We start from the raw sequence: 144,179 nt of genomic DNA on the forward strand, positions 1-144,179 counted from the left end.
TCCTGTCACACGTGCTGCTCCGCCAGAGGCCATGCAAGCCAAGGAATTCAAGCGAGCAAAAAGGAGGCTCGATAAGTGCGCTCACTTCATGCTAGCCCGACGGTGAGGCGCAACCAGTCCCGACACTCGTGGATGTCAATTAAGGATGCTGAGGACGTCAAAGCTGAGCTCTCCGGCAGTTCAGTATTGCTCGTCTGTGCAAAGTAGGCCGGAATTCGCTACAACGTAAAAATGAGTAGTGTCAACTTTTTTAAATTTATACAACTGGTTATGAGCTCGTCGGATGGCGCGCTTCAACTTTTCCACTGGTACATCGTATAACCCTTATTTCTCAGAAATCTACTTAACTATGTCATTTGTATAACTACTGGTCGAACTATATCTCGAATAACACTTAAATGTACACTTCTACGGTAAAGAAAGTCTCCAAGAAATAATTTATTAGCTCTTCTTTAATACAGAGAAATGCTGGAGGCACGTGTACTTAGATTTAGGTGCACGTTAAAGAACACCAGATGGTCAAAATTTGCGGAGCCCCTATACTTCGGCGTCTCTCATAATCATATCGTGGTTTTGGAGTGTAGAAATCCCAACAATTATTATTAATATTCAATATATACTCGGACGAGAAACACCCGTCATATCAATCGCCGAAGCTACGTACCAACATAATGATACTACTAATTCACTAATCACCTGACATGAATCATGAAAATCATCAAAGTTTTGCTCCAATATTGCCCTAACTTCACAAAAATGTTGTACATTTTGTTATTAACCTTTTTGGATCATATTCCTCTAGGTGAATCACGGCAACTGCGTATGAAATGAGCCAACTGTGAATGCCACACTTACTAATCAAATGTCGCGAAGCTAGTAGGCTCCCAAACGAACTATAATATATATTTCAATAAAAGAAGCAGCTGTAGACCCCGTTGACAAAACAAATACATGCAAAATTATGGAAGAGTGGTCGTGCTATAGTAACGTACTGGCGCAACACCACTCTTCATCTTCTTGTAAGTTTCTCGCTGGGAACCTTGTAAAACTTTATGAACACGCGAAAAAAAAAGCAGTTTATAGACAATTCGCGTATTTTTATTCTCATTTGAGACCACCAAAGGGCAAGATATTGCTCTCTTGTCACTGCCGTCCTCGAAGCAGGATTTTCAAATGCGCTCAAATAGCAAATGCAGTCACCTAACATCTATGTTGTCGCCTTTGCTATAAATCACTTGTTGAAAATAATTTATGTTGTGTATTCAGTGCTACTACAGTAGCGAAAAGCAAGATATGCAGTGATACTGTACACGCTTCAGCTTGAGCATAATTAGTAAACTAGGACTTCACGTAACACCGCTAACGCCACGAACTACAGAGGGCGCCGGTATGAAGAGACTTTACAAAACTGTCGCCTCTCTCGCGCGAGACTAATAAGCGAAACTGCCTTACCATTTAATTTACACTCAGCACCAAAGCGTTGAGAACAAAATGCCGAGTACAAAATTTTTTTTTTCAGTATCTCACCGCATTGCTTTTCTTTGTATTGCTGCTCTCGTACTGCAAGAAATCATTGGCTGTTTTTCAACACAAGTGTAATGTTTTTTTTTTTTTTTGATGCCGTGAACGTCATATTGCTGTTTCTTCCGTTCGTGCATTTTTGTACCCTCCTGGGAACACATCGGCCCTTTTGTGATGTCTTAAATGAAGTAAAAGTAGAGCAAAAGCGACTGCCCGAACGCCAGCAATATAATGACAGGTCGTCAGTATAATGACAGATCGCAATATAATGACAGGTGTATAATGACAGGTATAATGACAGGTATAATGACAGGCATGTTAGGAAAGGCATGAAAACACTAAACATAAGCGTGCATGCGCAACAGAATGCCGCGCCAACACGTCAGTGAAGAACTGATTGTTTGCGAATGCCCGCACGAGTCCATGATTGACTGATTGGCGCTGGGCTTTCTTTTTTTCGCAGAAGTATTGTGTATTTCTCATTTTAACCATTATGTGCTTTTTCGTTATTGTTGTCCTAATTGTGGCCGTGTTGGCACGCCTACCTTTCAGTAACATGAAGCATTGAAGCCTAGAATAAATTCATTCGCACTAAAAAAAAACGAAAAAAAAAAAAAAACAACCTGCTGCTGGCGCTGCTCCTGCCGAATAAATGGCCTTCGCCGGAAGGAATGCTTCAGCCACTGACGTTTCAGTAAGTGCACATGTGGTGTTACGTTACGTTGATACATGCATAACTCGAATGAATAAGATTGCACAGTATGCTATATTAAAAATAAATTTTGGCTGTATACTATCAACGTTGGGTCTTACAAGAGCAATGTTCATGGCCTTAAACCAGCCACACGCACGCATCCTCATTTTAGGCAGGCAAACTGGATCGTGGGGCAGCAGCCGAGCAGATTGCCTAATATAATAAATATTATTGATCAGCCCACATTACTATCGTTGAAGTATGTTTACTCGCGGAGTCGACATAAACGTAAACGTATAGTGATCCTTGGGGGCGACTAAGATAGCTACTGTAGACGCTCGCGTAGGCTATCTTGAACATGTATGCGCTTGTGCTTATACCGCAGGTGCCCTGAAGTTTAGGGTTGTTCGTCCCACAACCGCTTCTTCGGAGCAGCCTCAGAATCAGCCTGTATTTCCAAGGTGTCATATGAGAGTTTCATAGTAATTCAGAAATCTAGGGAAGCTCATTTGGTCGGAATTGTGTGGCCATTTAATAGAAGACATTGGTACGCAAACACAAACTAAGTGCGGGGAAAATCAGCAGGCGCGCTGTATTCTTTTTTTAAGTCCTGTTCGTTTGTGCGCTGTAATTTTCCTAAAATCTTTTACCAACTCGCCCAACTTTCAGAGTTGTTTCGGAAAAAAAAAATCCACGTTTGAGGACAGTGCTGGCTACTTGCGCTTCTTCAGCGAGTACGCGTGTCCACTTTAGCGTCTGTTGGTTAACCACTCTGCAATTCTAGGAACTTGTCTAACTTACCGTTCTCCTCTTTCGGTTGATGAGGAGCAATTCCTTTTATTTTTATTGCGAAACATTCTTTTGGAACCTATAAAAATTGGCTCCCGGTGTCTCGCCAGCTCTCGCGGAACCTCGTGATGTCTTTCCGTGACTCGCCAGCTTTGCGGTTCACCTTACAACCACTCGAATCAGTTTATATGAAGCACCATCTGAGCCGCCTCCACAGATAAGTTCCGATTCGTGACCCTGTTCTATGCGCCACTGCGTAGTAAAAAAAATTCGGCAGATCCCACCTGCCGTAGGAATCGATGTTATGCGAAGCATGGGCACGAAGGTGGCTGTGTCGCAATTTTCACATTGAGCGAGACGTTACGGAATGACGCTAGAGAAATGTGCAAATGATATACGCAGACACATATTTTGAAGAGTCGAACATGTGTTTATATAACCATTGTTTACAGTCCGCTTAACGATGCCAAACGCAACATAGGTGTTACCAACACCTGACGCAGTAAGCTGATATGTGTGCTTATATTCTTCAATACTCGATATCGCTAATTCGAATAGGACAATGAAGGAACACAGATGCACAGGGACAGGCGCTACTCCCAACTAAGCTTACTCAGAAAAGTTTCCCTAGATATATACACAGCCGAGTGGCACGAGCAGGCACATTACACTACGTTACAGCCACAGTTGCAGTTGTTACAGTTGCGTTACAGTTGTTATATGCTTATACTTATCCATTAGACGGAGAACGCACGCGCGTTTCACGAACTTGTATGTAGGTGTGGAAGGGGTCCTTGGCAGTTCTTGAATGAGGTCATCATCACCCTGTTCAGGGAGCACCAGCAGCTGGACAGGACTTGTTATCGGATCCGCTCGTGATCGCGGCTACGAACGGTCTAAGTGTAGTGAATGCGAGGTATAGTAGAGCTAGTTGAAACGCAGATGGCTCTTGCGAAGAAGTGATCTATGATGCCTCCTGTCCTGGACGTTGCCACCGAGGTTCTTGTGATGCACTGTCCCACATCCAAGCATCTTTTATGCCATCTAAGAACCACGCGTTGTTGGGTTTCATAATCAATGCTGAAGTCACCGGTAATCATGAGTACATGGTCCTCTCGACAGTGTTACTATAGGAAGCATTCACCCCGGTTTTAACGCGATAGCGTTAGAGAGCTCGTATCGCAGAAATTCCGCCGTCGGCGTCGGCACCGTTGGTTGTGAGCGAAAAATCATCATCTTGTCCGTGACCGAAAAATCGAAAAAGCTGCAAATAAAATAATAAAAATGTTGGGTCCGAGTGAGAATCGAACCCAGGCCGTCTGCGTGGCAATCAGGTGTTCTACCACACAGCCACGCCTCTGCTTGGAGCTGCACTGAAAGTAACTTTCATGCTTCCAAAAAATACGCGTCCTGTATACAGGTGTCACAGTACCAGATGTAATATGGCAGTAATATTGCATTGTACGATGGCAATGTACAAGCGTACATTGCCATCGGGCGTCACACCACGTCAATATCATAACGACTTGGTGGTTTAAAGACAGCCACCCATTACAAAAGGCACACACATTACTGCGCGTATTCCCTTAAGACCACGTAGTGGGTGCATCGCAGCCTCGAAAAAGGTTCTCCCGCATAATTGCTCCTGGTTTAAAGCATGCTAACCATTAAATAAGGCACACAGCTCATTGCGCGCATTCTGTTAAACACTCGTAGTGTTAAACACTCGCACTAGGGGCAGGATATTGCTATCGCGTTCAACTCTTAAAGGCGAAGCTCAAGCGTCCCCCAATTTTTTGCATAATCCACGTGGTCGAAGTTGCGGACCACGTGGACGAGTGGATGGTAGCCCAGCGTCTTTCAGGGGTGCTCTGTCTACAGTTCCCTAACTTTTGTTGCATCCGCCGCTGTGGTATAGCGGTTACGGTACTCGGCTGTTGACCCGAGGGTCGCGGGTTCGATCCCGGCCGCGGCGGTCGCATTTCGATGGGGGCGAAATGCTAGAAGCCCATGTACTGTGCCATGTCAGTGCACGTTAAGGAATACCAGATGGTCAAAATTTCCGAAACCCTTCACTACAGCGTCTCTCATAGTCATATCATGGTTTTGGGACGTCGAACCCCAGCAATCACTGTTATTATCACTTTCCGTGTCAGTGTGTATGTTCGCGGTTACTGCGTTGACTGAGATTATGCTATCACCTGAGGCACATACCCGCATAATATGAAACTTAGTATACGGGTATGTGCCACACGTGACTGAGGGAAATGATTTCATGACGTACGCGACAGGTATTTTGCGTTATTCACGTCATGAACCAGTGAATCGTGTTCGTTATACACTCATCCTATTCTGTGCGAATTTTGGTATATTACAACCTATGGAGACGACCAGGAGAGCGCCCAGACGTAGGCGGCTAGATAGATAGATAGATAGATAGATACGTAGATAGAAACGCCCAAAGTGCCAGAGGTTCGCTAAGAAATGCTTCGCATTTAATAAGAAAGCGTACTCAAATGTGATCAGAACAACAAACATAGGTGACAGAGAGCACAATCCAATAAGTAGAACAAACCTCTCTGTGGCTGCTTTCCATGGCTTTGCGTTTTTGTGCGACTGCTTGCTACTCGGTCTCTCACCAGTAACGTGCCGTTCACCATTACGTTATTTCCATGATCGGCCAGCTCATATCACCGTTCCGTGACCTGATAAGCGTTCGATAAAGGTATGTCCCCATATCGGACCAGACATCAAATGATAGTGACAAAGGTGACGTTAGAACCTTCACTTCTTCTACCCATCGAATGATTTCAGAATGCACGCACGGAAACAGCCAGCTAGGCACACGCGTTGGTGCTCGAGCTACAACTATTCGCAAAAGACTTCGCAGCACTATGATTCTCCTGAATTTCGATCTCATTTCACAGCGAAGCTGTTAGCCTTTTCGTGGCATCGTCCTAACACACACACACAGAGAGAAATGGACGTTTATTTTCGAAACAGTGTTTAGATGCCCGGTATCACCCTGAGGTGAGAGGGCTCCCTAGTCCAGGAAGCCTCTGGCGTCGACTGCCCTTTTGGCCCTGAAGACGAGTTTTCGCTGGTCTTCCAGGTCCTCCATGGCAAGCTTGGCCTCCCATTTCGGTTAGGTGGTCGTGATTCGTTTGTCCTGCTTCATTCATATCCTCACAGAAAAAAAAAGTTGATCGAGGTCAACTTTTCGAGTTCAAGTAGAGTGCAACACCGCGCCGACCTGCGGCGGAGGTGAAGCAGGTATCAAGCACTCCGCCATTGATTAAAATAATGATGAATAATTCTTCCGTGTCGATTGACCTGGTTCACATGTTTCAACCTCAGACGAAGACATACTGAAGGCGTAACAAACGTTTAATGGGACTTGGAGGCCACTGCGGCTCTGCGCGCGCTCCGCGTTACACCACGCGTACGCGGCGGCGTTCGAGACGCTTCTGTGAGGCTTTCCCACGCAGCTTGTATCGGCGCGCCATCACGCTCAAAGGAAGGGAAGGACATCGCAAGACTTTTGCCATAGAGAAGCGAGGAGGTGGCACCTCTCCGCTGGTTGTCCGTGCCATGTCGGTCACATGATACTTTTGGTACCACATGTGTTGTCGCCGACGACGGACAGCGCCGGACGGTCATGTCGCGTTTCTCATGAGCCACTTAAAGGGTCCCTGCAACAATTTTCTAAGTAATATTCGAATGACTGCATTAAATTAGTTTATTGCCTCACAAATAGACTGCTGCAAAAACGTTTAGAATCCGTCAAGTACGAGCGGAGTTACAGGGATTTGTCGCACGCTGTATGAGCTTTCTTTCTCCTTTCGCCCCGACGAGCGCGCTGGAAGCTGAGCAGGGAGAGATGGCACGGAGGAAAGAAGTTACGCCATGCGCGTGTCATGACCTTGAGCCCTTTCTTTTCTTTTTTTTTTTTCTTCGAACGCGCGACTTACTTTCAGTGGGACCGCGAGTGAGCGCGCGGCCACGTCGCGCCATCCCGCGGCGGCCGCGGTAGCTATGCAGCTCACGATGCTCAAATCAGCCAATGGCCGTGGGCTTAGGGTCTGTGGCGCGGTCATTTGGGTTTATGGCATCATTTGTATAGAGAGAAGAGCGAGCTATTTCTACTTGACTTTGAGAATTAATTTTATATTACAGGCCACGGTGCTGCGCTATAATGTTTGGTTCACATGTTCTCAGAAGTCTCGACTACCGATCAAAAGCGTTTTCTGACCAAGCTCAAACAGTGTTGCAGGGACCTTTTAAGACCTTCGCCTTAATGAATAATGGTGTATACGCTTCGTAATACACACCTCGCCCCCCTTAGGCCGGGGTGGGGCATGTGGGGAAGCGGAAAGTGCGGAAAAAAGACGCGAGTACCATGCTGTTATAATAACATTTGGGGTATTGTGGCAAAACCACGATATGATTATGAGGCACGCAGTAGTGGAGGGCTTCGGAAATTTCAACCATCCAGTGTACTTTAACATGCACTGACATCGCACGGTACACGGGCCTCAAGCATTTCTCCTCCATCGAAATGCGAACGCCGCGCCTGAGATCGAACCCGCGACCAGTACCATGCTGTTCAATTGGAAAACTTATATTATACATCTACCCTTATCTAACCCTTGCATGCTTCCCTCAGCAGTTGTAGTAGTGATTTTCAACAGCTTCGCCGCACATCCACATTGGCAAGTCCAGCATGATGAGTCAATTTTTTTTAATTAAACGCGAAGCATTTGTTCGCGAACCTAAGGCACTTTGAGCATTTCTATCCACGTATCTATCTATCCATCTAGCCGCCTAGGTCTGTGTGCTCTGTGATCGCCTCCTTAACTTGGTGTAGACCAATATTTGCATGGGAGTGTAAGAGGCTTTCACGAATATGACTGTCTGGTCATGACATGAATAACGAAAAAAGCCTGCCACGTACATCGTCAAACCCTTTCCTCCAGACACGTGTGGCACATACCCGTTTACCACGGGCCGCGGTATACGGTTATGCGCCACAGGTGACTGACAGTTTGTATCTACCCAGGAATGGCGAGAACAGACATTGGTAATTTAAATGCGAGAGAGTTCAGAAAAACCGACATCGGCAGCGTTGACCCGACGAATGCAAATAATGAAAATTAGTCTCAGCAGGAATCAAACCCAAGCATTCTGCGCGGCAGTCAGGTATTCTACCACAGAGCCACGCCAGATCTAGAAACACGCCAGATCTTTGGAAAACAGCCTATGCAGGCGTAATGTCGGTGCAACGTCAATTGTGGTTGTGGTGCTGGCTATCTAATTTTATAACAAAGCAATAAACACTACATATGTACTCCTACGAAACAGGCGTCATGTCAGGTTAACGTCTGCGGTTCCAGTGTTGCCCCCCCCCCTCCGCTTTTATAGCAGTCTAACAAATGTTACATTTGTATTCTTATGATTCAGCAAGCTTTATTCAAGCGTTGCGTGACCCTGGAGGAATATTTCAACGAAACTTACGAATGACATTCAGATCAACGCACTCTATAGTGCACTTTGTTTCGATAATACTGACGTATGTGCTCTAATGTGAGTGCTAACGTTACGTCAGAACATGTTATCCTTTAAACGCCAGTGTTGTGCACACAACTACTACACTTACAAAAACACGTCGATCCTCTTCGTAACGTTTGGTTCAATGCCAAAAAATGCACAATAAAACTACTCGCTAACTGCTTCGCATGAAACCGATTCCCAGAAGGCGTGGGATCTGCCGAATATTTATTCATCATGCAGAAATACAGTTTCACCCTGGCGAAAGTGGGGATGTGGCGTCATGCGTACCAGTCGTGAAGAGCAAAATGAATGGAATGGCAATAATCCCTAAAAATACTGTCCTTCTGTTCTAATCGCATGCTGGTCTGGGTGATGCGAGTGCAATGTTTCAGGATTCGTTCCCGCGCTGTTGCTCTGCCGATGAGTTTAAATCGTCTTGTGCGTACAGGTTGTTTCCTCAGCGTCTGGTCACCCACAACTCACGGTGGCAACATAGACGCAATAACCCACAGCAACATTCATAAAACTACTCAGAGCTAAAGGCTGTCCGGAACTAACTATTGCAGCGGTGATTCTATGTCATGGAGCCCCGTCGTTACCTTATAAAAAACGAGTGGCCGAGCGCCAGCGAATGAGGAAACCTTCTTGCGTAAAAATATATGCAGACCGAGATCACTGCTTCGGTGATTGTCTATCGCGGATAGCACTGACGTAAGAGAAGTTTTGCGAGTATGGGCCCTGGTGCACAATTGTCGATGTGTGCAATTCGTAACAAATATTGGCATTGGCTTTTCACTTCCTCCCGTGGTAGGTTTGACATCGTAAGTGTATGGCACCTGTTAAGAGCCACTCTAGAGGACGAACTCGTTTATGAAAGCAAGAGGGCATTCGTAAAGAGAGATTGATATAGAGAAATTGATATATAAGGCAGAGGAGCTAACCAAAGTAACTATCCGGTCGACTATTCCGTTAACACGTAAGGAAATAAATGTAAAAGAAGAGAAGAAAGAAACTAAAGAACTAATATAATGTAACGGTACATACGGTGACGTGCCTGACGATGATAAAAGTTTTAAAACAAGTATCGATATATCAAAAAAAAAAATTCGGCAGATCCCACCTGCCGTAGGAATTGATGTTATGCGAAGCATGGGCACGAAGGTGGCTGTGTCGCAATTTTTCACATTGAGCGAGACGTTACGGAATGACGCTAGAGAAATGTGCAAATGATATACGCAGACACATATTTTGAAGAGTCGAACATGTGTTATATAACCAGTTGTTTACAGTCGCTTAACGATGCCAAACGCAACATAGGTGTTACCAACACCTGACGCAGTAAGCTGATATGTAGTGCTTATATTCTTCAATACTCGATATCGCTAATTCGAATAGGACAATGAAGGAACACAGATGCACAGGACAGGCGCTACTCCCAACTAAGCTTTACTCAGAAAAGTTTCCCTAGATATATACACAGCCGAGTGGCACGAGCAGGCACATTACACGTACGTTACAGCCACAGTTGCAGTTGTTACAGTTGCGTTACAGTTGTTATATGCTTATACTTATCCATTATGACGGAGAACGCACGCGCGTTTCACGAACTTGTATGTATGTGTGGAAGGGGTCCTTGGCAGTTCTTGAATGAGGTCATCATCACCCTGTTCAGGGAGCACCAGCAGCTGGACAGGACTTGTTATCGGATCCGCTCGTGATCGTGGCTACGAACGGTCTAAGTGTAGTGAATGCGAGGTATAGTAGAGCTAGTTGAAACGCAGATGGCTCTTGCGAAGAAGTGATCTATGATGCCTCCTGTCCTGGACGTTGCACCGAGGTCTTGTGATGCACTGTCCACATCCAAGCATCTTTTATGCCATCTAAGAACCACGCGTTGTTGGGTTTCATAAATCAATGCTGAAGTCACCGGTAATCATGAGGTACATGGTCCTCTCGACAGTGTTACTATAGGAAGCATTCACCCCGGTTTTTGCATAATCCACGTGGTCGAAGTTGCGGACCACGTGGACGAGTGGATGGTAGCCCAGCGTCTTTCAGGGGTGCTCTGTCTACAGTTCCCTAACTTTTCTTGCATCCGCCGCTGTGGTATAGCGGTTACGGTACTCGGCTGTTGACCCGAGGGTCGCGGGTTCGATCCCGGCCGCGGCGGTCGCATTTCGATGGGGGCGAAATGCTAGAAGCCCATGTACTGTGCCATGTCAGTGCACGTTAAGGAATACCAGATGGTCAAAATTTCCGAAACCCTTCACTACAGCGTCTCTCATAGTCATATCATGGTTTTGGGACGTCGAACCCCAGCAATCACTGTTATTATCACTTTCCGTGTCAGTGTGTATGTTCGCGGTTACTGCGTTGACTGAGATTATGCTATCACCTGAGGCACATACCCGCATAATATGAACTGTAGTATACGGGTATGTGCCACACATGACTGAGGGAAAGGATTTCATGACGTACGCGACAGGTATTTTGCGTTATTCACGTCATGACCAGTGAATCGTGTTCGTTATACACTCATCCTATTCTGTGCGAATTTTGGTATATTACAACCTATGGAGACGACCAGGAGAGCGCCCAGACGTAGGCGGCTGATAGATAGATAGATAGATAGATAGAAAGATAGATAGATAGATAGATACGTAGATAGAAACGCCCAAAGTGCCAGAGGTTCGCTAAGAAATGCTTCGCATTTAAAAAATTGGGGAGGGGCGAAGCATGTAGGGAAGCATGTTTCAGCTCCGCTAACTTGAAACCTGTGTAGGGGCGAAGCATGCAGTATGCGCCAGTGTTTCCCACAGCAAAGTCACTGCTAATGGGCAATGAGAGACAGAAGTAAGATTAGGCACAGAGACCCACAGTCCGCTCTTAGTTAACGTGCACGCTGTGAAACGTTATTGTTCAACTACGCACAAGAAAAGTCTCCCAGCGGCACTACATTTCAGGTCAAGATCCAGTGCCCATATATGTGGGTTGGCCGGTGAACGGTTGTGCAGCACGAGCAGTCGGTTTTTTCAAGAAACTCGCTAGCAGACGCTGCCTGCGTCGGCGTTGTCTCTCGCAGGCGAGGGTGCGTTCTCGTTCTTCGCGAGCTGGCAGTTCAGCGTTCATCGCAGAAAGAGCGTTTCCATAGTCAACGCGCCATACGCTCTCTCTCGCCACACGGCGAGCGCTGAGGCGGTGGCTCCCTCTCTTGCGCTCAGGCAAATGGATAGGACACGACGATGCAGGCAAGCAAATGGTCATGACGATGCACGCTGCGACAGCAGACGACGATACACCGCCGACAAGCCGTGACCCTAAGGTGCTTCGCCCCTAAAAACACACAGTTCAAAGCTTTTACAAGCTTCTAAGATTCACTTCCGCATTGACCAGGATCCAAGAAGGCAGATTTCTTTATGAAGGGACAGTTGTTGAGGGTTTGGGGGGTGATGAAAGTGCTGTTCTTTGATCACTGGTGGGAAAATTGGTGAGTGCAGAGAGTCGATTACTGTGCCTTTGGGAATAGTTTGTGTACGGTTTTTCTGTCTCTGAATTTCAATGCTCTCTTGCACAGCAGTTTCCTCAGCGTGGCGTCACCCACAACTCATTGTATTAATATAGATACAATAATTGGTACCCACGTCCACAAAACAACGCAGAGGTTAGGACTCTCTTGAACTATCACGGCGGCGATTTCCACATCGTCCAGCCCCGTCGTTACCACAAGTAACGAGTGGCTGAGCGCCATCAAATGAGGCAACGTTCTTACGCAGAAAAATCATTCATACAGACCACAATGGCAGTTTCGGCGACTGTATATAGAGGATGACACTTACGTAACAGAAGTCTTCCGAATATGGGTCCTTTGGCATAATTCTCATCAGTGTAATTTGTAAGAAATATTTCCCATTGATTAGTCACCTTCACACATGATAAATCTTATATTTTAAGTGGCCGATGCTGTAACTAACTAACTAACTAACTAACTAACTAACTAACTAACTAACTAACTAACTAACTAACTAACTAACTAACTAACTAACTAACTAACTAACTAACTAACTAACTAACTAACTAACTAACTAACTATCTATCTAACCAACTGACTAACTAACTAACTAACTAACTAACTAATTAACTAATAAATTGTTGTGTTTCGACTGCATAGAATTTTCTAAAAAACCGCCTGCGACAGATGATTACTGCAGATGACACAAAAAAGCACCTGCGTAATCGACTGGTTGACTAAAATTTACTACATCACTTCCTAATTAATTACTTTACAGCCCATAATGGAAATGAAGGTTTGTAACACGCGAGTTTTTAACTCATTATAAGCACCTGGAGTGAAATTTGACGGCGACGTGGATTCCTAATGTGCGCCATCAAACCTGCGGCAAACACGCAGTTTCGTTAAAGTGTATTTTTAAACATATTTGTACCAGCACTAAAATTACTACAACGCCCATGCATTTTGACGCACACTTTGGGAATGAATATCTTGAAACAAGTGGCATCCTGAAAATTCGCTCAAAGTAAGCGAATATGCCTTGGAGACTCAGCGGCTACTTTACATAATCTATCTATCTATCTATCTATCTATCTATCTATCTATCTATCTATCTATCTATCTATCTATCTATCTATCTATCTATCTATCTATCTATCTATCTATCTATCTATCTATCTATCTATCTATCTATCTATCTATCTATCTATCACCAGCCAATCGCGATATGAGGCATATTGGCGAAACACCCGGCAAGTAGAAATGAGCAAATAGGTCAAAGAAGGAGTGCGGTGACTTCTAATAAAACACACCTGAAGTATTTTAAAGGGCCGCTAAAGCCCTCCGATTTCAATGATCAGAGAGTATTTTGTTTCACGCCTTCACTACCCTTCCTACAGGCGCTATCTCCTCCTCGCTGCTTACGCTGTCATAAAACACGTGGACAATATGTTAGCACATTAGGATTTCGCGCTTTTCGCCTGCGCGCTGTTATCTCCAATTCCGCAGTCGAAAATGCACAAAACAAAGTGAAATCAGTTGATCGCGCACGACAGTCATGCGAGACAAGGCAGAGTGGGCGTGCGACTGCATGGCAATAAGCAGGGTAGGAGAAAATTCACAACTGATATCTCTCTTATAGGGACCAATCGAAAGCTTATTTCCTCATGACGTCACGTGAACAGACTACTGGCACCACGAATTGCGCCGAAAAGACGGGGATCGCCAGGAGAGAATAACGCGCTCATTCTTTGTATTTCCAGGGGTTGTTTAGGAGCTGATTAATGATGGCAATGCGTATCCATCTTAAGCACTCGCACTTTGTGCCAGATGCGACATTTCGCATACCCCTGAAGATTACGCGGCACTGGAACGCCGAATTCAGCTTGGCGCATAGTTTCACCCGCCGCTATGCATACCTCATCAGCTGGTCGACAAGCCCTGACTGAATACCGTCGACCGTACGTCATAAATCCTAAATACTAAAAGCTGCGCTTGATTATCGCGTACATAAGAGGGAAAGACGAACGTTGTATGGTTTCCTAGCTATAGACATCAGTGGCAGTAATTGACTTTCAGAGGGTGCTATTCTCTTCTCGACTCATCGTGTGACGCTGCAACTGTAAGACAGGCAACGAAGGCTTCGCTGAAATTGTTTACACGGCACAGGACTTAACGAGCGGCTTCAATGGAGCTAATGACTTTTGCACATATACATCCTATCCTTATTTTCATTATTATTCAGCTGTGCTCCCAGTGCACAGGAGGAGGGTACAATGCACCAGCTGACGTCTACCTCTCTGACTTACCTGGAAATAAAATATTTCTTTCTCTTATAATAACTACGCGCCTGATTTTTTGTTGTTGCCTTTTAACTATAGTGACAGTGCCTCAATTTGAGCAGCTTTTTGTCCAGGCATTCCCTCCTCTATTCGTTTTGGTGGGGCGATGCAATTCCAAAACACGCGTAGCCTGTTATCACGTGGAGCACATGGTATCGTGAGTTAGGCAATTACCCTCCTCTGGAAAACGACACGAAGTCCCGGCTCCTGGCTCACTGCGACATAGTGGGCAACGACTTTGCTGAAAAGACTGCCCGGTCTAAACACCTCCTTTCCATCGCCTACATTTCCCCCGAACATTCGAACGCTCCCAATACAATGGCGAGGACAGACGCTGTGACTTAACAGCGTTTGGTTACCCGCAAAACGACGCAAGTATTTTAAAATTCTTCGAGCGTCTCTGATTGCTGACTGCCTAAGCTATACCGTCGCTATATATAGGTAAGAGTGCCATCTAGCCCTTCCGACTTCGAAGCAATGTTTCTGTTCTGCTTATAGCTAAGAGGGGTGTTTACGAACACTTCCTCTACGGTATATACATTGCATTTTAATGGCCGATAGCCCGACATGCAACTCATGTACGTGCGAGGAAATCATTTACCAGCTCTTGTGTATCTGTCTTAGGACAGATGCGCAATAGGCGCTCACTTGAGCGTTCAACGCCGCTTTATTGGGACAACTGCTAACTGGTTGGACTCGAGACTACTGCCATAGTCAAATATACTTGGACCGCAGCCACATCCTTCGCTGGAGCAAATAGTTATTAGTGTAGCGCAACTTTCAAAGCGCACCGTCTTGAGTAAATGTTTATAGACCTCCTTCGTACCCTCTCACATACACATGGTGCACATTCTCGATCTTTTGATCGCTCCACTCTCATTTCTCCTTGCCTGCGTGTAGGGTAGAAAGCTGCACTCGTCTGGTTGGCCCTTCCTGCCCTTCCCTTTCATGTGTCTCTCTCTCTCACCTTGAGGCGTTTTCAGCAGCAAGTTTCTCTGAAGTGGAAACGTGCCGAGTTGGACTACGACAATTTACGTTCTCCCAGCCTCTTGGCAACCTGCATGCTTCACTAGCCGATCGTCAAGCTCTGCTCCAAACCAAAGGTTGCTTGAAGAGGCCTGCTGTTTAATAGCAAAGAAGTGCGTCTTTAGAAGTGTTTTCTAGGAAACCCAGCGCGCTCCAAGATAATTACTTTGCATTTATAAGAATGCAAAGAACTGCAAATGAGCTTCGTTTATGGCGCTGCCCGCAGCAGACGTGCAGTGATTCCATTATTCGCGCCCTTGAAAGCATTTTTCAAAGACGTGACCTAGTTGATTTGTCTAAATGGTGTTGCCATGATGTTGCTAGCCGGGCTCTCAAAGCGCGCTCCAAAGAGGTATGTGCATTGAGCTCTCTCCGCATTCGCAGAAGAGCCTGTGCCCGGCAAACACGTCCACATCTGTGCACACGTCAATCGCGCGGTTTACCTCAGCCAGGAGTTTGGTTGCTGCTGTTTGCTTTCAGATCAAAGACGTTGAATGACGCACGGTGTCCAAAAAGGCAGTAATGTTCCACTGTGAGGACCTGCCAGATTTGGCTTTCTCTTTTAGTCTTTAGAAACAAGACGCCCTCCCCCCCCCCCAAAAAAAAAAAAGTAAAGAAAAACAATATACAGGCGACAATCAGATCGGCCACGTAGATAGATCGGTTCTGTGTGGCACTTTGAGTGGTTCTAGTATAGGACGCTAGTGTGTGTAGAGCAATAAAGCGATAAAGCTGGAACTTGCGTCAGATGTGCTATATATAATGCCTCGAATTGCTTCGCACAAGGGTAGCGTATAAATATTTAGAACCCGTGGCTGCTTTTTTTGTTTTCGGATTAAGAATGAACGTTGTGAGGTCATTGTTTACATAAACGTTTATCGGCATTTTATAACATCAGCGGCATTTTCAGTGAGCGTGGCGTGTGTCCGACACTGCGCTTATTACCGCAAAAACACCGCAGTTCATTGTAACCACGAAATAGTTTACTTGATATTGTAGCCTTATGGTTATGACAATGTGTGTCAGTCATTTTGTTAAATATGCCGTGAAGTGTTTCCACGTTGCCATGAGATAAATGTAATTACGGTCAACATATCTTATGTACAGAATGAGAGTTGCCAGACAGCGGTAAAGTATGAAACCCGAGTCCCGCAGAATCACTTTGTTTTCGTGGGCGAGTGTATTTTTTCGCCGTGTTTCCATACGCTTATTGCCGATTCGGGGTAAAAATCTCTGTATATACTTCGCGATGTGCTCCCGTTTGCTTGTGACCTATTTTGTTGGCCCTTTTAAATACCCTAACTTTCACATCACTCCCCTTTAGAACAGACAACGAAATTCCCAAACGTTCGAACTTGTCACGAAAAAAAAAAGACTTTTTTAAAATTCTGCAATCATTGTAAAAAAAAAATCAAGATATTCATGTTCTGGACGACCGAATTGTTGTTATTCTATAGATTTATATTATTTTATCTTGACCACCGAATCAATTTTTCTCTCCTTTGGCCTCAATCCAACGCCGTTCTGAAAATGCGATTTTCCGCGCAACCTGTGCGGTGCTATCATCTTGCCAGTCACGCGCAACCTAGCAACATCTGCAAGTGACCACGTAAAATCTGATTGGCCCCCCTAAGGAGTAAATATGTAAGAATGAGACTTCCCTATTGATTTCTGTATTTTTGAAAAGTTGCGTCATCTGTATCCATGAACTATAGTGGCACCTCCAAATGTCGCCCTTCGTTATCAACGGCAAGGTACAAGAAAAACAAACGGATGTTTTTATTACCCTTGATGGTGTAGTAACAAAGTCAGGCCGACTAACCAATCTGTATTTTATCATTCCACATGACGGAGGGAGCGAATGTCCGAGTGAGGAGACAAGGTGGCGTTTACGAAGCGCAAGAAAGGCTTTTGAGAAACAATTACTCAGCAGAAAGAGCTCTTTTATTCTCCACTTTATAAAAAAAAAAAACTGTCGTGTAGTGCTCGAAAAGCCTCATGAACTACTACCAACTCGCCCAAGCTTCCACCTTGAGTGAGAGATGAGACAAAAAGTGCATCAACATCATATTCATGGCGAACAATAGCGTGATCAAAGGGTTGTTACCGAACATCGTATATTCAATAGAAAAACAACTATGATTTAAGTTCAGTGTTGCTCAATATATTTTCAGCAAGCTGTAGGAGGCTATCTCGCGACGGTGTTATAAAGTCATTTAGCTTTGGTACATATAGAGTACTAATACAATTTACATGTTTTTTTTTGTTTTTGTGTTTTGACGTTGGTCAGTGCTACGATATGAACAGTAATTAAAAACTTCTATCACGGAAAGACGGGGTGTTAAGTTTTCCGGCGCTGCTTCCGGCGGCGTCACGACACATGACACGTTAGTACTGAGAGTAGGTTGAGGAGGGAGTAACAGAGCGGACAGCAAGTGTTTAGGACGGCATACCTGGATCATACACCTGTTAATATGGCCTCTCTGTACCATATCCTGGCACGGTGTACCGCTCCACAAGTGTGATAGCAATACATTGGCTGCTTACCGCTTTGGCACACGATTTCGAACGGTTCTGTCTTCAAATGACTTACCTGAAACCCGATGCCAGCAAGTTCGTTCCCCAGGGCGTCTTAAATCATCAAATGACAGAAACCCTGAACAAACTTTTATTGACAAACAGAAGTTATATAACATGAATTCGAAGCTCGACGTAACATCGCACGAAGATACATGACGCCCAGCTTAAAGCCTTTCTCGCGCGTTCGTGCTGCTGCGTGACCTGCATCTCATCAGGTATTCGTACAGTTGCCCTGCAGTCTGGTTGACCGCTACCACTAGCCGGGAGATCGGAGGTCACCCATCGAGAAGCTTTAATCGCATGTTTTGGTTCACTTCAAGAGCGAACAGCTGAAGGACATAGTCGCAGGATTTCTCGCGCCAGGTAAACAAAGTGGTGCTCCTGTCGCGCAGCTGGCACCGCTTCGACGGCCTTCAGCATCTCCGTGCGGAATAACTGAAATTAAAGCGCCAATTATAGGGCATCACATGTGTGCGGGACCGCCGCAAAGTGGAAACTAAAACAAAAATAAGAACTAAAATAAGAAATACCAGCTTGCGCAGTGATGCGCATGGTTCCCCGATTGCTTTGATGGAGTTAAGTACGCTTAGTCGACTCCTGGCGACGCCAAAGCTTATGTATGCCAGCGATACCTATTTTTAACAAGATAAAAAGAGAGAGAGAAGGACAGCCATGGTGTGTGTACGACTTGTGCTGCTGTGTATGATTTATGACCCACTCCTAGTCATTGGTCTCAAGGTTGAGCAGAGACTTATACTTGCCTTCAGTGTTTCAATTGGCTAAACTTTTAATAAGCTTAAGGCACAAGCCCGCAATACTTGAAATTGCTTGTGCTTTCGAGGCATGATTCTAGCGCTGAAAAAGTCTTTTGCTAAAATGTGGTACTGGCCTGCCGTGCAAGCACTGACAGTGGCGGATTGTATATACAACAATGCAACTAAATGCTTGCGAACATCTGGAGGTCTCATTCTAACGAGTACGCAGGGGAGTGCTCCATTTATCCGAATTAATCCATCACAGTGACACAGTTTTTACGGCCCCCGGTTAAGCACGAGGATGCAAATTCAGTTCCTGGCATACAGCGGTCGCGTGTTCATGGGGAAGAAACGGAAAAAGCCAAGCGTTCGCGTCTGGAAATCAGGGTGCACGTTAAAGAATGTCATTAAAGAGATGACGATCGATTGTACACAGAAGATTCACAACCCGTTTTATGCTGCAGGACAGGTAATCAAAAGACGGGAAGGAGTTGAGGAACACCGGTTCGCACACGAAGGTCGAGGTCAAGTTGTGGCTGATCGTTCTCGGTCCTTCACAATCATTGCTGGCGTTTGAATCAACGGCTATGCTTGCGCGAAGGCACGCGATGGCCCTTGGCGCCCAAAACAACCAAAATGCGCTCGGCTTTCAAACCTCCACTTACGTCAACGCTTCACAGAAACCAAAGAGCCAGGGATCAGGCATTTATTATCTGTTGTCGTTGTTTTTCTCAGCCTAGAAATACCATCGCAATTAATGAACGAAATGTTTCCCCTCTTGTGTACCCATACACGTAAGATTAATTTTTCTGGCTTCGACTTCAGAAATACGATTGTCCGCGAAAACTGCGCCGCATGTCTGGTTTCGCTCATCAATTACGAGACGTAGTAAGCGCAACGCTGGGATACACTGGTGGGCTCCGTTCTAGAGGACAGGCGTAGAACACTGCGATACTGACACGCGATTACGCTTAGAGCTTGTCCTGGCCATTTGGAGGAGGCATCAATACGCGCGATCGCCAAGCACGCGAGTTTCTGCCGTGAGCGGAATGAGCGATGTGGAACGAGCTACCATAACAAGCGCTCGTCGATTCTTGCGTAAAGCATCCGCGTGATCAACACAGTCGCACATTTATTACAAACTCAAACTATCTTATTATTGAGCAAGCTATGGTTTATACCTGGTAAAAACACTGTGGTGTCAATGAAACTAACAAAAAAAAAAACGCCAGACCTGCGCGGTACACGCAGCACGGTCACAGCGTAAGCTGCAGGAGGGGCCTTCATAGAGCCTGTTGCACTCTCTTAGGGCGCCTACTGCAAGCACAGTTGCGAGGTGCCAACTACGCCAATCATCATCATTTTGCGGTTTAGCGTTGAAACCACTATATAACTTGGGAATTATCGAAGTACCCACTGCGTGCCTGTAAGGCAATGTGCGCATACGTAGCTGCACACATTGTCATGTCAATGAAGAAAAAGAAGAAGAATTATGGCTGAGCTCTATGTAATGGGTCGGAGGCTTGAAACCACACACACGTTACACAGCTGTGACGTCTAGTGTGAGTCTACTGTTCTGCTAAGCGATATTCATTCTACTAACGCGATTCATCGCCCGACATGACGCCTGTAAAGGGTGTAAGTTTCAAGCACTGACGTGGCTCTATGAACATTGCAAGAGCGAATCACGCTTAAGCATAGTGGTTACAAGTAAACGGCAAAAAGCGGTGGCGGCAACGGACAGCCTTGCTTCAGAGAAGAGTGAATCTACACAGGCGTTGACAGGTGACCATTATTAGTCAAACGAGTCGAACAATCATTGTAGCATAGTTTTACAGCTTTAAACATAGTGCAACCAACGTTAGTATGGTCGAGAAAAGAAAACAATGACGAACCCGATCAAACGCTCCGCTAAACTTACTTGTAACATTGCCAGTTGTTTATGCGAGTAGAAACAATGTTCCAATACTGTACGGGCGATGTGTACGATGGTTTCAGTGTTTATGGGAATGACGTAAAAGTATTAGCGTATGCGGATGACCAAGCGTTCTTTTGTGCAGACATTTATAGCATAAATTGGTTGTGTCCACAACTGGGGAATATGGAACCACTTCTGGTGCACGAATGAACTTTGCTAAATGTTTGAGACACCGGTTTGGCCCATGGAGTTGTAAACCAAAGTATTTCGAGGGCATTTTATGGTCCTCTGCTCCACCAATAGCTTGGCGTTCCGTTGGATGGATTTAAGCCAAGCGCACATTACTGGAAAGAACGCGTACCCAGCCTAAATATTTATGTCCAGACGTTTATTCTCCATAACCACTCAGTCTTTGACAGAGCTAAAGCATGCAGCCTATTCATGGCAACAAAAATATTCTACGTAGTGCAAATACTTCATTGTTCCAGGGTCTATATTCAGAAGTTTCACCGAATATTTCCTCCCTTTGTTTGGTCATCGACCTATGAGCCAGTGAGGCATGACAATCTTTTTAGACGAGTTTGCGCAGGTGGTCTAGGGTTGGTACACCTTATCCCCTTCAGACACGAATTATGATGCACTGTCTGCAAATGCGTCAAATGCGCATGGCATCATTTCAAGGCGCTCACTATTACATTCCCAGAAAGAAAACGAAGCAATGTGTTGTTTTGTGCGAGTTTCAGTAAAAATTTTTAATTAGCATGTAACTCATCTAATTATTCTGCCATCAGTAAGCTTCAGTACTTGCATAAAAAGAATCAACTGTTAGGCCCGAAAAGCATGCACACTTGCTTTTTCGGTTGTATTCGTTTCGAGCGGAGACAAAAAATACTCTTGACATTGGTCCTAGAACGCGGCACGTCGAACGATCGTCTAACATGGTCGTGTCTCCAGCAAAGTGATCCTCTGCAGCAATACGCAGGACAATGAAGTTAAATGACCGCTAGTTCTCTAATAAGGAATAATAAAGTTGCTTCTCTCTCTCTCTCTCTCTAATAAGGAAGCGTGCACGAATGTGCACTCTGAGTTTCAGGTCATTTGAAGAAACACGCGGCGTGGGACGCGCCTCCGAAGTTCGCGTACCCAAACGAGGACGCCGTGTCGCAAAGGGTTATTATTAGACAGTTGGTGTCTCGTTTATTGTTTTTTTTTTCTATTTTCAGGACTATGCTCATCCACTGTTTTGAACACTCTTACAAGTGAATCTTGCCGATGTTTTACCAAGTTTATTGGTGTCTACTAATTTTGCCCCCCTATTTGCAAGGATTCATGCCTGAAGTGTACGAATTAGTGCATTTTCTGACAGTCAGATTCTCTAATGAATATTTATTCTCCAGCTCAAGAAAATATCTAAATAACAATATACTAGATATGTTATTTCCTGCATCATTGTACCGCTCACTAATATTGTATTGCCTGGACATGTTTGTGGGTGTGAAGAAAATGCCTGTTTCGCCAATATCGAAGACATTTTTCTACAGAGTGCATGAAGAAACATTACCTGTCAAAGCCTGGTTAAACAGCAAAGGCATCTATGTATCTTCAATTTATCGTCGCCTCTGGGAAGTTCCAGAAACTATAGAACATTGTTTCATCAGCTGTAAGGACGCCAGCCTTTTCTGGGACGTTATAAAACGGGCTTTTAAAAAACAACTTGATCTAAATTCTTATAGCATACGTTATCTCGTGCCATCCAAAAGCAATTCTATGCTTGCTGACATGCTCTTAGTAATGGGTATGCAGGGTTTATGGAAAACTCGCAGGTTAGACAGGCATGCGGAACGGAATGGTATCATCGCGGTCGGATTTCATGCAATTGGCTCTACTGCTAAAAGATTTGTATGAAGAACTGCAGTTTCAGCCGAATTGGTATCCGCTGTTCATGAATGCACTGCTCTAATCGATCTTCCCCTGAACGTCTACCTTTTAGAACACAGCGTTATTTGAAACTTCTTTCGGCATAACGCTTGATGTACGCTTGTAGAGGTGGTCTTGAGTATTTTGCCATGAAAGCCATGAAAGAAAAAAAAAAGTGGCGTGGCTCTATGGTCGAATAGCTGACTGCCCCGCAGAGTGCTTGGATTCGATTCTGGCTTGAACCGAGTTCCTTTTTTCCCCTCAGTCGGCACGATAGTTCCGACGGAAGTCGGCGCCGGACAGCATCGCCACTAAAATCGGCTGTTGTTATGAGCTCATAACAGGTTACGCTGTAAACTACTGCTTCGACCCGCGTCCTCATCTGAAGAGCAGTTTTTTACAGCGAAATTTTAGATGCCGAGGCGAAACGATGACCGTAGGTGGGTTCTCTTTATAGCGCAGATATGTGCCACAGATATAGGAAGAGCCACAATAGCCACCAATGCTCCACTAAAAATGGAAGTGTCGCGGGTAAAAAAGTATGTGCGACAGAAATTAGGCAAACCCCACTACTCACTACTGGTCCACTATAGCGTGTCGTGAAACGGCGAATGGGGTAAACATACGCATGCTGCTCAAATGGCGCTCCTTAAAATCGTGCACGAGACGCCAAGTGCCGGCGTCGACAAGGCTACGAATGTCGAGGCAAAAAGACGCATGCTGCTCAAATGGCAAACTCTGAAGGAGCATGAGCTACGTTAAAAATGGACTTTCTGTGCCTTTCTGTGCCCTGCATGAAAATCCTGTGCCTTTCTGTACCTTTCATTAAAACTCAGTGTCGGCTCTGTGCCGCGTTCTACGTACCTTCGCTGGTCATCCACGTGCACAGAGTGGAATGGTTCGGTCATAAACCCAGTGATTAGCACCGGGGCTACCCCTTTCGGCTTCGCTTGTCGACCATCTCTGCAGGGTGTAAGGGCGGCGATTTCTTTTTTGATCATGGGAACCTACAAACTCGCCCAATATGCCTGCCTACCTTCTTCAATATTCCACGTCTCCCATTTTTTTTCTCCCACAAATGAACTGTTCTTGATGAGTCAGTGATAACGGAAAAACAAAGGGGAGGGCAGAACGTGAGGAGGGCGCATCTTCAACGCAGTTGTTGAAAACGTTGTCTTCTTGAACCCTTTCAACTAAATTCTATGCAAACAGCCACATCACCATTTTATTTCCAACTAAGCGCAAGGGACTGCTCAGGTTCCTCTACCAACACAAGTCTTTCCCCCTCCCACCTTTTTCTTTTTATTATTATTTTTCTTGCTGCATTCGGCATTGCCGTAACTGTTCCGTGTTTTATAGCACGCGTGGCGTCATAGCAAATACGTGTGTGCCACCAGGATGATGGCAGTCATAATTATTGTAATGACGATAATGGCCAGAACAAGATAGTGTTGATCCGAGCGTAGTTCATCATCAGCCTATTTAGTTATGCGCATCTGAAGGACGAAAGCTTCTTCCAGCGATCTCCAATTACCCCCGTATTGCTCCAGCCGGTTCCAATTCGCAAATTTCCGAATTTCATCACACCACCTGACTCTCTGTCGTCTTCGAATACGCTTCCCTTCCCTTGGCACCCATTCTGTAACACTGGTAGACCACCAACTATTATTTGCCTTGCTCATTAGATAGCCAGTCCAGCTGCATTTCTTTTCCATTAATGTCACCTTAGAATATCGCCTATAACACTGCTTTGCTCTCTAATCAATACCGCTCGCCTTTCGATCTCCTAACGTTAAACCTAACACGTTTAGTTTCATCGGTCGTAGGGTGGTCCCCGGAAGAAGCAAAAACAGAAAAAAAAAACGGAGTTGGCGGCGGTTTTGAATACCGTCGCTAAAAGAAAGACCTTCCTCATGCATGCAAACAACAAATTGTGTTTGCGGAAAGATCCCTTACGTAGCCCGCAAGCAATCCTAATGCATTCGTCTTGCATTCTGAAGAGGTATAGAGATAGATAATGCTGGACATATATACGTTAACGCAGCCCGGTGACATTCCAAGAGATGCTCAGGCGAGCGGCCTCGATTGGCGGAAAGCCGGCGGCGATGGCGTTGAGCAGCCACCGAATCTCGCATCCCAGGAAAAAGAAAGAAACAATCCTCACACTAAGCACTTGTTTCCTACATCTTTATCGCGCGATGCCACGCTTGACAAGCACCGCGATTACGCGCTCAAAGTGTCCTACGCAACAAATATACGCGTATACACCGCAGTCACCGCCCTTGAAGGATCGAATGCCCACTTGTACCCTGCATGTCTTCAAATACCAACAGACCGACCATTCTTGTCGTTTACATTTTCTTTGCCGCCACCTGACGCGGCCATCGACTACAGGTTTCAACTTTCGCGCCGTAAATGCTTTTGTACTTTGACATCAGATTTTAACAGAATTATCTCTTATTTGAAGTAAGATGGGTTGGCTACCGCTGAATAATTATAATCCGACGACAAAGTTTCTCCGGGAGCTGGTTCCGCATTTACAGAGTGCTGGCCCATGTCTTGTCATCTTACGTGTCATTTTCTCAATTTCGTGCTAAAGCTTTGCACTCGGATATTGAGACATTTTCGGGACTGTTATCACCCAAACTATACGCAATATTCGCCTTCAGTTGACCCCTTTCTTGGATATGTCACCTCGTTAGGGTGTTAATCTCCCGTCGATATACTGTTTATACATCGTTTGACAATTAATACATGTTTTAGCAGCAAGCTCCTATTCGCTATACATGGTCGGAGACACACGCTATGCCGACGCGACCAAATGCACGTTGCTGAATATTGCATGGAGTAAGTCACACAAGTTTTTGTGTTCTGCTTAACTGCCTCATTAGACATGTTTAATTAACTAACTTTTGAAGCAAGGAAGCTGGGCAAAAAAATTCCAATGAGGAAGTTGTAGATAGGTTTGGAAAACGTCGGATTTGACAGTTTTCTAACCTTCTAACTATGAGGTATTTGTGTTTTTCTGCTTACTACAGATGCCCGCGAAATACAAAAAAAAAAAAATCCAGCCAGCTCCACTTCGCGAACACTGTCGAAACAGCGCAGCTTATGCCCGTCATTCACCAGTCTGCATCGTACCTCTATGTTTTCCAAGTCTTCCCTTCGCTGGCGTTTCGCTTCGGCCTTGCTTGCAGGAACATCGCGGTTGGCTCGGCGACGGCATGCCCGTTCTCGCGTCAGCTCTCGCTGACGCTCACGTCAGATGGCTTTTCCATCGTGAGAACGAGAAATGTTTGCCATTCTGAAAGCGCAAAACTCCCGAACAGTGACAATATTCAGTTTTAGAATAGCGTACGCAAAGCTTTGCGTTAGCTTTTCGCGCAACTGCGCATGCGTCGTAAGCTAACCGCTTGCGGGCTCCCGTTAAGTGACGGAAATAGCGGGCCGCTAACGCTAACCCAGCATACGCTATTCTAAAACTGCCTAATGACATGCTATTTTACACTCCACTGCACCTCACCGTCACCCCATCTTGGTGCGTTTCTCGAAGGTTCACCCCTCGACATCCTCCGCCCTCTCCCTCACCTCTCGCAGCACGGCGCAGCAGCCCTCCCTTTCCTAGCGAGCCTGACTCGCGCCACACTGCAAGGCCAAAGGCCACGTGATCAGTTCTACGCCGACCCCGGACCTGAAAGCCTCGACTAAGAACAGCTTCGCTATTACGAAAAATACTACGCGACATGCTTTCTTGCGCGCCTATATATGAGCGAGCGTCATAACTGCAGTGCTCCCTAACTTTCCGCGTGCAAATGAGCATTTGGCAGGGTGTGCTACCTCGACAGGGCAGCGACGATAGCGGTGGCTGTGCGATCACGCACGCTTTGCTATAGCGGCAACACAAACGATAACCGCTACGTCTGCTTATCACTGTCATTAACCGCCACGAGACAAGCGTATCGTTTGTACGCGGAACGTTAGCGAGCACTAGAACCAGGGCGCACATAGGCGCGCAAGCGGTTTTGTCACGTGCTATTGTTTTGTATTTCGCGGGCATCTGTAGTAAGCAAAAAAAAAAAACTTACTAGATAGAAAGTTAGACATTGTCTAATCCTACGTTTTGCCAACCGATCTACAACTTTCTCATTGGATTTTTTCATCCACTCCTTTCCTTCAAATGTTAATTGATTAAACATGTCTAATTAAGCAATTAAGCAGAACACAAAAAATAGCGTGACTTACTCCATGCAATAGTCAGCAACATGTAATTGGTCGCGTCGTCATAGAGTGCGTCCGCATATTTTTAAACACTGACTATAGAGATAGCTGGGGCACCCTGTATATGCGATGCGCGTGCGTGCGTGCGTGTGCGTGTGTGTGTGTGTGTGTGTGTGTGTGTGTGTGTGTGTGTGTGTGTGTGTGTGTGTGTGTGTGTGTGTGTGTGTGTGTGTGTGTGTGTGTGTGTGTGTGTGTGTGTGTGTGTGTGTGTGTGTGTGTGTGTGTGAAATGTCTATGACAACCAAGGCCGCAGACAAGGTAGTAGCAACCACAAGAACGCGCCATATCCGAAAGTATCTAGAAAGCGAAACGGCAAGAAAAAAGCTTTGGTTTCAGTATGGCCATTTTTGGAATGGTTCGAATAAACGCGCATGCTATTATTTTGGCAGAATCATTCACCGACGTGTAATGGCACGGCGGTCACATAAGAGTGCCGTTCCCAAGGTTTACCAGGCATTTGCACAAAGATTCCCGCTGCAGAGCCGAGCTCAAAGCTGATCAAGCCTAGTTCGTTTGTCAGATGTTTTATTAGAGGATCAGACGCCTTAATGCGCCAGTCGCCAAAGTGGCCACTGAATTCGCCGCATTAGGCAGGCGAAACCTCGAAGCTTGCCGCCAGCGCCTATTCTGAATTTCAAACACTCGCGTGCCAGCCAGGCTCATTCTTTCCGCGTTCTCTTTCTTGTATATATATATTTTTTTGTTTTGTTCTATATGTTGGCGAATCTACCAGAAGGAATAGCTTCGGCACGCTCCGACGCAACGTCGAGTGCCAACGTGGCCTCTCGCCGTCCAGCATCAACAACGATGCCGATGCACACGACGTGCTTGATTACGAGATGAAGCGGATGGAAGGCCAACCTCACCGCCGCATATTTTGCTGCGCATTGTCGTTGCCATTACTTAGCAAAATAACACACAACTGTGGGGAGACTGCCATCGAAGCGTGTAGTACACAGACATGTCTTTAAGTGTAGGCGCCGTAATTTCTCGGAAAAGGGCGCCCTTACACTACCCCATCGCTTCCTCCTCCCCCTCCTCCCTTTATCCCCTGTCCCTGCATGTGAGCGCCTGCAATGACCAAAGTGAGGCGGACCACTCCCATACCAAGCACGCATGCTGACAAAGGCTCAGGCTGCGCGCACGTTGAAGAATTTATCTCTCGTAGGCACCTAGATTCTGCCACGCCCGCTGGAGAATGTCTTAAGGCAAACATTGTTTGGCTACACATGACACTATACAACATACCATATCCCTGACTGGAAAGCTGGCGTTCCTGCGGTTCAGTTTGGTAAAATAATGGCGGCGTAGTCATTTCTGGAAATACCGTGTATACAAACGTAGTTGGCTTGCTCTTTGACGTGGAAAATGTTGACTCAGCTCTTGCGATATGAACACGCGTAAAAGACAAGCCCCAGCGTGTGCAGCTAGAACTTTGCCTTTATTTGAACTATGTAGGGTGCCGCCATTAGGTAGTCGATTCTGCAGTGCAGAGAAGCGCACCTGCCATTTACGAAAAGGGTCCATTGCCTCATAAACCAAATTTCACCACACAGTAACTGTGGGAATTTTATATTCCAGAACAGACGCTGTAATTGGGGCGGGTAGATAAGTACCTCACTAAGTGAATAATTTCTTGACAATGGGGAAAACTGGCAAATAATTTCCAAGTTTGGCCCAAACTTTCCCTTATTCTGCAGTTGCCACTGTGCACCCCTCTATTATTGCTCTTTAATATGCATGCAGTTAACGTGCGTATGGTGGAATTACCTCTTCGGTAGTATCACGACAGGCCGCTCGAGATCGGCGTTTGGAGAGCTTCGCACGACCTTCCAAATCAACGTCCGAGGGGCTAACTTGTGTCAATAAAAGCCAAATAATTATCCACCCAGGCATATATACACATATAAAGGCAGGCAGCAGATAAACGACGGCACTTCATGCTTTTCCTCCTCAGCGCTATTAATGTTGTAGTGGTCGTCCACCGCGTTCGCGCAACTCCATCTCGATAAGCAAGGTTACATTCATGGCCTCCGCGCTCTGGCCTCGCTTATATCCACGACACGAACAACCCATTGCGCCAACGCGCAACCTGCCGCCGCAGCCTTTGCTCGACAAACAACGCGAGGCTTGCAAAGCCTGAGATACCCAACTACTTCCAATGCGTTTATTTGACAGTATATGAAGACATGACTTCATGGCGCTTATGCGAAAACTGATATTACACTTGGCTGGGCCACCAGCGTCATGTGGCATCTGTATGCGGAGAAATGAAGAGCAGCAGGACATTTTTTTTTTTGTTATACATTGAAATAAAAATATTTGCAGGCAAACTTAAGTATACATGCATAATATGTACTTCATAATAAGGCATACTATTTCAGGAATGTCGTACGCTAAAAGTGTATGAGACTTGACGAATTTGCTCTGAAGAATGCAAATGACTAACATAGTGGTTGGTGGCGGTCACTAGGGTGGTAAAAAGCAAAAAGAGAATAAATACGCATAAATATAAATCACATATGTTATTTATCTGTATATGAAAAAATAAATATATGGGAAGTAAGTCAGATATGTGCTGCCATTAAACATGAGTGTGGCATTTTGGCGACTGCGTATACGTTTGCTGGAGCAGCGCTGCCATTTCCCGAACGTTGCTGGCAGTCACCATGCGCAAGTCGCGGTAATTTTACGTTCGGGCTAGAGAGATGCAAACTTTAATGGTATGCAGGAGTTGTTAGCCTGACTGATCACCTGGCTTGTTGCTCCATGTGCTGGGCGGTAATTGCGGCACGTACACTGAGCAGCCAAGCAAGCGAATAGCGAACAGTCACAGACACACTCCTACACAGAAGAGGCATTCTCGTTGAAGCCTATCCACTTCAAGAATAACAGCATGCAGCGTTATCGTGATGCGTAACGCGCAGGTGTTGCTTTGCCATAGGCCGAGAATGTGCCCTCACTCCATTCCAAGCTTCAACTATTGTCCTTTCGTTTTATTTTATTTTTTTTTCGGCTATCTGATAGTGACAGGCTATGTGTAAATGAAGAAAGAAGAAAGGTTCTTATCAAAAACATCCAATTAAATTGTTTATCCGGCGCTCGCTGTCGCGAGCGCGGCTTTTCCGTGTTGAAAACATTATCGCGATAGCAAGAAAGTTATCTTGTTGTTGCTGCCACTGAAGTAAGTTCAAGGGCGACGCGCGCACGAACAAATGGACACACAACTTCAAGAATGTCTTGTGTTGTTGTCGTATTGAAGTCAACAAATCTGAACCGACTCCAGAGCAGCATTCTTTTTTTTTTCATTTTCACTATCTGTTTAGCATAGGCTGCGTATACTCTCTATCTCTCCCCCCCCCCTCCCCTCCCTCCTCCCTTACCTGCCTACACACACACACCGGAAAACATGCTTTAAAGAACGTTTCTGGAACGAAACCATTTGTACAGATACCGTATACGTTCAGTAAGAATTAACGGCACACGTTCACCGTCATCTCAACGCTCAGCTTAACGCGGTAGATCAATGGCTATGCCGTTCTGCTGCTAGGCATGCGGTCGCGGGTTCTACTCGAGGCCACATTTAGACGCCGACGAAACGCAAGAACGCCCTTGTACTTTCATCTAGGTGTACATTAAAAAAATCTCAAAAAGTTGAACGTAATCCAGAAGCCTCACTACTGCGTTCCCCATAACCAAGTGTTTCAATACTTTAAAGCAAAGAGTTTTATTTAGTTTGAGGTACTCAAGGTTTTTACAGTATCTCGCCATAAACAGGACTGCGTGAGGAAAAAGGGTTCTTGCACTTAACGCAGTACAACTCAAATAAGGACGCAGATTTACGGAAGAAGGAAGACTTGAAGCCACGAACATTAGTTCATCAAGGGATGGGCCCGGATGGAGCCAACGTTTCTGTACGAAGATTCATCAGGACTGCCAGCCACCTTGTCAGAACGTTGGGTCCAGCGACATCGCTCGCTGAATTAATGTTGCCCACTATAAATCGATATATTGGATGCTAGCATACGTTTAAACAACTGGCATTGTCCTCCAAAGGATCGTTATATTTGATGTTCACTAAAGCGCCAGAGCCTCTATTCTTCCTCGACATGTAGGTACCGTGTCTTAGTTGGCAATCGCCGCGGAGATGGTTTCGATATCACGCAGATCACTAATCCGTGCTTGGCCGCTTGAACGCCGACCAATACGGAACTTTCATTGCGTATGAGAACTTTTCGGAATGCGGGCCAACATCTATGTTCGAACAGTTTTCTCGTCGTCCACTTAGAAAAAAAGATATCCCGAAGGCAAACGCGAAACTACGCATTTATATGACACTCGATTTAGTATGTTACAAGGACTGCGTCACATTACTTTGCGACCGGAGTCGCTAGAACAGAATTATTAGCCAGCTATCGTGTTATCGCTTTTGCTCGAGGAGGTTTTTGTTGCATCGGAAACTCCCAGAACATTCTCGTGAATTCGATATCGAGGCTCCCTTGTCTAACTAGATCGCATACGCATGAAAAGAAAGGCTTAGCGCGTCCTGAAACACGCGCGAGCACCAAGGATTTCACTCTTGTAGGTATGACGCTGCATTTACAAAAAAAAAAAAAAAAACCATGAGCCCTTGCACTCCGTGAAGTTGGATGATGAGCGAAGCTGTGTAGCACACGGATTTATCTGTTTCAGTTATGCATTTCTATTTATACATTTATTTATGATTTTTGAATTTATATGCTCCGTTAAAGCACTCCCACCTCGATTAGAGAAGGCTAGAAGTACAGCGCGCAAGCAATTTATGTGCTTATCTATTTATTTGATGCTACATTTATTCATAGGTTCATTTATTAAAATTTTCAGATTATTTATTTATTTACTTTATATGCATTTATATGCTATTTTTATATTTCATTCATTTGCTTTTTTCTGTTTATTTTTCGTGGACCAGTGATGAGTAGCGTGGTTTGCCCAAATTTTGTGCCACATGCCTGCTCTGGGTTTTTCTGTTGAGTAGCTAACTGCTGGCTAGGTTCATGGAGTTACGATATGTTCATATGTCTTATTACTCTCCGGGTCGCAGTCACGTCAACCAATTCGCCCAGCTCGCCAGCTGCCGTTTTGAGAGAGAGAGAAACATTTTAATGAAAAGCTGGAGATGTTTGTCTAGCTATTCGCCTGACATGCTACTCCAGGTGCCGGGTGACGATTATGATATATACACTGACGAACGCATAACACATACAGCCACACACACGTAGAATACACTGTTTACAAAGTTTCGTTCAGGCTCGTGGCCCGCAAGAAAGTCAACAGCGCTTTCGTGGCACGTAGTGCATAGGTGCTGCTTTGCCATGGGCCCAGAATATGTGCCAACTCTAAGCACGAGCCCCGTTGAAGATGTAAGGCCGCCTTCAGAGAATGTCTCTCTGATGCATATCGCTTGCATTCACAAAGACCATGATACATATCTTCTGAGACGTTACAGCGGACGCATATTGGTGAGTCCGACAGCTTAATCTTGCTCCTAAAGTAGTTCGTGTATGCGATGTTTTAGTCTGATGCGGTGCAAGCATGTTTCCTCTTGTCTGTGAAGCTCTCCGGGCATATCGAAGTCACACGATGGATCGATGGACTAGCATCTGTCCAGAGGGATCGCCGGAGGCGCCAAGCGTATGCCGATACGAGTGTCGCCGCATCTTTTATTGATAAAGGTATCTCGATGATTTCTCTCGAGGCGTCATGTCCAGCTTTGGTAGCGTCATCAGCCTGGACGTTGCCTTGTATTCCACAGTGGGCAGGTATCCACTGCAGAGCAATGCGGTGATGGAGGTCGCAGCCTTTGTTGCATAGGCGTTTGATGTCCATGACGAGTTGGTCCTGCGTGCGTGGAGACTTCAGAGACTGCAGCGCCGTTCTTGAGTCGGTGAAAATGACCCAAGACTCAGCTGTCTGGTCTACGATGTAATTATAGGCAGCCCGTAGTGCAGCCAGTTCAGTGGCTGTAGATGAAGTACGGTGACTAAGAGTGGCAGAGATGGTGACATTGGCAGATGGAATCTAGACACCAATTGCAAAGCTGCCGCTTTGGCTGTCTATGAGGTTTCGGTAGCTTTTTTTTAAATCTTAAGGTAAAGACCGTACATGATAATGATAACATTCTCTTCGGTAGGTAATTGTTCGTGGAGTCACGAATGGCCTAGTTGTACACAAATTTACTGTAAAAAAATAATAAAGCGACAGAAGTTCAGCTGGGGGACTGAACTCGACGATCGGCGGCTCTACGGTCGCTGCTACGAGCACAGCGCAGCTGTTCATGGAAATTGTGCAACTAAAATCCCGAACGTACGTGTCATACCAAGAGTACGACGTTAGTGAAAAGCTGCGGATCAATTTCGATTACTTGTATTTATTTAATATGATCCTAAATCTTACTAGTACTAGCGTGTTCCCATTTTTCTCTAATCCAAGTAAGGTATGGATTAGTTTGTTATGCAAGCTTATAAGTTTACACGATAAACGGCTGTATTTCGCTCACCATCTCTTCAGTTAGTGTTGGTGCTTGGTACCTGTGCTCCCCTGTCGCAGTATTCCAACGTGGTAGGCATGGTACCCTAGCAAAAACACTATTATACGCGTTTTTTTCCGCGTGTAATAGTGTACCTTACTTGAACTACGAATCAGAAGTTTCAACTAATCAATTAGAAAGTTCCGATTGAAGTGCACCTTACTTTTGAGGTAATGTTGTGGAACTAGGACTAGTCGATGTAGCGGGACTATAGAGTTCGTCAGTCCTCGAGGCGCGTTGATTTAGTAAGAATCCCGTCTGAGACGAGCTGAATTTCCAGCTATCAGACGTTGAAAGGCCCCAGAGATGCAGAGGTGCCAAGTAGGCAAAGAACACTTTTTTTGTTTGTTTGCTTATAATCCGCAGGGAAACGCCAATGTACTTCACCGCAACCACGAGAATCAAGAAGCTGGAGGTAATTTCGGGCATCCTCGAAAACAGGCGTGCTTAAACAATGAAGCCTTAAAATCTGCAATCGCAACATCTACCCATGAGGTATATGTAGCCTATTAATTAAACAGTAATGATCGCCTATTTCCCATTGTGATTTCTCACCGTATCACTATCACTTTGCTTTTCCTAATAAGGTCATCTGTATATGCCAACAGCTTGCCTGGTCAGCCTTAAAAAAAGAGAAAAAAAGAGGAGATAGAGAATTACCGCGTACACGCGGCTGAAGTAATGCGCTTATCGTGGACAAAACAACAACAACAATGGCAAAAAACGTGCATAGCATACGAAACAAATATGTTAATTTTTCTTTCCTTGCTTGTGGTTTTGCATATATACGCTTAGAGCGATGAGTGCAGGATCGTCCCCGCAGTTATTTCAGCATAAAGTGAAAGCCGATTAGCTGCCAACTTAGTGCAAATGCACGTCAGGTTGTGAAAGAAACCTGGGCGGCCTTGAGAACACGGCAAGACCTATAGACGTAGCTCGCAGTAGGCGGCTATATTTGAATCAGAAGCTTCGTTACATTTGCATGATGTGCACAGAAAAGAAGCCTAGAAGGAACACCGATATCTAAAGGACAATTTCGACGTGATCGAGACAGAGAAATTAACTGTAATTTACGAGATGTACCTGGACTCTGCAAGCATCATGTGTGCACGCGACACCCCGTATAGAGAAGCAAGTAATCAAGAAAACAACCACAGAAACGAATAAACAGTTCCGCGCAGACACGCGCTGATTTCGAACTGCAGCTGAGCGACCCCTGATGGTGGAGTTGCTGTTGTTTTCTGCATCGTATACCGCCTACTCCTGCGTTTTGAAACATCTTCGAGTATACAGGAGAGAAAGATAATGTTCTTTAATGAAAATCCCGGAGAGGTTAGCCTGGTTTGTCGCCTGGCTTGCTACTCCGGGTGTCGGGTGATGACTATGGTATATACCATGAATCACATATTCACACAAGCGGTACGTACAGTCCCATACGCACATATATACACAAAAGAGTCATTCACAAACTTTGGTTAAGTCCTGTGTTCCTCAAGAACACCAACAGCGCTTTTGTGTTGCGCATTGCACAATCGCTGTCTTGCCACGGGCCGAGAAAGTGCCGCAATTCCAAGCTCGAGCCGGGTTGCAAGTGAAATTCTGCCTTCAGAATCTGTTTTTCGGCGTCGTAACGGGAACACTCGCAGAGTACGTGCTTTAAGTCTTCCCGAGTGTTACATGTGATGCACGTGGGTGAGTCCGACTGCCTGATCTTGTGTTTGAAGTATTTCGTATAGGCAACGTCGAGTCTCAGCCGGTGAATGCACGTTTCATCTTGCTTGATTAGTCTCTGTGGCATATAAAAGCAACACGTCGGGTCTATTCCGTGCAGCGGTCCGTACTGCTTGTTTGCATCGCACCATATTGTTCGCTGCAGGTTCCGCGCGAACGCAGATACTAAAGTCGCTGCATCTTTCCTTGAAAAAGGAACGTCGATTTTCTCAGATGCCGTGTCATGTGCAGCTCTGGCAGCGGAGTCAGCGCGAACATTCCCTTCTATGCCGCAGTGAGCTGGTAGCCGCTGCAGTACTACATCGTGGTGTAGCTCATGTGCATTATTGCCTTGGCGTCTGATGTCCAGGACTAATTGATCTTCCGTACGTGGTGATTTTAGAGAATGCAGTGCTGCTCGTGAGTCGGAGAGTGTCACCGAAGAGTCGGGTCTCTGATCTTTGGTATATGCAAGCGCCCTCCGCAGTGCAGCCAGCTCAGTGGCAGCGGCGGAAGTACGGTGACTGAGAGTGGCTGCGATGGTGACATTCGCCGATGGTATCCACGCACCTACAACAGATGATCCATCTGTGACATACTTCGCTCTGGAACACATTAACACCAACTATAGAACCCGCCGTCATGTTTATACAGATGGGTCTGTCACAGATGGAGTATAGCGGGTGCCCCAGCTAACTCTATAGCCAGAGTTTAAAAGTATGCCGACGCAATCTATGACGACGCGACCAAATGCATGTTGCTGGCTATTGCACAGAGTAAGTCACGCCATTTTATGTGTTTTGCTTAACTGCTTAACTATGAAAGATCAATTAATTAACTTTTGAAAACAGCGAAGCTAGGCAAAACGTTCAGATGAAAAAGTTCTAGATAAGTTTGCAATACATCTGATTAGGCAGCTTCTAAGTGCCTCTCTATTGCGTATTACTGTTTCTTTTTCCGCTCGCCACAGATGCCCGCGAAAAATACACAAAAAAAACCCGCATGTCATGCCCGTTCCCGCGCCTAAGCGCGCCATGATTGCAGTGCTCCCTAACATTCCGTCCGCGTTTCATAGCATTTGGCCTGGTGTGCTGCCGCTTAAAAGGCGACAGGGCTGCGACGAAGTTGGTGACTGTGCGATGACGCACCTGTTGTTTGCGACCGCACAAGCGATAACCGCTGCGTCAGCTTAACGCTGACAGGAACTGCTGCGAGGGAAGCATATCTTTTACAGCGCTCCTTAACGTGGAATATTTTTGCATTTCGCGGGCATCTTTAGTAAGCGGAAAATTACTAATACTTAATAGATATGAACTTATAAACTGTCTAATCTGATCTTTTACAAACTGATCTACAGCTTTCTGAAGAATTTTTCGTCCTGCTTCGTTGCTTCAAAAGTTAATTATTTAATCCGGTCTAGTTAAGGAATTAAGCACAGAAGTAGTGTAACTTACTCCATGCAATAATTAGCAATATGCATGCGGTTGTGGCGTCACAGAGTGCGTCGGCATATTTTTAAGCTCTGGCTAAAGATAGCTGAGGCACCGTGTATATAAACGACAAAGAAAGTGTTGCTGTCGTTGCGGTACTAAAGGAGTGCAGAACCTTTCGTCAATGCGTGCGTGCGTGCGCTCACGTGCTTGCGGATGTGCGTCACGGAAGCAGTGCCAATGCATTGCGCACGAAAACACAGATGAAATAACATTTTGCCATTTTAGTACACACCGTCTGCTACGGAACAAGCCCACTTCGACAGATCTAGTCCGGCGCCACATCCTCACTTGATTACTCTAAAAGTACGCCGTACTGGACACAGGTCATCAGAAATGAAAAAAGGAAACGCGATGCTGGCATTTGTTACCGGAAAGAATTATGTCCAGGAAAAACTCTGCCTACATAGTGGATGGAGAGCTTTATGTACAGTATTACGACAGAAACATCATCTACAAAGATGAGCCGCAGCTCCATGCAGTTACGTGTGCAGTGGACAAGGTCTTTTTTTTTTTTTTCAGAACGACCTCGCATGTAAACGAGGTTTCAGTCACTACATGTTTCATGATGTAATTTACTCATGCAGTTCAGCTGCATATTCGGCAAGTTATTCGCGAGCGACCGAAATTTAGCGTCAGTGACAGTCGGTGGCTGGCTCGACGAATTGCGCGCATCTAAAACAGGCACAATAATTACCAGTTTCACAAGACGCCGCTGAAAGAGAATAAGAGAAAAGAGCGATACTTTCAGCTTGTCCACACAGCTTTCTCTCCTGTCGCTTTGGCAGCGGATCACGTTGCCCGAACGTGTTGACGATGAGCCCGATAGTCGGGAGGGAAGGCCAAACTTCTGCCCTCGCCTTTTGCGAATCCCTTTCCTCTGGAAACCGACCGTGTGTAGCGAAGTCGTGGTAAGGCGAATTTAGACATACGCGTGCCGCCTGCGAGACGTGTGTCAATCGGCCCCGGATCAACCAACAATCTGGTCAACATGAAATTGAAGTAACGAAAAGAAAAGAAGAACTTCAACGTACGCACAGTACAAGGGTAGCGAATTGGTTCAGTCAATAACTTTACCGTAGTTCTCGAAATTAGAACTGCTACGAGGTTGGACACCACGATGGTTTGGTTCCGGAGAGCGGATGCATCAACAGGCGTCGCGCTGCCTCTAGCACTCGCACTGCTGGTGGGCTCCTGTGCGACGTTGTGCGACGGCAAGACTGAAGGGAGTCCTTTCGCTGCATCTACCGAAGAGCCCGAAGTTAAGTATTTGGATACGCTCAAGGAATGGATCGCAAAGGCCATGGATCGGGCCCCGCGCGACGTCATGCGCAAGGTCCTGGCAGCAAACATCTCGGTCGAATGCAGTCTTGGACTCCTCAAGCTTGTGCGCGGAGTTCGCAACCTGGAACCGTGGGTTCTACGACGTGAGTGCTTGCGCGCCGTATTGGTCGTGGTCTTCTTCCGCGATTAAGGCTTCATGCTCTTTTTGCCATGCGGCCTGGACATGAGGGTGTGAATAATTAAGGCTTGCCGTCGTACGTGTTCGAGAGAGCAGGGTCGCGAGTTTCGGTGTTCAAGAAACAACACGTATTGAGATTATGAGCATAATATTTACGTTGTAACTTGCAGGATTTTTCAACTAGCCTGTGCTGTGTGTCTATGCTGAACGAAAAAAAAAAGAAAAACAAGCGTGCGCTACACGTACCAAACGGCCGCAATATTGCTAGAGATCCTCTTGCGAAACGCCAACTATTTTCATCAAGAGCTTAACCTACTAATGAGCAAACATGCATTTATAGTCATCCGGGTTTACTTCAAAAGCTTCAGTGTGATGAGCGTACTGAAGAGCATATAGACAGTTACTTCTTCAACAAGTCTATTGCAAGTGTATTTTGTAAGAGCTGCACACGTGCGCGATAACTGCTAAGGGTCCGCGTGCCTGAGAGGGGTTTCACTCAGTCATGTCAGTGCCCTTAGACGTGCCTCAATCAAGTTAACGCTGTTGCATGCATACATAATTTGAATAAGCTGTAACGTATGGTGATCGGTTGAAAACAACCATACAGACGTCGCAGTCTTGCCAAGGTGACCCGTCTGGTGTAGTGGGCGGGCCACGCGAGATAGGTACAAAAAGAGTTTGGCAGCTCTTTGAAAACCCTGTCACAATTTTCGCCATCAAAAGAATGCGCAAAGGGTGAGGATGATGCTGTGGCGGTCGATGGTGATGCATCCTCGCCCTTTATGGTCAGAGGTGGAGGCCCTCGCCTCGGTGGCGCTTTCCCTTGCGGTCTTTTCATATACGTTCGGCCGATACGAAACACACACTCACGTGAGAGCTGTGCTGGGACAGGAACAATGAGGCCGCGTCCACTGTGGTAGCTCAGTGGTTTTGGCACCGCACTGTTGAGCTCGAGGTCACGGGTTCGATCCAGGATGCTGAGACCACGTTCAAATGCAGGCGGAATGTACAACGCCGGTGTACTGTGCACGTCAAGAACCCCACGTGTTTAGAATTACATGGAATCCTCAACTATGGCGTATAGTATCTTTGGTTTCGCACATAAAACCAATTAATATTTCAAGCACTTAAAACTATCGCTTCGCCATTCGCGTGGCATTCTTGCGGATCTCGCACGCTTACTTTACCCATACGAAGAGCTCAACTAACCGCAACTTTCTTCCGGGGAAAGAAATCAATACAAGACTTTTAACACAATAATAATAATAATAATAATAATAATAATAATAATAATAATAATAATAATAATAATAATAATAATAATAATAATAATAATAATAATTGTTGGGTTTTGATTACGAAGTACGCCGTGGTGGAGGGCTCCGGAAATTTCGACCACCTGGGGTTCTTTAACGTGCGTGTAAATCTACGCACATGGGCCGCAAGCATTTGCGCGGCCATCGGAAATGCGGCCGCCGAGGACGGGAGTCGATCCCGCGAAAGATTTTTAACAGCGGAGCTGTTTAAGCTTGGTGTAGCGCTGTTTGTCGACCGCGCAAAACTGGCGAAGCGGGGGAGAGCGAAGCTAATAGTAAAGCATAGTGTAGGATAGCAAGGGGGTGGGAAAGCGAAGTGCAGGTGAGGAGGAGGGAAAGGAGGAGGGGAGAGGGTAGAACATAGCATAGCCATGTATAACATAGTATATCGGGGGGGGGGGGGGGGCGTAAGGGAAGTGAGGATCAGGAGGAGGAGGAGGAGGAGGAGTGATGTGAGGGTGATTATGAGGGAAAGGAGGGAGAGAAAGGGTAAAGGATAGCACAGCGATTGTCATGAGCGACGGCGCTGTCTTCTTTTTGCATAATGCAGAGTAAGTATGGCGAGGGGCCGGGAAAGGAAATTGAGGGTGAGGAGAAGGGATGTGAGGATGAGGAGGAGGGAAGGTAGTTTAGCGGAGGCGAGTGGAGGAGGGAGGCGAGTTGGAGCTTGCAGACATGATAGTTAAGGCCACCGCCTCCACTCTTTCCTCAGTCTTCGCACCATTAGTGCATAGATGCCCCATTTTTTTTCATACCGGATGCGCTATATTTCACCGAGCAGTAAAAGCCAAATACTTTTGTGCAGACATTCATAACGATATTGGGCACGCGGAAATATCCCCATCGCCCGAGTGAAACGGAAAGTTGGATCATGTGCGGACCATTTGCTTTGGTGGTACCTGGCGCTACGTATCGCAAAAAATAATAATAAATAAATAAATAAAGATCATTCTACAGCGTTACGAGCCAAAACGACGATACGATTATGAGACAGGCCGTAATGGAGGTCTCAGGGTTAATTTAGACAACGTGGGGTTCCTTGACGTGCTCCTAAATTTAAGTACATGGGTGCACTTAGATTTAGAATGCAGCGTGAGAGCTTAATAAATAATTGCCGAGCTACCAAGGTGCGTAACGTCTCGCAACAGACGACGATGGAATATTGGCTGGTTGTAGCTTTCTCTTACGCGAGAGTGCACTTTGTTTGAGAAGGTTTTAAATGTGAAGCATTTCTTAGCGAACTTCTGCGACTTTGAGCGTATCTATCTATCTATCTATCTATCTATCTATCTATCTATCTATCTATCTATCTATCTATCTATCTATCTATCTATCTATCTATCTATCTATCTATCTATCTATCTATCTATCTATCTATCTATCTATCTATCTATCTATCTATCTATCTATCTAGCGGCCTACGACTTTGTGCTCTCCTGGTCGCTTGGTAAATCGAATGTACACCAAAGTTGGTATGGTGTAACATGACTGTATGACGAACATAAATGACAAGTCATAACATGAAAATCATGACACGCATATCATGTACAGCATGATTTAAATGCCACGCTCATGGTGTGCTGGCGGCCGTTTCGCTAGCTTGATATACACCAAAATTGGTGTCTTGCGACGTCACTGTGTAACGAACATAAATAATACGAGTTAACGTGAAAATCATGACACGCATGTCATGTACAGCATGACTTACGTGCCACGCTCATGGGGCGCTGGCGGCCGTTTCGCTAGCTTGATCTACCCCGAAATTGGTATTGCGCGACGTGACAGTGTGACGAACATAAATAACACGAGTTAACACGAAAATCATGACACACATGTCATGTACAGCATGACTTACGTGCCACGCTCATGGGGCGCTGGCAGTCGCTTCGCTAGCTTGATCTACCCCGAAATTGGTATTGCGCAACGTGACTGTGTGACGAACATAAATAACACGAGTTAACACGAATATCATGACACGCATGTCATGTACAGCATGACTTACGTGCCACGCTCATGGGGCGCTGGCGGCCGTCGCTAGCTTGATCTACCCCGAAAATGGTATTGCGCGACGTGACAGTATGACGAACATAAAAACACGAGTTAACATGAAAATCATGACACGCATGTCATGTACAGCATGACTTACGTGCCACGCTCATGGGGCGCCGGTGGCCGTTTCGCTAGCTTGATCTACCCCGAAATTGGTATTGCGCGACGTGACTGTGTGACGAACATAAATCACACGAGTTAACACGAAAATCATGACACGCATGTCATATACAGCATGACTTACGTGCCACGCTCATGGGGCGCTGGCGGCCGTTTCGCTAGCTTGATCTACCCCGAAAATGGTATTGCGCGACGTGACTGTGTGACGAACATAAAAACACGAGTTAACACGAATATCATGACACGCATGTCATGTACAGCATGACTTACGTGCCACGCTCATGGGGCGCTGGCGGCCGTTTCGCTAGCTTGATCTACCCCGAAAATGGTATTGCGCGACGTGACAGTGTGACGAACATAAAAACACGAGTTAACATGAAAATCATGACACGCATGTCATGTACAGCATGACTTACGTGCCACGCTCATGGGGCGCCGGCGGCCGTTTCGCTAGCTTGATCTACCCCGAAATTGGTATCTTGCGACGTGACTGTGTGACGAACATAAAAACACGAGTTAACATGAAAATCATGACACAGATGTCATGTACAGCATGACTTACGTGCCACGCTCATGGTGCGCTGGCGGCCGTTTCGCTAGCTCGATATACACCGAAATTGGTATCTTGCGGCGTGACTGTGTGACGAACATAAATAACACGAGTTAACACGAAAGTCATGACACACATGTCATGTACAGCATGACTTACGTGCCAGGCTCATGGTGCTCTGGCGGCCGTTTCGCTAGCTTGATCTACCCCGAAGTTGGTAATGCGCGATGTTACTGTGTGACGAACATAAATAATAGGAGTTAACATGAAAACCATGACACGCATTTTGCTAAACGACATACAAGACGATGTATGCAGCTCTTTGCTGGCTGATTCGCATTACATCGATTCCCACAATGCGTGGGATCTGCCGGCTTTTTTTTTTTTTCGTGCCATTCAGCAAACTTCCCCGGGTATAATGACGCAGTAGATCCTGTGTAACTTGATTGTTAGCTAAAAAAATGCACCATTACTGCTTTTTTAAAGCCGAAACATGCATGTATTCACGAACTCACTGAACTTGGCTCTCAACAGTGACACAATGGTCGCACATTCGGATGCGGTAAAGACGAAGTCGGCGCGGAACACTGCGGAAACCCAAGGAACACGCAAGTACCAGAGAGAGAGAAGGAAAGAAGGAAGGAAGAAGGACAGGAAAAGCACGGTGGTTAACTATACTTGGCCGCAGTTTGCTGTTATTCATCTGAGGAGGGGAAAGGGGCAGAACCTCACTATAGTCCTGCGCCCCTTCAGTGTCACTTCGTTTTGCAAGCCGATCTTAAGCATGCAATCACTGTACAAGACTCGCTATGCAACTTATAATAAGGAGTCATTCAAGTGTCATGTGCAGCGCGTATACTGTGCGGGCTTCATGACGTTTTGGATATATCTACACCGCGCAGCTGTCTTGAAGACGAAATATAATCCTTTCAACGATGGCCGAGTTCCTTACTGACCGCAAATTCTTAGAAACTGATACTATTTATACTACCGCTTAGACCACATATCGCAAAATGGGAACGGGGAATGCAGTAGCGCGTTCGCATGGAATGACATGTGCGATTGGGCTAAGTTTCCCGATTGCGCTCGCCTTTGAAGGGGCATACCCACGCTATATAGGCGAAGGGTTTACTTTCGGTCGTCTTGGTCGATCGCTTTGATGACAAAACCCACCTCGTGTCGCGTCGCTTTGCGTAATTATCACTAGTCGCGTTAAGCGTCCGCGGGCGTTATAATCCCATTGCAGCGTGACAAGCAATAATGTGTTTGACATGTGCCACGAGAATTCTGCCATATATTGACACCAAGGCATCCGGTGATATATAGTCAAACGAAGTCACACGAAATGACTAAAACCCGCGAAACTGAGCGGACGACAGCTGCTGCACCGCTCCTCTGTGCAGTAGCTCGTCTTCGTTATGGACTGCGTACTCTGAATGAGGGTAAACGCAAAGGCTCGTGGGGTACTTCGCATGCTTTTTTAAACCCTCTATTCTGGCTCCCTTTATCAAGTCGCACATTATTGTCACGCGGAAAAGGGAAAACGCGTAAGCGCTCTTCAATAAAAGAAGAGAATAAGGAAATATGATAATAATAATAATAATAATAATAATAATAATAATAATAATAATAATAATAATAATAATAATAATGATAATAATAATAATAATAATAATAAAAATAATAAACGATAAGTAAACGAAATTTAAAAAAAATCAAGAAAGAATGAGGGAAGGTCGGAGTTGAAAGCTTCGTTTCCTCTCCGTCTATAGCGATGTAAGAACGCAATACAGCAAAAACTTATGTGCCACTTGTATACCTGCTTAAACAGAAGTTCGGGGCGAAGATGGAGGCTTGAAACGATGAGGCTCCAGTGACATTCACTGTCCAACGATTTCTCATCACGTGCATACCTGCTTGGGATACGAAATGGTATGGAAAGGCGATGTATTTGCCGGACTTGACATTTGCTTGCTGCAAACCTTCCGAAAGTAATATAACTGTGACCCGCAGTGAAAATGGGTACCTCGCGGCAGCAGCTTTCAATGGCGCCGGCTTTATAATGTGGATCCCGTGGTCACGGTTTCACGCACGGCAGCGGCGACCGCAAATGGATGAAGTCCAAATGCGGAAGAAAAAAACGCTTGTGCTTAGATTTATGCACATGGCAACCAACGTTAGAGGCGTTCAAAAAATGATTCCGGAGCCTCTCGCTACGGCATGCCTCGTAGTTATACCGTAGTCTTGAAACGTACAATTACAGAATTTTTTAAAAGGAAAAATTGAAGAGAGCACATTTCGTAAAGGAGAGGGACGGAAGAAGCAGAGCTGAGCGTCTGAAGCTTTGTTTGGCGTCCTCCCTTCCTTTACAATCCTTCCTGCTCAGCTTACATGATAACGCTGGCTTCTCTTAGACAGAAAAGATGAAAACGAAAAGAAAAGCAACGTTATGTACCGTGGAGCAACTGAATGTTGAGAATGTTTGTAGGGGCTTAAAGGCAGGCGTACATGCACAGACATAGGAAGTAACTAAAATGACGGGTAAATATCACGGGTAAATAGAAATTGGGGCGGAGGGACACCCCTAAATGACTAGGGGTGCCCCCCCCCCCCCCAGTCCCCTAGTCAACTAAAGGGGAGCGCCAATTCTGCCCCATACCAGCGGCGTAGCCAGGGGGGCACACCGGGCCCGTGCCCCCCCGACCCCAGAAGTTTTTCTTTGCTATGGTACACAGAGCACAAAATGACACTCGACCACACTTAGCTGCCCGAACCCCACGTCGGATCAGGGGCATGACCCCCCTCCGAAAAAAATTTCCGCCTACGCCACTGCCCCATGCCTATACTCAGTTGGACCTTTCACGTCATTTCTCATGCTCAGGGTTATGGCTGCGCATCATCTTTGACGATAATGGCGACGACGGGCCCCTGACGTTGCATCCAAAGGTCTGTTCACTTCCCACCTTTACCCCGGAAAGCAGGGGACCAAAAGCAGGCCGCTGTGAGAAGCACGTCATCGCTTCATTTTCATTTTTGCATCCATTGCGGAGCTCGTTTTCTTTCGGACTCGGCCCACACGGGGAGGGGAGCAGGGGAGCGCTGTCGTGAAACATGGCCTCCCCTAATGGAGGATCCAGCGCACGCCTGCGGGTCCACTTGCAAAGGTGACAGTGCACCGATAAGTTTCATTGCATTGTCACATTCCATGTCCAACGAAAAGTTTCGGATGTGAGGTGTACTTGGCTGATGATGTCACCTGCACACAAACACACGCGTGAGTGACGTCAGCGTGGGCAAAAATAATTACACTAAATAAACATGTCTTCATGGCGGTATTTGAACTCTGGGCCTCTAACACCGAATACCGATACCTTAACCACGACGCAGCAAGCGCACGCCTCACCATGCGTAATATAATGCCGTTATAAGAATGTACCGTGTGCAAGAAAGCGCGTTCCGACGCTTGGTGCTTTTCTCACAACGCTGATGGAGCGTCATCGAGTTCCTGTTATGCTAATCGCATTGACAGTGATGGTTAACGCCAGTCTCCTTTTATTGCGATAGCAATTATATGGACAGTCTCGGCTGGATTTTGCCGTCGCCGTCGCCGCCGTCATGCACCGTATATGTATAAGTATTTATATATATGTCAAAGTCCCAAAGAAAAATAATTCAGAACAACGCTTCCGAAGCGCGGAATCGAACCAGCGACCTCTCGTTCCGCAGCGCATGACGCTAACCACTACGCCAGAAAGCGCAGACCCTTCAGCCAGCTAACGCCGAGCGTTATATACACACCCTTTACCGCTGGCAAGACTCGGAGACGGCAGGCGCTTATAAGCGTTTCTTCATTACCAGCGAGATGGCGCGAGGAGCGCGACGGGTGCATTTAAAAGTCGTCGGCGAGCTCGCTCGCTTCTTCTTATATTTGCGCAGGGGGAACCTTGCCCTTCCGCTGTCTGCTCGCGCGGTCTTCTCGTGGTGAGGGGAAGATAGATGTTTCGAGCTTTCACCGTGATGTCCGCGCTCATGTTACGGAGCGTATACGAAAGTCACTCGAGCTCAGGGGACGCCGCTAAACGAACAAACAGAAGATGAGCGCGAACTATCACGTGTCACAACTCGACACTTGAAGCACGCTAGTTTCCTTCGCTGCTTCGGCCGCCTTTGCAACAGGAGCGCTGTTCAAACTGAGAGTATCCATTGGGGAGCCTCACTTCGTATAGCATTAGTTTCTTGCTATCGCATTCATTGCTTCGCCCTTGCGGCGAAACTGTGACTTTTTGATGTATTTTTTCTTATATTTCTTTTGTGTGCCTTCGGGAGGGCATGTTTCAAGTAGCTTCGTGAAAATAACAGGAAGAGGTTTCACTTGCGGCGCAAAACTATGTCACTTCTCACTGTAAGGAAGCTTTGGCTAAGGTGACGCACCGTAGCATGAAATGTGCACACGTCTAATTTGACGATAAAATTGTGTTAGCGTCTGCCGTATAGAGCCGGCCAGGGGTATATGACTGAGCGTGTCGGCAGAATGATGGAGAGGACACGCATGTGCACAATGAGCAGTCCAGTGCAAACCTCCTCGGCTAGGTTATTCTGCTATATTTAGACACTCCCTCTGCACTTTCTGCCTTATATATGGCTGTTATTTACTTCGTATTCTTCTTTTTGCAGAAAAGGGGAGATGGTGATTTATCCGATCATTCAGTATACGAAGGAAAGCCTCACATAAGTTCGAGAAAAACCTAGACGCCTACGCACCACCAGCAGAAAGAATAAGCACAAGAAATGGAAGTCTTGTGCTTCTTCTTCTTCTTTCTGCTGGGGGTGCTTAGGTGTCTAGGTGTTTATCGAAGTTATGCACCAACTAGCCCAGCAAGAAGTTCTGCGCAGCCTCACTTAGCCTGTGAGGGGCCTCAGCAAGCGGCTCAAAAGAGTGCTCGAACTAGGACCATTCTTAAGGCTCGTTCACACCGGCGACTAGCAACGGTCGCGCGACTGAGCCAAAGCAGTCGCAAAGCGACTGCTTTGGCTCAGTCGCTCACTGCTCGATTTTTCAGTCGCGCGACTGCAGTCGCAAACCTCTGAACCAATCAGATGTGCAGGAACAGGACGTCAGCCTATTTTACGGGGCAACGGCAATGCGAGCTGTACACGAGCAGACGTGAATTCTATGTGGCGACCCATATAGGTCGCACGCAGGTGTGAACATCGGTCGCTTTGAGTAACTTTTTAACCGCCAGTCGCAAACGGTCGCGCGACCGTTGCTAGTCGCCGGTGTGAACCAGCCTTTATAGTCTGTCAGTACGGTTCTTTAATCTCATTTCGCACAGTTCGTGACACATTGTGAGGTGTAGATGCTTTCTTGTTATGCTGGACTTCGTCGGCGGCCATACATTTTCAGTCATATTCAACCTCTAGAACGGCCACTCACGCTGTATATTGCGGAAATGTGCGTATATCCTGACAAGTAAGCAAGTTAATAATCAGCCGATTATTAACTTGCCCATAAATTTGTGGAGCGGAGGTAAGTTTTGCCTCTCTTTTTTAAATGCAAAGCATTTCTTAGCGAACCTTTGGCACTTTGAGCGTTTCATCTATCTATCTATCTATCTATCTATCTATCTATCTATCTATCTATCTATCTATCTATCTATCTATCTATCTATCTATCTATCTATCTATCTATCTATCTATCTATCTATCTATCTATCTATCTGGCTACGTCTGGGTGCTCTCATGATCGCCTCCTTAACTTGGTGTAGACCAAAATTGGTATGGGAGGGTAAGAAGATAGGACGAATATGACTGTCGGGTCATGACATGAATAACGTGAAAATCCTGTCGCGTACGTCCTCGAACCCTTTCCTCCAGACACGTGTGGCACATACCCGTTTACCACGGACCTCGGTGTACGGGTATGCGCCAGAGGTGATGTACAGTTTATATCCACCTAGGAACCGCGAGAACAGACATGGGTAATTAAGATGCGAAATCATTAAGAAAAAACGACATTGGCGGCATTGACCCGACGAAAGGAAAGAATAAAAATTAGGATCCCAGCAGGAAACGAACCCAAGCATTCTGCGTGGCAATTGGGTACTCTACCACAGAGCCACGCCAGGTCTATAAACTGGTTTGAAAAAACAGCCTATGCAGGCGTAATGTCGGTGCAACGTCAATTGTGGTTGTATGGCTATCTAATCTTACAACAAGGCAATAAACACTACATGTGTCCTCCTACGATACAGGCGTCATATCAGATTAACGTCTGTGGTTCCAGTGTTGACTCCGCTTTTACAGCAGTCTAATAAACATTACATTTGTATTCCTATGATCCAGCAAGCTATATTGAATGCACTGTTCGACCCCGGAGGAATACATTAACAAAATTTACGTACGATATTCACATGATTGCGCCATAATGTGCACTTAGTTTCGATAATACTCACGTATGTAATCTAACATGAGGGCTGACGTTACGTCGCATCATAAGTTACCCCTTAAACGCTAATGTTGTCGGCGTACCTGGTAAGCCCACGGTGTGCACACAGCTACTACACTTACAAAAAATCGGCAGATCCCACGCAGTGTGGGAATCGAGGTAATGCGAAGCAGCCAGCAAAGAGCTGCATACATCGTCTTGTTTGTCATTGAGGCTTATGAAGTCATTCATGTCGTGACATCTAGTTCGCTATATATCGCGAGATTGTCATACATGCATGCGTGTATAATCTGGTATATGCCATGCTAATGAAACATATATTCCGCTACATATATGCGATGCGTGACCTACTTATGTTCGTCACGCACGCTTGTCATGCCATACCAATTTAGGTAAACAAAATGGCCGGGAGTGCACCATGAGCGTGGTATCTATACCATACCCTACATGACATGCATTTCATGATTTTCGTGTTACCACCTGTTATTTATGTTCGTCAGACAGTCACGTCACGAGATACCAATTTTGGTGTATATCAAGCTAGCGAAACGGCCGCCTGCGCGCCCTGAGCGTGACATATAAGTCATGCTGTGCATGACACGCGTGTGACGATTTTCATCTTAACTCCTGTTATTTGTGTTCGTCATACAGTCACGTCGCGCGATACCAATTTTGGTGTATATCAAGCTAGCGAAACGGCCGCCAGCGCTCCATGAGTGTGGCACTTAAGTAATGTTGTGCATGACATGCATGTCATGATTTTCATGTTACCACCTTTTATTTGTCTTCATCACACAGTTACGTCGCGACATACCAATTTTGGTGTATATTAAACTAGCGAAACGGCCGCCAGCGCACCATGAGCGTGGCAGTAAGTCATGCTGTACATGACATGCGTGTCATGATTTTCATGCTAACTCCTGTTATTTATGTTCGTCACACAGTAACGTCGCGAGATATCAATTTTGGTGTATATCAAGCTAGCGAAACGGCCGCCAGCGCGCCATGAGCGTGGCACGTAAGTCATACTGTGCATGACATGCGTGTCATGATTTTCATGTTACCACCTGTTATTTGTGTTCGTCACACAGTCACGTCGCACGATACCAATTTTGGTATATATCAAACTAACGAAACGGCCGCAAGACCACCAAAACAGTTGCATGCAAATCATGTCGTTCATGACATGGATATCATGATTTCATTTATGTTCGTCATAAAGTCACGTTACGCCATACCAATTTTGGTGTATATCCTATTAACGAAACGTCCAGGAGAGCCCAAAGTCGTAGGCGGCTAGATAGATAGATAGATAGATAGATAGATAGATAGATAGATAGATAGATAGATAGATAGATAGATAGATAGATAGATAGATAGATAGATAGATAGATAGATAGATAGATAGATAGATAGATACGCTCAAACTCGCAGAAGTTCGCTAAGAAATACTTCGCATTTAAAACACGTCGATCTGCCTCGTAACGCTTGGCTCAAAGGCATAAAATACAGCATTGCAGTACTCGCTGACTGCTTCGCATGAAACCGATTACCACAACGCGGGGGATCTGTCAAAATTTTTTTCTCGCTCTCCGTGATACGCTCTCGCAATATCATTAAAAATTGCAGAAATTTGCGCAAAAGAAACCTCCAAAGCTCGAGGAGCGTTAGGCACAGAGACAGTACAGTGCTATAAAATGAGAAGGACGTTCTCTTTCTAGCTACGCTGTCGGTAGAAAAGCACATTCCTCCGCTCTAACCGAGTGCCCATGAAGCAAGTAGTCGCGTGTCGTCCCGTCAAGGCCAGTGCAACACATGTGCACATCGCGTTCTGTTGTATCTCTTGCCCATAAATATTGCTGCGGGATTTTTATTTAACCATTGCTTTCTCGAGTAATCGTGCATTACGGTTTCCTTTTTTGCGCGTGCGTGCATAAGATGAGTAATCGGAAGAATTGAAAGAGAGGAAAAGCGGTGGAATTGCATTCAGTTCCAGCTTGCAATGAACGAATTTCTCTATGCTTGAAAACACAGTAGCGAATTTGGTTTTCTCGCCTGTTGTACAGACCGATAGCGGACAGCTCGTCAACTCGTCAGGCCACTTATGCGTCACGCAACGCGGCGCCGGACTTTGCTGGCAGCGCGCCTACTAACTCTGCCGCGTGGTTGCGCCTGGCTACTGGTTTGCCATCTTAATAGCGCTAAATCATTTTGCTTTTCAAGCGTGCCGCAATGTTAGTAATCGTTCAAAGGAAATAATTTTTACGCGAGTAGTGCGCGTTAGTGGGTCCGGGTTGATTTCAGAGTTACACAATCGAAAACCCTACTGACGCCGACGATTTCTGTCCCACTCTTTTTTTTTAGATACTTGTCGACTCCCCAATCACAGTATACAATGGGTAAGTTGTCACGGAGAATAATTTTTCGCCACGAATTATGACAGCACTTTTTTCGTTCTCGTCGACAACGTGCGTTAGGAGAAACAGCGCAGTTGCGGACGTGAATTACGAGGCTGTTCACGTGACTCAAGCTAAAGGTATTGTGTCACGTTCATGCTACTACCAGCAACTATATAGGTGGGCCAGACAGCAAATGCAGTGCATGGTTCAAGTTCGTATACACTGACCGTGCTGACGAAAGCTGTCAAATCGGTTCTCTTGGAAAACTCCTGGGGATTCGCTTTCCCCATCTGCCACGTCGAGCGCCGTGCAATTGAGCTCGGTCTTCATCAACATGGCTATAGTGTGCACGCGTTGGTGGGTATCCTGCACCACGAGAACGCCACGTCAAGTATCATCGACACGCCTATTATCCAGCTTCACGTCAGAAGCCGCGTTGCAGTTGGTGCCTGTTTTAACCTAAAACGTATTAAAATGTAACGTCATCACTTGATTGTTTTGATTGTTGCGCTCTAGAAAAAAAATGAGGATTCGTAGTACAGTTGTTGTGGTGCCAGCTGTCCGATAAAAGAAAAACACTGAGATACGAATTTTTCGTGATCGTGTCTTTTGGTTCCCTTAAAAAAATATAGGTACCGTTTACAACACATGCTACACACTGATTAGTCATTCGATTACTTTTGGAGCATTGAAATGGAAGAATATATGATAACTCTTCTGGCGCGTGATGCATTAAACGTGATAACATTTCGTTAAATTTAAGCATAAAGTTACAAAATATAGCAGCAACCGCGTACAACGAGTAAAGTCAAGCAGACGTTTACTCGCAGTCAGAAGAAAGAAAAGAGAGAGAGATTTTTACTCATGCAACAATTACTATAGAACTAAAAGTTTGCAATTGTTAAGAAACAAGAGAAGCTTGTCTATTAATAGTTTTGGAAGAATTTTGTCACCTGGTTGCTCCAATATTCAGGATACTTTGATCCAGAAAGATGGGAAAGAATTATTAAAAAAAAAACCCTGTAGAAGTTAGCCCAAGGCGCCAGAGCCATACTCAGGGTTACCCTCTTTTCATACTTTCGGTCAAACGCAATCGAACTATATCTAAATGAAAGTTTAAATGGCGAATTCGGGCTACACAAGTGGATTCACGGGCTAGCAATCCTTCTCAATGTAGAGCAACCTCGTGACTGAGGTCACGCTAGGGGTCCACGACGAGAAAGCAATAGGGGCTAGAATACCCGGGGCACATGCCGTTCTCGGAATTTATGTGCACCTGCTTATCCGTCGCTTCGCATTGAAAGTCCGTGCCCCCACTGAAGAAAAGGAATGCCTAGCTACGCCACTGTAGAGCCCATATGTTAAGTAAGCGACACTTTCAGAGCTGCCAAGTGACCTTATTTTTTGTTGCACTTCATACAGTTTCACAGAGCGATCGCAGCTGATCTATACAGAGTATATAATCTGCGCTCTATATGTGCTATCAAATGCCATGTAGGATTGTACTGCAAAAAAAAAGAAGAAAGAAAAGAAAAACCCAGCCTTCCATCATTGTTTCTCACTATTGATGAATCAAAGACAGTTAAGCTGCACAGGTGAGTCCTCATTCCCTTCGCCCGTACGTAGGGGGCCTCGCTCGAACGCAGCCGCCGTTGCCGAGGCTTGCGCGATCACGCAGGCTGCAGCTTGCACCGCCACAGCCGTAGAAACCTCCAGCTGATTTCTGGAGTGTGCAGCCAGCATAATAAGAGTGATAAACAGTAAAATTGACGGATTAGTAGTCAAAGAAAACACCGAGGCTAAAATAGAACGCAAGCGACAGCTTGCGCGGAAAAGTAACGCGCGGATAATACAGGCTTGCGAGAGCGAAAGCGAGTGCGACAGGCCGTAGCGGCGATGCCCTCTCTCCTCACGTAACACCTTAATGTAGTAAGGGTATGCAATTGATTAGAAGTAATAATTAGTCATAAGGTAAATGAAAAGGCAATAAGCTGTTAATTAAGCTGACATACACGTGCATTAAAGTTCATTAAAAGTGAATGAAAGGGGAAGTAGGAATGAATCAAATGTCAAACACGTTAAACTGTTAAAATGAATTCATGAATTGAAATGAATGAAAATGTTAATGTGAATGAAAGGAGAGTGAAGTGACGAAGTGAATTAACAGGGCATCAAATGTAGTTTAATGGATTTCTCGTGAGACCAGGTGCTGTCACCTATGCTCTCCTTAGCGTTCGTTAAAGGTACTGTAAATTTTTTCTGCTTTTATACATTCATTTTTATAGTGATTACTGATAGCAAACTAGAGTGCAAGCAAGAACTTGCGTAGACCTGGAACACGCTGATAACGCAGGCTTGCGAGAGTGACGGGGCTTAATGACGATGCCCACTGCCCTCACGCGGCACTTGTTGCGCCTGAAAGTGTTCCCTCTCCCTCACTCAGCTTTGTGAAAGTGTGGCGTCGCGGCCAATGGGAAATTGGGCATCGGTGTGCGGGGTGAACTCCGGCTTTCTCGTTCAATGAGCCGTTTAAACTTTTCGCTTCAATATTAAATGTTGCGCGTCTCTCTTTAATCACATTCTTTACAGAGCTCGCCTTCTAGAAGGAACATGCTTCCATCCTGAAGGACCAAGTTGGTGTGTATGTAGATCCATCCCCATTCTACAAAGCTGCGTTGCTTTTGAAGTTATCTTGAACGCCCAGAACTCACCTATTGCTTCTCCTTGCACTAAACCGACTATCAGTCGATCGGATCTGCCATTTGTAGCTGGTAATACCGATCTCAAGGCATTCGACAGAGAGAGTTGTCGCTACCCCACGAATCGGCTTTCATCTGTAGCATTCACCACATTAGTGCCTGGGCGCCGGCCAGTGGTATTACCGGTTGGCCCTCGTAGTCTGCTAATGGCCATCGTGGTCAACATTGGCTTGGCGCTGTAATCATGTTGTTGCGCAAAAGAAACAGCCTTCAATTTGCCGCGAATATTCTTCGGCACAACATCGCTCTTGTCACCGCAGGCGCGCGCCCGGGAGGGGGGGGGGGGGGTCTGATGCCTCTCCTCTCCCCACCCCTCAATCATTTAAAGGGGGCGCCAATTCTGCCCTATACCTTCGCTCAGTCGGACCTTTCACGTCATTCTTGAATGTACAGGGTTAGAGCTACGCATGTCTTTTTACGATAATTCAAATAACTGTTTTCTTCCCACCTTTACCGCGGAAAGCCAAGGACCAATGGCAGGCCTTTGTGAGAAGCTCGTCATCGCTTCATTTTCGTTTATGCATCCAATGGGGACCTCGTTTTCTTTCAGACTCGACCAACGAGAGTGAGGGGGGGGGGAGTCTGCTCTCTACCTTGGCCTTCCCAAATGGAGACCCCTGCGAACACCTATGCTTGTCACTTCTTTCTAACGTCTTAAAGTATAGTATTCAGTGCAAAGCAACCCTTAATCTCATTGCTTTTGTGGTTTTTTAGGTAGAATAGACAGAATGAGCAGGGAAGGAGGGCAACCAGACGAGCGTCCGGTTAGCTACCTTACACTGGGAATAGTATAAGGACGACCAGAAAATGGAAGTGAGAGAGAGGGAGAGCACCGCACGGGTGTAGAAGGACGCACAGAAGGGCTACCAATCGATCACCGAGGCCGGTATTTCTCAGAAACTACGGTGGGTAACGAATAACTTTCTGCGCCATAGACGGATGCGATCAAAGCCCAAGAACCTTCGCCTCAAAAAACGTCCTGCGAGAGCCCAGTAGGCTTAATACGGTCAGTAAATAGATGCGCTGGACAAGGTATAGAGAAGTGCACAGTGGGTATTTTACAGTTCCTTCAGACTGACGTGTGTCACACACTGATGTACCTGCCATGTGTAATTGGAAACAATATGCCTTCGTAAATACCACACCAAGCCACAGGCGGTATAGCTGTGTTTCATTCCTTTGAGAGAGCCTGTAAGGCCGCTTGGACGTGTAAAAGAGAATCCAACCTGCTTACGGCAACTATCTATCGATATTAGCATGTTGAGCTAAAGGAAAGTTGTGTCATTGCGCGAACAAACAAACAAAATTGTCTTGTAGCATCCGTCCTTGTCCGTGCAGCAGCAAATTATACAACGTCGATCACCTTCCACGCAGTGTTGGATTCGACGGGCAAGTACCCCACTGGTGCCCTCCAGGTTTCACGAACGGACCTGGGTGCCTTCGACGAGTGCGTCGAAACCGTGGTGTTGAATAACTACGGGCATGAGACGGTACGCGGACAGTACTGCAACCTGCAACTTTACGCGGGGAACAGGAGCGACCTGGACGACCGAATCATGGCGGCTGTGGCTCTCAGGCACCCTAGGGTAACGTGATGTTTGAGTACGTTTTTGTTTTCTATTACGCCTTACCGTTGCATCGAGGTGACAACGTTACTCCAATTTCAATTTCCAAATCATCACTTATTCGTGAAGGTCCCGTATGGCTGTTTCCTCTTTTCTGTAGATAGTTCTGAAGTGCCGTAGACTTAATTGGTGAACAATAAAATAAAATCTGCGCCAGGCAAGCGTGATCCGAGGCCTTTTGCGCTATGCTATTCTAAACAAAAGACCACATTCTAACGTACTTCACAAAACTTAACTTTATCTGAGCATACCACTCGGTCATCGATCGGAAGTAATCTGGTTCGATCGAAGTAATCTGGTTCGACTTTTAATTCCGCTCGTCGCGCTCCTAGCGCCATCTCGCTGGTAATGAAGAAACGCTTATAAGCGCCTAGCGTCTCTGAGTCCGTCCAGCGGTAAAGGGTGTGTATATAACGCTCGCCGTTAGCTACGTGGAGGATCTGCGTTTCGTGGCGTAGTGGTTAGCGCCACTCGCTGCGGAGCAAGAGGTCCCTGGTTCGGTTCCACGCTTCGGAAGCATTTTTCTGAATTATTTTCTTTGGGGCTTTTATATATATATACATACCTATACATATGCGGTGCATGACGGTGGCGAAGGCAAAATTCAGCCGAGACTGTCCATATAATTGCTATCGCAATAAAAGAAAGTACATTACAACACTGTCCGGTTGTCCTTAAAAAGCGCAACGACGATTCCAACACCTTCTGTGCTGAGGACCAGAGCTGTACCCCGTGCGTTACAAGTAATCGATTACTTGTAATCAATTACATTTTTTCGTAATTTTGTAATATAATCGATTACTTTTTCGAAACTGTAACGTTCTGGGTAATTCAATTGCATTTTCTTGTAATTGGTTACCTGTAATCAATTACTTTTTTTTTAATCAAGTTGCAAGCAGTCTTCTACGGCAGTTCTCGTCCCGAAAAATATGCGACCGCTGTGTAGGGACTCCCGTCCTGTCAGGCGGGGGTCCCTCAGAGCCTATTTTTTTCAACTTTTCTGTGGCCTTACCTGTAACGCCTTACCCAATCGCCAGCAACAGCGAAGCGCGACGCTTTATAGAGGACATGGACACTAGCATCGAAACATTGCGCAACTACGAGCTGGTGCGCAAGGTGTTCCTACATAAAGATAACCTTACCTCCAGTGCATGCATTGAGAGAGTGTTCAGTGTAGCAGCTGACCTCTTGACGAGGAGACGTGGAAGAATCAGCAAGGACAACTTTGAAAAAGAACTCTTGTTGAAAGTTAACAACGTATAACACCATATCACAGAAGCCACAGTAAGCCTCCCAGCCTTCGCGCAAGCCTCCAGCCTTCTTTCTACCATGCAAGCCACAGTAGTTCGTTGTAGTTTGAGTAAACTTGCATTATTGTGTTACGGCAATAAAATTTTGGAGGAAAGTAACGCAAAAGTAATCGATTACATTTCTGTAATTGCTCAGTTACTTTTCTGGAGCTGTAATTGATCGCTGTAATCAATTACAATATAAAGAAAGTAATTGTAATCGGTTACTTATTTTCGGTAACGTGCGCAAGTCTGCTGAGGACAGACTCGGCCAGTATCCAAGGAGCCTTTATTCCAACGAAGGGCGATTAATCAAGCCTGAATAACGTATTGGAATAATAATATAATAATAACTGTTGGGGATTCACGTCCCAAAACCACGATATGGTTATGAGGGACGCCGTAGTGGAGGGTTCCGGAAATTTCGACCACGTGGGGTTCTTTTACGTGCGCCTAAATCTAAGTACACAGACCTCAAATCTCGCCTCCATCGAAATGCGGCCGCCGCGGCTTGGATTCGATCCCGCGACTTTCCGGTCGTCTAACGTATGAGAAAGTTCCTTTCTGGGCGCACTGAAACGGGACACTCCCACAGAAGATGGCCAATCGTTTCTTCGCAGCTGTAGTTAGCGCATGTAGGGTTGTTGGCCATTCCAATCCGAAATGAGTAGGCATTCGTGGAGGCCACGTGAAGCCACAGGCGGCACAGAAGCGTCTCCTCAACTCGAGATGATGCTGACGGAAGACGGAGCTGGAGATTAGGATCCAAGCTGTGTAGATGAGCGAACGCACTCAAAGGCGTAAAAAAGGACCGTGGCTTCTGTGAATGATGGTAATGGACAAACTAATTCATGTCTTTCTCATAATATCTACGTTTATGTGGAGACCACAGGTTTTATATAATTTAATCCTCGCATTTTGCCACTGCAGCAACTCACATGAATGAATGAACAGTACAGAAGGCGAATTAAAGAAGTCGTGCTCAAAATAGGTTCGTCTTGACATGTTTGTAGAGTTGTTGATGTATTTTTTTCCATAAAAGTGGTTTATTTTGATGTTATACGTAGATAACCATTGTGCGAATGCAAGGGAAATTATCGCCTGACAAGGAGCACCTTGAATCTGCCCGCTTTACATCCAATATTTTTACCGGCGTTTCTAATAAAATCGCTCCTTTTGCGAGAAGTCAATGACATCGTAGGCTTTCTCTATGCTATTGCTCACGTCACAGTGACGTTCCGGCGCTATCTCGACGGAATTTCTGAGATTGTATCACAATATTCAGGATTAAGGCCAACCTTGGGGTCCCACATAGAAAGTTTGTGATGACATTGCTAAGGAACGCTGCCGTAATATGTACACCAACATGCTGCAAAACACGGTAAAGCGCACCGTGAGATGAAAAACAGAGATGCTCCAACAACCCGCTGAAGAGAAATCGGCGCCTTCTTAGTGACGTCGGCAGGCACTTGCCATCGCCTTGACTTCGCGTTTTTTCAGGCAGCATGTGCCAGCATGTATATGTCTACGCTACTCTCTCCTGTGCACTGTGCACAAATTAACAGATCAGTTTTACCGTACAAGTGAAGGGCCTGAAGTAGACTTTAGATTCATATGCACGATACATTAACGACATGCCTATGAGCAGTACTGTAAACATGTAGAATAGGCATACTGCAGATAGGCCTATCTATACCATTGCATAATGTCACTTTTGTTGAGGAAAGGCCTAAGTTTGATCCGGGGGGGGGGGGGGGGGGGGCAGCCTACATGGCCGTTCTGTGGGTCTATATGCACGTACGCAACCATGTACCGAAGCGCGCGCGCGCACGCGCGCTTTTCCTTGTGTGTGTGAGGGTGTGTGCGGTGATCTACAGACAAGGGAGCGTGAGGGTCCCCCTTTAAATATTGGTGGAAGGTCCCAGCCGCTGCTCATTCACCGGTCATGCGCACGCTATCACTGTTGCTATATCAGTCATTTCTGTGATGATCTGGTTAACCAAACAAATTTTATTTTTTCTTCTAATTTATTTCGCGCACTTACATGAAACTGTCGTTGCCATTATTACAGAAGGTCAATCAAAGGGAAAGTGCTTGAGCACATGCTCTCATGATCAAGTATAAGACTCTCTAAGAGGTTGTAAGTAGGAAAAGAGTGAAGAGAAAAACGCTGATCCGTAACTGTCTCTCTTTACGATGAAGCCTGCCATGTTGTGACGACCATTCAGTTAAGCGTGTTTTCAAACACACACACACGTAACATTGTTTTTTCACTGGGTGTCACCGCCATCTATGTAATGGTAATCCCCCCCCCCCCAAATAAAAAAAAGCCATTTCCTACAAAACAAGCTGCAGCGATGTTTATGTTTTTCAAAGCAGGCTGCGTAGCCACGCGTACCATTACACAAAAGGTCTTAAATTTGTTGACAAAGAACGTTGAAGCTACGTAATTGCCTATGTCTTTCAAGGGCACCTCTTTTTTTTGCCATATTTTCTTTGTTTTGCCGATGGAAGCGTGACTTGTTCCCGCGATCGATGTTTTCTCTCGCTTCGCTAAAACAGGTCCTGCCTCAGAGAAATAAATCACGGCAGTCGAGAAAAAATATACAATGCATTTCTAAAGTACAAAAGTAGGCATCGCGAGTGATCGCCCGAATGATAGATTTGCTTGTTGATATTGTGAATATTGGCTACATGCATCGCGGACTTTCCGACATTTTACTACGATATGAACAGGCAGAATGGCATCAGGAAATAACACGCAAATGGAGGCAGTAAGTTTGTAGTATGCCTAAAGACCAGGCGTTTTCACTAGATCAGTGAAAATGATTCAGACGGGCTGCTTGATCTACGCCTTCGCTTGAAGGCTGGTGCAACTGCTAATTAAACAAGCAAGACTCTTCTCTTGCAGAAAAGCGCGCAGCAAGGCGGAGCAGTCACCATTCACATCGGTCCTTTCTTCCTGTAGACTCGAGAGAATGAAATACGAAGAGATAGGTTGTTGTTATCCATTATATTCGTCAGTCAGCATATTCGCCAATTCTGAATAGTGACTTCCCGCCTGAAACGAGTTTGAGTCGAATAGCAATGACTTTCATTTCTCTTAAGATCTTAAAATATTCGCATTACCCTGCACATAACCAACTAGGAAGGGTACCCGAAGCAATTTAAGCGAATATTTTCCCAGAAGGCCTAAACTTTTACCGTGACAAGGTCTTTTGCTGTTAAACCAGAAAAGTCGCTAGAATGAAATACGGTTTTCCCGATGCCACATTGCAGCTGTGACGTCAGTGACTCTCACGACGTCGTTTCAGGTTTCTGAAATTTTTTTAATGCATAAGATTGAATTCTTTGCATTTTGTAAGAGCCATTGACTGAACTCGAAAATTTCGTGAATTTTGGCAGGGTGGCAACTGCCTAAATATGAGAAGAAGGATACAGAGAAAGAAAATACTTTATATGACGTCGCACTTGAACAGCCAGATGCCGAGTTCATAACGCTTTCGTTTCGCAAGTATTTTTTTTTTCCATTGACCAGCAGCCTTCACCAATTGTATGCGTCAGGACTAGCTGAAGTTTTTTTTAACGAACAATTCTAGCGTATGAGATATTTCAGAATCCGGACCTCAGTTTGGCAGCTGAAACTACAAATAGTGTCAACGTTTAGGTACATTTGACAAGAAGAAAAAATCGTTCTTTTCAGATTGGACGATTCAGGCAGCATGCTAAGGAGCGGCGCATACCATTCGTGCGCATTGGAATTTGCGTGATGAACGCATGCAATGAGCAAGAAATGGAAGCGCTTATGAGGGCGGGTAAGTTAGACTTTTCAAGAGCTCCATGTCCTTGGCACAATGCGCGGGCAGGTTGAATGAATAGGAGAAGGTGCCTCAGACAGGCGGGCAGACGTTTTGATGGGGGACCTATCTTTGTCAGAAAGCGCCACCTATCTTTTGAAAAAGATAGGCCCGCTATGGAAACGTTTGCCGGCCTGTCTGAGGCGCCTTCTCCTGTTCATTCAACGTACCAGCGCATTGTGTTTCTATCCGTTGGCACCCACCTTGATTTTGAATCTCTGGCAAGGATGATGAAAGTAGCATAAAACAATTCCAACAAGAAAGAATTTTAAAGCTATCATTGGTTAATATATATATATATATATATATATATATATATATATATATATATATATATATATATATATATATATATATATACTGCATTTTATATGTGTGTATGTCATGTTTTATGTATATGTTGCTATCAAACTGCATAGCATTAAGTATCAAAAACTAACCCTCAATGAGAAAAGCAGTCGCTCGTGCCGCCTTCGTGTGCTCTCTAATCTTTGGAGAGACAAAGAAAGCTGAAGTAGTTATTAGCTTTTTCATACTAGTTTTTGAACGTAAAGGACTGAATAATAAGTGTACGTTCACTGGCCGTGTTATATAGGGACTGTCTTCCATTGATTCTATTCTGCTCTAATCAAGCATCGCAACTGGTGGCAGATGCTGGCGTTAGCCTAGGCGTGGCATCCCGTCCACCGATGGTGTTGGTTAAAAAGATTGCACAATTGAGAGAATCGCCACTTAATACGCGACCTCAGGTCAACTCCTTTTCGTTTTGTCGTATTTTTCAGTGCTTCCTCCTTCAATTCACGTCACCATATCAGATTGCGTTACGGAAATTTCTCCTGGCGTGACAAAAGCGCAACTTATTATCGGGTAAGTGCGTGAGACGCGCGTCGTCGTAAGGGAAGCGAAGCGCGGTTAGGATGCAAACTTCATAGTTTGTCCTCGTTTTTCTCATTGCAGTGGATTTTTAGCGTTTCTGACGGCGATGATTGCGATTGGCACAGCAGTAGACGTCCGAAGCACAAGAGGGCTCCGCAAAAACACAAAGCCGAGTAAGTGCATTTTTGATTTACAGAGCATGATTTACTGAAGTTGTTCGTTATTAAGAGTGTTTTCGCGTTTACCGGGCCATATTGAATGAAGAAAGTCGAAACATCGTTCAGTATTTAAAAAATTAGGCTAGAACTCTTCATTAAAGCAAAGACCAGACAAACTTGAAGATGGAGATGGCGTTAAAGAAAGACATCGTTAAATCAAATGGCGAAATTGTGAACGTAAATCTTCGACTATCATGTGGATCGTTCGTAAGAGACAAATGCAGCTAGTCTGGATGCTGGATAAATTACTATGTAAATAGGCCGGAAAATGCCCAAGACCACTTACCAATGATAAACTTCGTGAATTCAAACCCAGATCCTTCCTTACGTGTATGCCCCATTATCCACTCCGTGATTGGACAGTGCACTGCGACCATTTGCGCAAATTTTCTGCGCAAATGATTGCGTGAAGCAGTCCTGAGATTATACTTTTCAGTGTAAATGACTGCATAAAACAATCACGGGACAGGACTTTCCTGTGCAAATAGCTACTTAAAACAATTCTGAAATATGACTTCGCTGTGCAAATGGCTACTTAAAACAATCCTGGGATGTGTTATCTGTGGAAGTCGCTACTGGATCCTGGCATGTGACTTCTCTGTGCAAATGTCTACTTAGAACAATCCTGGGACATGGCTTCGCCGTGCAAATAGCTACTTAAAGCAATCCTGGGATGTGACTTCTTTGTGCGAATGGATACTTAAAACAATCCTGAGATGTGACTTCTCTGTGCAAATGGCTACTTAAAACAATCCCGGATTGTGGATTTTCCTGCAAGTCGCTACTGAAACAATCCAGCGATGTGACTTTCTGTACAAATGGTTACTTAAAGCAATCATGGGATATGACTTCGCTGTGCAAACGGCTACTTAAATTAGTTCTAGGACATGACTTTTCTCTGAAAACGGCTGCTTAAGACATTCCTGGGATATGACTTCGCCGTTCAAATGGCTGTGTCAAACAGTCCTGGGATTACTTTTCTGTGCAAATGGCTGCCTAAAGCATTCCTCGCATACGACTGCGCCGTGCAACTGCCTACTTATTCTCACACAGTCAAACGTATTCATAAGCAGTCATTCATAATGGCACTGAGCGCGAACACGAGACACAGGACGGGTGAGAGGACAAAGACGCAGCGCTTTCTTCCAACTAAAGTTGATTATAAAAGTGCAGACCTGTATAAACAGACGAAAAGAACAGTCCTTAAACAGTCCGGAAAGAACAGTAGTTAAAACAGTCCTGGAATGTGACTTTTTTGTGCAAATGGCTGCTTAAAACATTCCTGGGATGTTACCTCATTGTGTGGGTGCATTTTTCTTAATACCTCATTCTTTCGTCCTCGTTCATTCACACTGTTTATTCGTTCAAGATGGAAGCACACCAACTTGCCCAGTTAAACGTTCTGATACCTAAATCTATGTATAATAACGTATTTGTTTTTCCCTCCGATCAAAATGTAGCTCCCATAGAAATGTGCAACGACAATGCCACTAATTAAGCTACTGTGGTAGGTAAAGGTAGTCTACGGCTTTATAATTATAGCCTCAACAATGTCAATCACCACTGCATCAGACAACAGAAAGGAATATGAAACGCTCTTTAGAGCATAACCTAGTTGGAACATCAGATCGGAGTATATTGATGACTCGAAGTGTTGACCTTGTGACACCTTTGTTTTTGTCAACGTTATACAACTGTGTGGAGGACACTGTGCGTTTGTGTGTTTTGGACTCGTTTGAATAATTTTGATGAAAGGTCTGGGGCCTTGCTATTTAAGTAGTCTTTTGTGTTCATTTCATTCGAGGACAGAAATTTACTCTTACGAGTGTGTGTGTGTGTGTGTGTGTGTGTGTGTGTGTGTGTGTGTGTGTGTGTGTGTGTGTGTGTGTGTGTGTGTGTGTGTGTGTGTGTGTGTGTTCGTGTTCGACTCACATATTCAAATTTAAAAAATGGAGCTGATTCGCAATGATTAAAAAAACTGTTTCGAAGATACCTTGTTATTGCCTTATGAATCTCATTTCCTTCTGAAGAAAATGTCCGCATCTTCAAGCAATTCACCTGGATGACTAGAATTGTGCCGTCTGCCGTATTCGGTTTTTAGAATTCGATATTGTTTAAGGAAAATTAAGCTGTACATTCTGATGGTGCATACCACTTGAACTACGCTTGACGCGTTGACAAATATGCCTTTTTTTTATCTATGGGACCGTTACTAACAAAAAATGCTTTACGCTAGCCTTTTTCTTTGTAAGCAAATCACAGCGAATCTTTATGGTTGACTTGCGATTATAACCAAGACGGCTGTCCAGTCACAAGCAGTACTTACAGACGATGATTTGCGAGTACGGCCGCAGTGTCACTTATTTATTTAAACGAAAGCAGGTCGATACTTCCTGACTAAGAATATAAAATTATAGCTGCAGCACAATGCACTTCTTTAAGCATGAAATGATGCTTAAGAGTATTGTGACGTGTAACGCGATATTATTTCAAATTCATTCATTCATTCATTCATTCATTCATTCATTCATTCATTCATTCATTCATTCATTCATTCATTCATTCATTCATTCACAGTACTCTTAAAGGCCCTCAGTGGAGGGTATTACGCAGGGGGGCAGTACAAGCACAACAGTGATTAGAAACTAGCGATCGAAAAAAAAAAAACCAATAGTACAAAATATAGAACACATTTTTGTGAACAGAACAATGAAACAGTAAGTGTAACAAAGTATGTGACGCAAAGAAAATGCATGTAGATTACGGCAATAAAAAAAAATGCTTGAAAACTAATGAAACGCACCAAGTTAACTCCGAGTAACATGCCGCGAAATTTTGCAGGGTCAAGTTCAGAAGCAATATCGGAAGGTAAGCTGTTCCATTCAAAGATCGCACGGTGTGCGAAAGAGCGTGCCTAATGTAACATATGGAACGGTATTCGCTTGATCTTGAAACGGCGTTCCCAGCGCGGAGAGGGGACTGACCGTGATTGAACGAAATCGTCATACAGTATAGGGAGGCATGATGATGAACTTGGTGGAACAAAGGCGCGCCGATTTGCAACGACAGATAAGTAAGCTCTTTTAAATAAGCACGTGATGAAGCGCTAACTGTGGCATGCCGTTGGAACGCAATGCGAAATCGAGAAATTTGACTCGCCACGCCAGGATATCCAGCGAATAGTGTAAGGTGAACAATTAGAATACAAGAAGCGGGCCGAACGGCTTTGCGCAGTTGGAATGACGTTGCCGATGTGTGGTTGAGATAGATACCGTAACTCCGTATTCGAGGTTAGGGCTTCTTATGGATATATATATAAGGAAGTTTAGGCACGTTAAAAGAAGCATGTGTTAAGTTGCATTTAATTATGCTGAATGAGAGATTTGCAGGAGTTAAGGTGGAGTAAGCATGTTCATTCCACGTTAGGTCGCAAGACGCCTAGATACTTATAAGCTGAGACAATTTCGTCGCTGCTGCGATCTAAATTATACAAAGTGGGCACACGTGAAGCACGGTGTGTAAAAAGCACGAATTTAGTTTCTATATAAAAACGGGCATTAGCCAGGTCCTATACCATGTCTTGACGTGCTTACAGATAATTTTCGAAAGTTACATGATCGTTGCAATAGGATATGCTAGCATAAGGTACACGATGATTGTCAAAAAGCCTAATCTAGGACGAAACGGAGATAATTTAACATGCAGAAGGTACGGCAACAGTCTAAGCACACTCCCCTGAGGTACTCCTGACGTGACGCCACTAAAGTTGGAGTTGTTAGCAGTCGTGCACTGTGTCTTGGTGCTAAGACATCATCTATCCACTCTAGGACATGGGGTTGAATATTAGATTCTGAAAGTTTAGCTTGAAGTCTGAAATAAGGAACACGATCAAATGCTTTGGAGAAGGTTAGGAAAACGGTATCAACCTTGAATCCGGCTCATTAGATGTGAACACAAGTTGTGAAGCAATCCAGAGAGCGGTGTGTCACAAAAGTAACTTACTTAACGCCATGCTGATATTTAAATATCAAATATGATCTTCAAGATAGTTCACGCAGAAAAATAAGATGAATTTTATTCATTCAATCATGAAAATGTTACACAGCGACATGATATACATAAGGAGGTCCCAAAGCTGTAGGCTGCAAAGGGACTTTCTGAACTCATTAAAAAGGACAAAACAAGTCAGGTTAAAGCAACTTGCTAACATGTAAATAAAGTTTAGAACAAGTAATAACACATTAAATAACTAAAACATGGTATCGAAATATAGTGAAAGTACATCTTGTGTGAACTAAAACGAACACAAATAAGGTTAATACATATGCAAATGCAGCAAACAGGCCCAAATACCAACATGCAGTAACGCAGAAAAACAGTTGAACTCATAGATGGAATACTATTCTACAGAACAATCTTATGCGCTGATTCATAATAAAACGAAGGACGTTTTTTTTTTAAATTAAATGTTTTTAAGGAGAGGTTGGTGCCTATACATGGCTTCGGCTACTCCTCTTCCCTACTTATTAATTATCGTCACGAACTTATAAGGTTGATTCCACGAAAGATAAAAAAAAAGGTGTATACTTGATGTTTCCGATTTTCCTGACAATTTTGCATGCCCCGCCACGGTGGTCTGGTGGCTATCGCCCTCGACTGCTGACCCGAAGGTCGCGGGATCGAATCCCGGCCGCGGCGGCTGCATTTTCGATGGAGGCGAAAATATTTGAGGCTCGTGTACTTAGATTTAGGTGCACGTTAAAGAACCCCAGGTGGTCGAAATTTCCGGAGCCTCCACTACGGCGTCTCTCATAATCATATCGTGGTTTTGGGACGTTAAACCCCAGATATTATTAATTTTGTATGTTGTGTACATATGACTGCACAGTACGAAATCGCAGTTCGTTTTCAAATAATTTTTTTTTTCAACACAGGAAAATTCGACAAGTGTCGCCTGTTGACGATGAGCATTTTACGAAGAGTGCGTTTTTGTAAATTCGCAACCATGCTGGCAGCTACTAAAGCTATATATTACAAATATCTTTCTCTTTAGCGGAAGTAGACGTAAAGAGGAAATAACTCTTATCATTTAATGGAATTCTTAGCAAATTATGTATTTTTAAAAAATCACAAAAAAACGCTGCGTTTTTGAAAATCAGTCAAATTTGGGACGCTATGGCTACTTCTGTGAAAGTCTTAGCTTGTTCATATTTGCAGTATGAATAGGCCTTTATGTGAATAATGAGCCTCTGCATTTGTATTTCTTTAATAATTTTCAAAGTAATAAATTTTCATGCTCAAAACACGAAAAAGACAAAAGCGCTCCACGATTCAAAAATCTATAATAAAAAAAAAACAATCTCAATTTTGTTCAAAGTTCCCCAAAATGTTCTCAAAGGACTGCAGAATGATATTATGAAAAAACATGTTGCATCATTGTTATTAGAACAAAAGCAGAAAATGTCAAACATTGTGTTTCCAGAGCGCGGTGGCTACTGCGTAAAAGACATCTATAGTAACAAGAAAAGACAGTAACACGTCTTTTTTCTTCTCTGAGCTTCGCTAAACAACAGTAATGATCTATTGTCGGAAAGTGGGAACTGTTTTATTTTGAATTTTGAATGAAGGATTACCCCCAAAATGACTTGCGAATGAAACTGTGTGTCTCAAGTTTGCAAGTTATTCTGGTTAATGATAATTGTCAGTAATTAAGCGGTAAGAAACGTTCGCCGTATTTAAAAAAAATGTACAGTGATTCACCAGTCTTGAGGTGTAGAACCAGTGGGAAGTATACTTGCTGGAATATTACGAGCAGTACTCAAGCAAGGCCTTGTGACGCAGTCTTGAGCATCTTAACTGTTATTAAATTTGTTGTGATCAGACGTGGATACAGTTTTCAGTCTGTTTAGTAAGGTAGGCATTCGAGGATCGTTAATAACAAGTTCAAAGATACCAGGGTAACATCAGGCAGGTCACCCCGAGCATGCACTGACGCCTTTGTAGGCGAAGACGGAACAAAATGCGTCCACCAGTAACTTCGCTCACTGATATTCGGGATCTACGTCATCTACGTCGCTGGCAGAATTTGATAAGATTCCATCACGCTAAAGACAGGCGCTTATTCCATGCCAGAATAGGAGAGGGTTCCCTTTCGATAATGATTGTCAGTCATAGGCATAAAAGTGCCTACGTGCGTATATAATTAGCGAATGGCATTATTTGTCACTTCTTTTGCATCTAAGCCATGGCAATGAATTTTCGTTTCTCTTATTCGGCATTCTACAAAGGCGCCTCTTTTTTATTGCGATAGCAATTACATGGAGACTCTCGGCTGATTTTTGCCGTCGCCGTCATGCCACGGATATATATATATATATATATATATATATATATATATATATATATATATATATATATATATATATAAAGGGCACACAGAAAAATAAAGCACAAGAAAGAAATTCCGAAGCACCAAACCGGGGATTCGAACCATCGACCCCTCGTTCCCCAGCCCGCTGCATTAGACAACTCAACCATGCCCCATGCATGCGCCGGTGAATTAACGGCGAGCTTTTTATATGGACCATCTACCGCTGGTGGTAAGCAAATCTCGGATGAGCTTGAGCGAGTTTTCTATCCCACAGCGCTCCTAATTTTCTTTCAGTTTGAAAACTGCCCCTGAGACGCGCACGACAAAGTGGCCCCTTTCTGTATCCACTAGTTATGTGGAAGAAGAAAAAAACAAAGAATACCGGGCACACCTTACATCAGACGCCCCCGTGTTGCAAGAAACGCAGGGGGTCTCTCCAGGCGCCGCAGTTTAAAAGAAAAAGAAATAATAATACATAAGAGCATCTGATTCTCAATTGTCGACACTTGCAGCGCGTTGCTCAAGCACAAAGACGTAACAACTGTGACAGGCGCTGTGAATATCGAGCTTCTCGTTCTTCGTGTGACATTCCAATTTCTTGCTATCGCATTCATTGCTTCGCCCTTGCGGCGAAAGTGTGACTTTTTTTCTCATTAAAGCGTTGCAAGCACTTATTGGACCAAGGAGTTGCATCTAGTGCTTAACAGAGCACCCAACATTTCGATAAGATGAGAAAATATGACACTAAGCGCAACCAGGTTCTCTTCAATAGTTCATCAATGTGTCTGCGAAGACGACTGACAGTTAAACTAAGTAATGCTGCTCGCTCCAGTATAGCAATTAATGCATTTTGTGGTAAGTTTTTTGTTTGTGATTGTTAACTTAAGCTGACCTCTTAAAGCTAAGCTTACTCTTTAGGTCTGTAATACTTGATATTTCTTGTACGATTACTTGAAGAAGAGTAACCCGTACCACACGGAGCTGAGCTTCCTACACGCGCTTTCAATAATACTAGTAATAAGGAGTGTGTCAATAACATATACAAACTCACAGTTGGCGCATTTCGTTTTCTTTCTTTTTGCAGACATTTTGGTCACTGCTGTGAGATGTTTCTCCGTGGTGGCTAACACTCGTACCATATTTAAAACATCGAGAGAAGAAGCCTCTCAAGATTGCAGCCAGGGATTTCTGCATGGCTTGAGGTTCATCAGTCTCATCTGGGTAGTCGTGGGACACTGCTACGTTTCAAACTCGCACGTGTGGTGTACGTGAGTCCAAAACATCTTTTCCTTCGCGTGATACAAAATGTTAACCATATATTGAGTTGCAGGGCAGTGCAGTGCAGTGAATGCAGGCTTGATCGAGCACCCGTGATTTACAAGACCCGATCTCTCTCTCTCGCTCTCTGTGTGTGTGTGTGTGTGTGTGTGTGTGTGTGTGTGTGTGTGTGTGTGTGTGTGTGTGTGTGTGTGTGTGTGTGTGTGTGTGTGTGTGTGTGTGTGTGTGTGTGTGTGTGTGTGTGTGTGTGTGTGTGTGTGCGTGTGCGTGTGTGTGTGTGTGTGTGTGTGTGCGTGTGTGTGTGTGTGTGTGTGTACACAGACACACGCACACTTGCGTACAAGCCACGTGTGTGTAATGAACAAATGAAAATAGAAAAAAAGGACGTGTACATTCACGAGCAAAAATGTACAAATGTATCGACTCGAGGCGCGAGTGAAATGCCCCGCCCAAAGAAGTAAGCATTCGCTAGACATTAGCGCTATATGCGAAGCATCAATTACGAGGGGCCGTTTGCTTGTTGACTTGTCTCGCTTCCTGGCACGGTTGTCGCTTGTAAAAATCGGCTACGGTTTCTTCAAGCGGGCACCGTGCCAGCACGAGGCTGTTTTCCTTGTGGTGAAGGAGACACAAGACTTGTAGTCGCACTCCACACTTATTGGGCATCGTTCGTTATGTGGCTATTTGTTTTTCGTTCCAAACGCGTCGCTTGCAAGGCGCTCGTGATCACTATAAAATACTAAGGGGCCTTGGTATTTGTATGCTTCGAAAGGTCCCTGGCAAGTGCCGCTGAAGGTGTTAAAAGCCAAGAAGCCGAATATAGAATGGGCAAATGGAACTAGCTGTGCAAGCGACAAAGACAAGAATAGCAATGACAACGATCCCTTGTTGAAATGAGAGAAGAAAAAGTTAGGTTACCTAACGTTTTTTAGCGAGGTTACCCTTGTGCATCGGTGCGGCAGATGTATTGGCAGTTGTTTTTACAGCGAAGCTGCATATAACTAGGCGATTCGTTAGTCCGCGAATAGTTAACTTGTCAACAATCGTCCACTCAACAGCGAATCCCTAGCAGGTACGCGCGGTAGAAGTTGGGCAAACCCCACTACTCATCACTGTTCCACTAAAAAACAACACAAAAAAGGTGAATAATTAAAGAAGTAAACAAAGAAACGGAGAAAAGTAAGTAAGCGAATAAAAGAAATAAATTAACAAATATCCTGCGCGCTGCACCTCTAGCCCATGCAAACAAAGTTGGAGCAGCTTTAAAGGAGCATATGTTAAATAAAACAATTATGAATAAAAAAATCGTTAATCGCACCCTTAACAATCAAAAAGTAATTAACTACATAAACAAACAGATAAACAAATGTGTAAATGAATGAATAAGTGAATAAATAAATAAACAAACAAACAAACTCGCAGGGTCCCTTCGCCTAAGACGACTCTGAGGCGAAAGCCTTTTCTTCTACCTGCCTTGGTAGCTAAGAACGTAGGGTGTCGCGTTGCTAAGCTCGTGGGCGCGGCTTCGATTTCCAGCCTCGGCGACCGCATTTCGATGGGGGCGAAATGCAAAGAACACCCGTGTACTTAGATTTAGGCGCATCTTAAAGAACCCCTGGTGCTGGAAATTTAATCCGAAGTCCCCCAGTACGGCGTGCCTCATAATCATATCGTGGTTTTGGCACGTAAAATCCCAGCAAATATTAGTATTATTTTCCTTCTCAGTCGATGTATAGATGCTACCGTCGCCCCCTTCCGAAAACTTTCTACACCTAACCTGGTTTCTCACTGCCTCCGGGGTCGGAAGCATGGCAAACTTTCGGCACCTCACCTGGTTTTGCACCGCCTCCATGATCGGCCCCCCTCTGATCCCGCGACGGTGGCATGTGTTGACGTCACCATTTGACGTGACGGTATGTGACGTCATGATGACGTTACAAATGCTGGTGATCTGTGACTCATGATGACGCAATACGCTAACGTCACCGCATGACGCTGATTTTTTTTCATCACTTGTGTTGACGCCGACGCCGTGGGGCGCCGATGGTCAATTTTCGTGTTTGGTGGGGCATCCAAGGCTTTTGCCCTAATAAATAAATAAATAAATAAATAAATAAATAAATAAATAAATAAATAAACTTCTGGCTCACGCAGTATCAGGTATAGTGCGTTAAAGGAGCATAAGCTAATTTCAAAAATTCAGTGCCTTTTTGTACGTTTCATCAAAATTATGTGTCACCTCTTTGCCAGTGCGACGCAGCTTCGCTGGTCATCCACCTTCACACAGTGCCAGTGGAATGGCTCATGAATTTTTATCAGCAAAGCACCATTTAATATTAATTGTTTGGCTAAATTTTCGTCACGCATCGAGTATGGCCTGCTTATTACGCTAAATCAAACAGCGTCATCCCCTTTAATTGTACACACTGTACAGCTTCTTTTGTTTTTCGGGAGCATTTATAGTATTTCTCTGAGTATTGCAGCCAGTGCCATACTTAGCTGAACGCTTTTTAAATCGTGTTTTATATCTAAAAAGTCTCAATTTTATCGCGAAATGCGCGGCCGTGCTACGTCGATCGACGAATGCCCAAGCGACTGGTATGCTATTGTGCCCGTTCAAACTTCGATGTGGACATTTTCGCGTTCTTCCTCTAGCGAAGCCACGGCAACTCACTCAACCGCTTAACATCACCACAGCCGGGTTAATGCGTCCAGTAGCACGGTTATTTTTCTTCTAGCTTTTTTTTTTGTCGTTACTATGATTCTCTATAAATACAGGAATAATTTTAAGAAACGCATTTTATCAGAATCGAGAGAGCTAATGATGGGAAACTAGACGGCTAATCTTTGCGTACCTTGCTCATAGTGTGTCAGGAAAACTCTGCAATCTTTGTTCATATTTTCCTACAGCTGATGCTTGGTGATGTATCGTGCTTGGTGTTAGCATTGTAAATGCATGCCACCATTCGTAGGTTTGCTTAAGCAATTAAGCGCAGAAAGCTCACAGGTCTGACTGACAGATAAATAAATAAAAGATAAAGAGCGCTTGTAGAATGACAAAAAAAAAGAAGACAGCAGCTGTAAATCGAGGGAACGGAAAAGCCGGAGAAAGATGTAGATAAGATTAAGAGTAACGAGGACTGCATAAAAACTGCAATTGCTAAAAATGTCATCTCAACATGTTTCCATTTGTTTTCAGCCCGTATGGTCAACGTAGTATTATACGCCGATGGCTGGACAAGTGTGTTCGCAGGATTGGGAAGCATCGGCTTCGACAGTCTCTTCTTTCTGACGTAGGTATACGTGCTCATATCAACCGCTAAAAACGGATGGTTTCCGAATGCAGACGTTTCGGCATGGTGCTACACCGAAGGCTAAGACCCTACCTCACGCAGAGTAGCAAGTCAGCGAATTTACACACGCCGGCTAAATTCTCTGCCTTTCAATAAAGAGCTCTCTCTCTCTCTCTCTCTGAGACAGTCGAGATCTGCAGTTATATAAACTAGGAAAGTTTGCACACTTTTATGCGCAGACTTTAATCTTGTCTACTAAAAAATAATGGCAGTCTTTCACGATTTTTCTTTATAGAACTTTTGACAAACTTTCTTTAGAGTTTGTTGTTGAAAGGTACTCCGTCAATAACTTTTGGCGATTTTTACGGAATACTAAAAGCGACGAGAAAGTGTAGAATCATGCGTAAAGCAGCGCTGAAATTTCTCGCGATTCCACCAGCGTCATTGGCGCTGGCTGGTGATATCCCGAATTGCTAGGATTATGCTGGGTAGTAGCCCCAAGGATCACCGTAGATAATACTTCGTGTAAGAAATATTTTCAAACAAGCAACGGGACCATTTCGGGCATTGCAAATTCTTGTCGTGAAATTTCTGCAGAACCTGTCCTAGTCCACTCATTACTTAGATGTGGGTCGATAAATAAATTGACCGTGTTGCACTTGCTGGAGCCGTTTTGCTTTAGTATGTTTTATCTAATTATACACACCCCTATTTCGATGTATATAAGCACACTATAAGTACGTATGTACTTATATTGGCCAAAGGTAACATATGTCGATTCAAGTGTCCTGATACGTAGATCGTAACAAAATAGCATTCGCTGTGTTAGCGTAGCTAACGCAAGAGCATATACCGACGATCAAAAAATAGTTTCTATCTTAGCAATACACTACATCGCTCGCGAAATAAGCCCATCTTCATTGTCCTTCAATTTTCTTTCTTCCAGTGGATTTGTTCTAGCTTTAACCGTGTGCCAACACAAGGGGACAAGAGTTACCGTTTTTCTTTTTGAAGTAACAAAGAAATATATCAGGTACGTACTTATATCTGACATCGTTATCTGAGCATTAAACACCCTATAGCAAAACTCGCGGCAAACTTTTCATGGAATACTACAAGTGACGACAAACAAAGACAAACAGGGTGACGAGTATCATTCTTTTTCGTCTTCGTGCATCGTCTCTTCCAGTATTCCGTCAGAACTTGGCAGCGGGTTCAGCCACGAAGTCACACCAACTAGCCCTTGTAGCAGGTGTACTACTCCCGAAGGCGAACAGATATTGTCGAAATTGTGGATTTAAGGTGGCTATCAGTCTTAAGTTGTTTCTGGTGGCTTATTACGGTAAATTGTCTGCGATGTGTTCAGATAAAATGTCCGAATGTTCAGTGACACAATGCAGCCAATAATATTGTCAGGACTAGAGAGCAATCATGCTTATTATTTTTGCTTTTTGAATGGAAAATGTATTTAATAAAATTCTACCTTAAAAATTCTTCACAATGATATTTCATAGTAATCTTTACAACACAAGACTCCTTTGGAAAATTCAAATAAAACGATCGATAAGCTTCTGGAATTATGTTTAGTATATAAAAGAATCCGTTTTGATGCATTGTCCTTAATTACTTATTTTCTTGCGTCTTAAAATGTTGAACAATCCCATCGGCAGTTAACGGAAGCTCCTAGTTAGCAATGAAGCCAACATAATTCTATGCGTCTTCTAACTGAATATGAAGAAATGGCTGTTTTATGATGTCTTAAGCTGTGTCTCTCGACGGGGAGGATACCAGAATCTTGGAAGAATGCCAACATCATCTTGATCCATAAGAAAGGGGACGTCAAGGACCTGAAAAATTACAAGCCCATAAGCTTACTGTCCGTTGTCTACAAGCTATTTACAAAAGTAATTGCGAACAGAATTAATACGACATTAGAGTTCAATCAACCAAGGGACCAGGCAGGATTTCGTACAGGCTTCTCAACAATAGACCATATTCATACTATCAATCAGGTGATAGAGAAATGCGCGGAATACAACCAACCCCTATACATAGCCTTCATAGATTACGAGAAGGCATCCGCAGATGACATTGCATTGATGAGTAACGCGGGAGACGAATTACAGCTCATGATTACTGAACTGGATACGGAAAGTAGAAGAGTGGGTCCGAAAATTAATATGCATAAAACTAAAGTAATGTGGAACAATCTTGGCAGAGGACAGCGCTTTGCGATAGGTGGCGAGACACTGGAAGTTGTAAAGGAGTACGTCTACTTAGGACAGCTAGTAACCGCGGAGCCGAACCATGAGAGTGAAATAACTAGAAGAATAAGGATGGGATCGGGATCATTCGGCAAGCATTATCAAATCATGAATGGTAATCTACCACTATCCCTCAAGAGGAAGGTATATAACAGCTGCATCTTACCGGTACTTACCTACGGAGCAGAAACCTGGAGACTTACAAAGAGGGTTCAACTTAAATTGAGGACGACGCAGCGAGAGATGGAAAGGAAAATGATAGGTGTAACCTTAAGAGACAGGAAGAGAGCAGAGTGGGTCAGGGAACAAACGGGGGTTAAGGACATCATAGTTGAAATCAAGAAGAAGAAATGGATATGGGCCGGGCACGTAGCACGTCGGCAGGATAACCGGTGGTCATTAAGGGTAACTGACTGGATTCCAAGAGATGGCAAACGCGTGAGGGGGAGACAGAAAATTAGGTGGGTAGATGAGATTAAGAAGTTTGTAGGTATAACGTGGCAGCAGAAAGCACAGGACCGGGTTGATTGGCGGAACATGAGAGAGGCCTTTGCCCTGCAGTGGGCGTAGACAGGCTGATGATAATGGTTATGAAGCTGTAATCACTGGTAAGTGGTCAAAATGACGGCCTTCATGTTACATTTACGCAGCTATTAATAACGCAATGATGATAAGGTATATTTCTTGACATTGGGCGAGCCTGCACAAACAACGCTTAATGGAGTGCTCTCTTTCATCATATCTCTCTATATGTCGGTCTTTTGTTATATAAGTTGTTAAGAGTGGGAGGTTTGCTCATAGATGAGGTTGTCAGTAAGATTGTGAGAAATCTGATGTATACATGGTGTTACTTCCTCCCGGAACATTATGGTATACAAACGGTGTTTAGTGTACAGTCGTAATAAATCGGCGTGATAATGTCCGTTAGTTATTGTAACATTAAAATCTTATCAGGTGATCAGTTTTTCCTTGAAGCGAAGCCATATAGCGCGAATGTCTTGTATGCTTACTTCTATCTCCATCCTCTTTCTCCTCGATGTCGATAAAAGATGCAGTGGTTTTGCCTGATGGTGAAACATTGTACGATACAGCAGTGTTTAGCATTAGGTTCGAGCTCAACAACCAGCGTTCTACCGGTATGCATGAAGGCGACATGACACAATGGTGTCCACGAGACCGCTCTGTAGCATATAACAGGCGTGGTACAACGCTTGTGACCTGAGAAACGTCGGCAGAAGCTTTTCAGACGTCGCATCCCGATGGTGCGTGAGGTCATGCAGGCAAAAACGGGGTCGTTGGCAGTGGGCGCGCGACGAAAAAAATTTAGCTTGACATCCCCTGACCCAGGGGCGTAGCCAGGGGGGGGGGAGGGTTGAACCCCCCCCCCCCGAAATTTTTCGATTTTGCATATATATATATATATATATATATATATATATATAGATATATATATATATACGCACACTACAAACGCACGCACGAACATAAAGAAAGGATGGTTGAACCCCCCCCCCCCCCCCCGAAAAAAGTTCTGGCTATGCTTCTGCCTTGACCGTTCCGCAAGTTATCAACCAATGTATGGTATGCACACGGCGCCTCAACAGGAACGGTAAGGCTACACTGCACTGCGATCATGTTCATGCGTCATATTCATAAATTCTTGGAGGTCCCGCGCATTGTGGGAATCGACTTTGAGCCAAGTTACGAGGTGGATCGGCGTCATTGTGTAATTTGAGTAGTGTGCATATCATTGGCTTGCCAGACACAGGCGTCTCAAGGGTAGCTCATTGTCTGATGTAACGCCGGCACTCTCGTTACAGCACAGACGTCACTTTTATCAAAACAAAGTGTAAGCAGCATCCATTGGAGTATTCCTGCAGGGACGAGCAACGCCAGACTATAGATTGTTCACTCATAGGAGTGCATATGTAAGCGTTTGTGCGCCACATTAAAATAGCCAACTATATCAAACAGTATACCTTTCTCTTGTTTATCCACGCAAAGTGTCTTATAAAAATTAACGTTATTTTCGCTGTCCTGGGTTGATATACACTGTGAATAACCTGTGGTACATACCGCAGACGGACCGTGGTATGCGCTTATGTGCCACACGTGACTGTGGGAAAATGTTTTATGATGTACGCGACAGGCATGTCATGTTATTCATGTCATGACCTGCCACTCATGGTCGTCACACACTCATGCTTCCCTATGTCTATTTCGGTATATACTAAGTTAAGGAGGCGATCACGACAGCTCTTCGACGCAGGCGGATAGTTGGTTCCCAAGGAAATGCTTCGCATTAAATACCACAGGCGTAGCGCATCTAACATGGGACAAAATATCGACACAAAAACGCTGTGTGTATGTCTGTGTCGCTCTAATATGCCAACATGCCAATATAGTCGTTTTCCAAGTGCCCAAATGACTAACAATTAGTTTTAAGGAGCTATAGTCGTAGCAATACGTTACAAGGAATGCCTCCCGCCCTCCATAGCATACATACGTGAACTCAAAATGTATGGTGTATTCTTTCAGGACAACGGTGCCCATGTTCTTTGTTATAATGTGCCTGTACCTGCTGCCACTCCTCGCGACGGGACCAAATGCGAAAGAGTACTTCACGAAGATCCATGATGACTTGACTAAGCACTGGCTATTCCTACTGCTTCAAGTGCAAAATTATGCTTTCACCGCGGACCCCATTGTCGTGAGTACCCGGATATATATGTTTGCTAGTTTTGCCAGTTCAAGAGAGGAGAGAAATGAGAAGAACGAGAAACTACAAGAAAAGAAAGAAAGACGGAAATGACATAAAATATGGCACCCGGTAGAACACCAGATATTCAAACAAAGTATAATCCTATAGAGCACTTGAGTGGCAAATGTTCGAGTACGAGTTCACGTAAGCAAAATAAGGTAATCAAATTCAGGGAAACTTAGGAATTCTCATGTTTGTATGGTTTATCATACGCAGCAAAACACAGAAGACGAATAATTACTCATAACGTGACACACACGATCGTAACATTATAGAATTTTGAAGACATAACATTTACCTCACTCACTTGGTTTTTAGGATAAACTGATGCTTTATATTTGCATAAAATATGTGTTTCTTCGAGAAACTACTTCAAGGCGACAAGCTTTTTTTCTGAAGGGCCGCTGTCAGCCATGGACCAAGTGTTTCCTTCAAAGTAAATGGTCTTCTATCCAAAAGTAACAGATATGCTCGCAATACGTTTCGTGCACACCTGAACACACATCCGGCGTTCAGGACTGCGATGTATGGTGCGTGGAAGACGAGAAAAGATCGAGTGTGCGGCGGAAAACAATGTGGCCACGACCTGCTGCAGGCCAAAAAGCGCGCCGATGGACGGCCGAAGCTTGTTGAGTTGAGTTGAGTTTATTTACCACATACAGTTTTACAGTAAATGGTTGGGACAAGGAAGAAAAAAAGCTGCATGAAAACAGCTTGACAATGCTCCACGTCCCATCATCATGTCCGCAATTTTTAGGGCTCTTGATCATGCCGATAATCATCATCAGCCGGTTTTATGTCCACTTCAGTACGAAGGCCTGTCCCAGTCATCTCCAAAATGTGCTGTCCTGCGCGAGTTGGTTTCATTTTATGCATCCAAAATTCTTAATTCGTCGCTCCACCTAACCCTTTGCCGTTTTCGGCCGCGCCTCCCATCTCTTGGTATCCAGTCCGACGTTCTGACTAACCATCTGCTATCTGTCGTCCTGATGACGTGACCTGCCCGGGCCCATTTTTTCCTCTTAATATTTACTTGGATATGGGCTACCCCTGTTTGCTATCATTTTTCGTTCCATTGCACGCTCGGTGGTCCTTAGCTTCATACCAAGTTCATTTGTTATACTCCAGGTTTCTGCCCCATATGTTAGAACTGGCAAAACACAATGGTTCTACACCTTCCGCTTTAGTGGCAGTGTCAGGTTACCCGTCATAAGTTGAGAATATCTGCTGTATGCGCACCGAACTATCCTTATTTTTCCGTGGATCTCCTTTACGTGAGTAGGCTCCCTTGTTAGTGTTTGGCCTAGATCGACATACTCTTCTACAAATTCAAGGGTCCGGTTGTCTATCACGAATTCTCGCTCTTTCGCCTGACCGCCTAACATTATCTTTCTCTTTTGCGTATTGATCTGCAGCCCTAATTTGACGCTTTCTCGGTTTAATTCTTCAGTAATTTTTTTTGCAATTGGTCACCGTCATTGCTGAAGAGTACTATGTCGTCTGGAAACTACGTTGCCAAGACATTCTCGGCTAATTTTTATGCCCACTTCTTCCCAATCTAATCGTTTGAATACTCCGTCTAGACAAGCAGTGAATACAGTGGACGGATTGTATCTCCTTGACGGACTCTGTTCTCGATCAGGATTTTCCCGCTTTTCTTGAAAAGGAGAAGAGTAGCTGTAGAATCTCAGTATATGTTGGTTATGGTATGCACACATGTTCCAAGTACTCCTTGCCGACGCAGCGCCTCCAGAATCACTGATATTTCTACCGAGTCGAATGACCTTTCGTAGTCTATGAACGTCATATAAAGGTTCTTTTTTTGTATTCGGCTGATTTATGAAGTATTTTACTAATCGCGTGAAGGTGATCCACGGTAGAGTACCCTTTCCTGGAGCCAGCTTGTTCTTTAGGTTGATTAATGTCAAGTATGGCTCTGATCCTATTCGAAATCATCTTCGTGGATATACTATGTAGAAACAAGGCTTATCGGTCAGTAGTTCTCCAAGCCTTTCATGTCTTCCTTTTTGTGTTTCAGCAAAAATACTGGCGTTTTTCCAATTCATTGGTACATTTGCATTTTTTAGCCATAATGTGTAAGAGTGTCGCAAGCTTCTCGAGTATAATATCTCCTCCATCTGCGACCAAATCCGTAATTTTTATGCTGTCTTCTCCGGCCGCTTTTCCGCGGGACATGTCTTGTAAGTAGGAGTGTGCGAATATTGAAATTTTCGAATACGAATCGAATGCGAATGAGGCAGAAAAGTGGCTTCGGATATCGAATATGTGCTCATCGTTAAAATTCGGCGAGACAGGAAGTAGCAATAGCATTTATTACTCTTCTTAAATAAATTGATGAAACTGCATTTTACTAAACAGCAGCACGTATAAAAGGCTTCTGATACTGAATTCATTGCAAATTATCATGCACAAAAATTAACTGCTCAACATACCCCCAAAGTAAGCGCTCTCCTCGCGCCATAGCATCTCAACTGGGTCATTCCACGCCAAATGTCCTAGCCATTTTGGCTACCATCGCAAATGTATTTGAAAAAAAAAATCGTGCTGATATACTACATTAGAAACAGTGAAGTACTAGAATATTTCAGAGAGAGAAAGAAATCTCGGTCACGCGCGACCATTGCGAATTTCATGGAGTGTCGTCTGAGTAATGTTCGCCAGAAAATTTATTCTGAGGCAGAAAACATTCGCATGTTTATACAAAACTTGGTTTGCATATTAATTGAAAGCATCTGTGTAAGTTGTTCGAAGCTCATTAACATTACTGCAAATTTTCTGCAATATACGCCTCCAGAAATTTTGCCAAAATGTTCCATGTTTGCATTTTTTCGCCTACAATACTTCGCTATGCGTGGACACCTAAATAATCAACACTTGCTCTATGAAAGGTATATTTCGGGCTAAAATATTTCCCGACCATTGAAGTTGTAAATCTTACGAGAAAAAATCACAACTTTGAAACAAACCTTCCCATTGGTCTACATTAAGACGCAATTTATGCCACGTGGTTCTCCAATTAAAATCGGCTTTATACCTCAATTGAAAGCAAATAAATATGTAGTTCTTATGTGGTAATTTTTATCCTTACATTTTTTTAAAGCAAGAACACAATTTTTTAAGTTAGCCATCGACGGCAATAAGGAATTTAAATGAAGAAGCTGCCGCATGAACAAATGGGATGATATCCGTCAATGGGGAACATAAGAAATTATAAGCGGTAAACTTATAATTTGTTATATGTGGTAAAAGCGCTGACCTGTCAGCTTCCAAACCTATATAAATGTCACACCAGCGATCTTGCTTTCATTGCAGCCACCATTTGTGTATTTGTGGTACGTGTCCCTGGATTTCCAGTTCTTCCTTTTGTGTCTACCGATACTACTTCTGGTGAAAAAGTAAGTAACTGACACGTTAGTGGTTTAAGTTCCCTTAATAAACTGCATTCAGAATGTCCCAGCACTTTTCACTGAATGTAGATTTCAAGCCCCTCGCCGAGACAACCATGTCTTGGGAAGCCCTTCTTTAAAGATGCTTTTCCATATTTTGTTTTTTTTTTAATTAGTCAAAGAGGATAATAGGGCACACCTTTATGCTTTGAATGAGCCTATGAAAGTTATACAATAGTTTACAATAAACAAATGACGAATTTTTGACTTCGGGTGACTATCGTAGCTGGTTTGATTCACCAATTTCCTTTAATATCACTTCGCCTTACGAACAAGTACATTAGATTTGTTTTATACATGACTTCTGCACGCGTATTCATCAACAAATGTTGGCGATAGAATGGCCACTGAAAATACAGATAAGCAATTTGTCATTTGGCATAATTCACCTGGAAGTTAAGGTACTTCACACCGTACAAGAAAACATATTTTTGAGTTTTACGAAATGGTCTCATATTGTGATCCATTTTAATAAATGGTGACAAGCGAATAGAGGCACATATAATGTATGTCAGCATTGGCAAGTAGAGCTGTGGGAATAGTGAAATTTCATCTCGAATCGAATTCGAATGGAATAGTGCCGAATAGTGGCGAAAAATATCGAATATCGAATAAAAAGTATTTTATTGCAAATTGAAAGGAAAAACTACGAAATGAAATCTGCTCATGTCCTCGTGTACCTAACGCGGTGAGTGACTCCTACCGAAAGATTACAAATCGCCACGTAGAAACACAAGCTGTTCCACATGACCTGGCTTCGGGCTCTCTCGCCGTGATGTTGCGGTGTTTGCTGCAGTTGAAAACATGCACTCACTGGGCACCTCCGTAGCAGGGATGGGAAGGTATCGCAAAGCAGTATCCAAAACCTGGATAACCTTTATCCAAAACTTGGATAAAGTGCATGCTCTCTCCAGTATTTCGAAGGATCATCCTTTTTTGGACTCAGAGGCTCATTGAAGCATTTTTGAACCTCTTGACTATAAGGTCTGAGCTCACTGTGCTGGTTATTTTTTGACGCTAGCTTGCAGTTCGACAGTCTCCCAGTCTGTTCCCTAGCCTTTTCTGGAGTCATTACGTGCGGAAATAATATAATCTCCTTTAAAATAAACATGCGCTCGCTTATGAACCGGGATATCGGCGAAAGTTTTAACGAAAGACCTACTGTAAGACGTTGACGTTACTTTTAGCCACCTTATTTTCGATGGAGGCGAAAATGTTTGAGGCCCGTGTACTTAGATTTAGGTGCACGTTAAAGAACCCCAGGTGGTCGAAATTTCCGGAGCCCTCCACTACGGCGTCTCTCATAATCATATCGTGGTTTTGGGACGTTAAACCCCAGATATTAATATTACTTTTAGCCACCTTACCTTGACCAAATTGCACCATTGACCTTTGTCGCGTTTTATGTATTCGTCCTGTCGAATTAATCGAAACATCGAATACTAGCTATTCGAAAGTCGAATCGAATTATTCTGTTAGGTATTATTCAATTGGAATTCGAAAGTCGAATATTCGCAGACCCCTATTGACAAGTCATACCATATGGCTTTCAACAAAAGCGACGTCATATATACCATACCATATCGCCCTCTTTATGCGCGATGTGGTATGGTGTGTGGACTAGGCACGTATGTTAGTGTTTTAACAACGAAGCTGTTTAAGCTATCGGTAACCTGAGCTCCGTCGTGCAAAACTCCACAGCTGGGTATGCGCCACAGTAATTGGGCAAGCCCCACTACCGAGTACAGCAGGTGGGAGCGTCACACGAAAACTCTGCTCGGCGAAGTGGAGCACGTCAAACACGTGAAAGAGAGAGAGAAAGAAAGGGATAAAAAGAAACAGACACGAAAAAGAGATAGAAAAAAGAGAGAGCAAGACAGAAAGAGAAAGAAAGAGAGAGGAAGAAGCAGAGAGTGAAAGAAAGAAAGATAGAAAGAGAAAGAAAGAAATAGAAAGATACAAAGAAGAGACACAAGAAACAGAGAAAAGTAAAGAAAGAGAAGAGAGAACGGAAAAATAAAATAAAGGGAAACGAGGAAGGTGACCTATAGCTCCGCTCTTTCTTCAGGCTTGGCCCCACTAGTGCAAAGCTGTCATATCTTTTTTTTTATCATATAGAACCATCGTTGATGACTAGATTGAACGTTATCACGGACAGTTTATCTCGGCTTGTACCTCGGGCAAGGAAAGAAGGGAAACGTGAGAGAGGGGAAAGGCAGGGATGTTAACCAGTTCGGTATGCTACCCTACACGAGGGAAAGGGATGGGGGAGTTTAAAAGAGCAGTATGTGCTTGCACAATCGCTACGTAGTGACCACACTTGCAACGAGGCACGATAAAGAACCACTATAACAAATGTTGGCCGAGTGTTTCTTTTTTTAAATCACTCGTGCGGCAGGACTGATTTTACTCAGGCACTAGCAAGAGAGAGAGAAATATATGAAAAGGAAACTCAGGGAGGTTAACCTGGCGCGAGTGACCGGTTTGCTACCCTGCACAGGGGTGGGGAAGTAGGGGTAAGAAAGAGGACAGAGAGAGAGAGATAAAATGAAAACGAAAAAAAACACACACACACATGCACACACATGCACACACACGCAAGACGTTCCACTCAGAACCGTTCTGAGAGACCGGTTGAACGCAGAAAGCGCAGTAGCGCTAACGTTTGGTTTCGGTACGAGTGAGTAATGACGGCGTCAGTTCTCTCGTATTTCATAAGTGTTTTTATGATGCTATCAACGGCGCCAATGTCTTTACTGCGTAATAACGAATTTCGAATGCGGAGTGATATAAACGCCGTAGTCACAGAGGTCTCTTTCTCGTAATTGCTGGAAGTGTTAATCATTCCACTTTTACTCCCTGTCCATGCAGTAGACCCAGGCTTGCCGTGGTCGTCTTCTCCCTCCTCTCATTGGTGGGCTGCTCCGTGGCGACGTGGCAAGTGGCTGGGAACGAAATGACACCCTTCGTCGTGCCTCTCACCGAAGTACCTTTGTAAGAAAACTAATTGCTGCTGTTCGATCAACTGGGCTCTCAACAGCGGCGGTACACTGTAACTGACTTTGGTAGAGACCTGTCGCAGTTACCTGCAATTTTCGTTAGTTTACGCTGACATGGGTATGGCATATGGCATCAATATAGAGTTCAGTTGAACATAGAAAGGAACACCCTATGATGGATCATTTGGAGTAGTGCGTTCTGCTGTAGAGCAGGCGCTTGCGCCTTTAATTTTCAGTCGATATATTCCGAGATGGGTGAAGAGCACCAAAGTGTACCGCACTTTAGGTGCATGTTAAAGAACGCCAGATGGTCGCCGCGGACAGGCTATAGGAAGCAAAGAAGGAAGAACGACCACCGACAGAAATGCTGATGGCTCATCTCGCGTTGAAAACACAGCCAAATTTACCGTTTTAATTGATTCCTTGCTAAAATTAGCATACAGATACGAATTTTACAATCACTTAAAACAAATTACCTCACTATTTTATAACAAACTGAAATTTTCCTCACTTTTTATTTTTTGTAGAACACACTCATATATGTGTTCCTTTCTTGCGTGCTTTGTTCGAGAGCCCTTCGTCTGTGCATGCATGTGCACAATTTACGACGCAGGGTAGTGGCCCAATGTTACAAGCCCCTCATCGCTATGATCCACCGTCATTCGTGAGCTAAAGATGGTGCATTCCTAGTGTATCAAATCAATATACATGGAGTTAGCGGTAGCGCTAATGGAGTGCGGTGCACGGTAAGATTCTGTGGCTTGCCAGACGATCATACGTTGTTGCGTTGTTCGAACGCTTGTGCATACAATGCTCCGGTCATCTATTTTCTTTCTTAATTTCGTGTACCTCCCTGAACTGTAGAGAGGTTACATGGCTAGGCTATAAGGTTGAGAACAAAATCGCATGCTCCACTAACAAATTCACCCACAGCATAAAGGCACCCTTTCTAAAGTTATACCGTAGAAATATCGTTCAGGTTTTAATTAAAAGAAAAAAACATGAGATTGGTGCTAACGACAGGGAGCTCCAAACTTCTTTATAAGGATAAAGTCAAAATTATATTGATTACAATTATTGTAAATAATTTAGGATGTAAATTAAAATAACGTTTCGTAAATGCGCAATGGTTTGTTGAGGAGGCCGCGCTCTGGAGGCTTGTGGATAAATATACACCTCGTGGCTACTTTAACGCCAACCCAAACCACGGTACAAAGACGATTTCGCATCAGGCCCCCGTCAGAACTTAGTGATACACGATATAGAACTCCACGGTCTCACAGCCGTCGCGGAAACACTTCTTACGTACTCATTCACACAGTGGTCGTGTTGGCGCGCTCTGTATCTTCAATGCGATTCATTTCTATACGCTTCTGACTTCGCTTCATCTTGACATGAAGGCGCCAGTGAACGGAAGTCAAAAAGCAGATCAAGAAAAACACGCGCATGAAACACCACTGACAGTTCGCGCATTCATGAATTTGATTACGCGTGCGTAATCAAATGTAGACGACAGCTGGTAAGAAATTCCCCTGTGATTGTGCATGAAAAAATGAAAATAATCTGTGTGGCCTCTACGCAAAATGAGCTACCCAGTTGTGCACGATGTTTCGATGACCATTATGAAAACGGTTTGATGTATTTCACCGAGTGTGTGTAAAGTGAAGAAACTTAAGCCTTGCGATTTCCCTTCATGTCTCTAATTTAGCGTCACAGTTATCAAGTGTAATTTGTGAAGATGAATCGATGCATCTATATTTATTCAAAATAAAACAACCGGACCGACTTTGAATTTATTGAAAGCTTGTTATGGCTAAATTATATTTTTATCTGAAAGGGTTCCACGTTCCTGAGCACCCGTTACACAGGGTGCTCAGGATTCGGCAAGAACTTTAAAATCTCTTGACGCGGTTTTTAATTATTTCTCTATTATAACTAGCTTTCACGTGGCCGATGAACGTAGGCAAATGATGCGCCTAGACAGCGCACACATGCGAGTTTTGACCAGCCGATTCGTAAACTACAACTAAAAAAAATATTAAGATTTACTCGTCTATTTTATTGTTGCAGCATAAACTGTGTATTAATAGAGAACTGATTCAGTAGAGAACATCGTTTCATTCAAGGATCCACTTTTCTTTCTGCAGGACTTTCCTGAGGACTCGTTCCTACTACTTTTTCTACCCATACTACCATGCCGTGTGCTGCTTCAGTGGGTGTTTAACATATTTCGTTGCAGCGATGTTCAGGGAAAGGAAAATACCCGAGGTGAGTACTTTCGCTTTTCGAGCCTAGGTTCCTAGCCAGCAGGTTGCTAGCGCGTGACAGTGCAACTTGAGGACTACAATTTATTTCGCACCCGCGACCAAATCTTGCATTTTTTTTTCACTTGAAGCTCTATATGGGTGCGGTATTCCGTTTGTTAGCGACCAAAAACGTTTGCGCCACAGAAATTGGGCTAGCCGCACTACTCACCACGGGCCCACTAAAAATTAAGAAGTGTATTAAGAAGGGTATTAATTAAGAAGGGTAGTAAGACGGGCGACAAACACCAATGAAGATCGTGCACAAAACGCCGAGTGCATGCGGCAGGCCAGACAAGACGACGCATGTCGCGGCAAAAATGCTGCTCAAATGGAAAACTTCAAAGGAGCATACACTAAATTCAAAGGGGACTTTCTAGACGGACATTGCGGATTTAGTCGTAGGGTGTGTGGTCGGCTATGGTTTGAAATTCTGTGTCACTTCCGTGTCGTCTGCTAAACAGCTTTGCTGGTCATTCCCCTTCCCAGAGTGTAGTGGCACCTTAATTCCTAAGCTCTTTCTGGCCTCTATCGGTGACTCTCGTGAAATAGCGCCCAGTTAATTGCGATGTTCCTTTGTTCGGCTGAACTCATGCTAAAAAAAACGGATTTATTCGGAAGGCAAAATACCTTTACAAGATACATCGGCCAGTGGTTTACGTTATTCTATGCCTAATTATGCCAATCGAATGATATATCTCAAATGACAAACAGACCGTGCACCAAAATATTGAATGGCTCAACGTTCGTAAAAACTTTCTTCCAGGCTTTGCAAAAGGTCGCATGGTGCTTCGCCATTGCCAGCGGCTTGTGCTGCGTTTGCATTAAGGGACCTTGGTACCGAACCTCAGCTCCGACTACCGAATTCGGCAAGCTGTGCACGGCGTTCTTCGACCGCATCCTGTGGTCCGTGTTCCTCGCCTGGGTGACTCTCGCTTGTGCCACGGGACGGGGAGGTACGAGCAAGCTGCACGCTTTTTGTCACACAAAATGGAAGAGCGTTTTAACACAGCGTCACCACGTTACCTTTGCCTCTGCAGTAGTGATGCAGACCTATCGTTAGCACAATCGATAATATCGATAGTTGAGTCACTAGCGATCTATCGATGGTAAAAAAAAAAAAAAAACTATCGATGGCGCTATCGATAGTCAGTTTGATAGCATATCAATAGCATAAAATCAACCGCGCGAACTCACTGCAGCAGAAACTTTGTTCCTAGAGTGCGTGCAGGAGGCTGAAGTCCAAGAAAGTTGCCATATTTATGTTCCTTCACCAGAATGCTTGGATGACTATTTATTATCTAAGTTAATTTATTTAACAATTAAGATAATTAATTTTAACTGTTCATCTCTATATAGTAGAAAGGCAGACGATGCATAAGCCGGAAAGGCGTGGCTTCAAACTTATATTGCATTTTGTGATTTCAAAATAACAATATCAGGTAATAATTGTTGGGGTTTCACATCCTAACATAAACCTATCAAGGACTTAGTTCGTTAATTGTAAGATGAAACTGGTTACCTTTGAATACAAATTTTGATGGGCATATTCCGGCATTCACGCTGCTGAAATAATTTATTTCTTCCACCAAAATATTGCTCACAAATTAAACGAACTGATTATTGCTTACAGTAGGCTATCGCAAACGTTTTGAAAATATGGCCGGCCAACAACAGCATAATTATTCACAGCACTATCGAAGGTATTATCAATAGCAATACTAGCGATGTTACTATCGATTGCACTATAGATAATACTATGGATAGTAGAACTATCAATAGTTTCTTTACACTATGAATAGTTTAAAAAAAAACTATCGATGCTGTCGATAGTCAATTTACCGATAGTTTTGCATCACTACTCTGCACACTCTGATACCCGATATTGTAAAGACAATGTACAGTTAAATATAACCATATCTTGTTTTTGCAACCAAATAAATCGAATGACTCTCCATAGCTCAGCAAACTCACTAATGAGTCCACTCACTCAGGCTCACTCAGACTCACGGCTCGATCTGAGTCTGAGTGAGTCCGAGTGAGTAATATTTTTGGCGAGTTTGAGTCCGAGTGAGCCCGGTCGAGAAAACCCTTAGTGAGCGAGTCCGATTGAGCCCTAAGCGCAAAATATACTTCTTCAGTGAATCTGAGTGAGCTCCAGGTTTTTTGCCGACCTATGTAGACTCTCTCCGACGGTCGAAAATACCATAAAATACCGTCAGTACTTTTTCACATGTATCTACGGTAATGTATTTGCGGGTCTTTATTTATTATTTCGTTACAACACACTGCAGTCTTAATCGAAGACCAAGCAGGTGGGCGAGTATTACAGAAGCAGATAATGATAGAAAAATAGATCAACCAATAAAAATATCATTATGGGCCTATGGGGTAACTTAAGTATGCGTGTAGGCATAAGCTATTGCACTTACCCCCGGTAATACATCTGTGACATCACTGTGTATGTCACATTTTGCACTGAAAAGCTGGCGTAGTGTGCCAAGCCATCAACCCGACAAATATCCCCAGTTTCTCACTAAAGCCAGCCACTCCACCAGCGTTTGTCCCTAAGCTTGTCTCCAAGTCTGTAGGCGTGTGCCTACATGGTCTATTCTATAGTGATAAGACGGGGAGATATTGCACATACGAACCAGACGCTGCAAAAATTACTTTCCAGTACAAAACCTGCTGTTTCCTCAATAGGAGTGTATTGAGATTGTAAGTTCTGGTTCAGGTATACGACTAGAAAATGTGTGGAATTGCATAAAAAAATTAATACAGCGCCGTCAAAATCTGCCATGCTTCTGACAACACCAGCACCATGAACAAGATGCGTAATTTTGAAAGTTAGACTAATATTTTTAAAAATGAATTAATCGTGTCAAAACCAAAAAGAGGGTACTTCAAGGCTAAGCATACTTGGCAGCGGCAAGGATTGCTCATGATCTAATGAGAGCAGCGTGCACTCAGCATGGGCTTTTTTTTTAGCCGCGAATTCCCGTATGGCAATGGTGCTTACTCAAAAAGAAGTAGCCGAATTCCAGGGAACGGATAATCTCTACCCATTAAAGAAAACCGGTCGGTTTCCTGCAGATGATTCACGCCGAATGCCTCATGCATACGAAGTACGTACATGTTAAAACACTATATGGTAAGCCTGTGATGCGACTATGGCACCGCTGCGCAAGGCCAAACGAAGGTGTCGTGATAGTTGTTGCAGGCGGCGTCTCTCAGGCTAACGCGCCCGCACAAGTGGAAGTTTTCATGGGCAACAAAAACGTGATTTTAGAAAACAGAGTTGTTTATGAACCTGCTCCCAAGGACTGTAGACGCGCATGTTTATAGAAGCGTGTCTTGCCATGCCATGAATATAAGCAAAAACACCTTCTGCCACCGACGGCATTGCCCCGATAAATCTTCGTTCAGCGTCACTGTCGCTCTAATTTTCTTTTTTTTTTGTAATCACGCAGGCTTCGTGGCATCGTCTCTCTCTTGGCGTGCCCTCCGTCCCCTCAGCAGGCTGGCCTTCGGCATGTACATTGTCCACATGCCGTTCATGCAGTTTACTCTGCACATTTCGAGAGAAAGAATGTTCTTCTCGCACTTCTTTATCGTAAGTGTTTTATTTTTTTCTTACACACTTCCATCATTCCTACATTTGGATTCGCACAAGTATAGACATCGTTTCATTTTTATTTTTTTTAAGGCGAGAGCCTTAGATGCCTAATAAAACGCGAAAAGTGACCGTCGGCGGCGTCAACTCGAGTGAAGCAAAAAATCATGATCATGGGGACGTCGCCCTATGACGTTTTCATGACGTAGCAGGTCGCTAGAATTTGTGACGTCATCATGACGTCACATAACGTGGCGTCACATGACTTCATCATATGACATCGTCGCTTGCTCAAAGGTGGGCCGATTCCGGAGGCAATGCAAAACCACGTGAGGTTCTGAAAGCTTCAAGTGGCTCTCATCCCGAAGGCAGTGCAAAATCACGTTGGGTGCAACAAGCTTTCAGGGAAGGGGTGGGGCGGGGATGAATATAATGAACTGACAAGAAAAGGAAGATTGCTTTCGCCTCTGAGTAATCGTTTTAAGCAAATGTATAGACTAAGGGACCGTGCAACCTTTTGGTTTCTTCCTAGCTTACGCAGCGTTGTATAACGGTCAATGCATTTGTTTGGCTATTATAAACGAGTAATTCATCAACAACAGCTTATCAAAATATTTCGTTTCATCCTTCTTTTAAGTGAAGCTAAAAAAAGAAAGAAAAAAAGGAAGTGGTGTGGTTGGGTGGTACTACAGAGACCGTGTTCTGGTTTAGTATTAACCAGTGTATATTTAGAAAAATATTAGAACTAATTATCTGTGAATAGATGCGTTCTACTTTCGTCCAGAAACAAAATTGACGTCATCGCAGCAATCACACGGTTGCATCACTGTGTCAGCCATGAGGAACATCGACGCATTGGAAGCAACTGTGAATGAAAAAAATTACGGCGAAAAGAGGTCCTTATTATATCATATTAATTAAAATATTACAAGAAAAAAGGGAATTAATGTCTGAACTTCAAATTTAGACCGCCAGATACGGGTACTTACTGTAAAGAATAAGGAGGGGGAAGGTAAAAAACCATGATTTCGTCAATAGAGTGAACAACAGCTGTTAAACGTAACTTCAGAAACAAGGAAGCAGTATGCGGGGTCTGAGGGGGATGCTGGTCCTCTTAGTTCAATATAAGGAAATTTATTGTACAGCGGGAGAAAGAGAACACTTTGTCGTGCACAGAGTATTGAACAACAGGTGAAAGCGTATTTGTTCTCTATGCTTATTTATCTTATGCAGTCATGCTAAAATTAAACTCTGGGGCTATATATTGCAATGAAAATGACATGATTTTGTGGCATGCCGTAGCGGCGGAGCCCAAAATAATTTTGACCACCTGGGTTTCTTTAGCGTGAGCCTAACGCTAAATACGTTTTTTTTTGCATTTTGCTTCATAAATATGGAGCCGCCGTACGCGGGAATCGCCATGTGTTCTGCTACGCCCTTGTGCTTAGCAGAGTAACGCTGCAGCCACTAAGCTACCATGTTGGATCCCGTCATATGCGCTGTTTGGCGTATCGAGCTCACTGGGTAAGCGCAAAGGAAAGAAAGCCAGCTATGCGGAACTTTATCGCGAAGCAGGGCTTGCTATAAAAAAAAACGTTTATAGTAAATTAAACGACAGGTACCGATATTGTTTGAAGCTAGATAGCATACCAGCGGTGGCTTAGGAGTTATGACATTGTGCTGCTAAGCACGAGCTTTCAGGTTCGATTCCCGGTCACCGCGGCAGCATTTAGATAGGAGCGATTCGCAGGAACGCCCGCGAACTTGCGTTTAGGTGCACGTAAAAAACAAAGAAATTCACAGTTCGCCGCAAGCGAGAAACACTGAATGCGATAGCAAGAAACTGTAATGCTATACGAAGTGAGGCTCGCAGCTTCAGGAGCAATATTAATTGTAGCAAACACGCACTTGCTAAGTGAGCAAGTTTCTTGCGGCGTGGCCAGAGTGGACGACCACGACAAGGCGCGTGCGGAGCGACGGCGTTGATCAGAAGCGCCTCCCGTGGGCAGCGCGTGCTGGTACGAAGTACACACGTTGTGTGTCACAAAGCTACACATACAAAGCTAGGAGCAGCTTTGTATGTGTAGAGCACATGTATACGTGGTGAGGCCCTCCCTGGGGCGTGTTCAAATTGACAGTAATGCAAGAACCACAAGGCCAAATAAATGACGTGTTTAATTACGTGTGTAGGGAAGAAAAAGATCATATGCGGCAGTGGGCCACGATGACCATCGGAGGTTGGGCCGTGCCTTGCTGGGTGGTTTCGTCGGCCATTTCTGGGGGAGCGGGCAGTCTCCTGTTTCGGAGTTCCAGGTTGAGTACCGAGCACCTCCACCACTCTGAAATGGGGTTTACTGGCGACAAGTAGCACTTGAGAAGCAGGCTCACGGTCGCTAAAGGCGGGCGGCGAAAACCTACACAAGAATCACAGTCCAAACGCCAACAGCTCGCGCTCGGCTCTTTCAGCTAAGGTCGTGGCCCACTGCCGCATATGATCTTCTTCTTCTTCTTCCCTACACGTGCATCAATGAAAGGCAGGAAATATAGTGCTTGATCGAAACACAGGTAAAGATAAATTAAACATCGTTCACTCGACGACCGCGACAACCGCCTTGTGGTCACTGAATTACGTTGGCAATGGCACGCAATGCACACGTGACGCAACACCCTTTCCGAACACAATATCTAGACAGGTGTTGTTGCGTGTAGTTGGCTGTGTGACGTCAGACAGGAGGTGGAGTCCAAGTTCAGCACCGAGAAACGCCCCAAGCCGCTCATTTTCACATCGAAGTACATTCACATTGAAGTCTTCAGTGACGATCACCGGCACATCCTGTTGGCACACCGCACTGAAGTTGCGCAGCAAGAAGTTCATTATGTCTTTCCGCGATGTTGCTGGCGAAATGTAGACTGCTGCGAAGACGAAGCAGTGTGATGTTTTCACGGCACATGCATCACCAAAACTCATCTGGGGCAGCGAGATGAGATGGTATTTAACGCTGCGCGGTAAAAGTGCGGTCTCGTCGAAGCGTTCGTAAACGGCAACTCCAGCGGCTCGGTGTGCGAGGCTGACGTGCTGGTATCCTTGCAGTTCGACGGCTGTGTCCATCCAGGTTTCAGTGAAGCACAGTAGAGGTACCTCGCGGACGACGTGATCGTGGAGACATCGACGGCGTGCGCGGGCGACGAGCGTACGTTCATGTTGCAAATTGCTAATGCGTGCGGTGACTGGAGGACGGCGAGGCACTTGGCGGTGATTGTATTAAGTCGATGACTTTCCAATCGACGAAATTCGTCCGACAAGGCCCGATCGGGACTTCCTCCACCTTGGTAAAATGTGAAGTCCTGTTCTGCGTTTGATAAGAAAAGTCAGTCCAGTGTGGTGGCTCGACTCAAAGCAACGTAGACGAGCTTCTGAGGATGGCGCTTGTGATACTCGTACATCATCTGGCTGTATGTTCCCCCTTGAGATTTGTGTATGGTGACAACACTCGCTTGCATTACGGGGAGTTGCTTGCGACGGCAAGAAACACCCGTTTTTTTTTTTTTTTTTGTCCAAAGTAATGGTGGCGGTGCGCAGTTCGATGGGCACGGAATCGACAGGCACGACAGGGCCCGCAACTTCGCGAATAGTGTTCGACTTGACTCGAGCAATGCTGCCTGTTGCTTTAGAACGAAAGTGGAGCCAAAGGCGTTTGGGGAGGCCCAGTTCATCCAACTGCACGTGCTTGGTTGGACCCACCGCTCCTTTAACCAAGCCGTCGGACACGTAAATGTTGAGGGTAAGCATGTATGGCTCTCCTGAACATAGCACAAGTTTTTGCGGCAGGTTGCCAACCTCAGATGTAGTAAGGGAGTGTAACCGACGCTTCGAACTCTCACAGTCGGCATCACTGCGGCAGCCGACAATGGTGTCGTCTGCATTAGCTTCGTAAATAGCGTCCACGTCCTGGACGGCGTCCTGCGTGTTGTACGCCTCGGCTTCCTTGTTGGAATAGAACAGCCTGATGCCGTGAGGACAGTGGAGCTTCGCCTCGTCCTTGGAGACGAAGCGGGCTTGAAGCATGACGACTTCCTCTTTTTAGAGCGCACGACCATCGCCGATCTTAGACAAGGCGGTGGAAAACTTGGCGTCGCTCTGGCGGACGACTTGTGTAAGTGCAAAGTAGGAGAGGTGATGCCAAGTGACGTGGGTGTTAAAGATGTTGTCCCATGTCCTACTGCGTTTGTACACCTCGCTTGCGCGAACGGGGGGCAACTGGCTTCAGTCACCGCACATGATCAAGTCCAAGCCACCGAAAGGCTCATTGTAGTTTGCAGTTATCTGTCGCAGACGGTCGTCCACACGTGCGAGAGTGTCGCTGCTCATCATGCTGCATTCGTCCACAATGACGCACTTGATGTTGGTGAACGCTGAACGGAAGGAGTCGAGGTCTCCATCGCGCAAGCCCCCGTCGGTGCGCATACTCAGCTTGAACGCGGCGTGCACGGTGAGTCAGCCGATGGCAACCGCTGGCTGCCTTGCCTGTTGTGGCGCACCAGACGTACGCGTTGTGCGTGCACGTGGAGGCTGTGTTGGTGTAGCGGTTGTAGGCGTCCATCATAAGCCGCAGAATGAAAGTCTTGCCACAACCTGCCACGCCAGTCAGGAAAATTCTGAGCGGGTCGGAGGCCGGGCACGTTAGGCGGTGGATGACTTCCCGAATAACTTCGAACTGCTCCTTGTTGGTGAGACGCATCATTTCCCAGTAGGCGTCACCGGTCATGACGTCCTGACGCGTGCAGACGGCGGCGCAACGACCTTTTGCCGCTACTAAGTTGGCATCAGGGGCTCCAAGCAAATGTTCGTCGTCATTCTGGTCGACCAAACGAGCGCGCCGTGGGTCAATTTCAATGCTCAGTTCGATATCATGAGCGTCGTCTGCACACATCTGGAGGCATATGTCACGCAGCTGGTGCATGTCGAACTCGCTGTCATATTCAGATCGCTTCAGAAGCAAGGCGTCCACGTTTTCGGCGTAAATATGTTCAAAAGCATTACCATCAAGAATTTCCACTTCCCGGAGGAAAGGAAGGAACAGTGTAACCGCTTCTCGCTTGTAGTTTAGTGAGTCGTCGATGGAGTAGCAGCGGTAACGAATGACGGCTGGATCGCAGCGCTTTTGATAGGAGTGGACATTGTAAAGCGCTGCAAAGTCTGCCAAGCACACGTGTTCCAAGTTGTCGGTGCGGTCTTCGTATCTCCGCAACACCCCAAATTTCCACACATCCGTTGACGCCGCGTCGAGTCCAGCTGCTTCCATCTGCGCGCGTTTTGCGAACGCGTGTGCGCTCTTCCGGGAGGCATGTGACAATATACAAGGTCTGTCTACTTGACTATAACATATCCGGTCGGAGCAGTGTCCAAGCAGCTTCCTGAGCACTCATCTCAACAGCCTTGCCGAAGCGTCTGGCCATAAGGTATGTTTGGAGTGTTTGCCAAAATGTCCAAGACAGCTTTGTGTAGATTTGAGACTCCGCGATTAGTCTTATTCGCGTAATCTACGACATAAGTCGCACACGAGTACGCGTCCAGGATCACCTGAAGGTCCATGTTCGAGTCTAGCATAGAGGCGACCCGCGGGTTGAATGCGTTGATCCACTTTTGCTGCACTTTTCGTAGGATAAACGAGGTCGGGCGTGTAATGCTAGCGCGGAGCACGGAGACGTACTCTTCATGTGATGTGACGGCGTGGTGTTGAAGGAACTGACTCATATTGTCGTAGTCTGTACTTTCTAGAGCGGCGTGCATCTGCAAGAAGCGTTCTTTAAGTGTCACGCGCCGCGCGGCTTCGGCATCGTCTTCTGTGGGCGGATAGGGAAGAAGCACCATGGAGTTTTCAGTGGGCCAAAAAGGAGCATCAAAACGGCAACGAGCGTTTCCGCGCTTGTAGCAAGTGTGCGTGTCTTGGTGCACTTGAGTACGAAGGCGCGGCAACAAAGAGGTATCGAGTGACACAGGGGCGTAGCCAGAAATTTTTTTCGGGGGGGGGGGTTCAACCATACTTTATATATGTTCGTGCGTGCGTTCGTATGTGTGCGTGTATATATACGCAAGCAAAACTGAAAAATTTCGGGGGGGTTTGAACCCCCCCAACCCCCCCCCCCTTGGCTACGCCCCTGGAGTGACACGAGGTGCGATGCTGGCATGTCAGGGGTGACGGTTTCGTCAGGTGCGTTCTCCAGCCAAAGCAAGATGTGAGCGTGTGGACTGCCTCGGTGCTGGAACTCAATTCGCTTGAAGTAGTCCACGACGCGGTAAGGCTTGAAAGGAGAGTGAGTGCGGCTACACAGGATGTTTAGGATGACGCACACAAGCCTGTAAAAGTAAATGGCGCACACTACGGGGTCATTGTTGACGAGCTGGACACGGTAGATTGATGTCATTTCCGACACGTGCACTTCTAAGCCAGGATTTTGATGGCGCAACCGCTCAAGCAGAGTGAGTAATCGCGGCCAATGCATCTCTGAGACTGACAGGGTAAGAAACGCAGTCGGCTTGCCAAGCTGACGTACCATAGCGAAAACATCTTTCTTTCGCTGCTGCTAATAGTGGACAGTGTCGGGAACGCCCTTCATGAATGTCATGTCTTGGTCAATAGAATCCTGAATGAAGTGTTGGTCTGCAAGCATTTGGCGCGTGATTTTGTCGGTGTCTTCGTTGACACGAAAAGTGATGGCCAGGCTGCAACTAACTCTAACTCGGAGCACCTTCATTGCCATGAACAGGATGTTGAACAAAGTTGAGTCATACAGCAACGCAGTACCTGATTGATGGCGTAAATATAAGAAACGCAGTGTCGTTATGACAACGAACTAGGTGCATGTTGATTTTCTATTTTATTAGCACAAATCGAAGTTTGTCGGCACCTATAGGATATGCCTACCAGAAAGGAAACAGCAGCAGATGTGATGGCATTGGGAAAGGGGAAATAGACAACCACCCATTTGTAGCACGAAGCCACAAGGAAATCCCATTCGGATTTCTAAGAAATAAAGCCTCAACCGGCTTCGTGCTACAAATGGGTGGTTGTCTATTTCCCCTTTCTTTACCCTTCCGCCACCTATAGGGAAGCCACCAACGCTATAGGGGACCCAAGCTCAAGTTTCGTGCGCGACGATCGGGCGGCCGAGCAATGCGTTGATGGGAATAGACGCTGCAGGCGAAGGCAGTTTGTTGCCAGATTTGGCTGCGCCGGCGTCACGGAGATGTGCGCGCAATAAATTAGTCTGTTACAATAAATTAGTCTGTTCCGTGAATTACACTTCTGAAAAGCAAAAGTTGTGCGGCTTCATGTAAGCACCAAAGTGACTTGACAATTACAAGTTTAGCAACGGAGCTGCTTAAGATCGAGGTTAGGCCGGGTAGAATGAACAAAAAACTATCATGATCGGCATCTACATTCTAGCGCGCTGCTCGGCCGGCGCTCTCTCTCTTCGTCCTCTTCTTAAGACCTTGCTAATTAAGGTTAATATATAATTGAGACATGGCTAACTAAGGTCATACTGATCAAGACCACGATAATTAAGACCACCTAACTAAGACAGTGTTACGTAAGGCCTAGCTAATTAAATTACAGGTAATTAAGACCGTGCTAAATATGGCCCTGGTAATTTGACCTCGCGAATTATTAACTTGTTACCAGGCTCGTAGCCAGGATTTTTTTCGGGGGGGGGGGGGGGCTAACTTGCTGAAAGCCTTCACTATTTGAGAAAAACGCCTATTTTCATTATATATTTTCGATAAAACGCCATGTGTCATAAAAATTTCGGGGGGGGGGGGGCCTGGGCGCCCCTCCTGGCTACGGGCCTGCTTGTTACTTAAGACCGTGCTGATTAACATTTGCTAATTGAAGAATTATTAACACATTGGTAATTACGCCATAACTAACTAAAAAGATACTAATTAATCTTCACGTCTTTACGACAACCTTTACCAAACAACATAACTCGACGTTGCCATAAGAAAGCCTTCCAATGCCTAGCCGAACCTTTTATTAGAGCCCAACGTTTCCTTCGTTCCCAGCCCATACGGCGCACGGCTAGGAACGCACTGTTCCCGGTAAAGATTACAGTGTACCCGGTAAAGATGTTTTCATGTATGCTTTCAACGATCCCCCGCATCCCGACAAAGGCGTAACGTCTGCGTGGGCGAAGACGAACAACAGTTCATGGGCCCTCTGCTCGTAATATACAATTCTCCGATGGCTAAGCGTTCGGTGAACATTTCGAGGGTGTTTTAACGATGCCGACTCAGTTGCGTCCGGCTAGTCAGAAAATTTAAATTGTGACGCACCACCGATGCAATCCGAGAGCTCTGCACGTGCGCAGAAGCAGGAGCGGCAGTGCTGTGGCGAAAGGAGGCACGAGGTGGATATTCCCAGTCACGATATTTCTGCCATAGATCGTCAAAAGCAGTGGCGCCACTCGACGTTGCTTTGAAAGCCTATACGCCAACTGAAGCCAAAGGATCACCTGCAATATTTATCGCTGCGATAACAATTTGGTTCATGCTAATAAGTGCCACCACTTCACTTGTACGTATCATGACGAACAGTTGAAACTAAAAAGAAATGATCAATTCATCCCGTGCTTTCGCACATCCCGATCGTTTTACATTGACCTACTGACTTTCTATTGGTCTCTTTCGGCAGGTTTCCTTCGCCATGGTTGTGCTCACCTGGGGCTTTCTTTTCACCTACTTGCTGTATGTGTACTGCGAGGCGCCAGCATGCAGAATTATAGAACTCCTCTTCAGAGCTCGGTGCGTGACGAGTGACAGTGCGGCCGGTGACGAGCTGCCGATCGTCTTCGGGTCCGAAGAAAAACTGCCACACATCGGCTCAACATTCCGCGGCGCTGAAAAAGACACTGCAAAAAAGGGCATCGACACCATAAGTCCATTCGACGGTTTTCAACGTGGCAATAGTAGCCTCGTAAGCTGTCATCTATGATTTCGTTTTCAGCAGTGGAATTCCTACCCGTGAATGCTCAAGAATCCATTATGTACAAATGACCCGATGAGATATGACCCTAATAAATATCGTGTAATTTCAAATGCGGATGTGCTGTTAATCCATAAATAAACCAAATTACCAAACGCCTTTTTTTTAATCCTACGGAAGGTAGCATCAGTGTCATGTTTCAGGGGCGTCATCGAAGACGGCTTCAAACTGCAGGGTCAAAGAAGAATTCTTAAACAATGTAAAATTCCGTTTATTGAGCCACTGGAGCCCTTCGTTTAAATACTGATTGTTCGCACCCTTGCACCAATGAAAGAGTTCGTGTAAATGCCTCTAGGATTGGTATTTCTTTCTGGTGGACTTAATAACCTTGCAGAGTCATTAAAACATTTCCGTAACTTTTGCTGATCGCGGGCGTCATATTGGCACAACGCTCTGTGTTGGCGTGCCTTAAGAAGAAACATTAAAAATAGAAGCGTTCTCATAAAAAAACTTACAGCATATCCACGGGTTAATGATGAAGAGCTGGGCGAAGCTCCTGAAGCAATCATGTTTACATCGTGAAAAGTTCAGTGGTTTCGCCCAGCAGTAATCAAAGCGATACGCCGCTTTGATTACTGCACGCCATCTAGCGTGCAGGGTGCCGCTGCTTTTTTTTTCTTTTTTCGTTTCTTTTTATTTTTATTTTTTTGCACGCATATTACACACATCTCTATGGGACAGCGCCATCTAGTATATCGTCACCCAACTGCAGTTTGCATGCATCTCTATTGGACAGCGCCATCTATTGAATGATACGGGAGACGCGACGGCGGGGACACGCCGCATGGAGCGACGACCGACCAGGTGATGCTATAAGGAGCTTCGCCCCGAAAAAATGAATATTGTGCGTTTGTTATACGCTGTGCGCTTGCACAGTTTCCCTATTTCCAGAATGTGACTGTACTTGTAAAATACTAGAAACGAAGAACACGATACAAGTGTCTGAAGAAAATGGTACACCCGTGAACCAGAGCGCAACAAACGTACAAAAGCATGAGCAACCCTATTTATATTAGTACAAAGGCGAGCTATGCGTTTCCTTCAGTTTGTGGGAGCGAAAGACGAAAAATTCTGTAGTAGGTAAGCCAAGACCAAGAGCTCTCGCAAGCCTCAAGCCTACACAGTTCAATAGCACTACCTCATCATCCATAATTTCACGCGGTAGAGTTGATGCCCAGGACGCCTTGGAAGGTACCGCTTCGGCGAGGTGAGATTAATAGACGCGTAAGGGCAGACGTCCTCTGGCTTGCCAAAAATTATGTCCTAGGTGAAAGTGGCTGCGTGACGTTGACGATGAGAGGGCATGCGGCAGTCTGGGCACTAGCAGTGAAACAGGCGTTCGCTCCTAGGGATAGCATGACGATGCCCGTAGGGGCGGGACGACGGGAAGCCGCTATGCCTGTTCCATTCCTTTTGCAGGAAGTAGCTGCGAAGCCTCAACACATCTTACCGATGCACCAAGTGATCATGTGGCATCTGCGTAAAAGAAAGACAGAATCACTTGAACTCGGTGGTTGCCTTATGCGTGCTTAAGTGCACTGATAACACACACAATAATAATAATATCTGGGCTTTTACGTGCCAAACCCACGATTTGATTATAATTAAGGCACGCCGTGTGGAGGGCTCCGGAAAATTTCACCATCGTGTGTTCTTTAACGTGTGCTGACATCACACAGTACTACATGATAACACACATGAACAGAATGCATGCTACCAAACTTATTTGCGATACTGGACACATTTCGTATTGGCCTCCAGGCCCACCACTGGAAACGCCGGCGCCACCGTCGGCGTGACGTGCTTGGCAGGATCACGTGGTATCAGCGGCCGCGTCGGCTGCTTGTGGAGCGCTGCCGCGGGCTTTGAAAACGAGTTTCAAGTACCACATGCGCTGCGGTTGTTCAAATACGGAAGTTTTCTCGCATTTTCTACTCAATTGAAACCGTTGTAATAGAGTGGCTGCCTCCGAAGGCGACGAACATGGGGCTCTACCACTCGGTGCCGCAGTGCCGGGCTTACGCAACGAAGCCCGGTGTCAGCCTGCACCGGTAACCGCGGGACAAGAAACTGCGTGAAGCATGGGTTGTAAAGCTAAGAACCGGCAAGTAGCCATCGGCTACGAGTCTTGTGTGCAACAAACATTTCCGCGACGAAGACTTTCGTTACTGCGTCGGGCCTGCGATGTTCGGTGAGCAGCAGACAGCGAGCACTGAGACCATGGCTCGCGCGCGCTTCTCGCCGGCATATGGTGTTTATCTGCCACAGGATGGAAAAGGCGCTACCTTTTACCACGTGCGATAGCATCTCAGAACCCTCCCGTGCGATTTCTTGATCGCCGGCCCCGTGCTCAGCGTCCACGAAATCGGCTGCAGATCCGCAAGTCATTGTTTAGATACGTTGAATTAAAAAAAACTGACAGGGTCCGTTATGCATTCGCCAAAGATGACTAGAAGGCGAAAGCAATCTTCTTGTCAGTCGATGTATTGACTCTCCCGCGCCCCTCTCCAAAAGCGTTCTGCACCTAACGCGGTTTTGCACGGCCTCCGTGACCGATAACGGAGGCAATGCAAAGCGACCATGACGTGTGAATACGTCATCATGTGACGTCGCGTTATGTGACGTTATAATGACGCTACATGTTTTGGTGACCTGTGACGTCATTGCGACGTCATATGGTCACGCCATCACGTGACAATTTTTGCATCACTCGTGTTGACGCCGCCGATGCAGGACGCCGACGGGCAATCTTCCCGTTTGGTGAGGCATCTACGGCTTTCGCCTTCATAAGCTACCCGACGTTTTGCATTGCCTCCGTGATCGGCCCACCTATCACGGAGACAATGCAAAGGGACCATGTCGTGTGAATACTTCATCATGTGACATCAGGTTATGTCACGTCATGGTGATGTCATAGTGAAGTTACAAATTTAGGAGATCTGTGACGTCATACGGTGACGTCATCACGTTACGATTACTTTTTGCGTCACTCGTCTTGACACTGCCGACGGTCAGTCTTCCCGTTTGAAGAGGCATCTAAGGCTTTCGCCTTCATAAGCTACGCGACGTTTGCTGGTGGACGTACAACGTACATAACAAAAGAGTCCAATGCTGTGGCTGTGTGCTGCATTTACGTTGGCAATAACATTTTTTCAGTCAAGCTTGCGTTCCCCTGACGCAAACAATATGTGCTAAAAAGCCCAAATTTATTTGTGGCACTCTCAGACCCACGTTGGGCCTCTCCAACCCCATGTATTTTCTTGGAGCCTCATTTATTTTCGTGGGAAAGATATGCCACCCTGTTGGCGTAAGACATTGACACTGCTGCCAAAATTGCTGGGGTACTCGCCAAATAATTACTATCCTGTTTTTCGGCTGCTGGTTGCTGCAATAGCTTCTATTTTATTCACCGATATTTCAAGTTCATGTGGCTCCTAGTTCACAGCCGACGTTTGCAGAACAAGTCCGGCGAAAGTTACTGTATTTTCTTTCTTTTCCTTGGCGTTGCATGCTACTATACATGCTCGGTCTCGTAGAGTGCTTCTCCTTCCACCAGCAATGTCGAAGTGGTGAAGCTTTGGTCTATGAATTTGTTGATGACAGAGAGCGGCAAGTTCACTGGAATGCAAAGGGAACGATAATTAAGGAGCATTAAAAAAAAGGAGTCCCATTTGCTAATGTTTTGTTTGAGCACGGAACGAAACGAATGCACTGAATAAAGAAAGAGAAGCAGCGGCATTTGCCCGCTGAGAAGACCGATCAATACGCAGTGCGAGACAACTTGTCAAATGACATTGAATTGCACACGAATTTAGACCGAAAAAAAAAACACTGAATCGTCGGGACGGCACATCACAAAGTTGCCATGCGCACCGAAGCCGCAGTTGTAACGAAATTGTTTTTGAACTGCTCTGATAGCGTCGGCGCAACAGTAGTTGTGTACTCACAGATTCTCATATTTTGCGGGCTAAAGTTCACAGCGCGGTGCCAAAACGCGCTCGTAGCAAAAGCGAAACCGTCAGTACGAACATACATGCAGACGGTCATACATGCAGAGGCACCGTCAGTCGTCGCGAACCCGTGCGATCGCTGGCTTGAGCCTTCTTTCTGTTATGCTCCGTTTGGTTATAGAGGTAGTCTACTCTAACGAAATATTTCACATAGTTTGCACTCAGCGAGTGACTACCTTTCACGCAAGAGGCCGGTTCAAGGGTCTCCAACGCGTTGACCGCGTGAAGCTGGTGCTCGGTTTTCTGCAAAGAGACAGCGACTGTAGACTATCTTGTGCTTTCAGTTCGTCGAAAATGATTATTTTGACAGTAAAAAACACAGTTCCTTTCGAAAGTACTTACAGAAATGTCCTGGAGAGCTTCCGCGAGGTGTATTTGTAGAGCGCCGACAGCAAAACCTATGGGAAGCGCGCCGGCCGGTATCCTACCTATAGCACACAATCGAGGTGCGTCCGATAGCGGGCGACTCCGTAACTCCTCGCCGCCAATAGCTGAACAAATGCTTGCATTGCTTTCATTTTTGTAACGTGCGTCGTATTTATAGGCAGATCGTTGAAACTCGTATTTAGCGATTTTCGTGACAACCTGATGAGACCAAGTATCAGGACTTGAAGCATATCGTACCAGTGCTGAGCTGCAGGCTTTGCCACTTGCTGAAGATTTTAGTTTTTTCGGCGGCACTGCGATTCCTGGTGCGTCCGTGCACAACAGTGAATAGGCGGGAGGCTCCATTTAGGCGAAACCGATTGGTGGAATGAAGAGCCCAACTTTTTGGACTAGCCGCCGTGGTAGCTTAACAGGTAAGGTGTCAGGCTGCTATGCTTGAGGACGCATGCTCGAGTCCCGGCCACGGCTGCCGCATTTCGATGAGGGCAACGCGTAAGAACACCCGTGTACTCAGATGTAGAGAAAGATAAATATTATGAGGAAAGGCAGGAATGTCAATCAGAAGAAAGATGTCCAGTTTGCTACCCTGCACTGGGCAAGGAGTGTTTGGACGCTTCGATTACCAGCGCTTTTTAAGCAATCCACCTTGGAATGCCGGAAAACTCGAGCTACACACCAGAAAGAGATGAAAGCGCTGCTGAAGTTTCTGCGAGCGTGTGTGTCTCTATTTATCTCCTTTTTTCTTTCATTCCTCTCTTTCTTACTTTGATGTAGGTCCACGTTGTACAACACGAGGTGGTTAAAGCTATTTCGGAGGTCCCCACTACGGCATGCCTCAGAATCATATCGTGGTTATGGTACCGAAAACCCCGGAAATTATATTATTGCTATTAGCTTCTGCACCTTGGGATGTTGATCATTCGCACTGTCGTGACAGTGCTGTTACGAATGTGATAGCGATGACAGAACACTATAGCGGAAAATTTGCATCGCCCTTTTGTCTACCATGGCTCGAGTCAGATGACGAAATTTCAGCACACATGCGCCAGCCATTGTAACCAATGGACGTATCCTCGCTGGCTTGTACTGTAGTACATCACGCTCGTGTTCTAATAATTGTTGGGTTTTATGTCCCGATAATATAATATCTGGGGCTTTACGTCCCGAAACCACGATATGATTATGAGGGACGCCGTAGTGGAGGGCTCCGGAAATTTTGACGATCTGGTGCATTTCGCCAAGCATTTCGCCTCCATCGAAATGCGGCCGCAACGGCCGGGATTCCATCCCACGACCTTCGGCGCTCGTATTCTGACGGCTCTCTTTAGTTATTTTATGAGAAAGATAAGGGGAACACACGTACTTGTCTATTCTGACCGACCAAGTGGTCATCCGTCAGTGGTAAATACAAATAATTGTCAGAGTAGGAAACTGCGCCTGCGACCGTAGCGCGGGCCACTTAAATACGTATACACTGTAGACCGGCAACTGGAGCATCGATATCTTAGGAAGACAGCATTACGACACGGTTACCATCCTAATGCGTTCGCTGCACGTGCTATAGATGAGATAGTTTTACCATCGAACATCGGTTGACAGTAAGGATACATAACCTCGTGCTCCAATTCTCCCTTATCGGCGCGACCAGCACAGGTGCTGCGGGCTTTGTTACGTCACAGCTGATGATCAGCGAAACATCGGCGTCAAGCATGCGACAAGAACAGGCCGGACGCTATCTTGGTCATTCGTTTCACCTGACGCACAGCCACCGACCGAAGATGGCTGTCCCTCACAAGCGTTGAGAATTCTGGTTTACGTACAGTCGGCCGCAAAATAATTCGGACCACGTGAGCGCATGCCGAAATTGCCTCCTGCGCCGTCTAGAGGTAAACCGGCTGCTGTTGAGAGAAATGTTCTGGTGACTGAGCGGCCCGACCAATGCTCTCGACAGCAGACGGCTCGCCACGCGCTCGCGTAGTCCGTATTATTTTGTGGCCGACCGTACAATGAGCTAGCTGTAGGCTGTGCCCTCTCATGTAATCTTATCAGAGAAGAGTAGAAATTCCAAAGCAAGCTAATACGGCGCAATATCTTGCAGACACGTGGTGCCGAAAGTGAGACAGCGGAGAGCAATAACAACAGAAAAAGAGACAATTGAAGACCTGCCCTTTTGTCTCCGACCTGTTCCTAAAAAATGACAAAAACGAAACAAAACTGGTGTACAGAAAAAGGGGGTAAAAGCATAGAAGCAACGCCAACTGGCCAAACTAGCCGACGTTTGAATGAACGACTGCGAGAGCACCACAATTCGTTGAACACTTCAGACGGGCTAATATTCCCTGCCATTGCCGGATCTGTGGTTGTGTGCCGCTGTTTTCCAATGTTAAGATTCTGGATATTGGTGGGGGCAAGGAGGAGCGCGAAATCCTCGAAGCATATCATATTAACATGCACCGTGACGATTGTGTCAGCACTACGTCCATTTCATTATTACAGAAGGAATGCGAGTTCCTGTCACTCTCGCGGTAGAATCTTAACAGTCATGTAGGCCGGTTTTCTTTTTGCTTTTTTATGCTTTAGTTTTTTTTGTTTTTTGGCTTCATGGTTTTTTTTTTGTGAACAGCGCATGCGCCGTGGTTCTTCTGGGAGGTGCTGTCAGCGAATAAAGGACAGTTGCTAGTCCAGTCATTGTGTGTGTCACTCCTATCCCTTGTCCGGCGTCTTCTTGAATGGTTTTTGCCTCAGCGTCAGTATCAATAGCAGTGAAGTAAAATAATGTTTGTTCTTCCCGCTTCCTTCGCCCACGTTCGACCCACCCAATCTGCATCGTGCTGCAAGCAGCGGCCGATGTAGCGTCAACGAACGCATGTGAGGCATCATCTCATAGCTGAATCCTGTGTCTTACTTGCACAGAATGCGTGCTGCATCGACAGAGCGCGTGCACCGGCGAGCCCTTTCGGTCGGCATACAAAAGCGCAGAAGCCTTGCAGCGACACGCTGCCAGTGTAGTGAACTACCGGCCGGCTTGTTGGTGACCGGAAGGAACAATTCTGCTGCGTACATGTTCTCCCCCTCGCTCTCTACCACAGTGCAACACCTTGGTTCCATGAGCACCCACGAGCGGCGCTGCATGTACCGGCGGCCTAGAGTCACTAAGGCGGCCACGCGCTCAGAGTGTCCCATTTCAATCCGTGTGTACTGTACATACACAGATAATATCTTGAGTTAATTCGGCCTAAATGTTTCACCAAGAAATTCTATTAAGTGGAAAAGCTGTGCGCGCATCGCAGACATTGTGATGGTGATGAATTTTAATGGGAAAGTGGCACGACGTACCTCTCTTTCCGGTAGTTACATCTCCCCCGCACGCAGCAGTCACATGCGTCACACTTTTTGCATAAAACCGAACCCATATATCAAGGTGCAAGACAGGGCTAGTTGATAGCCCATGATATTATACCTAGAACGAAAAACTTTTAGATGAGACACAACAAGGGCGACACACAGAAGCAGCAACTTCCAAATGAATATTTAATTACTGGGATATGCATTTATACGAACGAAACCATGCGTCAACACCCTTCCCACTTCTACAATACCACAGACAACTGAAAACGATAACCATCCAGCTAAGAAGATACGAGCATTTATAACATTCAAAACAGTTAAGAATATCAGCTGTCATTTTCGTATGCGACACCTAGATAAAGTAGTTCTTTGTATCACTCTTAATCTGGATCCACATAAGATCCACTTAGTAGCTGGAACTTTTTTGCAAAAAAGTTCCAGCTATATATTTGGAACCACGTTCCACATACTTTAAAAAATAGATGCAACAGTGTCCCACTTACTTTTACTCATTAATTTAGTGGATCGTCGTTCCACATAAGAGTATATGGAACCCTGTTCCAAATAAAAGGGTTGTTTCCGTTACTGGAACGCTCATCCTCATAAAATAGTAATGGCTATATCCGGTTCGCCGTTCCAGGTACTTTCAGGCCTGCTTTTTATATAAAGCAATGTTCGAATAGAGGGTTTGGAAGCTGTCTATGGGTTCACACTTCTGCAATATTTTTGCTTTCCCCTGTCAGTACAAACTGAGGTCAAATGCCAAGCTGGCTTGGCATATGGCCTGCAGTGATACCAACAATTGGAAAGTAGAAATTTTAGCAGCAGTGTGGTCCCCGACAGGTCCCAACTGTTCCCTATTAGAGCACAGTTGTATATAAAAGTAGGTTTGAGGTACCTGGAATGGCAGAGTGGAGACCTTGGCTTTGCCTGCCGGATCCTGTTCTGACCTTTCGCTGCATGTAAAAAAAACAAGGTACATTAGTGAAACAAATTATTGCACTGCTTTTCAAAATGAGTAAGCTTTATTTAGTGGCAGTATTGTGTACACTGAAGACATGTTCGTTTCAAGTTTCATAGAAAATGACTAGTCAACAAGGAACAAATACCAAAAAGAAAATAGACTAGGCATTAGGTGCCATTCACGCGTATGCCCCTATAATAAAAAAAGTTGGTAATAAAAATGGCCTGGAACATAAGCGCAGCACATGCAAATAAACCTGCACATCGGCAATGGAAATAAGAAACATTAAACAACGCTATCAAAAATGCAGGCTTATCACAGGAGATAAAGTAACTCAAACGCGCAAGTACCCATCTGCCGTTTACTGAGTTTACGCATCCCCATTTAAAAAGAATTCAGTACTCTAAGAATTATACAAAAAAGGCACAATATAATGGGCTGACAGCGTTGTATTAAGACAAGAAAGAAAAAGAAATGAAGTGGATGAGTTATTAAAGGGAAAAAACAGTGCAAGCCAATATAAAGAATGAAACATTTGCACACGAAAACTTGCCAGAAGCATGTGGCAAATATCGCAACAAAAACATGAACACTAGAAATAATACAGTTGGCAGATCACAGTTGTACACATAATACAAAGCTAATCGTGACCAAAACACTTTATCAGGCCCTGAAAAAGCCCACCACTCCAGGCAGGTTACTTGACCAAGCATTGTGTAGTTTAGGATAACTCATCCCAAACACTACCATGAAATCTAGTGTATATGTTAATAAAATATAACGCCCTAAATATACCTGAAAGAATGTCACACATTCTAAATAGTCAACAAGGCAACAGCGAAATATATAAGTAAGAGACACTGCAAAATAAGTGAGAAATCTGTGAATAACCAAACCCAGCCTTGCAAAATACAAGTGATATCTTTAAAAAAAGCCAGCCTTGAAACCTACAGCCAGCAGTTTGCCTTGGTGATAAAAAATTGTAAAAGAAGCACGACTTCTGTGTTACAGCTGAACAGTTACCTCGTCAGTATTGGGCCTGACCGCTTCAAGTTTTTCAACAGAGACTAACTTAAACGACATCAAGTCACTGTGAAATGGCTCACCCTTTACAACAACTGTCTGCACAAGTCGCAAGAACTGTCCAAAAGCGTATGGGTATGACAGCTAGGTTTAAAATAAAATATACAGTCAACAGGAGGATGACTGCCTTCTCAGGTGATGATGCAGGTTGTAAAGACACAATGCTTTCCTTGCAGGCGATCTTGAAGTTGCCATTTCTTTCAAAATGTATGGGCCTGGTGGAGGCCTGTTGCCAAGTCCTTGTGCCTTTAAGGAAAAGAGAAGCAGCAAATCTTAACTAAACGAAATTTAAATTGTGGTGTTCATGATAATACCCTTTTTATAAAACTAACCATTTTTTCGCTATAATTTCTTGGTTTCCTTTCTGTCAAACCTGCAAAAGGTGCCAGTGAGCACAAAAATTCTTTGAGCATGGCACATCGACTATTGCTTAGTGTGAATGGAATCACTGCTTTATTTCTGGAAAAAGCATTACGCTTTTCTGGCTGAATGACCTGAACATCATTCGGCTTTTCCAGCCTTGAGGGATATTCAGTTACCAACCAAACAACATATTTATGTTTTTGTGCACTTCATACTTCCTGCACATTCCCACTACAAATAAATGTCATCCTTACTCCATTATATGCTTTCTAGTTTTATAATGCTTAACATACAGGTAAAACATAATTTAAGAAGTCTGATTTAAAATCCATCTTTCCATACTGTTTCCGCTTTTTGTGTACAGAACTACAGCCCTGATGTTTTTCATCAGTCCCTTTCCATTCAAGAGATCAGAAAGTACCGTCTTACTGTAGTAAAAACCGCAGCATCGGCTTTCTTGGGTCGAACAAATTCTTCAAGTCCATGAGACTTCCCCGCTCCAAAATCTCTTGTATTTTGCTTAGCTTGGCCTCCATAGCCTCCACTGCGTCTCTAAACCTTATTTCTGCTTCAAAGGCAAGCTGAAAGAAAGGCACATCGACTCAAACTTTAGGACCCGCTGAAACAAAAACGCGCCCTAGTATAGCTTCAAATACTTTGATTGTGCTGAACGATACGATAAGAGAAAATACCACCTTCACACAACTACTCAAGCAGCAGAGTTGATTCTATATTCATCTTGACTTAGAAGAGATCTTTGAACATTAATTGTTATAGCAATGCCTTATCACCAGTGTTAAAGGTTATAAAGTGCGAGCCGGTCTGTCTAAATTGCAACTCACTTTTTTTCATTTATCAAATGCTACAGAGCACAGCTGACTAAGCATAAATCACAGCTTACAAAATAAAACACGTAACCTTACAGAGAAGACCCACACGATTGAAAAAAAGCATGAGCGATCTTACCACGTCAGGATTTAAAAAGTATGACGGCAAATCATCTGGTGCATTGGAGCTGCGGGCCTGTGCAGTTGCGGTCAAAAACATTTTTATTCCCCCAAGGTCCATACAAAAGGAATCTGTGACCATGTCCTCAATTGCCTAGGCAAAAAAGCAAAGCAGAAAATAAAGAACTGTACACATTAGCAAAGCATAGATTATAAAATAAGCTATGTTTATGTGCTTGTGACAAACCACACATGGTAACATTCATAAAAAAACGCCTGACGTTAACACTTAAATGATGAAATGCATTACACCTGATTGCAGTAAATGTATGCACATAAATGCAAATTGATAGCACAGTTGAAGAGATGGCAAGCAGCTCGTCAACAAAATAATTACAAAATCCTATTTTCTGGAAGCTAGAGCCTAAGGAAATGATGCCGGGGTACAACACAGGAAGGCAGTGAACCAATAAAGCATTTTCATTTGAGAATTTCCGATTTTGGGGGGCAAGTGCAGCTTCCAAATTGAGCAGCAGCAGCACAGGCATTCCTCACATTCCATGTCTGCCACAGCTGCAGTCAATAGGCATAAATGCTTGGACTAGCAGCCAGTGCAACCCTCAATACCTGTATATCACTTTGCCTGGCGAAAAATGGTTTACCAATGCAAAAAGTAGCAGGTGGTTGCTTATAAGAGTAATATCGTCAGCTGGCACTTTCACCATGGAGGTAACTAACATGTTGCCAGGCAATGTTTGAACGAGGCCTTTGAAAAATGAATTTCGCACCTTCAGTTCAAGAAGTGCGCCAGGACACGGGATTGGGTTGCTGGAAGCGTGGTCACTTTCTGCAGGCTTCTCGGATACTTCTTTCATCCGAAGCAGCCACGTTTTCCTCGTTGCACTCACAGATCGCATGAATGCGTTCTGGAATAGCATTAGTCAACATTGAAATACATAGCGGTATCATCATGATGTAAGAACTTATTCAGCACGTACGCGTTGCAGGCAATTATTCTATCGCACTACCAGAACTGACGTACACGGCATAGAAATGGCGGCACACTTTCTGAATACCGGGCCAAGCATGTGTTCCTCCCTTTCTTCCCTCCACGAATGAAATGTTCTCGTTAATATAAGCTGCCCCAAAATAGTTGCATTATGAAGCGACAGCAGCGTGAACTCCCGCTACTGCTAATACAACCCCTATCCCTTCCATTTCTCTACGTCAGGGAGCAAGCTAAGGGTGGCGTGAACATAAGATCTGAAAAGGCCCACGACATTGGAAGAAACAAGAAACTACCACCTAAACGTACACAGCCAAACCTGGGCAGTGCGGCCACAAACGCCCTGAACCATCATTAACAGTTATGAGGAATGGCATCCTACTCGCGCGATCTCCTTGGTGCATTAGGTGCACGTAAGCGGCAAGGACAGATTCCCGGGACGGAAATCCCGGTTTCGCAAGCACTGTAGATTCATGCTACTTAGCAGAATAAAACAATAGCGAGAATAACCCACAAGTTTTTAAAAAGTACAGATAGGTCCAAGGACACAAGCTCTGATAAATTTGATTGGAAGTTGCTAAGCGTGTGAGCGCGAAGAGATAGCGGCCGCACGGTGCGATGATTCACAACCGCTGAACGACCGTCAATATCTTGCTAAGCATTCTATTCAGCCATGTTGGGTAACGGGTGACTCAGTTTGCGACTGCTTCTGCGCAGAGCTGATAGACGGAGCGATCAAGGCGACGGTGAGTTAAGGCAAATTTATTTACATATATACAGAGGCGTTACATATTCGGCGCTGGGGCCGACAGCTTATTGGGCTCGCACAGCGGTGCGACGACGACCCGCGATTTCTTCGTTCGCTGTCTCGCTGTCTCCCTCTCTCCGCGCAGCTTGGTTCTTTTATAGCCCTGGGCGATCGCTTGCATCAGCCAGTAGTGCGAAGCCTCCAATCAGGAACCGCCGTTGGTCGCTGGCTCGAACCGGATCCGCGGGGAGGAGGGCTTGCCGCACGTTGCGGGAGAGATTTCCGTCGGTTGCGTCAGGCGCAGCGCCGGAGTTGCCGGGGATTGCGTAAGGCTCCCGCCTCGTTGCATCAGCTGGTGTTGACGCTGGTTGCGTCAGACGTTTTACCAGCTTGAATGCCTTGTCGAAGCAAGGAAGTTTGGGTTGGGAGCCCTGGCATAACAGCACCCCCGCCGCCAGACAATGCGCCGGAAAGACGAGCTGCTTGCACGTGGCTCGGATGCCGGGCGCGCTCGTTCGCCAGGTCCATCCAGGTTCACCTCCAGGGCCATGGGGACATTCGGCTCCACGCTTCGTTCCATGAACAGATCCCAGTCGCCAGGCCGGATCCCGGCTCCAGTGGCTTGTCGCCAAGATGTGTCGACTTGCTTTGCTCGTCTCTTCTGACGATCTTTCGTATCAGCACTTGTTGATCGTTCTGCAACTTGTCAAGAACGGTCCGACAACAAACAACACACGACACAAGCAAGTGCCCTCGGTCACCCGACAGAACACCAGACCTAAATAGAATAATATATTCCTAACTACCTTTATGTCGAAATTTTGTTCCCTCTATATCAAGAGGCACATGTGAGACACCAAAACTCTTAAAAACAGAACTCAAAATATTACACGTGTAACAAACGCAATGAAACAGAATTCAAAATAATCTTGGCCCCTTGAGATCACTCAGGACGGAAGCGCTCATCTGAGGCCGCAATGAGGACAAAATGTTGCCCCAATTTGCCAGCGAAAAACCGAAAGGATAGCCGAAGATGGCACTGATTAGAACGCGCGACTCAGTGCGTCTGCGTTCGCGTTTAGCTTTCCTTTCTTGTAACGAACGTTCAAGTTGTGCTGTTGGAGTATCATGCTCCACCTTAATAACCGGCCGCTTTTGGACGACATGTTATTCAACCAGGTTAGAGGACAGTGGTCCGTTTCGACCACAAACTTGGAACCGGAGACGTAACAGGCCAGCTTTTGAACGGCCCACACGAGGCAGGCACATTCCTTTTCAGAGGTACTATATGCCCCTTCCCTGCAGCTCAGTTTTCGGCTTAAATACAAAACTGGTCTTTCGTGACCAGTGTCATCTTCCTGGCACAATATAGCTCCCATTCCGCGATCACTCGCGTCGCACTGAATGATAAAGCCCTTGGAAAAGTCAGGCGCCATGAGAACGGGTTTTTCGCTTAAGGCTTGTTTAAGCTTGCAAAACGCATTCTCTTTCTCCGGGTCCCATGTCACTTTAACTGGCTCCGACTTTCGAAGTGCGTCAGTTAGAGGGCTGGCAATGGTAGAGTAGTTTTGCACATAATGCTGATAGTATCCCGCTAGTCCTAAGAAAGCCCTTATCTCAGACTTGGTGGTTGGTCGTGGATAGTTCACGACGGCGGCTACCTTGATCTCTGAAGGTCGACGCCGGCCACGCCCCACAACGTGTCCCAGGTAAGACACCTCGCCGCATCCTAGGTGACATTTAGCAGGTTTCGCTGTAAGACCCGCTTCTTTCAACTTGTTCAGCACGACTCGTAAATGTTCGACGTGTTCTTCCCAGGTGTTCGAGAAGATGGCGACATCGTCGAGATACGGCAGTGCGAACTCGGACGGGCCATTAAGAACGCGGTCCATTAGACCCGAAAAGCAATAAGGCGCATTTTTCAGTCCAAAACTCAGCATAAGGGGACGATACGTTCCGAATGGAGAAACGAACGCGGCGTAGCGGCTAGCACGCTCGGTAAGAGGGACCTGCCAATAACCTCGCACGAGGTCTAGCGTGGAAATGTAGTTTGACTTTGACACTGTTTCCACCCTTTCCTCTAGATTTGGTATCGGATAGGTCTGGTCTCGAGTTATGGCGTTAAGGCGCCGATAATCGATGCATGGCCTAGGATCCTTTCCCGGCACTTGAACCAATATTAGAGGAGATGTATAGTCACTCTCACCCGGTACTATGACTCCCAACTCAAGCATTCTATCGATTTCCTCCTTCATGATCTGCTTCTGCACAGGGGAACATCGATATGGCTTACTACGGATTGGTTCCTCACATGTCAGCTCGATGTCGTGCTTAATAACCGTCGTTTTTCCGGGACGGCTGGAAAACACGTCTTTAAACTCAGAAACAATCCTCCTCAAGTCCTCCTTCTGGACTTGACTTAACCTTGGCTCCAGGTTCAACTGTTCCAACATCACCTCTGAACCCCTTTCGCTTACATCGCTAGAAGTCAGAATTTCTGCTCCTTCCTCCTCTGAAGCATTCAAAAGCAGGTTTACGACCGCCTGACGTTGAACGTACGGTTTCATCAAGTTGCTGTGATAAATTTTGTTAGACCGCTTTCCTAATTTCACTTCGTAGTTGGTATCGGAAAGCTTCGATATTACCTTAGCGGGCCCCTCCCAATGAACCTCCAGCTTTTTCTTCTTCGAAGGCCGCAGCAACATTACCTGACTTCCCACTTCAAAGGTACGTTTTTTTGCTGATTTGTCGTAGTATTCTTTCGACAATACTTGCGCTGCCTTCATGTGGCTCTCCACAAGATCTTTTGTTTTTCCGAGCCTCTGAAGGAGGTTGAGAACATAAGCAACAACATTCGGGTCCTCATCATATCCCTCCCAGGATTCGCGTAGCATTCGCAAAGGTGTTCTTAAGCTCCGGCCATATACAAGCTCTGCGGGACTAAAGCCAGTGCTCTCATGAGGAGCAGACCTCAAAGCAAACATAGCGGGAGGAATACATGCTTCCCAGTCGCATTTGTGCTCATAACAAAGAGCTCTCAGTATACGTTTCAGAACTGAATGCATACGCTCTACCGGATTAGATTGTGGGTGATGGACCGAACTGTGCACCACCTTGATTCCACATTTATCCAGAAAGGTAGAGGTAAGGCAACTGGTGAAGACGCTGCCATTGTCGCATTGAATTTCAGAAGGAAATCCGACACGCGCGAATATCGAGAGCAGAGCATCCACGACGTGAGGAGAATTGAGCTCCCTAAGAGGTACCGCTTCTGGAAATTTCGTTGCCACACAGAGGGCAGTCAGGATGTATCGACAACCTTGCCTTGACTGCGGCAATGGCCCAACAATGTCGATAACTAGGCGCCGAAAAGGTTCTGTTATAACTGGCACAAGCTTCATGGGCGCCTTCCACTTGTCCGTGGATTTCCCCACCCTCTGACAAGTGTCGCAAGAGCGCACAAAGTCTTTGGTATCTTTCCAGCATTTCGGCCAGTAAAACTCAAGGGAAATCCTAGCCTTGGTCCTCTTCAAGCCGAGATGCCCTGCCCACGCGTTTTCGTGCGCAAGTTCCAATAGCTGGCGACGATACTTTTGCGGTATCAAGAGTTGCTCATACCTGCGACCTTGTACATCTGTGTAGCTACGATACAATAGCCCAGATTTCTCATAAAAAGAAACATTCTTTTTCTTTACTCCCAATTTTACGCTTTCCATTAGCGCTTTTATCGAGATGTCTTCACGCTGCTCTCTAATGAGCGTCGCTCGATCAACCCTCGACAGCTCACACCAACTTTCAGCTACAGGCTTGAGCGTATTGCCCGCCTCGCCCAACGGCGCCACTTCGGTTTCTCCGCCGACGGAGACGACGCTACCCGCTTCAGCTGCAGGCGGCTCGAGTAACCCACCCCGAGAGTTTTCTGTCCGAGGCTCGCTCGACTCGCTGCCAAGGTCACGCAGCTCAGCCGCTTTTGCCGGTGGTGGTGTGCTACATGGAACGAGATCAAGTTCCTGTGAAAGCTTCCGCGCTTGCGATCGCGTGAGGGCCATGTACGCAACGCTGGGAAAGAACGATTTACCCTGCTCTTTGAGAAGCTGCTCCGAGTTGTTCGAAAAAAGATAAGGAAAACAATCTGGGAGAGCAGCAGACACAGCCGCTTCGGTGTGAAGCTTACCGAAAGAGCCTTCAATGATCACCGTAGCGATCGGTAAGCAAGTGCTCTGCTCCTCGGCGACCTGCCTGATCCATGCGCATTCTCCTGTCAAGTCGTTCGGAGACACTAATGAAGGATGGACAACGTCCATAGTTGCCGCTGAGTCTCGAAGTGCTCGACACGTTTTCCCATTGACGCTAATCTCCTGAATATACGGTTCTAACAGCCGCATGTTCTTTTCTGATTCACAGATCGTTGCGAAAGCAACCTTTTGTTTACAATTTACCGCGATGTGCCCTTCTTTTTTGCAATTGTAACAGATTAGCGGCTTCCGTGACTCAAACGCCCGTGTAGTATCAGTGCGCTCTTTGGGAAGCCCACTCGACTTCTGCGCTTCCGTTTGCCCTTCCCTCACAGTCTCCTTCGTAAAAGACGGGTCTTTTCTTAAATTACGGTGCGGAGCAGGTTTTCGGTCATCAGGTTTTTTTGAAAAGCCCTCTTTTCTCTCAGCTTTTTCAACACGCACGGCCCTACTGTGCAAGTTTCTACGAGTGTAGTACTCTTCAGCTAACTCTGCTGCCTTGTTTAGCTGTACTTCTCCAAGCTTATCCTGCAGCCAAAGCTTGACATCATCTTCGATACAGCGGTAGAATTGCTCCAATGCTATGCACTCTACCACTTTATCGCGATCGTCATAGACATCTTCGCCCTTGAGCCATTCAATTAAATCGGCTTTAAGACGAAACGCGAAGTCAACGTGTGACTCATTCCCCCTTTTTGCATACCGGAACCTTTGCCGGAAAGCCTCGGGTGACAATTTATATCTTCTCAACAGGGCCTCCTTAACCTCGTCATAGCTCTCAAACGCCTCCCTCGACAAGCACGTCATCACGTCGGATACTTCTCCGGGAAGTAGAGCTAACAGGTTCTGTGCCCAAAGAGACCGCTCGATGCCATTTCTATCGCAGACGTGTTCGAACTTTACGAGATACTTCGCCATGTCCTCGCCCACTACGAACGGTGGCAGTTGGTCCCGAATTCTATGTCCACTAGCCTGAACCGTCGCCGAAGCTACGCTAGGCGCTTGCGAACACTGACGGAGCGCCAATTCTATTCTTTTCATTTCGAGGCGCTCTTCGCGTTCCTCGCGCTCGCGGCGTTCTTGCCTTTCGGCTTCCTCGCGCTCGCGGCGTTCTCGCCTTTCCGCCTCTTCACGCTCACGAAGTTCTCGTCTTTCGGCCTCCTCGCGGCGTTCTTTGATATCCGCCCAGGCCTCATCGACTTCCTCAGCCGTTACTCCCTCCTTCTGCATGATCTCAAGGATCGCTTGCTTTCGTTTCGCACGGCCCAGAGTAAGGCCGAGTTCTTCACAAATTTCGATGAGTTCCTTCACTTTAAGGTTCTCCATCGTTCACACTAGCCTCTTGCTATTTGCCCTCGTTAGAATCTACTTGCCGTATCCGCTATAAGTCTACTAGAAAGACACGCAAGCAATTCTCAACCTGCCGTGTTTACACCCTCCGCGTTAACTTTTGTTTCAAAGCGCTCCGACTTGGCTCGAAACAATCAAAGCTCACTCCAATGCTTCACACAACCTTCTCTAAACTACGATAACCTGTGCTAGAGAAGTCTGGTGAACTGAAGGGAAAACATCAGGCACTCACCGCATCGAGGTAGCTGACGCCGGCCGATCCCGCAGCTGCCATCCACTGTTGGGTAACGGGTGACTCAGTTTGCGACTGCTTCTGCGCAGAGCTGATAGACGGAGCGATCAAGGCGACGGTGAGTTAAGGCAAATTTATATACATATATACAGAGGCGTTACATATTCGGCGCCGGGGCCGACAGCTTATTGGGCTCGCACAGCGGTGCGACGACGACCCGCGATTTCTTCGTTCGCTGTCTCGCTGTCTCCCTCTCTCCGCGCAGCTTGGTTCTTTTATAGCCCTGGGCGATCGCTTGCATCAGCCAGTAGTGCGAAGCCTCCAATCAGGAACCGCCGTTGGTCGCTGGCTCGAACCGGATCCGCGGGGAGGAGGGCTTGCCGCACGTTGCGGGAGAGATTTCCGTCGGTTGCGTCAGGCGCAGCGCCGGAGTTGCCGGGGATTGCGTAAGGCTCCCGCCTCGTTGCATCAGCTGGTGTTGACGCTGGTTGCGTCAGACGCATCGCCGGAGTTACCGGGGATTGCGTAAGACTCCCGCCTCGTTGCATCAGCGGGTGTTGACGCTGGTTGCGTCAGACGTTTTACCAGCTTGAATGCCTTGTCGAAGCAAGGAAGTTTGGGTTGGGAGCCCTGGCATAACAGCCAGGACATGCATTCAGGCAGGCGCACGGTTCGAGCGCCGCCCAGACGATGGCGTCCGAGAAGACTTCATGCCGACGCAGAAAAGACAGGAGCGTCTGAACAGGCGTGAGGTGCCAGGAAGAATGGATCTTTATTCACATCGAACGCGCGCCTCTGAGCTCGCGCTAGCGACGCCGAAGCGACGCGCCCGGCGTTTTATTTGGACAGAACACTAAACAACATACCGTAAGGGGGCATACGGATTACTGGGAAACTAACACGCGAACCAGCAACGTGGTCGAACTCATAAATGTCGAGCGGATTCCGGCCCACGAGCACGCAAATTGACGCGAATTACCGTTTACCGCATAAGTTTTGCCAAAACAAAGTGGTTTCACGCGCCAAGACAAAGAAGTTGCACGCTACGAAAAAATTTCCGCGCAGAATTTAAGACAGCGTAAACGACAAAGTAAACATATCAATTCGATTTGCCTTTTCGCCCTTTGTCTCGTGATCCGCAATTTGGCGGTAAAACTGCTATCATTCCGTCGTTTAGATTGCTCGATTACGCACGCTGGAAAAAAATCCGCCGGGATGGTACTCAAGCTATCGGGCTACGTAAGCAGTAAATGTCTTCGTGGAGCGAGTTTGGCAGGTGTGCCTGAATTCAACTGAATACGTAGGGCAGCGTAGCGGTATCCTACCCTGCCACAGTGGTGTTTTGGTTTCACTGAACAACCGCCGTAACGAGCTCATAAATATACAGCACTGACCTTTGTTTGCGCCTCTTGGGAACTCCACCACTCCTCTTCGTCGTAACGGTTCCCGCCAAACTGGCCGACAGCTCACCACCTTCATTTCTAGTAGTTCGCATCAGGCACGGCGAGCGCCACTGCCTGCACTGCAATGTGTCTGCCACTGGTGGAGCGGGTGAAGCAGAACGTTTACAACTAGCGGAGCAAAAGCCGAGAGGTGGGGGCGCTGCGATCGCAACTAGTGTTTCAGCATTCCCGTTTTCGTGCTTTGGCGTTGTAGCAGTTGCAGCCCCACTGTACCTTGTGCCACAACTCAATCCGCGCCCGTGATAGGTGGCTCCGGAGAGTCGGCGAGGAGGCCTCGTCGGAGCATGTTATATGGAACAAGACACAAGCAAAAAATATACAAGCGCAACGTCTAGAAATTTTACTGGAACCCAAGTGGAACCATAACTGGATCACACAACACTGCCTCCCCCCTTAACTGAGTTCCAGATAAGAACAATATACATAAAGAAAACAGAACGAACGTTCCACATAACATCCACTTATACGTCTCGTTCCACTTATTAACAGTTCGGATCCAGATAAAGATATGTGGATTACCTTTTTAACTGGAACTTATATGGAACCAGATTAAGAGTATAGGACCGAGCGATAGAAGCCACTTGCACACTCACGGTACACCCTGGCCATTCCTTACGCTTCTATCATTTCTCTTGTTTTTTGGTCAGCATTTGCGTACAGTGCTGCACACTCTTCCAATGCAGGCTTACGCATATAGCTAGGTTGGACCCTTTCTTCAGAACTTGTGGCGTAGCACGTGACGTTGCCACCGATGAAAGCCACGATGTATTGTCCTCAAGATAAGATCACGAAGGTGGGTATACATGACTACCTACGAGTGCGTGACCAGTGTCTTAGCATTTCAGCCCCCGTGGTGAGCTAAGTATAGACGTCCAACAAAAGTTTCGGGCAATCGCGAAGTCGTTTTCATCGAAAGTCGGGTCATATTGGTATGTACTCGTTTTATGTTGTAGAGGCACAATTTGGGCATTCGCTATGCTGCGCGTGTGGCCTGTGTGTCCGACGGTGTGTGTGAGGAACCGATGCTTAAGATGTGTCCCGCGTCTTTTTCCACATGGTTCAGATGAAGCCTAGAACATCGCTCGTCTTCTCATGGCTAGCCGAAATGAAAACGTCAGCTCCAGCAGCAGTGCCTCTGATTCGGAGACTCTGAGAGCCAGCGGCATGCCTGGAGGGTATCAGCGCTCTACTCCGCAGCCTCGGGACACACCCACGCCCCAAGGGGACGAACGTGGGCCAACAGCCGAGTTTCCACAGTCTGCGCAATCGCTACAGCCGGTGAGTAACACGCGAGCATTCAGCGAAAAAGGCTGCCGGGAGTGGACATATTCGTCCACGTTCCGTTCGCGCTCATTGTCGAATTGTGTATAGTTACGCGAATGAGCTAACTTTATGTGAACGCCATTGGCGGGCTGTGTTCATTACGTTCCATAAGCAGTGAAATATATAACACTGCTTAACTACGGTCGGCGATACATGTCAATCAGACGAGGTGCTGAAAGCGATCACCTGTAACTGCGCCAAATATTCCATTCATACGATGTCTGTCTTCTATTGCAGATGGGGTCCTTGGCAGAAATGAGGCGGAGATCACGTGGCAGTCCTTCCATAGACTACCAATCGGATGTCAGCGGTTGTAGCCGTGACAGCGCCCTAGTTCATCGTCCCTCGACCGCGCCGCCTGTGCCCCAGGACCTCATGAACGAGCCACTTTCGCAAGCATTTTCAGTTTGCCAGATCGATCTGGCCGCCCGGCGTATAAGGGTAATGAAGGCAACCCACAGTCGTGCTGCGGCGGAGGGCCATTTCTTGGAGCCCGCTGATGCGGCACGAGCGGCGGCAGCCGTACAAATGGAAGATCTGCAGGAGGCTGAAAGAAAGAGCGTGACACCAGCCGCCGAAAATCCATGTGGCCATCCCAGGGGACCCAGCGCGGGGAGGGAGTCCACTATAACTGGCACCGAACGTAGCTCATGGACCGTTGGAGGAGGCACAGACGCAAGTAGTAATCGATCGTATTACACAGGCGAAGATGATACGCAAACGGGGTGCCTCCCTTTTGAGTACGTACGCTACTATCTCTCCCGGGGACATCGCTGGTTCCGCAGATACAGACTACAGATAATTTGGTCTGTCGCCATTGCTGGGGCCTTGCTTGGTTTTATTTTACTCGGTTTGCTTCTACAGTACATCCGTCAGCGAAATCGAAGGCTGGCCATGACACCCACTGAGGTGGAAGCTGAGACCACCACACCGTTTCAAAGCGGTCATTACAACGACAAAGGCCCCCCGTGGATGATGCCTTTCTTTTAGTGTTCCTGAGAAGCGTAAAGCACCAATAATCTCCTTTTAAAGCACTCTAATTTTTGTGCGAAATTCCGTACAGTGTACCGTGTTCGCTGTGCTTGTATGTTTTCTTTTTATGTGAGACAGTGACGCTGGTTTAAATAAAGCATCATCGAACCGAAATCAAAGACGTCTACCACTGCTGGTGATCGGGTTCAACAGAACGTTTTCTTTCACAGCTCAATTGTTAGTGGTACGCTCGTCGGAATTTTTCAGGCCGTTGTCTGTCGTCCATAGGACCGTTCGATTCGCCTGCACCACCTGAACCAGTTCACGAGGTGCTGCACCTTTCCATTCGTTTCAGCAGTGCAGCGATGGCGGCCTCTGAACCATGCCATTCATTTTGAAAGGTGCAGGAGAGGTGCAGCACTAGTTCACGATTTTCCTGCCCCCTCTATCCCGACGGTGCCGGCTTGGTGCAGTCTTGCGCGTGCGCACTGGCAGCTGAGCAGACAATGCGGCATTCAGGAGCAGGCGCTGTACCCACGCCGTGTTTTGGCAAATTGTTTGCGCCTCATAGACTGTCCACGTGCGGTTTGCCACTTGTCAACGTTACGTGGACGACGTAAATTACGCGAACAAAAATAAGGTCGGCACCTCGTCATTCGTTTCTAGTGAAGCACCGTGCCTGCACCACTCAACGCCTGCTGAACAGTTAAAGCTGAAATTTGGGCTATATTATGTATTTAAGTCCTGCTGAACAATTCCTGAACTTCTCGTGCACCGCCGTTAACCGGTTCCAGCAGGTGAATCGAACGGACCTCATAAGAAAATAATAGGGGACGATCTCGGAGACAGTTCAATATATGGCTTGCACTGACGTCACTGGAACAGCCACGCTGGAGCGAGCACACTCATGGTGGGACGCGAACTTTGAGATGTCACGTTAATGTTATCAAAGGAAGGGGGGGGGGTGTTTCTGTTTTGCGACTAGGCATTTTTTTCCTGCCTCTATCCGCATTTGAAAAATCGCGTAGTGCTCAGAGGCACTGGAAATCGAACCCAATGCATCTCGTATTGGAGGCGGACGCTCTACAACTCTTAAAAATGATTGCCTCTACCACTTCACCACCGCAGCTCTCGCATACCGGAACCAAACACGTATACAAGAGGCAGCACGAGGAAGAAGGACAATACACAGACAAGAGGTAAAGAGAAGGCTGGGCCGTTCATTGATGACTATATAGAGTGCGCGAGCGGCCTGGCCTACTCTGCGATACGACGTCATGACGGTAGGTGTTGGGTCCAAGATTGCTCGTCTAGGAGCATGCACTGCCTATTAGGCATGTACTATTACTATTTTTCACAAGTGATGACGTTAATGCGGTTTCTTTCAGCTAAACGCACAGTGTACTTTATGGTGTTACATAAAAGATGGACATACGCTGTAATACGTATGCGCATCGCATGAATACAATTCAGTTGATAGCGCCTGTGGCATCTTTGTACTACCTACTTTTCTCCGGCTCCATGGCGCCTTTTACCACCCCCCCCCAAAAAAAAGAACGATGCAAAACCAACTTTTCCTACTTTAAAGGAGTGTTTTAGCTACCGCTGTTCCTTCTTTACCAGTCAGGGAGCCATAGCAAGACTAGGAATTCAGGAGTCACGTTACTGGCTGCTGACACGTGACATTGATGAAAATGGACTGGTTTTGCATACCGAGTAACGTGACTATCAAAAGCGTTATCAACCCAGGTGCGTGATTCCACTAACATGCGGCTCAGTGAGACAGCGCCCGCAGCCCGCGCACCATGCGCGCCCTCGGCAAATGAAAGGCGCTCGCCGACAACACTGCTACTTTAAAGCGGTGAGCGAAGGTTTAGACGTTTGTTAGGCCACTCATTCTACTGGTTCTACTATCTCACACCCAGCAACCGCTTTCCTCGCAGAGGAAAGAGGGACACTCATACGGAAGGCGGGCCACTCATACATAGCAGTGCACAATAGCTGTATTGGGGCAATGGGAAATACAGGGCTACGTGAGTCTACATCTACTGAGACATTATACTCATTGTTTTAACCTCCTCAGACATGAGAACAAAGTACCGGTAGAAAATATTTATTTCATCGATGATGTTTTTCCTTTTCCATAACATCAACCAAGTGCCATTTTGGTTACAGCGATTTCGAAATTCTTGAAAATTCACGTCCCCCTACAGGTACATCTGGGTCCCTGTACAGGGTTTTTTTAGACAATACATATTTTTAAAATAAAAATGCCATGACAGTAACACATCTGTCACCTTCACAATTGATCTCTAAGTCAAGGAAGAAATACTGAAATGAATAATTACCAAAAAGTGTTAATTGGATTTATTTCTACAAAATGGGCATGCCGTAAATTTTGACGCCTCACAATTTATTCATATAGCCCTAAATCTGATAATAAAAACGTTAGGTAACTAGTTTGTGCTCACAGATGCACCGTGACGCCTTGAATTCAGCAGTAAAACCTAGTGTTCTCTACAAACCGAAGCCAGCGCGCGTAGCATGCCAGAGGCTGTTGAGTGGCGTTCCCGCAGCGCTGCCTGGGCCCTCATGTCACGCCCGTTGCCGTGCTCGTCTTAGCCGATTTCCCGCAATTGGTAACACAGTGACGTCAACCGTCACCCAGCACCTGGAGTAGCATGTCAGGCGAACAGCCAGGCAAACATCTCCAGCTTCATTAAAATGTTTATCTCTCTATAGTTACGTCCTCCCACTACAGAAAGGGCTATATATAGGGCAAAGAGCACAGAGGAAAATCAGGCGTATTTATTGTGCGCTTTGTTCACCGGCTGCTTTCAACACTTTATGCAACTGATCTTTCCCGAGAGAGATTCCGCTTTCGATGAGCCAGAGCGCAGCACTTTTTCTATAAGATTAGAATACTTATCTAATTGCCACCTCTTCGAGGTTTGTGTTGTGCTCCTAGCCTCTTCAGCCGCAGTGCTGGTTCTAACAAAAACGAAGACTTGAACGGTTTCGGCGCTGGTCAGAACCGATCTTGTGCCTCCGGATGAGGTATCCGTTCGATGATGATGACGTGCTGCGCCGACGCGCTACTGGGGCAATCGCACAGTCACATACAATGGAACGAAAAAAGTGCACATATAGAAACAAGGTGTACGCATCGGCTCCTGCTTGGCAGTAGTCCTAAGCGACCTGCTTTTAGCTAAGATTGACAAATGTTTAAAGAACAGCCTTGGGGGAACAAATGTTTTAGGAATTTTTAGATTTGTCGACGATTACATAATCATCCATGACAAAGCCTTAGGCAACAGTGACCAGGAAGCCGATATTTTAGAAATCTTCCGGAATTGCCTCGCCCCACTCGTTTGAACCCATGAATCCCCGGTTGACCAATGCATTGCAGTTTCTCGATCTTCAACTAAGCGGCTTGTTGGCTCAGCCCCGAGCCAACAAGCCGCTTTTGGCGTACAGTTCCTCGCATTCAAAGTTGGTGAAGCGCGGTATCGTTAACCTCTGCTTGACAAATGCCGTCCAGAAGTCTTGTGGTCACACAGTGGCAACTAGCCTGCAAGAACAAGCGGCACGGCTGGACTTGGCAGGATACCCGACCGACGCAGGTGCTCGTCTCCGTTGCGAGCAAAGTAATCACGAAAGTTCACCACCCGGATAGTGAACCTGCCACCGCATCCAGGAAAAAGAAGAAGGTGGCAGTAATCCCGTATATACAAAAGATCTCGCACGGGCTGAGAAAGGTAGCAGGTCAGGTGGGCGTAAAGGGGGTTTTTAGGGGCGAAGCTCCTTAAAGCGGCACCCGTTCGTCCCCGTCGTAGTGCGTAACCAGTCTTAACGCTAGTACCAGATCTTGACCTCCAAGGTGGTGCCGGTGGGAGATTTCTCCTGTGCGTTGTTGAACAATAAAAAATTCGCAGCGTGCGCGTTAACTAAAAGCCGAATTCTTCTGTCTCTCGTTCCTCATTAGCAGCCATTGGCATGTTCCAGTAGGAAACGTTAGTAGAAGTAGAAGTTTAAGTGTTAGCTAAAAGCCGACTTCTTCTGTCTCTCATTCCCCATTAGCAGCCATTGTTTACCTCCAAGATAGTGCCTGGTGAGATTTCTCCTGTGCGTGATTAAACAATAAAAATTCACAGCGTACATGTAAAATTAAAGTGAGCTGCAAGTCGCCATGACTCTCATCGACCCTTTAGTATAAACCGGCCCGATCTCACGTCGTTGATGATGTACTGGGCGTGAAGCAGCGCGACGCCGCCGCCAAGATCCTGCCGTACGAGAGCTTCGCCCCACTCATCATCATTCACCCCGTGGATATGCTGTGGAATTTTTTCAGCACCCGATAAGCTAAGCCACCTGTGTAAGCTCACCAATCCTGCCATTGAAAAGCCGAAAGGGTGCCAGAAAAAGCACCAAAATCCTTTCGTGTCATGCGCAGAAGGCGCATACAGTTTACCACTGACATTTGGCGGGAAAAACATCGGCCAAGCGGGTCCATATATCAATGATCGGTTACAGGAGCACAAACAAAACGTTGCTCGATACAGAAATGGGCACCTGTCCACACATTGCAATGACTCTGGTTGTTCACCTGTTTATTCAAAATGTATCATAATCAGCCACCACAAAGATAAGTGCACTCGAGAAATCATGGAAGCAAACACCATAATCATAGAAGGGGCGAAATGTGTCAGCAAACCATCGATAGTGTTGTCAGCAAAAGAAATCATGTTCCTGAATTCGTCAGTGCGCTGAAATTTTCACGTGGCCATAAATGCGATGTATATATGTAGGGCAGATTTTCAATAAAAAAACAATTACTAGAGGGCTTCCGTCTGTGTTTCCGTGTGTTTTCCTCTAGTCCGTGTCCACTAGCGCTACCCTTCCAAGTATGAATTTCTAACTCGCCCAAGAAACAGCGCTCGGAAGTAATGTGGTTCACTATCAAAAGCAAACAGTCTCCAATGTTTTGTTAGCAAATCAGGCAAAGAATTCTAGGCTCTGGTTGGCTATTGTACACTTTCGAATGGGCGATTTCGTACGACGTGGTAAGAGGGCGCCTTCTCAGCAACAAGTTCATGCGAAATGAAAAAAAAAAAGCTAAATGACACGATATAGCATGCACTCCGAATAGTTTACCCACATAGAAACAAGTTCATTTCCTAAATCCTTTTTGCACTTTTCATCGCGATAGTTGCGAGTCAACAGATGGTAAAGCACCAGGTGATAACATTGATATGTTTTTCGTTGTACCATAGCGAAACATTTTTAACAAAATGATGTGCATATATTGAGCTATTACGAGCAGGGTATAAAAGAAACGAGATGTTTTCGAGCAGCCAGCGCGACTGACTGGTACACATAGCTTCTTGAGGCACAACGTAATCGTCCTTCCGAAGCTTCCCTTTCTAATCTGAACTTCACTTTCGTTCACATCGAAGACAGTGAATCTGTGACCAAGTAGCCAGCAACTGTGCTCCCGGGGTGATGACATCGGACACTAGAAGCCAGAGGGACAGGCTTACGGATAATACGGCTTCTCTAGGTCGGTCTCGGTCGCCCAGTTCGACCAGGTCGGCCAATCTGACTAGTTCAAGAAATCCTGACTATTCGACTCGAAGGCGCCGCCGAATTTCGAGGTGTTGTCGCTTCATTGGACAATGCGCGCTACGCGCAGCAGAGTTCATCGATGATCATGAGACGGAGATATTGTTCATCTGTATAGGAATCACCTCACTCTTCATTATGAATGTCGACAGGCTCGTAGAGCAAAGGAGGAGGACAATTGAAGCTCTTTCGGCGAATGAGCCTCGTCCAGACCTTAACATCACCTTCAACAGCAGTGCATAGACGTCGAGTCGCGCCAACTCTACTGCGCGCATAGTCTTCAATGCTCGTATTTTGTTGTAGACGGAGCCTGGACACAAACGTCTTGTCGAAGGCAAATACTCGCCATCTGCAGGAGAATCCGTTCTGCGCTACCGTTCATTTCCATTGCGAAATTCCCTGCCTCGAGACCCGTTTGACGACTTCCTGCTGAGCTCTTACGTTACCGAGGACCCACTCTCTGATAACGCGAAGTGACGCCGCCGTATTCGATGCCTCGGCCTTTCACGCCACGCTTTCTCCCACTTTCCTGGTGTCACGTCTGCCTACTCTTTCAAGTGGACGATAGAACAGCGTACGGAAGCCGACGTAGTCATATCATTCAGCAACTGGATACGCTGCGAGAACGCTGATTTACTGGCATATGTCAAGAAGCACCCAAAGAATGGCACCGCTCTTTTTTCGCCAGTGCCTGTAATGGGGAAGAGACAAACTACCAGGTAAAAGACGTGATGAGAACCCTGAAAGGCATGTGACTGCGCAGCTGCGATGTCGCACGTTGTGGTAACCTGCAGAAGTACCTCGACGAGTACGCGGACTTCTAATTGTTCGTATGCGAGTTGTCGGCCTGTTAAGAGCACCCATTGGATGTGATCTGCGACGCCGTCAGGTATGACGTGGTAGTCCTGTACTTCGAAAACGAGGAGCTGGAATGCCTACCTGCGCATTCTTTTGTGTCTGTGTATTCTCTGATGCCTGAGCAGAACAAGAGTACCTGAGGGCGCTGATGGACGATTTCGACTTGTAAGTGCATTAAAGGAAGCCCACGTTCAAAGCAGCCATGATGACCTCTCCTATGTGTGCGACTCGCTGCGAGCAAATTTTACGAAGCGGAACACCAATGCATTGTAGTGGTGGAAAAAGACAAAACTTGTGCCTACCGGACTACAAGCGAAACTAGACATACATTATCCCTCAGGATGCATACATGAATCGATTAAATTGTACCTTTTCTCTGATGTGCTGAAGCTTGTGATTTTATGTGGAAATGAGCCTTGAAGAGACTGCGAATAAAACAGACGTGTGCGTTTAATGTGCTTCCTGTTCATTTACCAGTTATAACGCTTCTTTTTATCCCTTTTCGGACACTTTTTTTTTCGACAACTGCGTAATGGCCAAGGATGGAAACCAAATCAAAAGCTGTCGCACGGCTGCTCTGACGTCCCGTCGAGAAATCGACACTGTCATTTAAGTTTCTTCTTTGAATGGGCTAGGCGGCGCCAGTAGTGCGCTCCCTGCCTTTCTGTGTGACGTCCTGTTACAATGAACGAAAGCAGCCGTGTATCAACTAAAGAACGCTTGGAAGCGCTGGAGTAGCGGGGCGCGAGCGCGCGTCTATTTCATATTTGGCTTGTTGCGCACGTTTTGTTTTTTCTTGGAAATAACAACCAGGCAGATATCAGCAAAAAATAAATGCTTGATTCTAGGGTTATTTCAGGCGACGTGCAACATAAAGTTAATATTTTACCGATCCAAGCAAGAGCAACAGAGTTGGCTAGTCAAAGTTACTTAATTAGCGCTTAGTCATGAAACAATACATGTATGTACACGCGACTAACACTAATAAACAACAGGTGGAACTTTCCTAGAGCACATGATTTTTTTTTTTAATCTTGGTCCATGTTAGCTGGGACATCCGGTGTATATATGTGTACTGTAGCTTAATTGTGTTCACCTTTCTGTATGGCAGAAACGTTAGAGCGATAGCTTTACTACTCCCCGTACAAACGCAGGAAATGCCTCGGTGCGTGAATCTGACCTTCATGCTCCGCTAAATTCAACGCCGACGCAAACACTTCAGCGAAACACTAGTGCGGGCTTTCGCAAAAACGAATTTAGTTCTTCAAGGTGAGTATTTCGTGCCGCCACCGCCACAGGCGCTGGCTGTATCCAAGTTCACTGCGTCTTCGCGCGTAGAGCGCCGACTACGCCGAGTAGCGTCTGTGCCTTGTCCTGTAGTGCAACACGATGGCTCTCTTGTCACGGCATGTGCTTGAAGCGTGTATACTTCTCGTCGACTCTGCATAAACCAAGATATGAAATAAATTTAGATCTCTGCAAACTAATAGTATCGTCCTTTCCGAAAGCGAGCGAAGCCGAGCTGTCTCTCGACAAACTTGATTTACCCACGATCATCCACGGCAGTTTTTTTAACCACGGCCTACATTTCATTGCGATATCAATTATATGGACATGCATATCGTCGCTGTCGCCGCCGTCATGCTGCGTATATATATATATATATATATATATATATATATATATATATATATATATATATACACACAAAAGTCCCAAAGAAAAATAATTCCGCAAAAATCTTCCAACGCGCGGAATCGAACCAGCGCCTTCTCAATCCGCAGCGCGCGGCTCTAACCACCACGCCACGAAGCGCAGATCGTCGAAGTGGAGCGGAGGCATACATTCATAGTTCAATAGCGCAACAAACACAGGGACACGGGCAAGAGAGACGATACAGGGGCGACGGGGTGAGAGGGCGCCTTCTCAGCAACAAGTTCATGCGAAATGAAAAAAAAAAAATCTAAAGTTCCAACAAGGTTATCATGTCATGACACGATATAGCATGCACTCCGAATAGTTTACCCACATAGAAACAAGTTCATTTCCTAAATCCTTTTTGCACTTTTCATCGCGATAGTCGCGAGTCAACAGATGGTAAAGCACCAGGTGATAACGGTGATATGTTTTTCGTTGTACCATAGCGAAACATTTTTAACAAAATCATGTGCAGATATTGAGGCTATTAAACTGTGAATTCGTACCAACTAGCTCGGCTTTCCGTACTACTGGAGCGGAGGGTTGTCTGTCTTGTGCTTTCCCCGCGATGTCCGCGCTGAAGTCACAGAGCGTACGGTCACTTCGCTCGCTGCAGTGGCCGCGTTTGCAAAGAGCGCGCTGTTCAAACAGAAATAAGTAACAACTGTGACAGTTAGCTCGCGCTCGTCCTGTGCGTACCTGTTCGTTCGTTTCGTGCGTCCTGCTTTTTGTGTGAGCAGTGCGCTTCAAGTGTCGAGCTGTGAGGCATGATAGTTCGCGCTCGTCTTGTGTGTGTTCTTTTCGTGCGTCCTTTGCGCTTGAGCGACGCGCTGGAAATTTCGAGCTGGTTTCCGTTCTTCGCGTTACATTGCAATTTGTTGTTATCGCATTCATTGCGCCGTTGCGTCGAAGCTGTGACATTTTTTTATTGTCTCTTTATTATAACCGCCACTGACTGCGTAGGAGCACATTGACATCATATAGATTCAAATGCGAGTTCAAATAACTGCGAGTTGTGACGACAGATCCGCGTACTTTTAACTGCAGCAAACATCTTATCAGTCCTTGTTGACAATTACATTCGAATAAATGTTTCAGATGCACTATATATACGTGTGGTTCTAGTGCACTCACATGTTTCATGAAGTGTGAGCGTAGTAGCAAGTGATTTCAATGTGTTAAAATCGTCAACACTGATTATCTAACCATTACAAAGAGCAGTTGGCGTTTCTAATATGTCTGCAAAAATGTTCTGTGAGCTATAAACGAACCGAAAACATGCAGTTAACGTCTTCGATATGAAACATTCGAGAAGACGCCTTTTTTTCAGCTGCCAATGATTCCCCCTCGAAAGATCTACATAGCTGCAAACAAGAGAAAATTAACCGATGCAAAGTGTTGGGACGTGTCTTAATCTGTAAAAATAAAGGGTGGAGCATAATCTACCGTCAACGGCTACTGAGCCGCGATACAGAGAGCCCATGATTGATGACCACTGTTACACAACCGCTGAGCTCGGCGGACACCGAGCTATTTCAATGTACGATGACAGTGAGAGCGCCAGTGACGCAATTCTGGCCAAATATGTGATGCCCAAGTGGTCACCTAAGCTCTACGGTGGCGCGAAAAGCGTAGGCTACCATGCGATAGGAACATCTGTCTTCAGTCGTCGAGCAGTGTACACATTGTAGGTTCTATATGTTTTCTTTTAAACGCCATGTTCACTAGGACTAAGAAAGATTCACTTAAATGAATAGGGACGTTAAATTCGCCAAATACAACGCGTTCGCATGGCGCCCGTCAACTGCTAAAGCGGAATAACTCACAGGTTATTCGCAGTAAGAGCAATGCTATTTCTAGCACTCTGAAGCACGGTTCAGGAAAACACAGAGCGGTTTATTACTACACCTACACCATTCTTCGAACTACTTCTCCCTCCTCTTAAACAGACTCCCACTACCAGTTCATGTCCCATGTTGTTGTGCGCCAGAAGAAGAAGAAAAGTCGGCCACAGTGTAATGCCTAAAGACGTATAGAACGCACCGGGTCGGTTAAGCAGCAGACAGCAATACTTTACGTCGCAACGCTATATCAAGGATGCGCACTTTTTTTCAGAACGTCTGCCGTTGTACTACGTGACGTTACTGACACGCGCATGCACTTACTTATTGGAGTGCAGTCACGTCTCGGAAGGCGAAATGCTTGTGTATAGGCCTCGTGCCCCTCAGTTGATGGCGCCACCGCTCTCCGAGTGCGCAGCCCAATACGGCCACTTAGCGCATTTTGTCCCTGTTCCCTTCCCGGAGCGTAGCTCGAAGCTGTGTGCGGTGAACGTCGATACGTGAAAATGGTAACGCAAAAACGAGCCCCGCTTGCGTTTTTGCGGCTACGGCCGAACAGCGAACGTTCGGAAATACTTCATAATAATATCTGGGGTTTAACCAAAACCACGATATGATTATGAGAGACGCCGTAGTGGAGGGCTCCGGAAATTTCGACCACCTGGGGTTCTTTAACGTGCACCTAAACCTAAGTACACGGGCCTCAAACATTTTCGCTTCCATCGAAAATGCAGCCGCCGCGGCCGGGATTCGATCCGGCGACCATCGGGTCAGCAGTCGAGCGCCATAACCACTAGACCACCGTGGCGGGGCAGAAATACTTCAAACGAAGTAGTTCGCTTCGGCGTGGTCAACTGTATACCGCTAATCAGGTTTACAGCATGAGATAAGAACTGTCATTCTACTTCCGGACGCGCCAGCGAACGGTCGCAGGATGATCGGCTCCGATGGAGCGGTGATAGCGGCCCGTGCCGGCCGCGGTAACAGGATGGCTGCCGAAGAAGATAACGCATACGAGATTGTGTTGCCTACTCTGCCCACTGGCCGTGTTGTTCACAACACGTTGTTTTTGCACGGAGACGTGCGTGAGCGGCCCTACAAGGTCGAGGACTTCAGAGACGCCCTCATCACGGCTGGTGTGCTCCCTGACGTCGTGGCGTTAGGGGCATACCAAATTAACCATGTGTGGGCGGTGACCCTGAACACCGGCGAAGCCACGAAGAAACTGGCAGCGCTAAAGGAATTGAAGGTCAAAGGTCGTCGGTGCATTGTGATCGACCCTGAGGACCAACAGGTTAAACTTCGACTGCACTGGATGCTTCATGGCGTCCAAGACGAAGACATCCGGACGGCATTTGCAGTCTTCGGCAACGTCACCGAGGTGACGCGTGAGAGGTGGCGCGTCCAAGGAATGAGGGAAAAAGGCTCCACAACTAGAACCGTCCTGCTCAAGCTGAAGCCGGGACTCAAGGTGGACGACCTTCCCCATCAGGTCCGAGTCGCCGGAGAGTTGGCCCTCGTGGTTGTGCCTGGGCGGGCGATGCAGTGCCTTCGCTGCCACGGCACGGGCCACGTGCGCCGCGACTGCAGGGTGCCCCGGTGTTCTAAGTGTCGGCGTTATGGGCACGCGGACGCGGACTGCGTCCGTACCTACGCGTCGGCGACCGGACTTCCAAGGGCGGACGACAACGAACAACTAATGGACGTTGCCGAGGCTGAGGAGGCAGCCCGGGGAATCGACGAGGCAAAAAAGCAGGTGGGGCCACTGGACGCGTCGGCACCTTCCGGTTCCGACGCCCCGAAGGCGGATGCTGCGGCGGACCACCAGGCAGCAGGCGACTCGTCTGGGTCGAAGGCCAAGCAGCCGGAAACGCAAGCTCTCTCAGAGGCTACAAGTGGCGACGCTCGCAAGGGCGTCACACCAACGCTTCAAAGAGCAGCGGGCGACTCGACTGGGACATCCGAGGCGACAGTAAAGACCACGACGAGCCCACCACCACCCAAGGGCGGCGAGCTTAAAAGTGCCAACGAGTTGCCGCCCGAGAAGAGCGGCGTCCCCACAACGACCAGTGCCACCGCGGCCTCGAAGCGGCCCCACCCTCAGGCGAGCAACGACGGTGCTGAAGCAACAGCGCCTGGAGTCGACGAACCCCCCGCAAAGACTGCTCAGGGACGGCGGCCGTCTCTTCGGCCGCGCCCGAACGTTACGGCCGATAAGCGTGCCGGCAACGTGGAGCCCGTAGGGCAAGTCCCGACAGTGCCGCCGGACGGAACCGCCGGCAATGGCGCCGTCTAGCCCCGTGCTGGACGCGACAGGTAGGCACAATGCTGCTGGTCTCTTTTCTTTTTGTTAAAAATGGCGTCTGTCTCCCCGTTAACTGTCGCCACTATAAACGTTAGAGGATTGGCAGGGAAGAGAAAGCAAAGCCAGCTTTACCGACTTCTAACGGAACGCGACATTGACGTCCTGGCAGTTCAGGAGACGAAAGTTGACGGTGAAGAAGAGACCGGCAGCATGGTGCAACGTTTCGCGTCTAGATTTTATGTTGTCGTTAGTCACGCAGTGGGCACATCGGCTGGCTGCATACTTTTTGTGAAGAAGTTGGCTGGGCTTCAGGTGAATGCTCATTTTTCGTGTGCGGCTGGCCGGTGTGCTTCTCTTGACTTTTCACTGAACAACGTCGATTGGCGTATTGTGTGTATATACGCGCCCAACAAGGTCGAGGAAAGGGCCCTCTTCTTTCTCGGTTTAGAAGAACGAATGGCTGACGGCAGAAATTTAATAGTGCTCGGTGACTTTAACTGCGTACTCAGTGCGCAAGACAAAACGAGCACTCGTACTTTCAGAGACAAAAGCACCGATATCCTGACACGCATTGTGGCAAAGTGGAACCTAGAGGATGTTGCGGAAAGTCTCCAAAGTACGAGTGCAATAAAGTACACTCGCTTTGAAGGCCCTAGTCACGCTAGACTTGATCGTCTTTATGTTTCCCTCGACATCCTTCCGGAATGTAGCAGATACGAAGTCGTCCCCGTTTCTTTTTCAGATCATTGCTTAGTCCAGTGCTCTATTGGAAGGTCAAGGGAAAATAGGTCATTCTCCTGGGAATTATGGAAATTTAATAGTAAACTTCTGCAGGACGAAGAATTTAATTTATCCGTAATGGACGAAATCGGCAAATTAGACCCCAGTAAAAACCTTTATATTTGGCAGCAATGGGAATTATGCAAGGAATCCTTAAAATTAAAAGCAATCGAAAGGGCTACATGTATTCGGCATGCTGAGCGAAAGAAGGAGGCGGAGTTAAAGGCGCTCCTTGATAAATTACTAAAGCACGAGTGCCGAGCCCCCGGTAAATGGATTGAAGACATAAGAAAAGTGAAACAGACGATAGAGCAACTAGACGAACAGCGTTATCGGGGCGCGCTTGTGAGGGCAAGGGCCGAGGACACAGCTGCCGGTGAAATGCCATCGAAACGTGCGTTGCGCATGGAAAAAGCACGAGCCGAGAAAAATCACATTATCGAAATAGAATGGCGTGGCACCGCATCGACTGATACAGACGGCATCAAAAGAGCTTTTTTGAGCATTATCAGGCGCTATTCGGCTTGCATGATGTAGACACTGAAAAATTCAAGAACGAATTTCTACCAGTTTTGCCCCGCCTGGACGAGGAAAGAAAAGACAGTTTGCAACGGCCAATAACTGTTGCTGAAGTTGAAGTAGCAATAGAGAAGCTTAACCCTGGAAAATCGCCCGGGCCAGACGGATTTACCGCTGCCTTTTATAAACACTTTAAGAACGAAATATGCCCTATCCTCGCAGTTATCTTTAATGAAGCTTACAAATTAAACACATTGCCGCCGTCATACAGGTCATCCTACACGGTACTTATACCAAAGACAGACAACGCAGATAAGTTAAGATCCGTTTCTGGGTACAGGCCAATAGCTCTTTCTAACGTTGAGTATAAGATATATATGAAGGTCTTAGCTCGAAGACTTCAGACTGCGATTAAAGACATCGTCGGACCTCATCAAACTTGTGGGATCAAAGGACGGTCTATTGTTGTCAACATCCACAAAGCGCGCAGCATACTTGAATGGTGTGACTATTTAGATGAACGAGCTGCCATCCTTCAGATTGACCTCGAAAAGGCCTTTGACTGTGTCGATCATAGCATTTTGTTTTCTGTTTTAAATCATGTTAACCTTGGTTCCGTTATCTGTGAGGGAGTGGCTCTGGCGTATCGAAACTGCACGACGAGGTTGATTGTAAATAAGAGTCTGGGGGCCCCCATTAACGTGCAGCGTTCGGTACGTCAGGGTTGCCCCCTAAGCCCTCTGTTATTTTGCATGTACATTGAAACTCTGTGTAGGAAAATTATTATTAACAATAACATCCTTGGTTTTAAGTTACAAGCAGCAGAAGTGAAGCTGCTAGCCTATGCAGACGACATAGCGATTTTCACGCGAGATCAGCGTAGTATAGCAGAGGGTGTCGAAATTGTTCGGAATTTCAGCCAAGCCACGGGTAGTGGCGTCAACTGGTCTAAGTGCCTTGGGCTCTGGCATGGATCGTGGCCAGCGAAACCAGACCACTTCGCAAACGTGCCTTGGGTAACTACCCCGGGCAAGTACTTGGGCGTCCCGCTCGATTGTTACCGCGAGAGCGATCAATTTTGGAAATCGCAAGCTAAGGATATGCGGGAAAAAACGGAGAAGTGGAAAGGTGCCGCCTTATCGATCTTTGCCAGAGCCACCACTTGCAATCTTTTTTTTATTAGCAAGCTCTGGTACGTAATGCAGGTACTGCATTGTTCACGTACAAATGTCCAGAAGTTCCATAGAATATTTGCTGTATTTGTCTGGGCTTCTGAGTGGGAACGCTGCAGTCGTACCAACTTGTTTTACCGGGTAAAGGATGGAGGGCTGGGACTGGGTCACCTGTTCCTACGGCAGATTGTAAGCCGGTTTTTGTTTTTCAGAGATATTACCGACCCGTTCCTCCGCACCTTATGTCAATTACGGCTAAGCAGACTGCTCCCCGAGTATGTCGTGTCAACGGAAGACTGTGCTGGAGGAATAGGTGCTTACTTTAAAGAAATAGTGACCAGCGTAAAATTTCTTACGGTACGTTTTTCAGCAGAGTATCTTTCAAATGTGAAGAGAAAAGAGCTTTATTTTGCTTTGTGTGAGATGGTATTTCCAGTGCCTTTGTACAGATCCTTGTACAGTGGAGGCCCAGGTAGAAATGTTTTAAAAAGAGTTAAAAAAATGCAGGTGCAGCCTGGAACAAAAACCTTTTTCTTTAAACTACATTCAGCTACGTTGCCAGTTAAAGCTTTTTTGGAAAAGAAGGGATGCTTTTTACCGTGGGGCACTCATTGTTTAATTTGTAAATGTCCAGAAACAATTGATCATGTTTTTTTACATTGTTGGGAAGGGGTTTATTTTTGGGATGTTTTACAGCGATCTGTCAAAAAAGAATTTCCTCTGGACCCGTATGGAATCCGGTTTTTGAGCGTAGAAAATGAAGACGGCGTTCCTTTCGACGCAATTATGCTCCTGGGCCTCCACTCCTTGTGGCGATCACGTATGGCAGGCTATCACTTTGATAAGGATGCGCGGCCTGCGCGAGCATATTTCAGGGAAAGTATGCATTGGTTTTTGGAAACACATAAGGCGTCACCGGAACCACCCGAGTGGCTCTCAAGAGTAGAGCCGCTCGTGACCTTACGCGACTTTTAATCTGACGATACCAGCATGATGCTGGTTGACTGCAGAGTCACCGCATGTACAGTGTACTTTGGGTGATTTTATAGCAACTAGTGTTAGTCCCCTGCTTTTTGTACCAAAGCCAGGTAATAAAGAAAAAAAAAAAAAAAAAGATAAGAACTGGACAGTGCCGTCGGTGCGTCGGAAATATTCGGAAAATGCGTCGCACAAATAAAGCGCATTAGCAGAAAGCTGGTATAGTTTAAATGACGTATTAGCAACGATAAAAAGATAGAGACCGCATGAAGTGCCCATCTCTTAGTTTTCTAGCGCTGTTAGTACGTCGAACACTTTGCTAAATTATGTTTTTGAACATGTGCAACTGTATTTCGCCTAGGTCCTCCGATCATAAAGCCGATCCTGAGGCCCCTCAGCCCGACAGTCGTGCACAGCCGACAGAGTGGGCACTGCAGAGGACTATTTTTGCGTCGCAACGGTTGCCACAAACCTCCGTTCGGGCTAACAATAATAAAAGGAACAAGGAAACCAAAATGTGGCAGTATTACCTGCAGCAGTAGCGTAGCCAGAATTTTTTTTTCGGTGGGGTTCAACCATATCTTCATGTATGTTCGTCCGTGCGTTTGTATGTGTGCGTGTATACATACGCATGCAAAATTTTAAAAAATTCGTGGAGGGGAGGGGGGTTGAATCCCGCTGGTTACGCCAGTGACTTGGATAGAAAGCGAAAAAAACCGTGCGAAGACAGGACGTGTTTGCTTATCTGGCGCGCCGAACGGCTGCGTTCCAACGTTGTCGCCGATCAGCCTCGTGCGCCTTCCATGAAAAATGATGAAATTGCACCTTCGGCAGTTTCCAGGCCGTGTTCTTGTAGCTGTTATGACATGCAAACTCGCAAGAGCCGATAGAAGTCGACCTTTTTTCGCCGCGTACACACGCTTGCGCTCCTAGGGGCCATTGCCAACCTGCTACGGCAAAGTGCAGCTGTGCGGATGGAACAGGGACATTTTGCCAGCAGCAGCCGCAGTGGCGCAGCATATCCGATCTGAAGCAGCAGCGCACGAGGCCTATATCCTGTAGGCATACGTACAAGCATTTGATACTGTGCAAACACAACGGAATAAGCTACCCTCTGAGGACGTGCATGACGTTCGCACACATGCGTACAGGTTGTGGCTAGCAGATGACGCAAGAAGCCATTCACACCAACGTTTCTACAACTGCAACAAGTTCTATAAACGTTGATTCAACACTGCGGAGTTTCGTCCGCTGGTCACTAGGTGCCGACTCTGTTCGATTTCGAGGCCTGTATCAAGGATGCGCGCATTTTTTAGAACGTTTCCTATTACACGTGACGTTACAACCAATCAAGGCCACCATATAATATCTCCGAGATAAGACCTCGAAAAGAGGGGTATATATAAATGCCTGCGCACAAGTGCAGTATTCTAGCATTTAAGCTGATATTGTAAGCAGTTTAAAGGCGTCCAACGAAAGTTTTTGGTCATCGCATTGCCGGCAAAATTTTTCATCCAATATCTGTTTATGTAGGTTTATTTTGCATTCAAATCGTATAGAGCCGCAATTTGGCACTCGCGGCTGTGCTGGCATGTGGTCCGTATTGTGTCGGGGGATGAAAGTGAGGGTGTTAAGAATCTAGTGCTCAGTACCTTTTCCTACACTGTTCTAATGCAGCCTAGATCTTCGGCTGTGCCCCCATGGATCCAAGCGAAGATGTCGATTCCAACAGCAGTGGCTCTGACCAGGATACTCGCGCTGCCAGCTGCGAGCCCGGCGCCCACCAGCGTCTCCCACCGCAGTCCCAGGATGGGCCCACACTTGAAGGGCACGCACGCGGGCCATCCTTGGAGTCTGCGCGAAGTCAGCAGTTATTACCGCCGGTGAGTATCACGGAAGCATCCATTGTCAGAGCCGAGGAGAAGGCAGAAATGTGTTTAGTCTAAATTTATTTGAGCGTGATTTGAGGGCGGCGTTTATTACACTTCGTTACACTATAAATATATAACACGTGGTAACCGCCGTTGGCGATGCACAAGATTCAGTTGAAGCGTGGAATGCAAGCCCCTGTAACTACGCTTTATGGCTAGCACGCGCCTAGTATGGCAAGAACACAGCAGTTGTATGTTCTGACGCAGGTCCCGGATTCATCACAACGGACGTCACCTCGTGGTATTTCGGCGCAAGACCTGCAGAACGTCTTCAGGCGTGGCCGGGCCAGCTCCACTGAGGATTACACCGCTGCCCCGACGGCCACTGCAGCCCTCACGCGCAAGCCACTATCACAAGCATGTTCAGTCTGCGAGATAGAGTTAGCCGCCTACCGTCTGGGGGCAATCAAGGCAACCCACACTCGTGCTGCTTCGGTGGGCCATCCCTTAGATCCGGTTGCTGCGGCACGAGCCGCGGCTTCTATTACAATGGAAGATCTGCACAAGCGTCAATCGGCAAGTAGTACGTCACAATCCACGCGGCATGCAAGTGATCATTCCGGAGTGGCTAGCGCCGGGACAGAGTGCTCGCACAGAGGCAGCGAACTTGTCGCCGCAGAAGCCGCGAACGGAAGTGACGTCGTGAGACGCTTCTGGAATTCTAGATTATTTATTCGGTTAATTGCACTACTCGTCATTGTCCTGGTTGTGGGTGTAATTATTTGCGTCGGGTTAACTGTGTACTTCTATCACGCTGAAGACACGCCGGCCGCTGGATCCAGTAAAGATGAGACCACTGGCCCGCCTCCGAAAGATGATTCTGACGGTGAAAGCCGGCCGCGCAGGAAGCTTCACCTCTAATGTCGCGACGGTTGATTGAAAAACGCAAGCTGCACCAGTATCGTTCGTCCCTGAACGCGCATTTCTTTTTTGTTTTTATGTCACTCCCTGCAGTTATTGCGCCTGCTGCCTTTCCATGTATATTTTGTTTTTCACCAAGAAACTGACGCTCGCTTTAATAAAGTGACAGAAACTCCCTGCTTTGTCCATCACTACTGGTGATACAATTCAAGAAATTGTCTTATTTTTACTGTCGCGCAGTTATGAAATTTTAGAAGAATGAGCCTACCATGTCCACCTGATCGTAAGAACTACTTGCTTACTGATCTTGCTTCGGTAACCGAGCATGTGATCGTTCAGGAAGCACAGCAACGCCAAGAGGAATGTGGTAAGCTTCTACTAATCTAGTTTACCTGATTTTTCTTTATTGTCTGGCCATTATGACATGCGCTCATATTTTAGAGCAGTGGGCGTTGTGTTGAACGGCTGGCTCGAAATGAGGTTAGTGAGCAAGCAAGAAATGTGGCGAACTGTAACTACTTTGCGTTGAATGTGGCTGTGAGCAAACTTTCCAAGATTCGTCCACTTACGTAATATCGGCGCGATGATAGGGTGCCACTGCTATCAGGAGCTTCCCTATCCTCAAGAACGGTAACGCGTGCGTAAGCTTTCCGCCACTTTCACCTACAGCAGTTTGCGATTGAATTACGCTGAAGACACTCGGAATGTGTTCCCTGTAACGAAAACAAAACATTTATTTGAAGGTTCGAACGATCAGAGTTAAATTATAAATAAGTTGCACACGCTTCAGTTTCTTTGTGTCCCTACAGAAGCTGCATCTGCATGTGCGCAAATACCAGCAATATGCGTAGGTACAACCTTCACATAAAAGCGTAAAGCGACTGTATCTGCGAGAAATTGCATTGATACGCATGTTACAAGTAAGGTAAGGCCGGGAAAAATGCGACATCTTGACTTTGCTGTCATGTATAACTAAAACAAAAAATAACTTACAATTGTAGAGAAGCATTGGAACGCTCTAATGGGTCGTCCTCCTAGTGGGTCGCCCTCTTCGCCTCTTCTCGGAGAGCACGCCCCTCGTGCTTGTGAGAGTCTGCGAGTCTGCGCTCTGTCGTTGTGCATCGTCGCCGTCAATCCCACCGTCAATAAACACCTTAACAATTTTGTTTTCTTCTTTACTTCATCGACAAGTGGCGGCAGTTGTTCATTTCTCGTTCTGAGAGACTTCGCGATTGTTTGAAGAGTTCGTGTGGGAAAAAATACGCGCGGTTGTTGCCAGTACACTCGTTAGCAGTCTGAAAGCGGTGGAATTCTGCTCGCTGAAATTTTCGGAGCCGTGCAAGAAGGTACTCCAGCATCAGTACAGCAACGTAAGTGTTACATTGTAGCCAACCAAACGCAGTGCCTTTTGCTTGAAAAAAATATTTTCAGGTCGAACGTCTGTCCACCTCCAATGAATGAATGACACTTTATTCTGTCAAAGGAATTGTCGCGGCGAAGGTGGAGCCCTCAGTCGAGGGCCCCTGTGGCCTTTGCCATCGCGTGAGCTCTGTCGATCAGCTTGAGCAGGTCAGGCTTCGAGCAGGACAGCGCAGCCTCCCACTGCTCTGGTGTTAGTGTGTCGTCTGTTGGTACCACCTTTGAGCGTTGGCAGGCTCATGTAATGTGGTAAAGCGTTGGGTGTTCCCCGCATAACGGGCATTTGTTATCGAACTCGAGAAAACCAACCCTAGGCAAGAATGTTCCTCGCTAGCTGCTCCGAACTTCATCGACCTCTTCTCCACATATGCAGTCTCATGACGGTCACACGGCGGAGCATGGTGGCACGCGCAGGTCGGCGTTGCATGAGGCGCTTGGCTTGCCAGTTGTGCGACGGCTTTTACTAGAACGCGGGATGCCGCGTGCGTCTTCAAAAGATGTCGACCAACTTGTGGCAATATTGTTGCTCTGTATACCGCTAGCTACATTCTGCCAAAAGTTTAGTTCTGTAAGTGCCCGGGGGCTAAGGGGGAAATTTTTTTTGTTGGGACAATTTGAAGGGGCAAAACGCGACAGCAAGGCGGTGAGTCGCCATAAAAAGTGTCTTACTAAGCTCCGCTACTACGTTCCGCTACTACTTTTTCAGTCAGCACATTGGAAATTTGTGAAAAGAAGCGTGGCTTGTTTTTGTTTTAGAAATACCTTGTCAAAGTCATGTACTCATCTAACGATGGAGGCAGTACAGCTTCAATCACAGCGCTTATCTCTAGCGGGCTATGCGGTGCATGTACAAGTTTCAGTTGCTGAAGGACTACTAAACATTCCGGTGCGACCATCGCAGCCGCAACGAAGTAACACAAAGAAGAAACTGCTTATTCCATATATTCACAAGGTAGCGCATAACGAATAGTTCAGAAATGTCAGGTTTCAACTGTATTTTCGGCTCCACTAAAGCTAGCCTCTTTACGTAGGCTAAGTCAACCTAACAAAGGGGAGTGACGAGATAAATTCTTGCACAAGGAAACACTGAGCTCTTTTTCAAACTTGCGCAGTGGGAGTAGCGCATGCAATACCGCTAAGTTGTGGAAAGCGTTACATCGGCCAAACAGGCCGATGTATCAATGAAAGGTTCAAGGAGCATGATAGCAATGTCACGAAAGCCAGGGATGCCTTCTTGCCCTGCATTGTCAGGACTGCACGCCTAAACCAATCTTTCAAGAAGCGGGCATATATAGCAAACATCAGAACAAACATGTGCGTGAAATAACACAAGCAGAAATTATTCAGAGGTAAGATGATAAATGTGTGAGTTCGCCGCCAGTCATGCTATCGAATAAAGAGTTTCAATTCTTGCGATTGGCATTTCCAAGATGATGGGAAGTGTTTATCTGCTTTAGACATGCGCAGTGAAATGGCTGATTCCCTGTATCTATGCGAGAAAAAGGCTCTAACAAATTGTAAGTCAGCGCTCTCCTGTGTTCCCTTTATGTGTCCTGGTCGTATACTCGCGCTGTGTGTTTTATAAAGCGAATAATTCATTTGCTCGCATTATATTCCAGTTTTTTTTTCTTTACGATAGTGCAGACGCACAAGAGAAGATTATCTAAAAAAAAAATTGGGATCAAACCGACATGAATGGTACATTAGAAGCCGTTCAGGACAAGATTCCAAAATTGATATTCGTTAAGAGCTATTCATTCTAATTGACGTTACCATTACCTATTATAAATTCAGATTTTTAAAGTCATCGCCGGTCAATCCCCCTGAGTCGGTAGGTGTCAATCATCTTTGGACCATCATCCTCATTATCATTACTCCAATTATGCTGCTGCTAGGTTGTTTGGTATCCCCAAGGATAATTTTTAATGCGATAGCGTTAAAGAGCTCGTTTCGCAGAAATTCTGGTGTCGGTGTCGATGGATGTAAGCGAAAAATCACGTTGTCCATGACCGAAAAATCGAGAAAGATGAAAATAAAATACACAATAAAAATCTTTCGTTCGCGTGAGAATCGAACCCAGGTCTTCTGCGTGGCATGCAGGTGTTCAACTGCAGATCCACGCCATTGCTTTGAGACTGCTAAGGAAAAAAACTCTATAAGAATGACACGTAGTGGGAGTACTCTCTCTAACGCATGTAATACTGCGTGGCAGAAGCGTAGAATCGCGCCAGGCGTCAAAACGTGAATTGCGAGACGAGTGGGTGTTTTGAAGGCCCACCCATTACAAAGCGCTCAGACATGTTTAACCATCATTACTAGCAAAAGCATCAACAAAGTGAGCAGCTGCGTAGGTTCCCATGTCACCTTATACGGACGCGTAGTGGGCCCTTCGCTGAATCCCAAAAGGAGGAATTATGACGTAGTGGGCACTGCGCAACTGTAGTTGCAGTAGGCATTGGGCATTCTAGGATAGCTTAAAACAACCAACGTTACGCGCACACACGCTCGTTTGCTTGCGGCACGGTTGACGCATGAAACGAGAACCGAAGCCAGGCGGGCAATTGAGAAGGCGATGCGCACGGGCTCCGATTACGCTATCGCGTTCTACTCTTGATGGCGACGCTCACGCGTCCTCCAAGTTTTTGCAGAGATTCGTCAGAAAATCGAGAGAACTTCATAACCAAGCGCTCCACAAATGCGTGTAGGAATAGGATCTGACGAACAAGAAAAGCCGCTCATCATGCTGAAAGAAAGTTTTGCG

The 144,179-nt window shown here is 45.9% G+C and overlaps 1 protein-coding gene across 1 annotated transcript; it reads left to right on the forward strand.

Annotated features, from left to right (window-relative positions):
* The first annotated feature begins 37,414 nt into the window (after positions 1–37,414).
* LOC119398786 (nose resistant to fluoxetine protein 6) lies at positions 37,415–99,056 on the forward strand. The gene is made up of 15 exons (XM_037665605.2): positions 37,415–38,073; positions 55,121–55,332; positions 60,364–60,475; positions 61,300–61,384; positions 61,475–61,566; positions 69,066–69,245; positions 72,459–72,552; positions 73,499–73,585; positions 77,355–77,526; positions 80,911–80,993; positions 83,916–84,038; positions 86,191–86,311; positions 87,113–87,302; positions 89,817–89,959; positions 98,653–99,056. The coding sequence occupies exons 1-15, from the start codon at positions 37,767–37,769 to the stop codon at positions 98,950–98,952; spliced, it is 2,301 nt and encodes a 766-aa protein (XP_037521533.1). The 5' UTR covers positions 37,415–37,766; the 3' UTR covers positions 98,953–99,056.
* The last annotated feature ends 45,123 nt before the right edge of the window (positions 99,057–144,179 follow it).

The sequence above is a fragment of the Rhipicephalus sanguineus genome, chromosome 1 (genome assembly GCF_013339695.2).
Source record: "Rhipicephalus sanguineus isolate Rsan-2018 chromosome 1, BIME_Rsan_1.4, whole genome shotgun sequence".
Lineage (NCBI taxonomy): Eukaryota > Metazoa > Arthropoda > Arachnida > Ixodida > Ixodidae > Rhipicephalus > Rhipicephalus sanguineus.

What these genes read in the sequence shown, in the direction of transcription:
- LOC119398786 (XM_037665605.2), top strand. Translation starts at nt 37,767, where the DNA reads ATGGTTTGGTTCCGGAGAGCGGATGCATCAACAGGCGTCGCGCTGCCT. An exon ending in GGAACCGTGGGTTCTACGAC is followed by an intron (nt 38,074 to 55,120) that starts GTGAGTGCTTGC and finishes CCTTCCACGCAG; the next exon opens with TGTTGGATTCGACGGGCAAG. An exon ending in TGGCTCTCAGGCACCCTAGG is followed by an intron (nt 55,333 to 60,363) that starts GTAACGTGATGT and finishes CGTTCTTTTCAG; the next exon opens with ATTGGACGATTCAGGCAGCA.